At 35.6% G+C, this 144,179-nt stretch overlaps 3 protein-coding genes across 11 annotated transcripts; 2 read left to right on the top strand and 1 right to left on the bottom strand.

The window, feature by feature from the left end:
* The first annotated feature begins 39,679 nt into the window (after positions 1-39,679).
* LOC129264745 (threonylcarbamoyladenosine tRNA methylthiotransferase-like) lies at positions 39,680-68,254 on the top strand. 5 transcript variants are annotated; one of them, XM_064102210.1, is made up of 13 exons: positions 39,680-39,857; positions 46,339-46,509; positions 48,361-48,473; positions 48,859-49,089; positions 50,877-50,997; positions 51,938-52,041; positions 53,025-53,191; positions 54,108-54,253; positions 55,332-55,392; positions 56,380-56,499; positions 63,505-63,651; positions 65,020-65,178; positions 65,532-68,254. In XM_064102210.1, exons 2-13 carry the CDS (start codon positions 46,346-46,348, stop codon positions 65,661-65,663), a joined length of 1,665 nt encoding a protein of 554 aa, XP_063958280.1. In that variant the 5' UTR covers positions 39,680-39,857; positions 46,339-46,345; the 3' UTR covers positions 65,664-68,254. The 5 variants fall into 5 exon arrangements, with proteins under 5 accessions (XP_063958280.1, XP_063958282.1, XP_063958284.1 ...); XM_064102212.1 differs by lacking the exon at positions 39,680-39,857 and adding an exon at positions 39,989-40,252; XM_064102214.1 differs by lacking the exon at positions 39,680-39,857 and adding an exon at positions 40,710-40,792.
* A 4,017-nt stretch (positions 68,255-72,271) lies between these two features.
* Positions 72,272-104,072, top strand: LOC129265392 (ninein-like protein). 2 transcript variants are annotated; one of them, XM_064102204.1, is made up of 23 exons: positions 72,272-72,686; positions 82,275-82,537; positions 84,049-84,172; positions 84,647-84,879; positions 85,621-85,723; positions 86,582-86,745; positions 88,089-88,375; positions 88,839-88,911; positions 89,690-89,838; positions 91,387-91,527; positions 91,873-92,047; positions 92,538-92,654; positions 93,207-93,299; positions 93,696-93,879; positions 94,360-94,491; positions 94,821-95,842; positions 96,188-96,415; positions 96,836-96,949; positions 97,646-97,729; positions 99,720-99,845; positions 100,618-100,686; positions 101,312-101,635; positions 102,234-104,072. In XM_064102204.1, the coding sequence occupies exons 2-23, from the start codon at positions 82,355-82,357 to the stop codon at positions 102,417-102,419; spliced, it is 4,311 nt and encodes a 1,436-aa protein (XP_063958274.1). In that variant the 5' UTR covers positions 72,272-72,686; positions 82,275-82,354; the 3' UTR covers positions 102,420-104,072. The 2 variants fall into 2 exon arrangements, with proteins under 2 accessions (XP_063958274.1, XP_063958275.1); XM_064102205.1 differs by lacking the exon at positions 99,720-99,845 and having other exon boundaries at positions 72,542-72,686.
* An 861-nt stretch (positions 104,073-104,933) lies between these two features.
* LOC129265393 (tyrosine-protein phosphatase non-receptor type 21-like) lies at positions 104,934-140,981 on the bottom strand. Of its 4 annotated transcripts, XM_064102207.1 has the most exons (17): positions 140,509-140,653; positions 133,692-133,754; positions 132,652-133,144; positions 127,940-128,109; positions 124,495-124,592; positions 123,717-123,790; positions 120,946-121,104; positions 118,713-118,801; positions 115,776-115,946; positions 114,234-114,391; positions 111,567-113,665; positions 110,505-110,654; positions 109,617-109,814; positions 108,870-108,947; positions 108,438-108,597; positions 107,853-108,010; positions 104,934-107,596 (listed from the first exon to the last, which is right to left on the bottom strand). In XM_064102207.1, exons 3-17 carry the CDS (start codon positions 132,823-132,825, stop codon positions 107,468-107,470), a joined length of 4,065 nt encoding a protein of 1,354 aa, XP_063958277.1. In that variant the 5' UTR covers positions 132,826-133,144; positions 133,692-133,754; positions 140,509-140,653; the 3' UTR covers positions 104,934-107,467. The 4 variants fall into 4 exon arrangements, with proteins under 4 accessions (XP_063958277.1, XP_063958276.1, XP_063958278.1 ...); XM_064102206.1 differs by lacking the exon at positions 133,692-133,754 and having other exon boundaries at positions 140,509-140,981; XM_064102208.1 differs by lacking the exons at positions 127,940-128,109; positions 132,652-133,144; positions 133,692-133,754; positions 140,509-140,653 and adding an exon at positions 125,379-125,488.
* Positions 140,982-144,179: the final 3,198 nt, after the last annotated feature.

Below are 144,179 nucleotides of genomic sequence, written 5' to 3'. Positions count from 1 at the left end.
TCGAGTGCGTCTGCACCGACGAATTAGCGGGATAATTCGTAAAATAGCGCGCTATTTTGCAAATAAACCCGAGTTGACTTGGGATTGCAATCTCGAGATTAATCCTACGAACTAGCGCGATAATTGCGTCTGCACCGCCAACTATCTCGAGATTTTTCAGATCGGGATAATTTGCCGGATCAGAAATAGCGCGCTAATTTGAAACTTCGGGATGGTGCAGACGGCCCTCATGAGAAGTTGCAAAGGATATGTTATACGGTTGATTTAGCCTGAATACTGACCATGTTCTTTTCTCCTCTGCCAGGTATTATTTATTTTACATAGTCTAGTATGATTGAAGTTTTTTTATTGATATGTCCTTTCTTCTATTCCTTCTTTTTATTTTCTCTCTTCTATTCTTCTCTTCATGTTATTATTGCGGTTGCTGGTTGTTGTTTTTTTTTTGCTGTTGAGTGTTCTTCTCATTCTTTTTCTTCATCATCCTTTTTCTTCTGTAATTCTCCTTCTCCTCTTTCTTTTTCTATTCCTCCTTTTCTTCTTCCTTCTTTTTTCTTCTTCTTCCCTCTTCTTCTTCTTTGTCCCTCTTATTTTTTTTCTTCTTCTTTATCTCCTTTTTCTTTTCTTCTTTATAATCTTTATATCTTATTTATTGCTAATAGTATATTCTTGGTTTTCTTTGTGTTAATAATATAAGTTTACCATTTTATTATCGTAATTCTATACATGTCGAGGAGGACCCCACTGGAAATAAGCTTTCGAGGGTCATCCTGTGCAAGCCTGTTTTTATTGCTATGTTATAGATGTTGTGGTGACGTGCTAAATGAAATTAATCAATTAATTTACTAAATAAATCAGTCTATTTCTGTCCACTCACTTTACTCGTCAGTGCAAGGTTAGTCCTGGTTAGGCTAGTTGCTATAAACCAGGGCTCCACAGTTGCGCTCATCATGAGCTTGAGAACTGTTTTTAGTCATTCATAATTAATACTTTACGATTTTTGCTGTTATCAATTATGATTGAATATATATGTTTGAAAGTAGCTTGACAGGTATTAAAGTAGAACTCTTTTTGCATACGTACTACAATGATGTACCAAATTACAGCATGTGTGAAAAGAAAAACAATATGAAATGACGCGCTGCCAGCTTTTCGCATTACTTATTTATCATGAAAAGTGTCTTTAGGCTTTACACGTTTAATAAAAGGGCTAACAAAATCTAATCTAAAAAGTTTTAATTTTCTTTTATTTTTGTTGTTGTTAATGCAGGCTGTACGAAGTCTTGTCCCAAGGGCAGGCAAGAATTTCTCTACCTCGGCAAGGACACAAATTGAAAATAAAGTGAAAGAATCCCAAGCAAGATTCCAGGTATGTTGTAAGGAAATGTCTTTGTATTTAACCCACCACCACAAAATAACTACATTTAAAAATCATGACTTTCCTTCTTTTTTATCTGGTTTGGAGAGAGGGGATACACATTTAGAATAACAATCTTGAGTAACTGGCTATGTATGTGTATGTATCCCAGGGGGGGGGGGCAGCACTCTGTATATGATGCATGGTGGGTATGTGCTGCGGAGAGGACACCCATTTTTGTCTCACCTGCATAGCAGAGTGAGACTATAGGTGCCGCTTTTCCGACGGCGGCGGCGGCGTCAACACCAAATCTTAACCTGAGGTTAAGTTTTTGAAATGACAGCATAACTTAGAAAGTATATGGACCTAGTTCATGAAACTTGGCCATAAGGTCAATCAAGTATTACTGAACATCCTGCCTGAGTTTCATGTCACATGACCAAGGTCAAAGGTCATTTAGGGTCAATGAACTTAGACCATGTTGGGGGAATCAACATCAAAATCTTAACCTAAGGTTAAGTTTTTGAAATGTCATCATAACTTAAAAAATATATGGACCTAGTTCATGAAACTTATACATAAGGTTAATCGAGTATCGCTAAACATCCTGCATGAGTTTCACGTCACATGACCAAGGTCAAAGGTCATTTAGGGTCAATGAACTTTGGCCGAATTGGGGGTATCTGTTGAATTACCATCATAACTTTGAAAGTTTATGGATCTGATTCATGAAACTTGGACATAATAGTAATCAAGTATTACTGAACATCCTGTGCAAGTTTCAGGTCACATGATCAAGGTCAAAGGTCATTTAGGGTCAATGAACTTTGGCCAAATTGGGGTATTTGTTGAATTACAGCGATAAATTTGAAAGTGTGTTGGTCTAGTTCATAAAACTTGGACATAAGAGTAATCAAGTATCACTGAACATCCTGTGCACATTTTAGGTCACATGACCAAGGTCAAAGGTCAATGAACTTTGGCCATAATGGGGGTATCTGTTGAATTACCATCATAACTTTGAAAGTTGATGGATCTGACTCTTGAAACTTGGACATAAGACTAATCAAGTATCACTGAACATCCTGTGCGAGTTTCAGGTCATGTAAGGTCAAAGAACTTTGGCCACGTTGGGGGTATTTGTTGAATTGCCATCATATCTCTATAAGTGTATTGGTCTAGTTCATAACAAGTGGAAATAAGAGTAACCAAGTATCACTGAACATCTTGTGCGAGTTATAGTAGTTTTCAAAATCAGCACTGCTGCTATATTGAATCGCGTGATGCAGGTGAGACGGCCAGAGGCATTCCACTTGTTAGCTCATCCGGCCTGAAGGGCCAGATGAGCTTATGCCGTGGCATCCGTCCACAATTTCGAAATGCTTCTTCTTCGCCATTTCAAGTCTGATTTCAATTCTGTTTGCTTTATATGATAGCACTAGGTGGGGGATTCAAAACTTCTACACAGAATTTTGAAACTCATTAAATATGCTAATTTATGCACATTTTTCAAAATTCACAAAAAATACTTAAATTTGTTGACCGATTTTGAATTTTTTGCTTCCATCTGGTAGAGCTTCATGAGGTTCACCAAACTTGTACACAGAATTTTGAAATTTTCAGTAGAAAATTCTTTATGCTAATTTATTCATAAATCAGAGAAAATGCCTCTTCAGCTCTTCTTTATTTGTTGACCAATTTTCTTTTTTTTTTCTTCCATCTGGTATATCTGCATGAGGTTCACCAAACTTATATACAAAATTTAGAAAATTTGTCTAGAAAATTATGCTAATTTATGCAAAATTTATTCATAAATCACAAAAAATGTTTTTTCTTCATTTGTTGACCAATTTCAATTTTGTTTGCTTTATATGATAGCTCAAGGCGGTGATACAAAATTTCAACACAGAATTTTGAAACTCATTAAATATGCTAATTTATTCATATATTTTCCAAAACTCACAAAAAATACTTATTTATTTGTTGATTGATTTTGATTATTTTTGTTCCATCTGAGAGCTACATGAGGTTCACCAAGGTTCTACGTAGAAATTTTGACTAGAAAATTATTTATGCTTAATTTATATGAAATTTATTCATAGATCACAAAAAATAAAAATAGAATACAAAACATGATAGAACAAAGAAAGAAGAAAAATTAGAACAAAGAAATACATAAGAATTAATAGAACAAATGATAAAAGAAGAGCTCAAACATTGAAAGAAAAAGAGAATGAAAGAAGAATTAAAACACATAGAAATACATAAGAAATCAAAAAGAAAATGGATGGAGAGAACAAATATGATACATGAGAATTGATAGATGATAAAAGAATTAAAACAAGAATATACATAAGAATTGATAGAAGAAAATATGAAAGAAAAATAAAACAAAGTATTATATAAGAATCGACAGAAGAAAAGATGAAAGAAAATTTTTTTAAAGAAATACAAAAGAATTGATAGAAGGAAATATAGAAAACTCAAAACGATTAAATACATAATTGATTGAAGAAAAGAGAAGAAAAGAATTGAAAAATAGAAATACATAAGATTTGATTGAAAATAGAGTGAAAGAAGAATTAAAACATTATAGAAATAAGTAAGAAAATCATAAAGAAGAAAACATAAGGAGAGAACGAAATATACATAAGAAGAATTAATAAAAGATGAAAATATTAAAACAATGAGATACATAAAAATTTATTTAAGAAAAAAAGATAAAAATAAAACCAGAAAAATACATAGGAGTTGTTGGAAAAGATGAAAAATTAGAAATGTTTCAGAATTGATTGAGCGTGCGTTTTCCCATCACTGGAATAGGTACGATCACAGCGCGTCTCCTGATTACCACAGACGTTTGTTCTAATCTAAAGGGCCCTTGCATGTGTACCTCGTGTTTTGATAAGGAATTTCATGCCGTGTTCATTCCAGACGATTGTCTAGTGTGACACTAAAGATAGAGAGAGATCTACATGTAAACGGGGTACAAGAGAGAGAATGTAATTTATTGCCTTTTCATGCTCCTACATACAAGTTCTTGCTAATTCTATTTTTAGTCTGTTCCTGTTTCCACCTACATACCTGTACGATATTGCCAGCATATGTATCAATTAATCCTAGGCATTTCTTTATATCAATGATTGTCTTTTGTTAACAAAAAAAAATTGATATAATGGCTTGCCATATGTACATCAATCAGCATACACTGATTAAATCATCTAGGAATGACGCCACTTTACATTATTTGACCAATTTCAAAATTTTCTGAGTTATACACATAAGTAGATTGGTTATTAGGTGCCATTTGATAGCCCCATTACCTCATTCTACACAACATTATCTGCATTTCATTCTTATGGGGAAACAGTATATTTGATATTTAAGAAGAAAAGACAAACATTATTTCTTAGTAACCAGCATGAACCTAAATTATGTGATATTGACAAGAAAGTAAACAGCAGATAACATTAACCCTCTCTTTCAAGAGATCAAATGGCATCCAAAAACCTTTATAAACTCCTCCAAAAAAGTTTGAAAATCTGACTTCGATCGATAATCCCTCCTCAGTTTTAGTGAATATTAATGTGTAATTGATACCAATGAATAGATAATTTAAGTTTCTTTAAAGTTGAATTAAGAAGACGATTCCAAATATTGAGATATTTACATTAATAGCAACCTTACAACCCCCCAAACACTAATAGGTGATTCGACCCCCCATTTTTGTCTCACCTGCATAGCAGAGTGAGACTATAGGCGCCGCTTTTCCGACGGCGACGGCGGCGACGGCGACGGCGGCGTCAACACCAAATCTTAACCTGAGGTTAAGTTTTTGAAATGACAGCATAACTTAGAGAGTATATGGACCTAGTTCATGAAACTTGGCCATAAGGTTAATCAAGTATTACTGAACATCCTGCCTGAGTTTCATGTCACATGACCAAGGTCAAAGGTCATTTAGGGTCAATGAACTTAGACCATGTTGGGGGAATCAACATCGAAATCTTAACCTAAGGTTAAGTTTTTGAAATGTCATCATAACTTAGAAAATATATGGACCTAGTTCATGAAACTTATACATAAGGTTAATCAAGTATCACTGAACATCCTGCTTGAGTTTCACATCACATGACCAAGGTCAAAGGTCATTTAGGGTCAATGAACTTTGGCCGAATTGGGGGTATTTGTTGAATTACCATCATAACTTTGAAAATTTATGGATCTAGTTCATGAAACTTGGACATTAGGTTAATTAAGTACCACTGAATATCCTGTGCGAGTTTCAGGTCACATGACCATGGTCAATGGTCATTTAAGGTCAATGAACTTTGGCCGTGTTGGGGTATTTGTTTAATTACCATCCTAACTCTGAAAGTATACGGATCTGATTCATGAAACTTGGACATAAGAGTAATCAAGTATTACTGAACATCCTGTGCAAGTTTCAGGTCACATGATCAAGGTCAAAGGTCATTTAGGGTCAATGAACTTTGGCCAAATTGGGGTATTTGTTGAATTACAGCCATAAATTTGAAAGTGTGTTGGTCTAGTTCATAAAACTTGGACATAATAGTAATCAAGTATCACTGAACATCCTGTGCGAGTTTCAGGTCACATGATCAAGGTCAAAGGTCATGTAAGGTCAAAGAACTTTGGCCACGTTGGGAGTATTTGTTGAATTGCCATCATATCTCTATAAGTGTATTGGTCTAGTTCATAAAACGTGGAAATAAGAGTAACCAAGTATCACTGAACATCTTGTGCGAGTTATAGTAGTTTTCAAAATCAGCACTGCTGCTATATTGAATCGCGTGATGCAGGTGAGACGGCCAGAGGCATTCCACTTGTCTTTTTTCAAAATAGTGAATTTGAACGATTTATCCCTACCCATTTTCCCTGAGTTCGCTCCTGCAATGCCTACCGAGACGGGTGTTCTTTGAGTGTGACGTCACCGGGGGGTATTCGGTCCCGGTGTAGTAAACAAGGCAGTGCCGTTTTGTGTACTATGCACGTACTCCTTCATATGGAATAACTGCAGTTGAAGTTGTATCTGCGAGCCATAGAACTTGCAAAGAGGAAATGATTAAAATATTTGTGGCCGTACTATTATTCCAAATATGTGAATTCCCTCAGAATGATACCATAGACCCTAAAGGAATAATTTCAAGGTGAATAATATGAAATTTGATCGAGATCTTCTCACCAGTCGATAATTAACGTAGCAGACGTGTTATTATGACATATTTATCCGCGTGTGACGCGGCTCTTGCAAAAAAACACAGTTGGTTGCGGAATTGCTTTGTGCCGACCGGCCGCCCGCTCCGGCGCAGCTAGCTGTCGAGCTACCGTACCGTTCTTGTTGTCTTCAACCATAGAGATGTATACTAATTACTATATATCTTTCTGTCTTCAACTCACTTCCGAATTGCGTTTGTATGTGTGACGGTGACCCCTAGCGTAATTAAATATAGAAAACAACTCAGAAGGCCGAGAGAGAATACTATACGTTTGGTTCAAGATTGTTCTGTGGAATGAGCTATGAGTGGAAATGATCCAGAGGATATAAAAGTGGAGTCAAAGACAAAAGAAAAGAAGAAAAAACGCCAGGGGATCGCTGCACGGCCATGAACTAAGTCGACATACCAGACCATAACAGTACACTCAATGCCTGGGTGTTGTGTGTACTAGTATTATGCGTTCAGCGCGCGCTGAGCTAGCCGCCGGAATTACTTTCCAGCTACTCACTTGATTGAACATCGTGATAAAATAAATGAGAAATAGTGAAAATATCATTCAATAACTCACTGTTTGCTATCTTACATCATGATTGAAGAGTTCATGGTGGTTATTCATACTGTTTTTTATACAGGGAAAGTAAAGATTTGTACATATCAGTCCTATTTGTTTGATTTGAGTTGCTTTGAAAAAAAATTGTAAAATATCTTTCTCTCTCTGCATAGCATTTCTGTATGACATTCAGGCACCTCTTATACTAAATTCCCCCTGGTGACGTCACACTCCGAGTGACTTTTCTGTACACTCGTCTCTCGGGCTCTGACAGGTGGCTAATTTCATAGACTTTCAAAGCAAAATATCGAGAAGGCAGAGGATTATTGTGACATGCTATGTGTTTGAACAACTTATATATACTATATATTGTATGTAGAACCTATATTTATGGAAACTCACCCCCTTCTTAATTCAACTTTAAAACGATAACCTGCATGATGCGATTATGGTTCACATGGAGGTGCAGTGCCTTGAAATGTGGGGCAAGGTCAAAATTCAAAAGGTGCAAAATGACATGATATTGAAAGTCACTGGGTTTTTTTTCCACAGTGATGAGTGAGTTTCTCAGCGGTTTCTTTTGTTTTCATGCACCTTAACATCAACATGAACATGGAATCAAACACACCTCTGCACAAGCAAACACATAACAACAAACATGCATGGGTATTTCAAATCACGACTCAAACCATGTTGTCTCACAGAACCATCACTACATAAACCACAACAAAACATCAAAAACAAAAAAGCAGGGGCTTGATTTGAATGGATTTTCACCTCTATTCACACAGACAAAAGAATCATGTTCTTTATTGACCCTTCATGACTATTTCTGCTCGTTTTGCAGCTTTTAAATTCAGACCTCATCCAACACTTTTGAATCCTGCTCTTTTCATGATGGCATGATCATGACTAGCATGGTATCATTTTAAAGAGAATTAAATGATCTTTTGAATGATATCAAATATGCATTGTGTAAAATTGGGAGTTTGGAGAAATTAATGGCCAAACTCAGATTTCCAAACTTTTTTTGAAGGGTTTATAAACTAAGACTTGATACATTTTGGAACTAAAGTAACCATTTGAGTAATGTAATAGGAGAATATGATCCTTTTCGCTTATTGTAGGTGTTCATTTTTCCCCCGTGTTTACTAGGCACCTGATGGCAACCCCATCCATTTGAAGAAGGGAGGGTCCGACTATGCCATCTACTCCTTCGCCATGGGTCTGACGGCAGTGGGCACTTTATGGAGCTGTTTCTCACTCTTCAAGTATGCCATGCCAAAAAAATAGGAAGCACCAATCCTCAGGACACTACCAACTGTGTGTAGAAAAATGTCTCTCTTCATTTTGAACTGCTTTTCTGTGTGTGAAGATGACTTAATTGTACATACTACAGGGATTCAATGAAGTTTGACCATCAGCTATGCACACCATACAGCGATCATAAACAGCATTTACAGAATTTCCCTCAAGTCATCGGATTTTGGACACACAATTCATATTACACTCTGCAGCCCAACAAATTATTATGTACCAAGCAAATATTTTTCCTAATTGAAATGAATCGCCTTCTGCAGGGCTTTTGGGAAAGTTTTAATTAATATATTTAATCTGAACACATCTTTTTCTAAAGGTGAATATATGTACAGTTGGAAATGTCTGATGTGAAAAATATATATTGTGTACCCACCTTGTGGACTTGAAATTAAATTAATGTGATATATAAAAATTAATGACTTAGCTGTTTGAATTTGTTTTGTGTTCCTTGATGATCTTTGTGCTAGGTATCTAAGAGTGCCTTGCAATGAAAAGGAAATCAAGTTCCATTTCAATCAAATAAAGTTATGGATCGTCCAGACACAGCAACAACAAAAAAGGAAGGAAGAAAAATCTTATCATTGAAGCTCAGCAACATTTTTATGGTACAAAATCTATGAGGCATCAACAAAAATGTTTCAGCGTATAAAGAGACTTTGTATTGTCTCTAGATCTTGGTTATATTAAAAACAAAAAAGTGTTGAAGTGTTGAACAATCAAATTCCTGTAAAAAATATTTAAGAGCAAAACATGTTTGTGAAAAACATTTGGTGAATAGTTGCATCTCATTCAAATTCTTGTTTTTAAGTATTACTCGTATTACTCTTATTTTAAGTAATACTTGTCACATAAAGATGAAATTTTTTGTTATGACATCATATGACATGAATCATTACATCATATGATGTTGTGAGTTTGTCTGCAATAAGCCAGTTCACGGTTAGCTCATGATCAACTTTTCTCAAATGACCTTTGTGTGTGAATTTTCATTAGGATAAGCACTATCATTTTCAAATGTAGATGTTGCGTAAGCTTTATCGGTAGAGTATTCAAATTCTAAGAACAAAAGGCATTGTATAGACCAGGAGGTGACTAGAATAGTACATCAGGGATAAAGTTTGGAAATCTGTTTTATTGTCTGCCTTTGGCACATTTGACTATTGTTTAGGCTACTGTCAAATACCAGTGATTATGAAGGCTCCATTTATTACTCTTCAGCTTGGATGTGATAAAATGAATATTTTGAAAGGAATACATGAATAATCATCAAATCACAAATGCCTATGTCAGTGAATTTGAAAGCCACCTTCATGGTTTATCTCAAATGACCTTTTTCTGCTCGTGCGCAGTTTACAACCGTGAACAGGCTTATTGGGATCAATTTGTTAGACTTCAACATAACAGGAATGAAATGAAACATTTATGTAAAGAACAATTTAAAATGTTGCTGAGCTTTGTTGCATGGTGGCATCATACCTGAATAAGGCCTTTACAGTTGTGTGCTCTTCTGGGTGAAATATAATATGAACACTAGAATTGGATGGCATTTGGAATGATCTAAGTATGCATTTGCTCATTTACAAGAAATGTCAGTTTTGTCGTTTGTTTCTTTATTATGTTATTTTGGGGCGTTCTATTTTAGTTGTGTTTATCTACAAAAGGGCGTTATTTAAAAAAATAATGTGTCTTTTCAAATTCAGTTCCCTTTTCAATTCATTTACATTTTGTGTGCAGTGAAATAATCTCTGTTGAGATGCACTTCTATTCATAATATTGTGTCAAATGGGAAAATACCTCCAACAGAAGGTTTTACATGGATACATACAAATGGAAGAAATCCAGATTGGTCAGTCATGTCATGATAAAAATCTGAGAATTTTAAAGTTGCTATTGATCAATTACAAGTACAGGCACACACGATTTGAGTGTGCTCTTTAACACACATGTTCTATGTAAATATAGTATTAATATCTGTATGAATTTATTTTAATACAGAATGGAATAGGTATTGTCCATACGTTGGGAATGAAAAAAAGTATTGTATGTATGCTATATTTGATGGATTAAGTTGTACTAAATGGAAAATTGGATTTTAACTTCTAACAAAATACCTGATGAACAAGTTATTCCTTCAATATAGATTCAGCAACAATCTTATAAAACAAGCAGTCTGGTCCTATAATTTTATGTGCTAATGTGTTCATGATTTGAGAAGAAAAGCCTGATTGAAAAGTAGTCATAAGCCTGGATGGTGAATTGCAACTTTTAAATCGATCTACTTTTTTTGGTTATTTTTTCAAAAATTTCAAAATGGACAGAAATTCTAAACAAAATTAAGTTATGAATATGAAGGTCATCCCTGCATTTAAATATTGATATTTTTCAGTTCTTGTATAACACACATCACATTATGTTAATTGTTATGGTACTTGGAATTACACAGTCAAATCAGGAACTAAGCTAACAGAACATTCATAAAATGGAAGAAATTATTTCTTTCATTTTCAATTTTTCTTATCTATTTTCCAATAAATATGACAATATATTAACTCCATGCACACAAACATTAGCACTTAAATGATTTTGAAATTCCTGCCATTATGTTCACATTTTAAGGCACATTTACTGAAAAAAAATGTTAATTTAAATTCTATAAACTTTTGCAGATAGAATGTATTGTATGCTTAATGATACGGTGAAACTCAGAAAAACATGGGCTCAGGGCCCTTAAACTGCGTGTTGCTATACAGCAGTAAATTCTAGTTGTAGTAATGATCATAAAAATCAAATGAAACACCCAGCATAATATCCAAGTATTTGAATAAGATTTTCTTTGTGCTATCTGTAAATATTACAACTGCTCAGAGGGAAAGTCACTGTGCAATCATACAGCAAATCAAACTCAGTTTTAGATTTTGGTAGGTCTGTTTTTTTTGTTTTGTTTTTCTTGTCTGTATCACACTAAAAAAATCAAAGTTCCATATCTTACCTGAGAAAAAGAACAGTGGCAATATAAAGACACCATCTCCCAAAAGAATTTCTTATTAACATATGAATGGCTAATCAATGGATCTCCAACTATAAATCACTTAACACTTGTTATGAAAATACATGTACACTGTATGCTGAAATATACCTGGTTCACTTGCATGCTTAATGCATTGGATACAATAAACATTGAAAAATTGTCAGAATAAGAACATGTAAATTCTCACCGCTGCTAACTTTCTGATATAGGTAATCTGTTTTTGTCTCACCTGCATAGCAGAGTGAGACTATAGGCGCCGCTTTTCCGACGGCGGCGTCAACACCAAATCTTAACCGAAGGTTAAGTTTTTGAAATGACAGCATAACTTAGAAAGTATGTGGACCTAGTTCATGAAACTTGGCCATAAGGTTAATCAAGTATTACTGAACATCCTGCCTGAGTTTCATGTCACATGACCAAGGTCAAAGGTCATTTAGGGTCAATGAACTTAGACCATGTTGGGGGAATCAACATCAAAATCTTAACCTAAGGTTAAGTTTTCGAAATGTCATCATAACTTAGAAAATAATTATATGGACCTAGTTCATGAAACTTGGACATAAGGTTAATCAAGTATCACTGAACATCCTGTGCAAGTTTCATGTCACATGACCAAGGTCAAAGGTCATTTAGGGTCAATGAACTTAGACCATGTTGGGGGAATCAACATCGAAATCTTAACCTAAGGTTAAGTTTTTGAAATGTCATCATAACTTAGAAAATATATGGACCTAGTTCATGAAACTTATACATAAGGTTAATCAAGTATCACTGAACATCCTGCTTGAGTTTCACATCACATGACCAAGGTCAAAGGTCATTTAGGGTCAATGAACTTTGGCCGAATTGGGGGTATTTGTTGAATTACCATCATAACTTTGAAAATTTATGGATCTAGTTCATGAAACTTGGACATTAGGTTAATTAAGTACCACTGAATATCCTGTGCGAGTTTCAGGTCACATGACCATGGTCAATGGTCATTTAAGGTCAATGAACTTTGGCCGTGTTGGGGTATTTGTTTAATTACCATCCTAACTCTGAAAGTATACGGATCTGATTCATGAAACTTGGACATAAGAGTAATCAAGTATTACTGAACATCCTGTGCAAGTTTCAGGTCACATGATCAAGGTCAAAGGTCATTTAGGGTCAATGAACTTTGGCCAAATTGGGGTATTTGTTGAATTACAGCCATAAATTTGAAAGTGTGTTGGTCTAGTTCATAAAACTTGGACATAATAGTAATCAAGTATCACTGAACATCCTGTGCGAGTTTCAGGTCACATGATCAAGGTCAAAGGTCATGTAAGGTCAAAGAACTTTGGCCACGTTGGGAGTATTTGTTGAATTGCCATCATATCTCTATAAGTGTATTGGTCTAGTTCATAAAACGTGGAAATAAGAGTAACCAAGTATCACTGAACATCTTGTGCGAGTTATAGTAGTTTTCAAAATCAGCACTGCTGCTATATTGAATCGCGTGATGCAGGTGAGACGGCCAGAGGCATTCCACTTGTCTTTTTTCAAAATAGTGAATTTGAACGATTTATCCCTACCCATTTTCCCTGAGTTCGCTCCTGCAATGCCTACCGAGACGGGTGTTCTTTGAGTGTGACGTCACCGGGGGGTATTCGGTCCCGGTGTAGTAAACAAGGCAGTGCCGTTTTGTGTACTATGCACGTACTCCTTCATATGGAATAACTGCAGTTGAAGTTGTATCTGCGAGCCATAGAACTTGCAAAGAGGAAATGATTAAAATATTTGTGGCCGTACTATTATTCCAAATATGTGAATTCCCTCAGAATGATACCATAGACCCTAAAGGAATAATTTCAAGGTGAATAATATGAAATTTGATCGAGATCTTCTCACCAGTCGATAATTAACGTAGCAGACGTGTTATTATGACATATTTATCCGCGTGTGACGCGGCTCTTGCAAAAAAACACAGTTGGTTGCGGAATTGCTTTGTGCCGACCGGCCGCCCGCTCCGGCGCAGCTAGCTGTCGAGCTACCGTACCGTTCTTGTTGTCTTCAACCATAGAGATGTATACTAATTACTATATATCTTTCTGTCTTCAACTCACTTCCGAATTGCGTTTGTATGTGTGACGGTGACCCCTAGCGTAATTAAATATAGAAAACAACTCAGAAGGCCGAGAGAGAATACTATACGTTTGGTTCAAGATTGTTCTGTGGAATGAGCTATGAGTGGAAATGATCCAGAGGATATAAAAGTGGAGTCAAAGACAAAAGAAAAGAAGAAAAAACGCCAGGGGATCGCTGCACGGCCATGAACTAAGTCGACATACCAGACCATAACAGTACACTCAATGCCTGGGTGTTGTGTGTACTAGTATTATGCGTTCAGCGCGCGCTGAGCTAGCCGCCGGAATTACTTTCCAGCTACTCACTTGATTGAACATCGTGATAAAATAAATGAGAAATAGTGAAAATATCATTCAATAACTCACTGTTTGCTATCTTACATCATGATTGAAGAGTTCATGGTGGTTATTCATACTGTTTTTTATACAGGGAAAGTAAAGATTTGTACATATCAGTCCTATTTGTTTGATTTGAGTTGCTTTGAAAAAAAATTGTAAAATATCTTTCTCTCTCTGCATAGCATTTCTGTATGACATTCAGGCACCTCTTATACTAAATTCCCCCTGGTGACGTCACACTCCGAGTGACTTTTCTGTACACTCGTCTCTCGGGCTCTGACAGGTGGCTAATTTCATAGACTTTCAAAGCAAAATATCGAGAAGGCAGAGGATTATTGTGACATGCTATGTGTTTGAACAACTTATATATACTATATATTGTATGTAGAACCTATATTTATGGAAACTCACCCCCTTCTTAATTCAACTTTAAAACGATAACCTGCATGATGCGATTATGGTTCACATGGAGGTGCAGTGCCTTGAAATGTGGGGCAAGGTCAAAATTCAAAAGGTGCAAAATGACATGATATTGAAAGTCACTGGGTTTTTTTTCCACAGTGATGAGTGAGTTTCTCAGCGGTTTCTTTTGTTTTCATGCACCTTAACATCAACATGAACATGGAATCAAACACACCTCTGCACAAGCAAACACATAACAACAAACATGCATGGGTATTTCAAATCACGACTCAAACCATGTTGTCTCACAGAACCATCACTACATAAACCACAACAAAACATCAAAAACAAAAAAGCAGGGGCTTGATTTGAATGGATTTTCACCTCTATTCACACAGACAAAAGAATCATGTTCTTTATTGACCCTTCATGACTATTTCTGCTCGTTTTGCAGCTTTTAAATTCAGACCTCATCCAACACTTTTGAATCCTGCTCTTTTCATGATGGCATGATCATGACTAGCATGGTATCATTTTAAAGAGAATTAAATGATCTTTTGAATGATATCAAATATGCATTGTGTAAAATTGGGAGTTTGGAGAAATTAATGGCCAAACTCAGATTTCCAAACTTTTTTTGAAGGGTTTATAAACTAAGACTTGATACATTTTGGAACTAAAGTAACCATTTGAGTAATGTAATAGGAGAATATGATCCTTTTCGCTTATTGTAGGTGTTCATTTTTCCCCCGTGTTTACTAGGCACCTGATGGCAACCCCATCCATTTGAAGAAGGGAGGGTCCGACTATGCCATCTACTCCTTCGCCATGGGTCTGACGGCAGTGGGCACTTTATGGAGCTGTTTCTCACTCTTCAAGTATGCCATGCCAAAAAAATAGGAAGCACCAATCCTCAGGACACTACCAACTGTGTGTAGAAAAATGTCTCTCTTCATTTTGAACTGCTTTTCTGTGTGTGAAGATGACTTAATTGTACATACTACAGGGATTCAATGAAGTTTGACCATCAGCTATGCACACCATACAGCGATCATAAACAGCATTTACAGAATTTCCCTCAAGTCATCGGATTTTGGACACACAATTCATATTACACTCTGCAGCCCAACAAATTATTATGTACCAAGCAAATATTTTTCCTAATTGAAATGAATCGCCTTCTGCAGGGCTTTTGGGAAAGTTTTAATTAATATATTTAATCTGAACACATCTTTTTCTAAAGGTGAATATATGTACAGTTGGAAATGTCTGATGTGAAAAATATATATTGTGTACCCACCTTGTGGACTTGAAATTAAATTAATGTGATATATAAAAATTAATGACTTAGCTGTTTGAATTTGTTTTGTGTTCCTTGATGATCTTTGTGCTAGGTATCTAAGAGTGCCTTGCAATGAAAAGGAAATCAAGTTCCATTTCAATCAAATAAAGTTATGGATCGTCCAGACACAGCAACAACAAAAAAGGAAGGAAGAAAAATCTTATCATTGAAGCTCAGCAACATTTTTATGGTACAAAATCTATGAGGCATCAACAAAAATGTTTCAGCGTATAAAGAGACTTTGTATTGTCTCTAGATCTTGGTTATATTAAAAACAAAAAAGTGTTGAAGTGTTGAACAATCAAATTCCTGTAAAAAATATTTAAGAGCAAAACATGTTTGTGAAAAACATTTGGTGAATAGTTGCATCTCATTCAAATTCTTGTTTTTAAGTATTACTCGTATTACTCTTATTTTAAGTAATACTTGTCACATAAAGATGAAATTTTTTGTTATGACATCATATGACATGAATCATTACATCATATGATGTTGTGAGTTTGTCTGCAATAAGCCAGTTCACGGTTAGCTCATGATCAACTTTTCTCAAATGACCTTTGTGTGTGAATTTTCATTAGGATAAGCACTATCATTTTCAAATGTAGATGTTGCGTAAGCTTTATCGGTAGAGTATTCAAATTCTAAGAACAAAAGGCATTGTATAGACCAGGAGGTGACTAGAATAGTACATCAGGGATAAAGTTTGGAAATCTGTTTTATTGTCTGCCTTTGGCACATTTGACTATTGTTTAGGCTACTGTCAAATACCAGTGATTATGAAGGCTCCATTTATTACTCTTCAGCTTGGATGTGATAAAATGAATATTTTGAAAGGAATACATGAATAATCATCAAATCACAAATGCCTATGTCAGTGAATTTGAAAGCCACCTTCATGGTTTATCTCAAATGACCTTTTTCTGCTCGTGCGCAGTTTACAACCGTGAACAGGCTTATTGGGATCAATTTGTTAGACTTCAACATAACAGGAATGAAATGAAACATTTATGTAAAGAACAATTTAAAATGTTGCTGAGCTTTGTTGCATGGTGGCATCATACCTGAATAAGGCCTTTACAGTTGTGTGCTCTTCTGGGTGAAATATAATATGAACACTAGAATTGGATGGCATTTGGAATGATCTAAGTATGCATTTGCTCATTTACAAGAAATGTCAGTTTTGTCGTTTGTTTCTTTATTATGTTATTTTGGGGCGTTCTATTTTAGTTGTGTTTATCTACAAAAGGGCGTTATTTAAAAAAATAATGTGTCTTTTCAAATTCAGTTCCCTTTTCAATTCATTTACATTTTGTGTGCAGTGAAATAATCTCTGTTGAGATGCACTTCTATTCATAATATTGTGTCAAATGGGAAAATACCTCCAACAGAAGGTTTTACATGGATACATACAAATGGAAGAAATCCAGATTGGTCAGTCATGTCATGATAAAAATCTGAGAATTTTAAAGTTGCTATTGATCAATTACAAGTACAGGCACACACGATTTGAGTGTGCTCTTTAACACACATGTTCTATGTAAATATAGTATTAATATCTGTATGAATTTATTTTAATACAGAATGGAATAGGTATTGTCCATACGTTGGGAATGAAAAAAAGTATTGTATGTATGCTATATTTGATGGATTAAGTTGTACTAAATGGAAAATTGGATTTTAACTTCTAACAAAATACCTGATGAACAAGTTATTCCTTCAATATAGATTCAGCAACAATCTTATAAAACAAGCAGTCTGGTCCTATAATTTTATGTGCTAATGTGTTCATGATTTGAGAAGAAAAGCCTGATTGAAAAGTAGTCATAAGCCTGGATGGTGAATTGCAACTTTTAAATCGATCTACTTTTTTTGGTTATTTTTTCAAAAATTTCAAAATGGACAGAAATTCTAAACAAAATTAAGTTATGAATATGAAGGTCATCCCTGCATTTAAATATTGATATTTTTCAGTTCTTGTATAACACACATCACATTATGTTAATTGTTATGGTACTTGGAATTACACAGTCAAATCAGGAACTAAGCTAACAGAACATTCATAAAATGGAAGAAATTATTTCTTTCATTTTCAATTTTTCTTATCTATTTTCCAATAAATATGACAATATATTAACTCCATGCACACAAACATTAGCACTTAAATGATTTTGAAATTCCTGCCATTATGTTCACATTTTAAGGCACATTTACTGAAAAAAAATGTTAATTTAAATTCTATAAACTTTTGCAGATAGAATGTATTGTATGCTTAATGATACGGTGAAACTCAGAAAAACATGGGCTCAGGGCCCTTAAACTGCGTGTTGCTATACAGCAGTAAATTCTAGTTGTAGTAATGATCATAAAAATCAAATGAAACACCCAGCATAATATCCAAGTATTTGAATAAGATTTTCTTTGTGCTATCTGTAAATATTACAACTGCTCAGAGGGAAAGTCACTGTGCAATCATACAGCAAATCAAACTCAGTTTTAGATTTTGGTAGGTCTGTTTTTTTTGTTTTGTTTTTCTTGTCTGTATCACACTAAAAAAATCAAAGTTCCATATCTTACCTGAGAAAAAGAACAGTGGCAATATAAAGACACCATCTCCCAAAAGAATTTCTTATTAACATATGAATGGCTAATCAATGGATCTCCAACTATAAATCACTTAACACTTGTTATGAAAATACATGTACACTGTATGCTGAAATATACCTGGTTCACTTGCATGCTTAATGCATTGGATACAATAAACATTGAAAAATTGTCAGAATAAGAACATGTAAATTCTCACCGCTGCTAACTTTCTGATATAGGTAATCTGTTTTTGTCTCACCTGCATAGCAGAGTGAGACTATAGGCGCCGCTTTTCCGACGGCGGCGTCAACACCAAATCTTAACCGAAGGTTAAGTTTTTGAAATGACAGCATAACTTAGAAAGTATGTGGACCTAGTTCATGAAACTTGGCCATAAGGTTAATCAAGTATTACTGAACATCCTGCCTGAGTTTCATGTCACATGACCAAGGTCAAAGGTCATTTAGGGTCAATGAACTTAGACCATGTTGGGGGAATCAACATCAAAATCTTAACCTAAGGTTAAGTTTTCGAAATGTCATCATAACTTAGAAAATAATTATATGGACCTAGTTCATGAAACTTGGACATAAGGTTAATCAAGTATCACTGAACATCCTGTGCAAGTTTCAGGTCACATGATTAAGGTCAACGGTCATTTAGGGTCAATGAACTTTGGCCAAATTGGGGGTATTTGTTGAATTACCATCATAACTTTGAAAGTATATTGGTCTAGTTCATAAAACTTGGACATAAGAGTAATCAAGTATCACTGAACATCCTGTGTGCATTTCAAGTCACATGACAAAGGTCAATGAACTTTGACCGTAATGGGGGTATCTGTTGAATTACCATCATAACTTTGAAAGTATATTGGTCTAGTTCATAAAACTTTGACATAAGAGTAATCAAGTGTCACTGAACATCCTGGGTGCATTTCAAGTCACATGACCAAGGTCAAAGGTCAATGAACTTTGGCCGTAATGGGGGTATCTGTTGAATTACCATCATAACTTTGAAAGTTTATGGATCTGACTCATGAAACTTGGACATAAGAGTCGTCAAGTATCACTGAACATCTCATGCGAGTTTCAGATCACATGACCAAAGTCAAAGGTCATTGAACTTTGGTCATTTTAGAGGTAATTATTAGATTGCTGTCATAACTTTCAAAGTTTATAGATATAGTGTATAAAATGTGGATATAGGGCTAATCAAGTATCACTGACCAGTTTTAGGTCACATGATCAAGGTCCAATGTCAATGAACTTACAGTATTGTATTTATTGTATTTTTTTTGCTCACTCTTATGAAAGTACAACTTAAATTCTTCCATGATCTCTCATAAAAACACTTGATCTTGTGATAGAGTAGAGAAAAGATAATATTTTAAGTGAAATACTATTTACTAAAGTAATTGTATGTGTATATGACTCCACGAGTTTTGGTTGCATTGACAAAATGAGGATCTGCATAGCATTAGTGATCTCAATCTTCCTCAAACTTTCATTGATCTGTTTCTTTGATTTTTCTCTTTTGTATGAATTTTTCAAGGGATTCATCACCCTTTAACTGTTAACACAAGAAAAAAAATGCTACTGTAGCTCCCAGATGAAATTTATCATTTTTGTCTCGCCTGCATAGCAGAGCGAGACTATAGGCGCCGCTTTTCAGACGGCGACGGCGGCGTCGTCAACATTGGAGTCTTAACCAAAGTTAAGTTTTTGAAATGTCATAACTTAAAAAGTATATGGACCTAGTTCATGAAACTTGGACATAAGGGTCATGAAGTATTACTGAACTACTGCCCGAGTTTCAGGTCACATGACCAAGGTCAAAGGTCATTTAGGGTCAATGAACTTAGACCATGTTGGGGGAATCAATATCGAAATCTTAACCAAGGTTAAGTTTTTGAAATGTTAACATAACTTCAAAAGTATATGGACCTAGTTCATAAAACTTAGACATAAGGGTAATAGTGTATCACTAAATATCCTGGCTGAGTTTTGCCTCACATGATTAAGGTCAAAGGTCACTTATGGTCAACAAACTTTGGCCATGTTGGGGTTATTTGAGGAATTGTCATCATAACTTTAAAAGAATATGGATCTAGTTCATGAAACTTGGACATAAGAGCAACCATGTATCCCTGAATATAATATGCGAGTTTCAGGTCACATAACCAAGGTCAAATGATTTATGGATCTAGTTCATGAAACTTGGACATAAGAGCAACCATGTATCCCTGAATATAATATGAGAGTTTCAGGTCACATGACCAAGGTCAAAGGTCACTAAGGGTCAACGAACTTCGGCCATATGGGGGTATTTGAGGAATTGTCATCATAACTTTGATATTTTATGGATCTAGTTCATGAAGCTTGGACATAAGAGCAATCAAGTATCATTGAACATCCTGTGCTAATTTCATGTCACATGACCAAGGTCAAAGGTCATTTAGGGTCAACAAACTGGTAATGTTGGGGGTATTTGGAATTGTCATCATAATTTTAAAAGTCTATGGATTTATTTCATGAAACTTGGACATAAGAGCAGCAGTGTATCCTTGAATACCATGTGTGTGTTTCAGGAACATGGCCAAGATCAAAGGTCATTTAAAGGTCAATGTACTCTGTCTGTGTTGGGATTATGTGTGGAATTGGCATCATAACTTAGGAAGTTTATGGTACTTGCTCATGAAACATCGACATAAGGGTAATCAAGTATGAATAATAGTTTTGTACAATCCTTAGGTCACATGATCATGGTCAAAGGTCATTTTGGGTCAATGGACATTTTAATATCTTATTAATGTTTCTTCTGTGAATAATTATTCATCAGCTGTTTTTCAAAGGAAGCAATGCTGCTATATCGAATTGCGTAATGCAGGCGAGACTGCCAGAGGCGTTCCACTTGTTTATTGATTTATATCAGTAAAAATTCAGTTCAGCATATGGGGGAAAAAAAAAATTTTTAAAGAAAGAAAATCAATAAATACCAAAATAGTCATAATATATGAATGATAAATACTTATTATGATAAGGATAATACATACAATTTGTTTAGCACACTTTTCAATCTTAGATGCTCAAGGTGTTTCAGAAAAAATTACATTAGAGGTTCAAACTTCAACAGTGAATACGTAAATGGTTTTCCATTAAAAAAAATGTCCTTATACAGGTATCATATGTCATCACTTTAATGCTTTAATAAAAAAATCATTTATTAAAACGTTTTTTATTTAGTTTTCAACACCATTGTCTTCACATTTATCAAAATTTGATTTCCAATTTGTTTGTTTTAGAAAACTTGAAGCTATTTCAAACTAAAACCTATGGAAGCTTAAAAGTGCCACCTCGATGTTCATATAATCATCTCGTCATGTCTACATCTCTTAGGGAATAGGATGAGATGACGATAATTCGGATCTCGTCATCCTGTGGGAGAGATGATCAGATGACAAGATCTTAGATCTTGTCATGTCTATATCCTGTAGAAGAGATGATGAGATGGCAAGACCTTTGATCTCGTCATGTTTACATCTATGAGATCTTGGATCTCGCCATGTCTGCATCTTATAGAAGAGATGGTCAGATATGGCAAGATCTTTGATCTCATCATGTCTGCATCCTGTGGGAGAAATGATGAGATGACAAGATCTTAGATACGCGATCGTGTCATCTCATCATCTCTCCCACATAAGCAATTAAAACAGAAGTGTGCCCCCCCCCCCCCCCCTTGAAAGTAAAGACCTCTTTTTTTTCCTTTTTTTTTTGCTTGTAATTTTTTTTTTCGGGGATGCAGTATTCTTAATTATTGGTTAAAAAACTTTTTTTTCTTGCTTGTCAAATGTTTTTGGGGACGAAATATCATTGATATTTGGTTAAAAACCTTTTCTTTTTATTTTTTGCTTGTAAATTTTTTTATCGGGGACAAAATCCTTTAACTTCTTTTTTTTTTTGCTTATCAAATTTTTTCAGGGACGAACTATAATTAATTTTTGCCTTCCCCCTGTGGAAAATCCTGGATCCGCCCATGATACTTAAACCCGCACCAAAACGGACAAAAACATGGAACTAAAGTTCAATCTCTCGTACCCATCAAACACTCTGCTGCCCCCCCCCCCCCCCCCCCCCCCCGGCCCCCATTAAACACCTATGTATACATCTCTATGTGTTAAACACACACGAACCGCACGCTCCATCCGGCTCACAACCAACTCGAAACTGCTATACATGTAGGTTCCTGGCAGGGGATTTACCCCCTGTGCAATTTGAGTGGCTGTATCACAGGAGTGTGATAATCCCATTGAACTTGTGTGTATGTACCGTAACTGCTGTAGACGCCGTAAGCAGTCCAGTCCGGTTCCTATTCCTGTGAAGATCAGCTCGACGGTGCGAGGGAACGCGCAAAAGACACAGCTTCCTGCACTAAAATCGGGGTAAAATACCATTAATTTCGATTTCATACATGTCATTTGGTAGTCTGACTGACTTTATAGTTAGTCATGTTAGTCCAGCAGGACTGAGTCACTGAGTGAGAGGCTTTTGGTGATGTGTTTTTTTTTTGTCAAGACTCGAGCTTAAACTTTTAAAGATAAATTCCAGTTGTGGGGACGATCTCAAAAAACTTAAAAAGACAAAATGAGTTTTCACATAATTTAATATAGGTAATCCTGGGTTTTAGGGGCGTAAAATATTTGTATACATTACCGGCCTCTAACTTCAGCAAATCATCCCAGCATAGTATGGACGGCTAAAAGGGCAAATATTCAAATATGATTGAGCTGTTTTCATCATTTTTGTCTCGCATGTTATAGCTGGATCTTTTCTTGAAACTTTGGCATTAGGGCAATCAAGTTTCACTGACCGAGTTGAAGATCACATGATCAAGGTCAAAAGGTCATTTAGGGTGAAAATTTTAACAAATAATTGTATTTTCCCCAAGAAATTTGAATGTAAGGGTAATTGAGTTTTACTTTTAATATCAACTTATTGCTGGTCACCTGAACAAGGTCAAAGGTCATCTTAATTCGAGGGGAATTGGCTTGAAAGGGGGAGGGGGGTTCTTCTAAGTACCCTACATTTTAGTGGAAAGGGGATCAAATTGGCCTTTATATATATTGCACCTACTGGGTTTGAGGGGTATAAATTATGTTTTGGCTTAAGGAGGGGGGGGGGGTACTTCCAAGAACTCTACATTTCAGTGGAGAGGGATCAAATTGGCCTATATATATACTACCGTATTGTACCTACTGGGTTTTAGGGGCATAAACTATTTTTTTTGGCTTGAGGGGGGGGGTTCTTCCAAGAACGCTACATTTAATTGGAGAGGGGATGAAATTGGCCTATATATATTACCGTATTGTACCTACTGGGTTTTAGGGGCATGAACTATTTTAGGGATTTGAAGGGGGGGGTACTTCCAAGAACCCAACATTTAATTGGAAAGGGGATGAAATTGGCCTATATATATTACCATATTGTACCTACTGGGTTTTAGGGGCATAAACTATTTTTTGGCTTGAGGGGGGGGGGTTCTTCCAAGAACGCTACATTTAATTGGAGAGGGGATGAAATTGGCCTATATATATTACCGTAATGTACCTACTGGGTTTTAGGGGCATAAACTATTTTTTGGCTTGAGGGGGGGGGGGTACTTCCAAGAACCCTACATTAAATTGGAGAGGGGATGAAATTGGCCTATATATATTACCGTATTGTACCTACTGGGTTTTAGGGGCATAAACTATTTTAGGGATTTGAAGGGGGGGTACTTCCAAGAACCCAACATTTAATTGGAAAGGGGATGAAATTGGCCTATATATATTACCATATTGTACCTACTGGGTTTTAGGGGCATAAACTATTTTTTGGCTTGAGGGGGGGGGGGGGGGTTCTTCCAAGAACGCTACATTTAATTGGAGAGGGGATGAAATTGGCCTATATATATTACCGTATTGTACCTACTGGGTTTTAGGGGCATAAACTATTTTTTGGATTGAGGGGGGGGGGGGAGGTACTTCCAAGAACCCTACATTTAATTGGAGAGGGGATGAAATTGGCCTATATATATTACCGTATTGTACCTACTGGGTTTTAGGGGCATAAACTATTTTAGGGATTTGAAGGGGGGGGGTACTTCCAAGAACCCAACATTTAATTGGAGAGGGAATGAAATTGGCCTATATATATATTACCATATTGTACCTACTGGGTTTTAGGGGCATAAACTATTTTAGGGATTTGAAGGGGGGGGGGGTACTTCCAAGAACCCTACATTTAATTGGAGAAGGGATGAAATTGGCCTATATATATTACCATATTGTACCTACTGGGTTTTAGGGGCATAAACTATTTTTTGGCTTGAGGGGGGGGGGGGTTCTTCCAAGAACGCTACATTTAATTGGAGAGGGGATGAAATTGGCCTATATATATTACCGTATTGTACCTACTGGGTTTTAGGGGCATAAACTATTTTTTGGATTGAGGGGGGGGGGGGAGGTACTTCCAAGAACCCTACATTTAATTGGAGAGGGGATGAAATTGGCCTATATATATTACCGTATTGTACCTACTGGGTTTTAGGGGCATAAACTATTTTAGGGATTTGAAGGGGGGGGGGGGGTACTTCCAAGAACCCAACATTTAATTGGAGAGGGAATGAAATTGGCCTATATATATATTACCGTATTGTACCTACTGGGTTTTAGGGGCATAAACTATTTTAGGGATTTGAAGGGGGGGGTACTTCCAAGAACCCAACATTTAATTGGAGAGGGAATGAAATTGGCCTATATATATATTACCATATTGTACCTACTGGGTTTTAGGGGCATAAACTATTTTAGGGATTTGAAGGGGGGGGGTACTTCCAAGAACCCTACATTTAATTGGAGAGGGGATGAAATTGGCCTATATATATTACCGTATTGTACCTACTGGGTTTTAGGGGCATAAACTATTTTAGGGATTTGAAGGGGGGGGGGGTACTTCCAAGAACCCAACATTTAATTGGAGAGGGAATGAAATTGGCCTATATATATATTACCATATTGTACCTACTGGGTTTTAGGGGCATAAACTATTTTTTGGCTTGAGGGGGGGGGGTACTTCCAAGAACCCAACATTTAATTGGAAAGGGGATGAAATTGGCCTATATATATTACTATATTGTACCTACTGTGTTTTAGGGGCATAAACTATTTTTTGGATTGAGGGGGGGGGGGAGGTACTTCCAAGAACCCTACATTTAATTGGAGAGGGGATGAAATTGGCCTACATATATTACCGTATTGTACCTACTGGGTTTTAGGGGCATAAACTATTTTAGGGATTTGAAGGGGGGGGGGTACTTCCAAGAACCCAACATTTAATTGGAGAGGGGATGAAATTGGCCTATATATATTACCGTATTGTACCTACTGGGTTTTAGGGGCATAAACTATTTTAGGGATTTGAAGGGGGGGGGGGTACTTCCAAGAACCCAACATTTAATTGGAAAGGGGATGAAATTGGCCTATATAGATTACCATATTGTACCTACTGGGTTTTAGGGGCATAAACTATTTTTTGGCTTGAGGGGGGGGGGGGTTCTTCCAAGAACGCTACATTTAATTGGAGAGGGGATGAAATTGGCCTATATATATTACCGTAATGTACCTACTGGGTTTTAGGGGCATAAACTATTTTTTGGCTTGAGGGGGGGGGGGTACTTCCAAGAACCTTACATTAAATTGGAGAGGGGATGAAATTGGCCTATATATATTACCGTATTGTACCTACTGGGTTTTAGGGGCATAAACTATTTTAGGGATTTGAAGGGGGGGTACTTCCAAGAACCCAACATTTAATTGGAAAGGGGATGAAATTGGCCTATATATATTACCATATTGTACCTACTGGGTTTTAGGGGCATAAACTATTTTTTGGCTTGAGGGGGGGGGTTCTTCCAAGAACGCTACATTTAATTGGAGAGGGGATGAAATTGGCCTATATATATTACCGTATTGTACCTACTGTGTTTTAGGGGCATAAACTATTTTTTGGATTGAGGGGGGGGGGAGGTACTTCCAAGAACGCTACATTTAATTGGAGAGGGGATGAAATTGGCCTTTATATATTACCATATTGTACCTACTGGGTTTTAGGGGCATAAACTATTTTAGGGATTTGAAGGGGGGGTACTTCCAAGAACCCAACATTTAATTGGAAAGGGGATGAAATTGGCCTATATATATTACCATATTGTACCTACTGGGTTTTAGGGGCATAAACTATTTTTTGGCTTGAGGGGGGGGGTTCTTCCAAGAACGCTACATTTAATTGGAGAGGGTATGAAATTGGCCTATATATATTACTGTATTGTACCTACTGGGTTTTAGGGGCATAAACAATTTTTTGGCTTTGAAGGGGGGGGGGGTACTTCCAAGAACCTTACATTTGAGTGGAGAGGGGATCAAATTGGGCTATATATATTGCACCTACTGGGTTTTAGGGGTAGAAACTATTTTATTGGCTTTCAATCACATGATGACGCATTGGTACAGGGGCAGATCCAACTTTTGCCAGTATGTGGGGGGGGGCACAAATTTGTTCAACCATATTTTCCTCGATTGGTAAAGGGGTAGTTGTAATTGACACTTCTTGTATTCGCTTTATTCTTGTAACCTTATAATCTCATACGCCCCATTCAAACAGTGTGAGCGCAAAATATTTTAATGTACGTTCTGGCCTGATCGAAAGGGACCTGTTTGCAGATAGCCAATAAGACGATCCATATTTCAACGATGGAAAACGCGAACGAGCAGCGCAAGCTGAAAATGTTTTACATTTCGAACTAAACAAATTCATATTCTACGCACTTTTTTTAATCATAAAGTTAAGCACCATTTGAAGCACTGTGTAGGAAAATTGTGAAGTGGATATGGATCACACTCTATAAATGATGCGAGCGCGAAGAGCGAGCTGACATTATTTATTTAGACCAAGGGCCTGAACATTTTATGGACATTGCGTAACCAGGGGCGGATCCAGCCTTCGCCAATAGGGGGGAGGGGCCGGAATTTTTTCAGCCAAATCCATGTTCGGCTGCTCGAAGAAATTTTTTTTTTTATTTTTTTTTTTGTTTCTTTTGAGGGATAGTCCTCATAGTCACTAAATCAAGCTATATATATATATATATATATATATATATATATATATATATATATATATATATATATATATATATATATTTATATGTATATATATAGCTATTAGGACTATATATATTCACATAATATCATAAGCCTTATTAAGTGCGAGCAGAATTTTTTATATGCCCTTTGATCTGATAAAAAAAGATTCTGTTAACGGCAGCTTCTTAGCCAAGAGGACGTTACAAATTTCAACTATCAAGTGCGAAGAGCGAGCTGAAAATTTTGACAATTTTACCTGAAGAATGGAAAACGATAGGTATATAACTAAATAACTGATACGAGCGCGAAGCGCGAGCTGAAAAAAAATCGAGATTTTAATCTCAACTTTGACACTCTATTCATATTTTGTAAATCATGAAAAGGATGAGTAACTTGAAATTTTCCTATATTAATAATGCGAGCGCAAAGCGCGAGCAGACAGTTTTTTTATATTGTGATCTGAAACTGGATAATGATTTAAATAGAGAACCTGTGTATCTGAATTTCAGATTTCGGGTTTCAGATTTCGACCTAGAATTTGGGTATTCTAAATACCTTTGTTATCATGAAAATCAATAAAGCAAGCGCAAAGCCCGAGCTAAAAATATATGATATTCTGATCTGACAAAAAGGTCAATTTAAGCTCTGCATTTCAAGCACTTTGTAGGAAAATTGTGAGGTTTCGTGGATATGGATCACAGTTTAAAAGAGCTGATATATTTCATTTTTTTAGTTTGGCATAGGACCGGGACATTCTATAAAGACATTATGTCATCGTATAAAAATGATGACTATCTTCCTATTTCTCTTCCTAAGCATGAGAGCGCAAAATCTAATAATATTATGGCCTGAAAAGTGGACATTATTTTAAAGCACTTTCGAAATTATGAATAAGATGCATGAGTTAATATCTTTCAACAATCAATGCGAGAGAAAATCACGAGCCGAAATTTATGATAAACTGTCATCAAATTGGGATTTTTAAGTAGTTTGTTTCAAAATTAGTACTCACCAATCATATTGCGAGCATGCAGCGCTAGCCGATACGTTTTGACAATCTGACGTGAATAGGGATCTTAAGTTTTGATAACTTTATGGAGTACAGGAAAATAATAGGTACCTGAATAATCAAATTTTGCGAGCGCGTCGCAAGCTGAAAATATTAATATTCAGACCATAAAACAAGAAATTTTTACAGAGCACGTTTTAAAAAAAATTGTAAATCAAACAAAATAATGAAAGTTAAATTTCTGAGTTGAAATATGTTTTGTATATTGACTTCAAAATTCAATATTTTAAGCTCCATACTGCGTAAGATATGTAAATCACCTCAAAGGCAATGCAAGTGCGAAGCACGAGCGAAAATTTTATATCCTTACATGAAAGTTTTTTTATTATTTTCCAGGTCTTCCTCTCTTCTTATTTTATTCACTCGTCTTCCTCATCTTATGTTTCTCTTCTTTTTTTCTCCTCTCTTTTCCCTTCTCTTTCTATTTTTTCTTTCTTTCCCCCTTTTTTTCCTTTTTTGCTCCGCCAATAGGGGGGGGGGGCGGATCCCTCGGGCCTCCCTGGATCCGCTTCTGTCTGACAAATAAAATTTTGCGAGTGCGCAGAAGACAAAACATAAATTTTTGCAGAGCACTTTTTAAAAATCAAGTTGTAAATCAAATAAAATAATGAAAATTCGATTTCCGAGCTGAAATATGTTTTATATATTGACTTCAAAATTTGATACTTAAGCTCTGTATTAAGCAAGATATATAGAAATCACCTAAAAGTCAATGCAAGCGCGAAGCGCGAGCGAAAATTTTATACTGTATGGTGACATGAAATACTTTTAAAATTATTTTCCAACTCTTCCCCTCATCTTTTTTTATTCACTCGTCTTCCTCCTCTTATGTTTCTCCTTTTTTGTCCTCTCTTTTTCTTTTTTTTCTTTCTTTCCCCTTTTTTTTCCTTTTTTTTTTGCTCTGCCAATAGGGGGGGGGCCGGGCCCCTCAGCCCCCCCTGGATCCGCCTATGCTATGCGGAACCATGTAAAAATGATGACTGTCTTCCTATTCCTCTTTCTCAGTGCGAGATGAAACTTGTCGATTTCCAATTCTTAACAAGTGGAATGCCTCTGGCCGTCTCACCTGCATCACGCGATTCAATATAGCAGCAGTGCTGATTTTGAAAACTACTATAACTCGCACAAGATGTTCAGTGATACTTGGTTACTCTTATTTCCACGTTTTATGAACTAGACCCATACACTTATAGAAATATGATGGTAATTCAACAAATACCCCCAATGTGGCCAAAGTTCATTGACCTTACATGACCTTTGAACTTGATCATGTGACCTGAAACTCGCACAGGATGTTCAGTGATACTTGATTACTCTTATGTCCAAGTTTCAAGAGTAAGATCCATCAACTTTCCAAGTTATGATGGTAATTCAACAGATACCCCCATTATGGCCAAAGTTCATTGACCTTTGACCTTGGTCATGTGACCTAAAATGCGCACAGGATGTTCAGTGATACTTGATTACTCTTATGTCCAAGTTTTATGAACTAGACCAACACACTTTAAAAGTTATGGCGGTAATTCAACAAATACCCCAATTTGACCAAAGTTCATTGACCCTAAATAACCTTTGACCTTGATCATGTGACCTGAAACTCGCACAGGATGTTCAGTAATACTTGATTACTATTATGTCCAAGTTTCATGAATCAGATCCATAAACTTTTAAAGTTATGATGGTAATTCAACAGATACACCCAATTCGGCCAAAGTTCATTGACCCTAAATGACCTTTGACCTTGGTCATGTGACGTGAAACTCATGCAGGATGTTCAGTGATACTTGATTAACCTTATGTATAAGTTTTATGAACTAGGTCCATATATTTTCTAAGTTATGATGACATTTCAAAAACTTAACCTTAGGTTAAGATTTTGATGTTGATTCCCCCAACATGGTCTAAGTTCATTGACCCTAAATGACCATTGACCATGGTCATGTGACATGAAACTCAGGCAGGATGTTCAGTAATACTTGATTAACCTTATGGCCAAGTTTCATGAACTAGGTCCATATACTTTCTAAGTTATGCTGTCATTTCAAAAACTTAACCTCAGGTTAAGATTTGGTGTTGACGCCGCCGCCGCCGCCGCCGCCGCCGCCGTCGGAAAAGCGGCACCTATAGTCTCACTCTGCTATGCAGGTGAGACAAAAAGGGGCAAATTCGATTACTCGGATTTCATCAATATGTTATTATGTATTCATTAATCTAATAAGCCTAATACGAGCAAGAAGTTTGTTGATATTAAGGCCTTTTGATTTGTGTACTTTTGTATTTATCAAATGCATGCGTTAATATAGTTTTAACAATTAATGCGAGTGCAAATCGCGAGCCGGATTTTTTACTGTCATGCGGGGGGGGGGGGGTAGGGGCACAGTGTCCACCATCTTATGAAGCATTGAAAAAGTGCCCTTTTTTACGCAATAAAAATGTCCCATCATGAACGTGTACTATGCCCCTTTCACCTTAGGAGGAGCCTGAAAAACCCTTTCTCGTGTAAGTGCCTATTTTTAAAGTGCCATTTAAGTGCCAATTTCTACCCAAAATCCCTCTTTAAAAAGGAATTTATCCAAGACAATATAAGTGATTTTGATTTCGAATATAGATCGATCATATCAAGACCACCTTCAACTATCGGTCTGACACAAACATTACGTTTAACTTTCTCACGCTTTGAATTCCATATCTTATGTAAACCCTGGCATACATAGTCTGGCATTGGAATAAACGTACCAACATAAACGATTTGAGGCACAATTAAAAATTTCATATTTATCATTATATCGTTACATACTCTTCATCCCCCCCCCCCCACACAAACATTCCTAAATACTTAACAGGATCATCGGTAAAATCAAACTCGCTTCTTATCTTTCTAAGTTTAATATCCCTATTTTTAACATGTTTGTCTTATTCCAATTTACTTTGGAACTTTTGGAACCGGAATTATTTATCTCTTTCACCGGGCTCTTTCATAATATTATGAAGGGATTTAATCGAATTAATGAATATCGTCGTATCGTCTGCGAACAGTGTTATTTTCATCTTTCTGTGTGGTAAGCATAAACAATACCCTGAAACATCTATACCTCTGATTTTATCATTTTCTTTAATACGAATTGCTAAAATCTCTGAAAACAAAATAAACCACTATGCTGACAATGGACACCCTTGTCTTACACCTTTATTCTGATAACCAACCACATGCATTGTAGTACTCTACCTTGAGCATATTTATGTAACATCTTAGTCCAACTTATAAACGATTCCTTAAACTTTAATGTTTTAAACAGAAATGAGTGGTTCACATTGTCGAATGCTTTTAGAAAATCTGAAAAAAAATAATGACACGGGAACTTTTAAATTTACAATTAAGAGTCAATAATATCTTGAGCAAGCATAACATTTTTGCATGCCGATCCACATTGATCAGTTTAATGATGATAAAATTTTCTGTAAACGCATCGCTAAAACCCGAGCTGCAATTTTGTAGTCGATACTGAGTAAAGATATTGGTCGTCAATTATCAAAAGATAATTTTTATAATAGAGTAACAACTGAAACCATGCAGGGGTATGGAGTGATAATTTTTGAAGGGGTGATGTCATCGATGAAGCATCAGGAAGCCTGGGCCATCCACGTCCAAATGCCTATGCGTTGACATTTCCCTGATAAAAAACTCTCCATATCCTAATTGGAGAAAGGTACAGGTATGTACAGTTTATTTGCCAATATAGAATGATAGAATTTGCCATTAATACTATTTGGCATAAATATAGAATGATATTGAAATGTTTACATTAATTGCTTATGACAAGAATTGAAAGTGTCATGGATGGATGACCATCAGTAACATTTTTTTATGGAATCTAACTCAATGAAGTGATTACACTTAATCCGTCTTTTTCATTTCATTCATTCATTTATTTATTTATTCATTTTTCCAACAAAATTTATAATGCAATAATTACAATAAATAAAACATATCAGAAAATATAAATGACATTCAGTTTTATTCATTTTTATTCCCCATTTATAATGTAGGCCCAATGGTGGGGGAGCTATATTAGTGATTGGAGATAACATTGTATGTTTTATTTGTTCTAACTAGGTATGATATAAAAAACCACAACCAATGGCACACATTGATTTCATGTTCCTGCATAAATTGTGAGTGAAATCATAAAGCCTACACTTCTGTTCCAAATGAAACGGATCACTCTATTAAGAGCCATTGATAATAATGACTGTTTGTTTTCCCCAGAAGGTTCAGTAATGTTTCATCCTATTCGTTTCCTTTTTCCATTTGAGATATTTTTTAACAACAAACTTATTGGACTAAACGGGCAAATGCTATTTGATGAAAAATCATTTCTTAAAAATATATAGATTATAAATTGCATCATATTGTTGACAAGGAAAGTATCATCAAATCTCCTAGAAACTTTATGAAAATGGGGTTAGATGGAAATGAAATAGATAAAGTTTACAAAGTTTTAAAAAATATTCCAGCAACATGGAAACACCTTTTGAAGAAAAACGACAACTGTGAAGACACTGGTCTAAATCTACAATTTATATTTAATTGTAAGATTAACAGTTAACCAAACGTTACATCCAAGAAAATATACAAGGCACTTTTTAAGTATTAAAGGACAATGAAACCCTTGAAACCAGCTGAATCAATCATCAAAGAGAAAAATCAAAGAAACATATTGTTGAAAGTTTGAGGAAGATTGAATGAATAATAAGAAAGTTATGAGCATTTGAATAACGAGATCACTAGTGGCATGTAGATCCTCATATCGGCAATGCGACCAAGATCTGCGATGTCACACACGTACAACTCCCTCATTACTTTAGTACTTATTTCACTTATAAAGTCTTATATTCTCACTTTTATAGAGTCTATCACAATGTGAGGTGTTCTCTTTATGAGATTACAAGTACAGAGGTTTCACAACATTATATCATTGATGAATCATTTGTCATATGATTAGAATAAGCAAAAAGAGATGTTTTGGGGTATATTTTCAGTGTCCAAATTGGAGAGTTGTACGTGTGTGACATCACAGATCTTGGTCGCATTGCCAAAGGGAGGATCTCCATAGCATTAGTGATCTCGACATTCAAATGCTCATAACTCTTTTATTGCTAGTCCTATTTTACTCAAACTTTTGTTGATCTTATTCTTTGATTTTTCTGCTTTCACAAAAGCTAACTTGCTCCAAGAGTTTCATTCTCCTTTAAATTGGAAAAATTGTATGCGTTTAATAATATAGAGAAGACATATAATTTCTCCGAAAGATATCTGTGCTATATTTTCAAGACCCAGAAAATGTACTCTAAGCAGTAGGCTTAGAGAGTTTCAAAACTTTCAATTTAAAATGCTTTATTAATTAATATACACGAAGAAATATTTACATTTATTCAAAATTTTCTCAGATAGTGAATGTTCGTTTTGTGGGAATACTGAAGAAACTTACGAGCATCTGTTTTTTTCATGTGAAAAGACGAGAGATAGTCCAGTAGAAATTTTTCAAAACTGGAAAAGTTGTTAAGTACAAGGTTTTTTTGTTGATTTGTGTTCTAGATGGGTATTGAAGTAAATTCAGCTTGGTTGCCACCTTGGTAACCTTGAGCAATTTTTATTAGCCTAATTAGCATAATCATCTAATTAGCATATTACGATATGTAATATGCTACTTCTCTTAAACCAGAAAGATTTTTTAAAAAATGTAATTTTACTAAGAGGTCCCGTGACGAGGAATCGATTTAAAGCAATAATTTAAATATTTAAGTTATGCAATTATCGTAATAATCCCAATTAGCATAATGAGCTAATTAGCATTGAAGTGCAATATGTATATTTGTGGATGTCTATCCAAAAAATGCCCAATACGTAGACAATGCATCCCTTTAAGGGTTTTTCTATAGCGAGGAATTCATTTATGACCATATTTTTCAATTTTAACCAATGAAATTGCTGTAATTAACATAATTAGCATAATGCACTAATTAATATATATATATGTATATGTGTAATACATATAAAAATATATATTTCTTTGTCATTTCATATCGAGAATGTCCGCAAACATGATTAATACAGCTACATGTACCCTAAGCTAGTTTTATATGGCGAGGAATTAATTTATGACATTATTTTCCCTTCTTACCAATGTAATTGTCGTAATTAGCATAATTAGCATAATGCGCTAATTACCATATATGTGCAATATATACATTCTTTTGTCATTTTATATCGAAAATGTCCGAATACATGAATAATACAGCTATCCCATGGTTTTCTATGACGAGGAATTAATTTCTGACATTATTTTCCCCCTTTTTACCAATGTAATTGTCGTAATTAGTATAATTAGCATAATGCGCTAATTAACATATATCTGCAATATATATATATATATATATATATATATATTCCTTTGTCATTTTATATTGAGAAAGCCTGAAAACATAAACAATTACAGCTATCCTATGGTTTTCTTTGATGAAGAATTCTTTTGTGACATTATTTTCCCCGTTAAACAAATGTTATTGTGTAATTAGCACAATCAGTATACTGCGCTAATTAACATAATTACCAATATAATTACATATGAATATATATTCCTTTGTCATTTTATATTTTAAAAATGCCCTAAAACATAAATAATACAGCTATTTCATAGTTTTCTATGACGAGGAATTCATTTATGATATCGTATTTCATTTAAACAATGTTAATGTTGTAAAATTAGCTTAATGATTGACATAATGAGCTAATCAAAGTGGATCGCCTCTGGCAGTCTCGCCTGCATTACGCGATTTGATATAGCAGCAGTTTTGACTTTGAAAACAGCTATTGCATAAAATATTCACGTAAGAAGAATTCATATGATGTCCATCGATCCAAAATGGCCTTTGACCATGATCAAGTGACCTAACATGTGTGCAAAACAATCCTTGATTACCCATATGTTTATGTTTCATGAACTAGATCCATAAACTTTCTAAGATATGATGCCAAGTTAAAAAATACCCCCAACATGGCCAAAGTTCATTGACCTTACATTACCTTTGATCTTGGTCATTTAATTGACCTGACATGCGCACAGGATATACAGGGATCGGCCTACATGGTTGCACCAGGACTTCCCTGGTTGCACTTATGTCCAAGTTTCATTAACTACATGTGGATCCATAAACTTTTAAAGTTATGACAATTCCATAAATACCCCCAGCATGGTCAAAGTTCATTGACGCTAAGTGACCTTTGACCTAGGTCATGTGACCTGAAACTAAGACAGGGTATTCAGTATGACTTGATTACCTTTATGTTTAAGTTTAATGAACTAGGTCCATATACTTTCTAGGTTATGACAACATTTTAAAAACTTATCCTTGGTTAAGATTTCGATATGTATTCCCCCAACAAGATCTTAGTTCATTGGCCCTAAATGACCATTGATCTTAGTCATGTGACCTGAAACTAAGGCAAGATGTTCAGTAATACTTGATTACTTTTATGTCCCAGTTTCATGAACTAGGTTCATATACTTTCTAAGTTATGATGACATTGGCATTGCTTATTTTATATATCAATGTTGACGACGCTGCCGTCGCCGCCGCCGTCGGAAAAGCAGCGCCTATATAAATACAGAGACAACGAAATATATGTATTGCACCTGTATTTTAATTACCACTAACCATATGTTAGTGATATATTTTTCATGTTTTTCAGGCGCACTCGATAAAACTAACATAGAACAAATGAAAAAAAATGAAAATCCATAATTTATTGTTCGAAATAGACATGAAATGAAATAGTCCGAAAATTTGCTATGCCCAATTGATCATGGGCCCGGCGGCCGCTGTGCAGCACCAGATTGACGAGGTTCTATCCCTTTAATCATTGAACGTCAAACAGGGTAGCAGCAACTCCCATCTTTAACGTCTTTTGGTCTGACGCGGGCGGGGTTTGAACCCCCGACCTCCCGGTTGTGAGACGGACGCTCTACCAACTGAGCCAACACACCGGTCATAGGAATATATACTTGATATATTGCACATAGATGTTAATTAGTGCATTGAGCCAGTAATTCTGATTAAGGCATTGGTTAAAATGGAAAATTACTGTCATAAATGAATTCATCAACATAGAAAACATTAGAAGAGCTGTATTATTTATGTTTTCAGGCTGTTTAATAGGAAATTTTATCTCCTCTCCAATTAAATGTTGGGTTCTTGGAAGTACCCCCCCCCCCTCAAGCCAAAAAATAGTTTATGCCCCTAAAACCCAGTAGGTACAATACGGTAATATATATAGGCCAATTTCATCCCCTCTCGAATTAAATGTTTGGTTCTTTGAAGTACCCCCCCCCCCTCAAGCCAAAAAATAGTTTATACCCCTAAAACCCAGTAGGTGCAATATATATAGGCCAATTTCATCCCCTCTCCACTCAAATGTAGGGTTCTTGGAAGTACCTCCCCCCTCAAGCCAAAAAATAGTTTATGCCCCTAAAACCCAGTAGGTACAATACGGTAATATATATAGGCCAATTTCATCCCCTCTCCAATTAAATGTAGCGTTCTTGGAAGAATCCCCCCCCCCCCCTCAAGCCAAAAAATAGTTTATGCCCCTAAAACCCAGTAGGTACAATATGGTAATATATATAGGCCAATTTCATCCCCTTTCCAATTAAATGTTGGGTTCTTGGAAGTACCCCCCCCCCCTTCAAATCCCTAAAATAGTTTATGCCCCTAAAACCCAGTAGGTACAATACGGTAATATATATAGGCCAATTTCATCCCCTTTCCAATTAAATGTAGGGTTCTTGGAAGTACCCCCCCCCCCCTCAAGCCAAAAAATAGTTTATGCCCCTAAAACCCAGTAGGTACAATACGGTAATATATATAGGCCAATTTCATCCCCTCTCCAATTAAATGTAGCGTTCTTGGAAGAACCCCCCCCCCCTTCAAGCCAAAAAATAGTTTATGCCCCTAAAACCCAGTAGGTACAATACGGTAATATATATAGGCCAATTTCATCCCCTCTCCAATTAAATGTTTGGTTCTTGGAAGTACCCCCGGCCCCCCTCAAGCCAAAAATAGTTTATGCCCCTAAAACCCAGTAGGTACAATACGGTAATATATATAGGCCAATTTCATCCCCTCTCCAATTGAATGTAGGGTTCTTGGAAGTACCCCCCCCCCCATTCAAGTCCCTAAAATAGTTTATGCCCCTAAAACCCAGTAGGTACAATACGGTAATATATATAGGCCAATTTCATTCCCTCTCCAATTAAATGTAGGGTTCTAGGAAGTACCCCCCCCCTCAGGCCCAGAAAATAGTTCATACCCTTAAAACCCAGTAGGTGCAATATATATATAGGCCAATTTCATCCCCTCTCGAATTAAATGTTTGGTTCTTGGAAGTACCCCCCCCCCTCAAGCAAAAAAATAGTTTATACCCCTAAAACCCAGAAGGTGCAATATATATTGGCCAATTTCATCCCCTCTCCACTCAAATGTAGGGTTCTTGGAAGTACCTTCCCCCCCCCCCCCCCCTCAAGCCAAAAAATAGTTTATGCCCCTAAAACCCAGTAGGTACAATACGGTAATATATATAGGCCAATTTCATCCCCTCTCCAATTAAATGTTTGGTTCTTGGAAGTACCCCCGGCCCCCCTCAAGCCAAAAATAGTTTATGCCCCTAAAACCCAGTAGGTACAATACGGTAATATATATAGGCCAATTTCATCCCCTCTCCAATTGAATGTAGGGTTCTTGGAAGTACCCCCCCCCCCCCCCCATTCAAGTCCCTAAAATAGTTTATGCCCCTAAAACCCAGTAGGTACAATACGGTAATATATATAGGCCAATTTCATTCCCTCTCCAATTAAATGTAGGGTTCTAGGAAGTACCCCCCCCCCCTCAGGCCCAGAAAATAGTTCATACCCTTAAAACCCAGTAGGTGCAATATATATATAGGCCAATTTCATCCCCTCTCGAATTAAATGTTTGGTTCTTGGAAGTACCCCCCCCCCTCAAGCAAAAAAATAGTTTATACCCCTAAAACCCAGAAGGTGCAATATATATTGGCCAATTTCATCCCCTCTCCACTCAAATGTAGGGTTCTTGGAAGTACCTTCCCCCCCCCCTCAAGCCAAAAAATAGTTTATGCCCCTAAAACCCAGTAGGTACAATACGGTAATATATATAGGCCAATTTCATCCCCTCTCCAATTAAATGTAGCGTTCTTGGAAGAACCCCCCCCCCCCTCAAGCCAAAAAATAGTTTATGCCCCTAAAACCCAGTAGGTACAATATGGTAATATATATAGGCCAATTTCATCCCCTTTCCAATTAAATGTTGGGTTCTTGGAAGTACCCCCCCTTCAAATCCCCAAAATAGTTTATGCCCCTAAAACCCAGTAGGTACAATACGGTAATATATATAGGCCAATTTCATCCCCTCTCCAATTTAATGTAGGGTTCTTGGAAGTATACCCCCCCCCCTCAAGCCAAAAAATAGTTTATGCCCCTAAAACCCAGTAGGTACATTACGGGAATATATATAGGCCAATTTTATCCCCTCTCCAATTAAATGTTTGGTTCTTAGAAGTACCCCCCCCCCTCAAGCCAAAAAATAGTTTATGCCCCTAAAACCCAGTAGGTACAATACGGTAATATATATAGGCCAATTTCATCCCCTCTCCAATTAAATGTAGGGTTCTTGGAAGTACCCCCCCCCCCCTCAAGCCAGAAAATAGTTTATGCCCCTAAAACCCAGTAGGTACAATTAGGTAATATAATACAGGCCAATTTGATCCCTCTCCACTGAAATGTAGAGTTCTTGGAAGTACCCCCCCCCCCCTCCTTAAGCCAAAACATAATTTATACCCCTCAAACCCAGTAGGTGCAATATATATAAAGGCCAATTTGATCCCCTTTCCACTAAAATGTAGGGTACTTTGAAGAACCCCCTCCCCCTTTCAAGCCAAATCCCCTCGAATTAAGATGACCTTTGACCTTGTTCAGGTGACCAGCAATAAGTTGATATTAAAAAGTAAAACTCAATTACCCTTACATTGAAATTTCTTGGGGAAAATACAATTATTTGTTAAAATTTTCACCCTAAATGACCTTTGACCTTGATCATGTGACCTTCTACTCGGTCAGTGAAACTTGATTGCCCTAATGCCAAAGTTTCAAGAAAAGATCCAGCTATAACATGCGAGACAAAAATGATGAAAACAGCTCAATCATATTTGAATATTTGCCCTTTTAGCCGTCCATACTATGCTGGGATGATTTGCTGAAGTTAGAGGCCGGTAATGTATACAGATATTTTACGCCCCTAAAACCCAGGATTACCTTAATATAATGATCACCAAAGTGTCTGTTTGTATGAATAAAAAATATGTGCCAAAGGATTCTGGAAGAAATTGTGTAATTAATTGCTGAGAAATATGCGCGGATTCTGTCACTTCCGTCGGCGTCGGGTCTTTATTCCAGCAATAATAATACACTGTCCCATGTGTGCCTATCTGTGTTGGTGATATTCAGTGTGAACGTTTTTGTCTCGCCTGCATAGCCCACTCTAGGCGACACCCCAATACTTACCCGCGTTAATAAACTGGGACTCCACTCACGCGCATTTGGGCCGCCCTAGCTTAGAACTAAGCAATATTATCTAGAAATTGTTAAACTCTAGTCATAAAATACGGTATGTTCTATTAAATAAATTGATAATGTTTAATCGGTACTCACCGGTTCTTTTGTTGCATTTTCAGACCATTTCTCACAATTCTTCGTAAATATTTGCGGCAAATTTTGTCGCCATAGACGGCTATACGTCCATCTTTATTAATAAATGGAGCGCCCTTTACGATAGTTGTTAATGCCGCGGAGAAATCGTTAGGCATTTTGGCCTGTGTTCAAGGCGTTCTTTCTGTTTTATTTTTTATATTGAAGATTGTGCATTTGTTGAATAGTACCGTCTACGTCAGGTATGAGATCGAGTGTATAAATACACTCTTCCAAAATAATTATGATTCCGACCTGGCCCTGTTTAACTTCAATCTCTTTCACCTAAATTAGCGATGAATGCTAGCATTATAAAATATATATTATTAACGTCTGACAAAAAGAATAATCAACCGATCAGCTGACGAGAACGCGAATCACGTGATCTTCATATCAGCTTCGATCGCGAGTCAGAAGTGAAGAGCAACTGCCCAGAAAATCAGGAAAAAGCCGTGAAAATGTAAGTTCCCCTTCATTTCTTTCATTTTTTGTTGTTGCTAACGATGCATTTACACTATAAAATTATAATTTAAATAAGAGAAAGGAATATAGCTTGTACTTGTGATATAATATAGAAATATCCTGTTCTCAGAGATTTCTAACCAAAAATACTAGTGATGTCGCCTATGAGGTCCATACATGTAATGTTTGGACCTCATTGTTACTAGGAGTGGCATAGCCATAGCAGAGCGAGACTATAGCCTTATAATGAGTTATAGGCGCCGCTTTTCCGACGGCGGCGTCAACATCAAATCTTAACCTAACTAAGGTTAAGTTTTTGAAATGATATCATAACTTAGAAAGTATATGGACCTAGTTCATGAAACTTGGACATAAGGTATGAAGTATACCCAGTTGTTGTGTGTCCGGACAGGTTGTGTGTCCGGACGATCAATTTTAGAAAGTCATTTGGAAAAATTTACAAGCGAAGTTTCATAAATTTTTAGTACAAAATGTTAGGAAATATTATAAAGAACAAAATAGAAGATGATTACAAGTATTGAATTCATATTTTTAGTGTAATCCAAATACAAAAAAGAAGGCTTCAAAATATTAAAGTGTCCGGACACCCGACCCCCCATCCTACTATTACTAAACATCCTGCCTGAGTTTCAGGTCACATGACTAAGGTCAAAGGTCATTTAGGGTCAATGAACTTAGACCATGTATGTTGGGAGAATTATTTTCAAAATCTATTCTTAACCGAAGGTTAAGTTTTTGAAATGACATCATAACTTAGAAAAAGTATATGGACCTAGTCCATGAAACTTGGACATTAGGTTAATCAAGTACCACTGAATATCCTGTGCAAGTTTCAGGTCACATGACCATGGTCAATGGTCATTTAAGGTGAATGAACTTTGGCTGTGTTGGGGGTCTTTGTTAAATTACCATCCTAACTCTGAAGGTTTATGGATCTAGTTCATAAAACTTGGACATAAGAGTAATCGAGTATCACTGAACATCCTGTACGAGTTTCAGGTCACATGACCATGGTCAAAGGTCAGTTAAGGTCAATGAACTTTGGCCGTGTTGGGGGTATTTGTTGAATTACCATCCTAACTATGAAGTTTATGGATCTATTTCATAAAACTTGGGATATAAGATTAATCAAGTATCACTGAACATCCCCTGTGAGTTTCAGGTCACAAAACCAAGGTCAAAGGTCAGTTAAGGTCAATAAACTTAGGCCATGTTGGGGTAATTGTTGAATTGCCAATCATTAACTTTGAAAGTTTATGGATAGAGTGAATGAAATGTGGACATGGGTGTAGTTGACAAGTCTTAAGTCACCGTTCAAATGTCATCTATGGTCAATGAATGTGGTATTATGTCATTATATGAATGGTGTTTTTGTGAATGATTATTTTATAGTAGTTTTCAAAGTTAGCACTGCTGCTATATTAAATCGCGTAATGCAGGCGAGACTGCCAGAGGCGTTCCACTTGTTTAGCTTAGATATTATGATTTCACAAAGTTCAGTTTATGTAACTGTACCAGATCTAGATCCACGATGATATAGTAATACTGAACCTTGGTTTTACAGACTTTCTCACAAAATCAGTATTTTACTGCAACTACTGTCATTTATTTAGCTTTATTTAAAGACGTTGTGTCGAGGTCCCCGGGGCAACGGTACCGTAAGCATGGTACCTAACCCAGGGAGCTCCCTGGGTTACGGCCCGCGGAGCCCGGGACTCGTCCGTGTAATACGAGGCAGACATGGGTATTCTCCAAAATGGGTTAGAATGGGGTCGCAATAGCACTCCAAATAGAAGGTGAAAAAATTAATTATGTACTTACCTCAGGTCTATCTTGACACAAAATCCTGACATAGAGGCACAAACTGAACCCTCAAAAATAAAAGGAAAAGTTAGAGTCCATGTCGCGTTCTCGGTGACGGTATCGATCTATCTACCTCGAGCGAAGTTCGTGCAGACTCCACTTCACAACCACTACACTACGCTCCACCTATCCGAAATTCGAGGCCGTAAACTCGATCTGATACTCCGAGTGACAAAGGTGGGATTTTATGGGAGGAAAATATAAAATTTATGCAACATCACGATCTTTAAAAACAATTAAAATTAATATTCTTACTTTACACAAAGTTTTACTTCTTTCCTAGACAGGAATAACCGTCGTTTCTGGGGATTTATTCAACAATTTCTGATATTTTACGATCATCCCCATTCACCGACGGTAGTGTGTTAGTGCGAGCCTGCATGAAAGAAGGAGAACGAAGAGACAGAACTTTTCCTCTTTTTTTGAGGGTCCAGTTTGTGCCTCAATGTCAAGATTTTGTGTCATGATAGACCTTCATCCATATTATAATTGAGGTAAGTGCATGATTTATTTGTTCCCCTTGTTTTTTTTTGGGTGCTATTGCGACCCCATTCTACCCCATTTTGGAGAGTGCCCTCTGCCTAATGTTACACGGACGAGTCCTGGGTTAATTTTAGCCAGGTAGGGCTGCCAACTCTCGAAGACAGTCATTTTTTTTTTTTTTGACTCATGAGACTCGTGAGAGTGAGACTCCCTCATTTGGTTTTTCTCCATTTGCATGCATTTCTATCAATCTCAACCTGCCTACTCTTGCCTCAACTGCTCAAGACGCCAAGTCCTGAAACTTCCATCCTACTTCAAAGTGGTCAAGGGGTTGGTTTCTGCCCTTCCTGTTGATAAATTTCTAATTAAAGCAAGACCTAAATCAGTAAATGTAATATCAAAGCTAAGAAATTTGTAAACTTTGATGCAACAAATATGGTAGAAAGACAAGTAACAAATAACTCAATGAAGACATAGTAACACAAAGCAGTTCAAAAACTCTCTTTTTGTGAATGCAACGTTGGCCGGGAATCAACTCCCTAACGAAGTTGTCAGCAGTACTAGGATCACCAGAGGTGTTTAAAGCCAAGATCGAAGTAAGCCACCTTCGTTTCAACTAAACTCATTTGTGCCCTCTCCTAACCCGGTGCATTTTACCTAACGGTCCTGCACTGTATTACATCCAGATATTGATAGACATTAGCCTCTGGGATTCTCATTCGGCTCAACTACCGGTATTTAACGTTAGTAAAATATACTTAGTAACAAGTTAGATGTCTAACTCTAACTGTTATTTAGGCTAAGTACTGTGTTTGGGCTGCAGTAAAGTTAGACCAAGACAGCTGGCATAACCAGGAGGAGGCTCCTGGAGATTAATGTCATATCACTGACGTGCTTAATCTCCACAGAGCCAGGTACGAGATGCGATTGTTCTACATGCACAGAGTATTTTGGCAACAATAATGTTGCTCCAAAATACTTGTTTTCTTTAGGGTTTTGAGCCCAAAGCCATCTTGCCGTCTTTGTTATCGTAGCCCAGCTACAACAAGACGCGACAATATCATGAGCAGTGCTAACTTAGATGAAAAAAATACTTGCATTGGCCGACAAATATCACGAATCTTACCTTAAAATTACCATTCCGGGGTTAACAAATGCAAAATCCCCCCGACTGTCTTAATTTGATTTAAAAAATATATAAAAAGAACTGGACCAAAATAAAGATTACTCTATTCCGTTTAGGCCTGAAATGCACCAAAACGGGGGAAAAATAAAAGGAAAAAAAACAGTGACTTACTTTGGCTGTCGCGCAACTCCCAGTTCCCTGGTTTATCCAAACGTTTATCCAAACTTAAAGGTAAATGCTAGTTTTGGTAACGATTTCAAAATGAGTTCGTACAGAATCCAATGAAATGACCACCAAAGTGTCTGTTTGTATAAATAAAACGCATGTGCCAAAGGATTCTGGAAGAAATTGTGTAATTGCTGAGAAATCAGCAAATAAGCACAGGATTCGGGTAGAGTGTCGGGCCCGACGCTCAAAGCAATAATTATACACTGTCCCACGTGCGCTTATCTGTGTTGGGGAAGTTCAGTCTGAACATTTTTCAGCGTAGATTTCAAGATTTCACAAAGTTCAGTTTATGTAACTGTACCAGATCTAGATCCTCGATGATATACTGACAATTAAGCCTGGTTTTACAGACTTTCTCATGAAATCAGTGTTTACTGCAACTAGTGGAATTTCTCTTTAATACATAAACATATGGCCATTGAGTTAGAACTTCGGTCTCTTTAATTGGTGAGTGGAGCCAACAGAAGTCAGCGGAACAACCAATATAACAGAAACAGAGACCGATGCTTTTCATGCTTTTGGTCTAGTTATATTATAGATCTAATTATTATTTAGCACTTGTCTAATTTTAACAGTGGACAATCAAGTTGGAAGTTGCGTTACATTCTAAAAGTTGTTTTAATTAGACTTAAATCTAGACTCTCATCATGATTTTTTTTATTTCACAAAATATATTCAATTATAAGTAAGTAGATCTATGCCAAAAAGTTTCTATGGCCCTGGAAGGCGGGGTGCTGCACTGCCATGCTTTCTGGTAGGTGTTTAAAAATTGAGAAATGTAAGCAAAAGGACCAAATATTTTGAAAACCTTTTTTTACCTATCTAATTTCTCGGGACAGAAATAACCTTCATTTTGTAGTGAAAAATTAGTGAAACTTTTTTTTTTTTGCTTCTCAAATTTACATCAACACCCCCAGTCGTTCCCAGGGCCTGAAAAGTCTCATAAAAGTTAGAGAGAAATATAGTATTTTCTGGAAAAAACCTTGGCCAGTCATTTGCAGATAACAAAAAGATCATGAAGATGGTGCCCCATGTCTTGGCACCCATTCTTTTTACACACAATTCAGGGATTTTGATGAGAAAGACTGCATTTTGAGGTCTTCACATGAAATGCCAAAAATTCATTATTTTCCACCAGTTGGATTTTTTACTGAATATCTTTCTATGTTGCATGTATTAATTTTCTAAAGTGAAGTAACTGTTGGATCTAGATCTAACCCAAAATGAAATTTTGACATCAGTAAGTGTAACTAAAATGTACTGATCCTGGGGACCGTTGCATAAAAATTTTGCCATATAAATCTCTGGCATTTTTTTTGTCAGAGTTTTTTAATGTTTAATTTTCAATGGCATAATTTTGTTTGTGACATTATCACAAGAGTCTGAAAATTTTGTTGGATAGACTCTATATGTTCTTTATGAGCTGTAATTCCTTGAGAGCAGGGAAGGGGAAAATGAAAGTAAGGCTGCTTACGTTGGTGCTTATCCATGAAAAGCGGTCATTTGGGTTCCGACATACAAAGTTCTGAGTTGGTTTAAAGCAATACAAAACAGCATTTTGGTTAATAAATATTGATTACCAGTAACTTTTCATAATCAGCAGTATTTTGGTCATATTGTGTTACCGTGATATATATCAACATAATCATTAAACCATTATTGAATATTCAATATATAATTTTTAATTATTGCATAATTATCAAATTATTGCCCAGCACTACCACCCACCCCCGCATATCCACAGGCCTGAATGATATTTAATAGGAAGTTGTTGAAGAATGAATATTCCTAGCATAAATAATCATCTGTCTTTGCTTTCCTAGAATCAAGATGCCATCTGCTTGTGAAGTTGGGATTGATGATATTGAAGACATCATATCAGCTGGAGATGTCACACCAAAGGAAAGATTTGCAAACAAACAGGATGTAATGCCCAAAGTGATGAATAGAAAGAAAGACAGAAGGAAAAAAGAGGAAGATATCAGAGCAGACAGGTATTGCCAAATTTTCTTAATTTAAATTGAGTCTCAAGTTTGGTTGGAGTGTGTGTGCCCTTTGTTACAGCATGGGGGCCCGTTTCATTAAAAAACCCTAAAACGTTGCCATTATGAAATTCTAATGGATAACTTGATTCTTATTGGCTGCTAGGTCCTGTTACCATGGTAGCCAATACCAAAGTTACCAAAATCACAAGTTCTTTACGATATGCATGCTTAAGTTAGATTTTGGGGATCCTTGTTTGATGAGTACAAGTAAGTTTCAACCCATAGGTGTGTATAAGTTTCACTGAAAATCTGAAATTAATAACTCTCAGAGAGAACAATTTTTTTTTAATTTTGGAGCATATCCATTTAAGAAAGGGCAAGGCCCCTCAAAATAAAAAAAAAAATTATTCTGTCTGACATTTAATCATTTCACGTAAATAATGTAAACTTCAGTGTACAGTACAAAGTTATTTTAGGGCTTTACATTTGGGTATATTCCATTATCACCAGCGTAAAATTAATAAAAGTTGATCCCCATTAAACAATTTCCAAACTCCTTGTTTTCTGCTACTTACATGTTCAGTACCTCTCATTTAAACAGTAGAGTTGGGAAAAAGTCAAACAGAGCCTTAGGGTCTAGCAACTCTTTTTAACATAAGATTTGTACAGCTTTGAAAAACCTGAAACAAAGAAAGACCTTAATTCGGAGCAAAAGGTTTGATAAAAATAATCCTGTTTGTAGTTGCAATATACAGTGCGTCCCACAAAAAACGAAACGGAGATTTATTGATGATTTATCATAACTTAATCACAAATACAATAGACAAATGACCTACCATTGTAAAGCTTAGAATCTCCTCTTTCATCTGAAATTACTTAGATTACTTCTCATTCACGCATGAGTGAGCAAAAACAATTTGAAGAGGGAATACCAAAAAGTCATTTGGCAGGCTGTATCTGGGTTTCAAAAAGAAAACCACATTTCTAAAAAGTTCAATATCTGCTCTTTAATTTGATACCTCAATTACAGAAAATGGTCAAGAAATAAGAAAGTTCTGGTTATTTGAAATAAGGCTTGAATTTCAATAATTTCATAAAATTAAGAGGTTTTACAGGCTAGCGTTCAAACTCACTCGACACTCCGTTTTGTTGACGATCAGCCATGCATGAAGTCTTTTGTTAACCATGCGACAGCTTCTGTGGGAAACCGGTGAAAAAACGTTTATTTAATGAAATTATGGAAATACAAGCATTGTTTCGAGGGAACGTAACTTTTTTACTTCTTGACCATTTTTTGTGATTAAGGTATCAAATTAAAGAGCAGATATTGAACTTTTTGAGCATGTGATTTTCTTTTTAAAATTCAGATACCCCCCGCCAAATGAGTTTTTGGTATCCTTTCTTCAAATTGTTTTTGCTCCCTCATGCGTGAATGAGGAATAATCTAAGTAATATCAGATGAAAGAGGAGATTCTAAGCTTTACATTGGTAGGTCATTTGTCTATTATATTTGTGATTAAGTTATGATAAATCATAGCTAAATCTCGGTTTCGTTTTTTCTGGGAAGCACTGTATATCACAAATTCAAATTTCATGAGAGCTCTTGCCTACTTGTGCAGTTTATATAAAAATGCTCATACCTGTACAAAAAATGTTTATTGGCCTTGAAAACTTATATTTTCTTTCAGGTATGGCTATACGTAGTTTACATCTTCATACCTCAATTTAATGTACTAAATATTTTGACATGGAAAATACTGACTACACACTTTACAATACATGAACTCTAATTTATTTTACATTGGAGAATTTGTATTCTATTTCTATGTGTATTCTATTGTTCCTGTTAATTTGTTTCAGCATTATTCCAGGAACCCAAAAAATCTTTGTGAAGACATGGGGTTGCTCACACAATAGCTCTGATGGAGAGTATATGGCAGGTCAGCTTGCAAACTATGGGTATTCAATTACTGGTAAGTCCCAGGTATATCACAATCAGACCATTTCACATCTCAATAGAAGAGTAAAATAAAGAATCTATTGTGGTTTGATTTTGAATTTCACATTTTATACTTTGGGAAAAAATGTCAAAAGACAAAAAAAAACAAACCATGATTATGGTGTGGATGATGTTGATGATATTTATGATGATAATGGTGATGATGACAATGGCAGATAAGGATGGTGGTGATTGTGGCACGGTTATGGTGACGGTGGCACGATGATGGTGGTGGTGGTGGTGGTGGTGGTGATGATGATTATGATGATGATGATGATGTGGTTGCAATGATGATAGTGATGATAATAGTGTAGATAATGCCTGCAAATGGATGCTTCTTTTCTTACACCAATTAACAGATGATTCAACTGGAGCTGATGTCTGGCTGCTCAACAGCTGTACAGTGAAGAACCCGGCTGAAGATCATTTCAGGAATGAAATCCAGAAAGCACAGCAGCAGGGCAAAGCTCTGGTTCTAGCTGGCTGTGTACCTCAGGCCCAGCCAAGAGCTAAATACATTCAAGGGGTCAGTGTCATTGGTGTGCAACAAATCGACAGGGTGGTGGAAGTTGTCGAAGAGACCATAAAGGGTGAAGTATTCCAATTTCATTCTGACATGCTCATCAAAAGTCACTTCAATTAAACTTTGATGATTGTGTGACTTCAGTTTATCTTGCAGAGAACCAAGTAATTTGATTTCTATAGTAAACTGATATCTTTCACAGCTCTCAACTGATAACTTAGATGAGATTTGTTTTGAATGTCTTTTCTTCTTTCGTTTCCTCAAGATAGGCACTTCACATCTGTTTATAAGGAAGATACTAGAAAATGCCTCTCAACAAAGCATTCATTGGTGCACTGAGGAAAACAGAATTCTGTGAAAGTGTCAGAAGAACATATATCAATGTTATCCACTCTGAATTAAATCAGCATGCAAAGACTAAATCAATCTAAATGCTGATGGAAGAGCATTCCTATTGTCAAGCATCAAGATTTTATATAATGTGATCCAGTCAGAATTGCTGCAATGAAAAATATGCCTATTAAGCCAAACTCAAAACCTTATCTTTAAGCTAACCTTAAGTTCCTTTCCGTGATCCCAACCCTCACAGTTTTATTGTCTCGCCTGCGTAGCGGAGCGAGACATAGGTATCACTATTTCCGGCGTCGGCGTCGTCAACAATTGTGTTGTACACCCTATAACTTTCTATAGCTTCGAAGTGGGATCACCAAATTCATACCAGAGGTCCATCTCCTGAAGGCACAGGTCAAGTTCGAATATGAGTCGAATTTTAATAAGGTCAAAGGTCAATGAACTTTTCATGACTGGCACTGTGCTGTGTTGTACAAACAATAACTTTCTATAGCTTCGAGGTGAGATCGCCAAATTCATACCAGAGGTCCATCTCCTGAAGGCACAGGTCAAGTTCGAATATGAGTCGAATGTGAATAAGGTCAAAGGTCAATGAACTTTCCATGACTGGCACTGTGCTGTGTTGTACACACAATAACTTTCTATAGCTTCGAGGTGGGATCACCAAATTCATACCATAGGTCCATCTCTTGAAGGTGCAGGTCAAGTTCGAATGTGAGTTGAATTTGAGTAAGGTCAAAGGTCAATGAACTTTCTATGACTGGCACTGTGCTGTGTTGTACACACAATAACTTTCTATAGCTTCAAGGTGAGATCACCAAATTCATAACGGAGGTCCATCTCCTGAAGGCACAGGTCAAGTTCGAATATGAGTCGAATGTGAATAAGGTCAAAGGTCAATGAACTTTCCATGACTGGCACTGTGCTGTGTTGTACACACAATATCTTTCTATAGCTTCGAGGTGGGATCACCAAATTCATACCAGAGGTCCATCTCTTGAAGGTGCAGGTCAAGTTCGAATGTGAGTTGAATTTGATTAAGGTCAAAGGTCAATGAACTTTCTATAGCTTCGAGGTGAGATTGCCAAATTCATACAAGAGGTCCATCTCTTGAAGGTGCGGGTCAAGTTCAAATGTGAGCCGAACTTGAATAAGGTCAATGAACTTTCCATGACTGGCACTGTGCTATGTTGTACACACAATAACTTTCTATAGCTTCGAGGTGGGATCACCAAATTCATACCAGAGGTCCATCTCCTGAAGGCACAGGTCAAGTTCGAATATGAGTTGAATTTGAATAAGATCAAAGGTCAATGAACTTTCCATGACTGGCACTGTGCTGTGTTGTACACACAATAACTTTCTATAGCTTCGAGGTGGGATCGCCAAACTCGTAACAGAGGTCCATCTTCTAAGTCATATAGCATAGTTTTGACATGCAGTCTCTTCATGACTGCAATATGCAGGCGAGACAACGCTTGGCGTTTGCCTTGTTTATTACAGGGAATACAGTGAGATTGTTTGGCCAGAAGAAGAAGGAAGGAAAGAAGATTGGTGGGGCTAGTCTGGACCTGCCAAAGATAAGGAGAAATCCGCTGGTAGAAATCCTCGCAATAAATACAGGGTAAGTACTGAACACAAGGGTTCCATAACAAAGCTTAAAGATAAATACCAGTTGTGGCAACGATCTCAAAATGAGTTTGAACAGAATCCAATGAAATTAAAACAAAGTGTTTGTATGTATTTAAAATAAACATGTATCAAAAAGCTCTGGAAGAAAATGTGTAATTGCTGAGAAATTAGCTAAATAAGCACAGATTTCCATCAAATGTCAAGTATTTTGCGAAGCAATATTAATACACTGTCCCACATATGCTTTTCTGTGTTGGTGATCATCAGCATTATCGGGGCTAAGATTTTATGATTTTACAAAGATAAGTTTACATTAGTGTACCAGATCTAGATGTTTGATAATATTTGACAATTAACCATGATTTAAAAGACTTTCTCATGAAATAATTGTTTGCTGCAACTACTGTATTTTACCTTTAATAATTGATCTTAGATGTTTTATAGATTGTATTTATGATATGTACAGTCAATGATGAAATCAACTATATAATCAATCACTAAGCTTTATGCAATGGAACCCTGCTGATCTTTATATAATATTGACTGGCTTTGAGGGAGATATCATTTATATTACCTGAAGTAGTCTCATTGCCCGAGTCTTGACGAGGGCAATTTGAGGGAAATATAATGTGTATCTCCCGAAAATTAAAGGCGGTCAATATTATTATTACTATTGCCTGTAGGCTTACTGCTGTATAATGTTACAAGGATGATGGAGATAGAAAAATAAAATATTGCTCTTGTGGTTTCTTACTCTTATTTTTGTTTTTCTTCTATTCATTACTCGTCAAACTGGGAATGCTTTGCAGTCTTTGCAGTTTGAAATCCACTCATGTAAGGCTCTCATTCAGGACAGCAATATCTCTGTTTGTCATGGATATTTCTGGTAGTTTTGGATTGATTTCATGTTTTGTTTTCCTTTATTCCACCAGCTGCCTAAACCAATGCACCTATTGCAAGACAAAGCATGCAAGGGGAGAACTTGGTAGTTACCCACCAGAAGAATTAGTTGCCAGAGCAAAACAGTCTTTTGATGGTAAGCTTATGACAACTGTCCTGCATTTTACTTTATATTGGCTATGAAGAAATGTGAGGATTGGTATTAAGAAGCTGCTTTCGGGAATCCTGCGGGAGAGACCTTTGATTTTGGACAAGGTGCGTAGAGGGCCATCATAGTTAGATGTCTCTCAGCCAATAACTTTCTTGGCTATTGCTATAAGCTCCAGTTAATTCATTTTGTAAAACACATTTGAACATTGACATAGAAAATGCACTCTAGAAATACTACCCCTCTTGTAGTATCTGAATACCAGTTTTTAATTTTCACATATTTTATTGAAAAAGTAATTTATATGACACTCTCAATGGCTTGTATAATACAAGCAAGACTATCAGGGGTGCTTCATTTGCTTTATCATCTTCCTCCCTAGTAAAATCTTTTCATTATCTAACATTTGGCATTGACATTAGATGAACCAATCTGTATATTTAAGAGAGGAGTCTCATTAGTAAAAGCTTTCCATCAAATGATTATGCTGGAAGATTTATCATGTCATAAAATGTAGATGCAGTGACCAGCTAGCTTTACTGCCTGATCCCAATGACCCCATCAGGTACAAACATGTAGCGTTAAATGCACCCTCATATGTCACCATTGAGTGACGTTTGACATTTTATTATTTATGTTAGGAAAATCAACTTGATCAACGTTGTCTCACTGTACATGTATGTTGTAGCTAACCTGCACCACCAAGGCTGCAAGGCAGGCCGCACATATACACACAAATTCAGAGGTCTTCTGAAAGCTTTTATCGCAATAAGAGCTATTGATTATTCAACTCCTCTCCTCTGTTAACTGGGCATGCGCACAGATGAAGAATTTCCCATCATACACACGCACACACTGGTTCAGACCTTCTGGTGTAGCTGTTATTTCATTCAATACAAAATTGTAACTAGCAGTTTAAAGTAAAAGTTAATTGTTTGATTTATTTTCTCAATTATTTTTCTTGTCAATAGAGGGAGTCTGTGAGATCTGGCTGACCAGTGAGGACACAGGTGCCTATGGCATTGATATAGGAGTGACCATTGTTGAGCTCCTTGACCAGTTAGTAGATGTCATACCAGAGGGATGTATGATGAGGATAGGCATGACCAATCCACCTTATATTCTTGACCATTTAGAGGTGAGTTTAAAAAAGGTCACTTCCCCAATCCCATTGATCCTTTATACAATTCCAGAATTTTCAAACACCAAAAAATAAACACCTATTTCATAGAGCATAACAAGTTAATGTTTCATTTGTAGCGAGTTGTATGATTTCTTACCTAGTACTTTTATTTTGTTATGTGCATCATTGTCAAGTACGCTGAATTATTGCTGTGTTAAAATAATAAAATGTTATATTAATGATAACATTAAAAGTTACAAATATCAAAATTGGTAACTGAATTTCATTTGTATTTGAAATTGATATCCTTTCATTATGACACCTATTTAATTGCTAAACACCATCTCTTGATTTTTACTCTGGTTCACGATGAGCAGAAGTCTGCAACCTGTATATTTTCCTTTAGTAGCCATCATAATCATTCTGTATCATTGAGGCTGATGAGGCCCATCTCACATGACAGCCTCATTCAGACAAGATGTGATAAAGCTTAGCATCATAGCTCAGCAGCATTCAATAGGATAGGACATTATGAAAGCGAATGAGGCATCAACAAATTTTTGGATGTGCAATATTTTTTTTTTCACAAGACAGAAAAAAACCTTCTCTAATCAGATTTCTAATAATAACATAAAGGATCATTTGTAAAAGGCTGCTCAGGTTATGGAGACAAACTCATGAACTCATTATGAAGTAATTTGGCATAGCTCATGCTATCATTATGGAATCCCTATGATGTCAAAAGTTTATCAGTGCAACTTCATACAATTTTGGGGACGTGGAGCGTGTAATCCGCATTGATTATTAAAAGTGATAAGATTTGTCTTATCATGTCTGAACACTGGAAACTATTGCTGAGCATTGTGTCACTAAATCTGAACAAGGCTAAACACACTAATTGCTATTGTGTCTGTGTGTAATATTTCTATAGGGTATTGCCAGGATACTACGCCATCCTAGGGTATACTCCTTCCTTCACATACCAATTCAATCAGGGTCAGATTCGGTTCTCATGGACATGAAGAGAGAATACTGCTCTGATGACTTCAGGCAAATTGTGAAGTTCCTCAGAAAAGAGTAAGATTTTAAGAAAAATATTCTTGACAGGGAGTTTATTTTGAGGCTCACGACTTACATGTAATACTAGCAGCGATATAGGCTCTGTAATAGGACTACGACCATTTCACCACCATGCATAATACTTGTTTGAAAAATACATTACATGGTCATAATGTCTCAATTGAAATAAATATACTTTCCCTGTTATTCTAAATATCCAACCAGAAATTGTTTTGAAAATAAGAACAAAAATAGAACCGTCATGCAAGGATTTTTGGCAAGTTTAAAGAAACTACATCATACTTCCACTTCTGTTCTCTTTCGCCCCTCTAAAAGAATATTGAATTAAATTAAAAGTGAGATAGAAAAGAATAAGTTTTGTTATTAAACATGACATTGGTACCTAAAAAGGTTTGCAAAGAATATCATATTTAAAAATAAAAAAAGGAAAATCCAGCATAAAATTTTGCCTTATCAGTCAGCTGAGGGATGCTGAATTTGTTATTAAGAAACCTTAAACTATTTTTTTAATTTGCCTAAAAATGAATGCCTGCTGACATTTCCACTTTACAAAAATTTAGAGCAAACCCTCAACTGTAAGTTTAATACATTCACACCCTTAGCCAAATGTTAGTGTGCTTGTGAAAGCCATTCAGAATTAGGTAATTTTTTTATATTTCATTTATTAGCTCTTCATGGAAGAAATCTTGAACTCAGGCTTTTAAAGAATAAACCATCATTCCACCTCCAATATTTTATACTTTTGAAATCCTCTACTTTTCAGTAGTTTGTGTTAATTAAGATCTATTGTGTATGTATTCAAACATGTTAGAATCAAAGTTTGTATTGCTGTTTGGGACTCGTTCTTTTGAAAACTTATTTTAATAGTGTACCATATACACATGTATGAAAGACCTATGAATTATAAACAAGAATATTTGTTGCAGAAAAATATTAAGATTAAGTGTTGCTCAAAACCATCCTTTCTTTACCTCTCAAATGTATTTACCCAATCATTGTTCAGCATAATTAATTAATCAATGATCAAAATAACTTTTGTACTTTGTATATTTTCATATTTATATCTGCCTTTCAGAGTGCCTCATGTTACCATAGCAACAGACATAATATGCGGATTTCCCACAGAGAGTGATAAGGTAACTATCTGTCCTCATGTGAACTACAATTCTTAAATTAATGGCAATGATCCAGAACAAGGGTATTAAACTTTGGTGCATTTAGTGAAAAAAGTAATGCTGATAATGATAATTACCAATACTACAGTGAGATATGCAAAATGTATAGAACATGTTAGGCCAGTTGCCATTATTTTCCATTCACATTGAATTTGCCCTGCAAAATGTTACTCTGCCAAAGATGGAGCTACATTTCAATTTTCATTGAAATCTAAAGTAATGTTTGATTCTCAGATAAAAAGTGTGGGGTTTGCATCCTAAGGTCTTCTGTCCTTTACAGGTGCGTTTCATTATGCAAGTTCAACTATTTTAGAATGAATTGCTTGAATTAAGCTTTTATAAAATTCTTAAATTCACAAAGTTGGTTATAAATCTGTGGTCTAAAGCCTTGGCCAAAATTCACTAAGGTGTTTATGAATGGCTGAAGCCATTGTTAACGCAGATTTCATGCATTTATTACACTTAATTTAGTGCATGTATTGCGATTGGGTACGATGTTGATACGATATGCACTTTTGTCTCAGGGCGCCAAAATCACCCTTGACTTTGTTGCCAGTGTTTGAAAAATAAACTTAGCCCCCAGTTTTGAATTTATAAGTTTCCTACATTGTTTATGATCATTCAACGACCTTTTCTCAGTATATGCCAAAAAAAAATGTTATTAATGCATGGCAACCGCATAAACCATATTTCAAATTAATGATAGAAAAACACGTTTGTGAATTTCAGGCCATTTCAAAGTTCCATTGAGGGGTTCTTGTTCTTTGGGATTTTGATTTGTTCTAAAGCAGCGCAATATTTTTCTCCAAAATTATTAAAAGGGGGTATTGATAGAATTTTTTTATGATTGTAAAAGTAAAGTTTACGGTATGGTTAGGGTGAGGTTTTCATGTAGCTAATTGGTGGTGGAAGAAATGTTATGGGTTTCAATTGTTTCTTTTTTTTCAGGACTTTGAGGAAACTCTGAGTTTGATAGAGGAGTTTCGATTTCCCAGTGTGTTCATCAATCAGTACTTCCCTCGACCAGGTACACCAGCAGCCAAGTGGCCTCAAGTCCCTGCACAAGAGGTAATGGGTCACCTATTATGACATCACTGCCCATATTCTAAACATGGTGCGACCAAACATAGCAATGTTTGTTATTGCGTCCGCAGAATGTACCGTGAAATGGGTCAAAATATCTTGATAACCTCACTGGTAGTAAAACTTTGTCAGATATTTATGCTGATATGGTGTAACAAAGCTTAACAAGATGAGCTTTCATATGCTGTGTTTGTGGAATCCTATCTGCAATGGGTCAAAATAACTATCATAACATCAGTGATAGCAAAACTTGTTTAGACCTTGTTCAACAGACCTTAGCAACTTTTCTTATATTGTGTTTGAACTTTGAAGAATCTGCTGTGATATATTTGGTCAACATTGACAACATATCATGACATTTTTGTCTCACCTGCATAGCAGAGTGAGACTATAGGCGCCGCTTTTCCGACGGCGACGGCGGCGGCGGCGTCAACACCAAATCTTAACCTGAGGTTAAGTTTTTGAAATGACAGCATAACTTAGAAAGTATATGGACCTAGTTCATGAAACTTGGCCATAAGGTTAATCAAGTATTACTAAACATCCTGCCTGAGTTTCATGTCACATGACCAAGGTCAAAGGTCATTTAGGGTCAATGAACTTAGACCATGTTGGGGGAATCAACATCAAAATCTTAACCTAAGGTTAAGTTTTTGAAATGTCATCATAACTTAGAAAATATATGGACCTAGTTCATGAAACTTATACATAAGGTTAATCAAGTATCACTGAACATCCTGCATGAGTTTCACATCACATGACCAAGGTCAAAGGTCATTTAGGGTCAATGAACTTTGGCCGAATTGGGGGTATCTGTTGAATTACCATCATAACTTTGAAAGTTTATGGATCTGATTCATGAAACTTGGACATAATAGTAATCAAGTATTACTGAACATCCTGTGCAAGTTTCAGGTCACATGATCAAGGTCAAAGGTCATTTAGGGTCAATGAACTTTGGCCAAATTGGGGTATTTGTTGAATTACAGCCATAAATTTGAAAGTGTGTTGGTCTAGTTCATAAAACTTGGACATAATAGTAATCAAGTATCACTGAACATCCTGTGCGAGTTTCAGGTCACATGATCAAGGTCAAAGGTCATTTAGGGTCAATGAACTTTGGCCAAATTGGGGTATTCAGAGCTGCCAACCATTACGTTTTTGCCGTAATCATTACGTTTTTTCATTCAAATTACGGCATTATGGTTTTTCTTTTCAAATTACGTTTTTTGACAATTTTGATAATGTGTGTACATAATTGTATGTATGTGGAGTGCGTGTTGAGCCCGAGATGAGCCTGGTACTTGCGCGTGCGTAGTCGCCTGCCGGCCGGTTTTCCAACGCACTTTAATAATTTGATAGCGTGCACGTACATATACGTTAGTTGAATATGCGAGCGGCATGCACGGTACGAATCGCGATGTATAGCGACTGGTAAATACGTCTGTAAGGATGATGACGTCATCCAAGATGGCAACTTACGATGACAAACGAAAGGATCGAGGATGATTATGTTTTGATCATCATTTGAAAGGAAATAACAGTAACTGCGGTCTAAGGTACGATATTTCTGAATTTTATATATTTTATCTTAAATTTGCATGTAATTTCTTTCCTATAAAGTGATGTTTTATGTACAAAAAAACGATCCGAAAATCAGATTTCCGCCGAATGTTAGATCTAACGTTACTGCTAATACGTTGTCTTTACGCACGGGCCAACACCTTCAGGTGAGTGGAGCCAACGTTTGTTCTTGCAGTGCAGAGCGAGGAGTACGATGAATTGGGTAGGGTAATTCCCCAAATGTAGTAAGAGAAGAGTCCATTTGTAATGGAGGGGGATTTGGAGGTTTGAGGGAAATTATTATTCCATTTGCCAGGGCTCCACACTAACCCTTTTTTTCTACTGGTCCAACCTATTCATGTCAGACCAGTAGATACCCAGTTTTTCAATTTTTTACTGGTCCGAACCTAAAATCTACTGGTCCCAAAAAATAAAGAAAACATAAAAAAAAGGCGTGAGTTTATTTTGCTGTCCTTTCTTGTTACCCCCCCCCCCCAAAAAAAAAATGAAGGAATGAATGAATGAAAGACAAAAAGAAAGAAAGGAAGAAAGAATAAAAGAAAGGAAGGAAGGAAGAAAAAAAGCAAAGGTAAAGAAAGGATAGATGTGAAGGAAGGAAAAAAGAAAGAACTAAAGAAAGAAAGAAGGAAAGGAAGGAAAGAAAGAAAAAAAATAAGAAAGAAAGAACGAAAGAAAAAAAGGAAGGAAAGAAAGAAAGAAAGAAGAAAAAAAAAGAAGGAAAGAAATGATGCAAGCAATAAAGAAAGAAAAAATAAAAGACAGAAAGTAATGAAAAAAGAAAAAGAAAGAAGGAAAGAAGCAATAAAACAAGAAAGAAAGGGTAAAAGGAGAGATGGAAAGAAGGAAAAAAGAAAGAATAAAAGAAACGAAGGAAGAAAAAAGTAAAGAAAAAATGTGAAGGAAGGAAAAAAAAAACCAAAGAAGGAAAGGAAGGAAAGAAAGAACAAAAGAAAAAAAGAATGAAGGAAAGAAGGAAAGAAATGAAGCAAGCAATATAAAAAGAAAGAACAAAAGACAAAGTAATGAAAGAAAGAAGGAAAGAAGGAATAAAAAAAGAAAAAAAGGGTAAAAGGAGAGATGGAAAGAAGGAAAACAGAAAGAAAGGATTGAAAGAAGGAAGAAATCAAGAAAAGGGAAAATGATAGAAGGAAAAAGGAATGTTGGGAAGGAATAAAGAAGGAAGGAAGCAAGCAAGCAATATAAAAAATTAAAAAAAATGTAAAAGAATAAATGAAAGGAAGAACAAAAAAGAAAGACCAAACTTCAAAGAAAGAAAGGAAAGGAAGCAAGCAGTAAATAAAAGGAAGAAAGAAAAGGTAAAAGGATAGATGGAACAAAGGGGAAAAAGAAAGAACAAAAGACAAAGAAGAAAGGAAGGAATGAAAGAGAGAAAGGGCTGAAAGAAGGAATAAAAACAAGAAAGGGTAAAGAAAGGATGGATGGAATGAGGAAAGAAAGAAAGTAACAAAGAATGAAGGAAAGAAAGGGGAAAAGAAGGAAGGAAATGAAGAAAGAAAGAAGAGATAAATATAGGATGGATGGACTCAAGAATTAAAGAAAGAAGGAAATCAAAAAAGAAAGAAAAAGAAAGAGCATTAGAAATAGAGAAAAATATTAACAGGATAGAAAGAATGAAAGAACAAAAGACAAAGAAAAAGGGAAAATTAAAAAAGAAAGACAGTAAAAGAAGAGAGGGAAGAAACAAAGAAAGATTGAAAAGAAAGAAGGAAAGAAAGATTGAAAGAAAACAAAGGAAGAAAGCTAAAACTATCATCATAAATAAATTATCAGTTTCTTTTTGGCTCAATTAAAATACTAGTATACTAGTACTAGCTACGAAAGAAACCAAGTGTATCAACACACACACAAATGCATATGTGGGGCTATCATGTATTCAGACGATATCACTCGAAACCCGATCTCTTTGAACTAAAACAGAAGTGAAAATTTCTCCTTTTACTGCTTACAAATGACAGAGTTACCCCAATTTTGGCAAATTTTTAGGAAATATGGACATTATAAGAGCTTTTCATTAGTGTGAAATGTGAATTTTGACAGTTCTGTGAGAGATTTCTGCCAGAGGTTAGCCAAGCTTCGTTCGTGCAGCCAGTAGGAAATTTACCATGTGGGCTGTGTGGCTGGCTAGCCACGTGTACACTGTATGTTACCCTATCAAAAAATGCATGCGATTCATTCTGTGTGTGTTCTGTGTGTGAATGCCAGAATTTAACGGGAGGAAAATGGTTCGCAATTTGAGTCATGGAATATTTTTCATGTTTATGTTGGACTAGCGAATTTGACCATTTCTGAAAAAGTTACTGGCCCAACAATAGTTTTTATTACTGTTTATGTCGGACCCATAAATCTTGCTATTTTTGGAAAAATTACTGGCCCGACAATGATATTTTTTACTGGTCATGTCGGACCAGTAAATCTTGCTATTTCTGAAAATCTACTGGTCCGACAGTGATTTTTACCGGTCTGGGACCGTCGGACCGGCGCTAGTGTCGAGCCCTGCATTTGCAAAATTTTACAAAAATACTCATCATATAAATTAAAGATTGAATCATCAAAAGATATTTTTCATATACTTTAAAATTAATTGTAGTGATAAAGAAATGAAATTTTGAGGCTATTTTCTTGAATTGATTAATATAAATTCCCTTCGGATAATAACGGTACCGGTACTGTCTGGTTAATTTTCATCAACTCGTATCAAACAAATACGATGAATTCGGCTTTGAAAAGACCTGGAAAGCTCTTCATTGTCCCCTGAAGTAATAATTCTGGGTGATATTCAACATTTATTGATAGTTTCACATGATTTATACTAGAGAGATGTCCTACTGCCTTTGGAATTCATTAAAAAAGTCGGCACTTTAGCATTCAGTTTAGCAGGAATGGGAAGATTTCTTCCCCGGTTCTGGCGGCCTAGATGTCTGCTCTATAGTGCTGTCACTGCTGGGGATGATTGAGTGTGCGTGCAGTGTGATTGAGGCTGAGCTGTGCACATCGTGAAGTGATTTACGAGGGGACTTTTGTGGAATGATTTCAACTTCTTATCTATAGATCTATTTGAATTTTAGATAAGATTGATTTATGAATAATTTTTCTATATTTGTGGAATGTTACATGTACACTTCCATTTTATGACACTTTAATTTTAAAGGGTACTGTTTGGCAAAAACAATGTTACATGGGAAGAGAAGTCTGAATTGATGTCAACTTTTTTTTTTTTTTCTCTTAGTCTACAATTTGGTAGTTTTGTCAGGAAACTCAACATAAAACAATGAATTATTTTAGAAGTGGAAAGGAAGCCCCAGAAAAATGGAGCCCTAAAAATGTTCACCAGAACTGATTTTGGTGCCCCTGAAAGAATTTTTTCTCGACAGATCTTCACTTTGATAAGTGCCGGGGTAGGTTGCACTACAAAATGAAAGCCCTACTTGTCATTTTTAGAAAAATTTTCCTAGGTGCCCATTTGACTAGAATAAAAGTGGCCTTCATGGCCTTGATACCCCTTGAAATTTTGGGGCATCCAAGGCCACTTTGCCGGTTGCCCCAAGCTGAAAGTGCCCATTTAAAAATGGCCTTGCCCCTCTCAATTCTTCATTCAAGCCCTGCTACTGACTTAATTAAAGTTGGTAGATTATATCAAACGGCCCAAGACTAAGGGTCCAATTTGTAACACTCCGTTACTTAGCCCAGACTAGGCCTAGAGATTAACTTTTTTTTAATTGTTCACTGCATACATACTTTTTGCATTGGATGTATGTCGCATGTAGTTTTAAGGTTCGTTTTAACACATTCCTTTTTTTTGTTGGAAATTCCTTTTTTTTGCCATAATGATTCCTTTTTTTGCTTGCACAAGGTTGGCAGCTCTGGGTATTTGTTGAATTACAGCCATAAATTTGAAAGTGTGTTGGTCTAGTTCATAAAACTTGGACATAATAGTAATCAAGTATCACTGAACATCCTGTGCGAGTTTCAGGTCACATGATCAAGGTCAAAGGTCATGTAAGGTCAAAGAACTTTGGCCACGTTGGGGGTATTTGTTGAATTGCCATCATATCTCTATAAGTGTATTGGTCTAGTTCATAAAACGTGGAAATAAGAGTAACCAAGTATCACTGAACATCTTGTGCGAGTTATAGTAGTTTTCAAAATCAGCACTGCTGCTATATTGAATCGCGTGATGCAGGTGAGACGGCCAGAGGCATTCCACTTGTTAGGGTTAAGCAGGAAATTGGTTAGCTGCTTTATTATTTGCAGACAGACAGTCTGTCATTAGAAAACTTTGTTCTGAACACATAAAACACAAGGTGAGTTTAGTCACTGACAGGTTGTATGGTTGTGCCAACACAGTAAGTACTTAGTCTTGTCCACTGGTTTTTCAACACCGCATAGCCTTCCAAGACAGACACTTTTTCTGGTATTGAGATTGCAGTTCAATAATATGTCTCAAATTATTTGGGAAAGGTTGTTTTATATGTATCTACGAATTTGATGTCTACTTTAAGATATTGGAATCACCAACATTTTAGTTCCTTGACCCAAGACTGTCAGAATGCTATAGCTGCTTGGGTTAGTCCAGGGTACATACTTTTAGTCAAGTCTACCTAGATGTGGAGATCTCCCCTCCACCCCCCCCCCACACACACTTTGTGTGACAAGTCCAATTCACAAAAAGATTTTGCTGCAATGTTTCCTGACTTTTTATTCTTGTAATTGTCACTCATTTCTTAGACCAAAGTTTTAAGGCCTGTGTATGCAAGGCCAAATGTATGCAACACTGTGTAAGTGCACGTCAGACACAAACTTCTGTTTCCAGCTAAATGTCATTATTATTTTTAATTTCCATGACTTTTATATTTCTGGTTAGAATAGTTTTGCCAACAGTTTCTATTGAATAAATAAATAATATTCGAAAAGCAAAGAAATATATATCAAAATTATAAATCGGTGATATACAATGGGAATCCATTCTTGTAACATTGTTTTTCACAGCAGACATTCCATGAAGACCACAGAGAATTTCAGGCCCCACAATTATTATATTTTGACATTTATTTCTTGATTTTGAACGAAACAAAGTTTTTATTTCATTTATTAATGAGCATAATCACTGAAATTACACAATTTAACCCCCCCCCCCAAAAAAAAAATATATATATTTTTTTTTTTGTAAAATTATGATTCTGTAGGATATGCCATGACTACATGTTTCCGATTTTCCTGCGGTCTACAGCTGAGATCCTGAATAGGCAGTAAAATCAACGAAAATAACTTTGTCTAGTTAGGATTGAAGGCCTTGTGAATAATGATTGGATATCATTTGCTTTGTTATCATCAAAAGTAGATGTTGTACCTTTACAAAATAAACCATTTCAAATGTTGTCTTCACAGAAAAAGCGTCGGACAAAAGCTTTGACGACACTATTTAAGAGCTACCAGACATATGATGATAAGGTGGGTGAGAGGTTTGAAGTCCTCGTCACAGAAGTGTCACATGACAAGCAGTATCTGGTATCACATAACAAGTTCTATGACCAGGTTTGTGCATTCATTTTTATTTTTGTCTAATATCTAGGGTGTGTTTTATAGAGCATTTTAGAAATGAATCTCAATGCCTTTAAATAAAGCTCAAGGTCATCAAGTCCATTCTATTGTTTGAGAATTTTTATGATATTGGAGCTAATGCTAAGCATAAACTTTAATATCTGGGCCCCAATTCTTGCCATAGAATATTGTGTTTATTCGCCGAGATCCGGAAAAAATCCCTGTAATGCGCATTGCATTATGGGATAGCTTTTCGGTATTACAACTTCCTGTTCGGAAGTCCAATGCACTGTTTTGCAATTCAGATCAACAGTGCCGTCATCCACAACAACACATCGTCGCTTTCGCTCGGAAAGTTCGTGATCACAACCCTCTCTTTCACGATATAGTTTAACGGCCTTTTCTGCTCAAGTCTGCCCGACGCTTTCCATTGCACGGTATTCCTCTGTCAGTTAAGATTTTTTTAAGTTCCGAAACCGATTTTTTTCCATTTTGTGGTCGACGAAAAATTGAACTGAATGAATGCTGTAGTGTATATATTTAGCGTCTAGTCGAATACGATCATGATGTCAGGCCGGTCGCTAAATGCAAAATTTTAAGATATTCATTTTTTGTTTTATTTTTTAATAACCAAATAAAAACATAAATAAAAATTATTTTCACGTGAAATATATTTTTTATTTGATTTATAATTCAAATGGAATTAAAACTGACCAAATTAAATAAAAAGTATTATAATTTGTACATATTACGCTGATTGGCATCGATTTCAGCGTGGTGGAAATACCTACCGTACGTACCAACCACAGTACCAACTCAGTATCGCGAACCTCGCGCGAGCATGACTCTGAACCGGAAGTGGTGATGACGACCGGACGGAGTGAAAATTATCTCGTCTCGCGCATTATGAGATTTTTGTTCCTATTTGGGGTAGCGAGAATTCATGATAAGTTGCTTTAATAGCAACTCATGCTGGAATATCATCTTTCACTGGAAGAGCCAATCAAAAAGCAAAATTTTTACTGTTGGTATGGTAGTTGACATTCCAGCAACTTTTTTATAAAATGGGGCCCAGTCCTTACAATGAATTTTCATTATATAATTTTAATTTCCCCATAGATGAAATACTGTTTATATTGTTTATTCAGAGGGATTTCAATGTTACAATATTGTAAAGCATCCCTTGGTAGAACTTTATACGTCCAATACCTATTTAACCCGACCTGTTTATATGATATTCTTGACTGTATAATTTTGGTGTTCAGAAATTTGCTATATGTTTTCAAGATTGTAATCATTTGAAATGGAAATAAACAAAATGAAAGTTCAATATGCAACTGTGGTTGCTTATTTTTGCTGTAGGTACTGGTACCACACAACAAGGAATATCTTGGTAGGACATTAGAAGTGGAGATAGAGTCAGTTGGAAAGCATTTCTTGATGGGCAAGGTTCTTGAAGTAAGGCCTGCTAGAAAATTACCAATACTGCAAGCAGCATCAGTACACAGGATTTCAGCAAAGGTAGGTTCTTTAATTCTTGGTATTTTCATGGAAATGCTTATCTATTGTACAGATGAACAAGATTGGGAAATATGAATATTCTATTTAAATTGGATATCATGCTTAGATGTATCCATGTATAATGATGAATATTAAAAGTATAGAGAATAATGGATAGTTTTTGAAGAGCCCTTTTTTGTTTGTACATGTAAATAGATTATGCTTAGTAAATAAATAGAGAAATATCTCTAATTTTCTGTTGTGTGCTTTTATTTATGATGAAAAGAGTTTTGTCACATTATTTGTCATAAAATATTCTCTTCTGAGTTTTATTTTTACCAGTTTATTTCCATATTTTTTGTGTTATGATGCAGGAACAGTCTCTTGGGAAATCTTCATCAAGCATGAAATCACAATTGCCGTGGATATCAATAATCATGGCAGTTCTTGTAGCAGTTGTCTTCCTGGATGTGTGCAGGATAGCCTATCAACATGTCACAAGATAGCTTAAACTGGAATATCAAATACACTATAGAAATACCTTAGTGAGGCACCATCACTGTGGCAATTCTTACTCCAATTGCTGCAGAAGTTTACTGGGCACCATTCACAATGCCACAAGTACTCTACCAGTCACAGTGTCACAAGATAGCATGTGTGGATGTGGAACATCAATCATCGTAGATGCTTTTCCTGGATGTTGGGTCATCGTAACAAGCACCTTTACCCTGAATATTGGTCTTCATCTGATAAATGTGTTCTGCTGTCATCTTCCTTGGTTTGTGCAATGAGTGTTGAGGCAACACTGACAAAAGTCTATGCTGATGTTATCAATATGATCAAAGAATTAGATTGGGACTTTACAAATCATGCTCTCATGAAGTAAATCCTCATAGGTTTTACTTTCCATTCAGAGGACTTTACAGAGATGATTATCTTTGTTGGCATGATTGGTATACTATATTTATTCCCAGTGTGTAAACAAAACTACCTGAAAGTCTCATAGGAGATGGAAGTCACAAAATATCTACAAAAGCACCAAATAATTGAAGTTTGCCATTTAACATGGCTTGAGAGCATCCAGCGACCGACTCTGCAGCTACTACAGTGGTATGGGACACACAGAGACTATGCTTATTGGAAGAATTTTAACAGTAAAATGGTACGCTATTTCGACATGAAGTTGCTATTGCGGATATCTTGGATATAATATTCTGTTTCCCCATATATTCAGAGACAGGAATAATTAACCTGAAAGCTTAATCAACATCTGCTCATATTTATTTCCTATCTTTTTAGTCCATGTGCCCCTTACTGGGGGCCCGTTTCATAAAATATTACAATAACAATTTAAAGCCATTGAAAACCATCAATCTGATTGGTTTATACTAAACTTGTGGATTTGTTATCATAACAAGTCTTTATGAAACAGGACCATGATATACATGGACTTAAAATCTTCCTTTGTGTACCAAAGAATAAGAAGAGTTCACATCAATATTTCTTTGTTTTAATTTTAATTCAAAATCAAATGTGAGAAAATAGTTACACACATGTTTCCGATATCACCATCTCTCTTGCAAGGGAACTGTATTTTTACTTGCAATTTATAGAGGAAAGTTCTGGATCAATACTTGCCTTTGTCAGATTCAAGACTATTTTTTAATCACAGCTACAGTTTGAATAAATATTTTGCACTATACAAGTACTAAATAAATATTCAAATTCATGAGATACATAGATACCATTAATAAATAAATAAAGATACCTTTATATTATACACATGCGATATGCACTATTTATGAATTTAAAACTTAGCAATTATGATGTTATTGTTACTGATTGCATCCGTTGTTTAAGCATCAATCAGTAAATTTTAATGTGTACAAAAGCTTGTGCATTTGCACTTTGACAGTGGTAATATTGATGGTAATGCTTTATTAAAAATTCTTTTGCAGCCAGAAGTATGATTGCAGAATATTGTTGAAAGGATGAGCATACATTTACAATAATCAATTACATCATCAGAAATTTCCTGCTCACTTAAGAGAGTACTTGAATTTCTAAGGAAAGCGCTGACTGATCTCGCACATTGCATATCAAGGTTTATTTTAAGAGCATACCAGTATAAAAATTTTATCAACATAATAATTATTCCAAAAAGAACTTTAAACTCACAATTAATTAATCTGTTTTCTGTATCATGTGTTGCCTTTTACATAGAGAAGGGATATAGTAGCAATATGTTGTCCAGGGGACCGTTGCAGAAAGAGTTGCGTTTAAACGCAAGTCAAAAAATCAATCGCAAGTCCCAAATGCGCGCTGTTGATTGGTTGAAAATCAAATTGTGCATGATTTTTAGAGTTGCGATTGATTGCAACTCTTTCTGCAATGGGCCCCAGGTCTTATTGATAGAAGTGGCGACCTTTACATCATTATTTCTATTATCATTTACTATTCTTATTTTGGTAGTATTGTTATATAGGTAATAATGGGGAGTAATCCATTCAGATTTTAACATGTGGTTCGATGTTGTGATATTCAAAGCTAAGCATAGGCTTAATGCAGACCTGCCAACCAGTACATTTTAGCCGTATTTAGTATGTTTTTGCAACCAAAATTTTTTTTTTTTTTACAAAATCGTAATTTATTGAGAAAAATCATCTCTATATGTCTCTATTTCATAAAACGTACGCAAATATGGTTATTAGATCAATGTAATTTCAGGTAACTTTTTTTTTTTTTTTCAATCATTTTGTAAAAACCAGGGTGAGATATACACAAGTTTCAATGGGGTTTTTTTTTCATCTGCAAGAGCAGTGCGCATTTTAGCTTGCATGCAGCTTGAGCGCCGTGATGGGCGAGTGCGCCAAGCATTTTATTATGAAATACACTTTTGGGGGGAAAAATATTTATCTCACACAGTAAAAATACTGATTTTTTTTTGTCAAAATACTGATTTTGGGGGATAAGAATACTGAAAATGCAAAATACAACTTGGCAGCTCTGTTAATGAACTTACATCAGCCCAATTCGACATCTCATTGCTGTGATATTCTCTTTGGATAGTTAAATATACATGTATGTTTTAAAAACACTTATGCATTTATATTGTGTTGTCTTCATTTCTACCAACATGAGTTATTGTTTGAATACATCCTGAAAGGTGTGGGAAGGGGGTAATTTCATGTGCTGAAATCTACTGATTTTATAACGCCAGACTTGATTGGATAAGAAATATGATACTGCAAGGATACCTGTGATACTCTTTTATATTATATTCCCCACCCAACAATGATTTAGGGGATATAGGAATCAGAAAACCGTTTTATGGTTGGGAGAGAGAGAAGATCGATCGATCTGCAATGCATCCTCATTTTCAGGTGGATGCTCACAAGACTTTGCACACGCATTGGTCTTGGAGTGAAGACGCAAAAGTCTCATTTTCAGATATTCCATGGTAACAAAATATTGCAATGAATCAAGGAAAAATCCTGCAGAAGCAAATTTCTTCCTCAATTATTGCCCAATGCTCATGAAACACAGGTACTCTTTCAGGTACTACATTCATACATTGTCATGGTAACATCTTTTCATGGCAAAATTTGGGGGATCAACTAGTTACTCAGAGTTTACCCAGTACTTGTGAGACTTTGCTACACAAATTGTTCTTGGAGTGAATATATGCAAGACACGTTTTTAAAATCTGTCAGGTACTGCATGGTATTATGGCAGAGATGCCAGTATGAATATCTAAATAAAGGCCATTGCACACCTTACAACTTTTCCACGATCCGGATTTGGAGCAAATCGCATTTTGCTCATTTTATGAAAATATGAGTGAAAAGTATCTTTTTATTTGAGGTTCAAATTAACTGAAAGAATACTAATAAATTCTCTTGCAAGCACTTTGTAAACAGTCTGATTTATGATAATTTAGACGATTTCTACCCTTCTTTTAAAATTATACTTCCCAATGGTGGGAATTTTCATAAAAGAAGGAGGTGAAAAGCAAACTTTGGCTAAATTGAAGATGTTGCCCGGGATAAACCTACCTATTAATCAGTCCCTGGAAATGATATTCACCATTGATTGAGTAAAAAAAAATTCCCAACTTCAAAATTACTTTGCTTCATCTCTGATTTCAATGAAAGTAACTTTTATGGTTGTATTTATGATCAAAGAGACAGAGATGGGGAGTGTAGAGAGAGCTCAATTGGGTGAATGCACAGAATAGGGTTTGAGTCTTGGTCTGAGTGCATGTGATTGTTTTATCCCTGCACCCATTCATTGATAGCTGGCTGCAGGTTTGAGAATACTTGAATGCATCCAGATCTAGGCTGGGTTTACGTTCATATACATAGGTTGCACCTTTTCTTTGATATTTTAAGTTATTTTAACCGAGTGATAGATGTGTGGAACAGTCTCCCAGAAGATGCAGTTCCTGCTTGTTCAGTGATTGTATTTAAGAATAGACTGGATAAGCATTGGGAGAAGGTTGCCTATGATTTTGAGTGATTTTTTATTTTCATGTGTTTTTAATGGAATTTTTTGCTGTCTACGATACCCCTGCCAACACAAGTCGTGCATCTAATTTTGTCTGAAGGAGAGCAGCAATAGACATTCTACTTTGATCAATGAACAGGCTTAGTTCTACAATATTGTAGAGTAAACTAAAGTATATTTTGTTTATGTTCTTGTTATAATTGAATCATTTGTCTTTTTATACTAGTATTCATATTTTGTTAATTTGTAATTATAAAGCACATAGAGAACTATACTAGTTATATGCTTGATAAATATCCTCTATTATTATTATTATTCTATTATTATTATTATTGTTATCATCATCATTATTATAATATAGATTGAGGGGCCCAGGCACTGTCGTTTGAAGCTGCATAGACTTTCGAAATGGACCCTAAACAAGTATTGTTCATGGTTTCTTCTATCTGCATCAAATACTCTTTTCGTACATCCAGGGTTGAGAAGTATGCCCTTTTTTTGTGATGTTGGCATGTTTTATACCCTTCTCACATCTCTTACACCTCTTTTAAAGGGATGGTCCAGGCTGAAAATATTTATATCTACATAAATAGAGTAAAATTCACAGAGCAAAATGCTGAAAATTTCACCGAAATCGGATAACAAATAACTAAGTTATTGCATTTTAAAGTTTATCAATATTTTGTGAAAACAGTTGTATGCACATTGTCATGAATATTCATAAGGTGGGCTGATGATGTCACATCCCCACTTCCCTTTTTCTTATGTTATTACATGATATAATAAATGTTTCATTTTTATTATGTGTAAATGATGTTTCTCCATTATGACGAAATAAGTTGCGGCAATAACTAATTAATGTACTTAATCAGTTGTCAATCCAATTGTTTTAGTTCTTGGTAGAAATTTCTTTTGAATAAACCTAATTTCATATGATAAAATACAAAAGAACAAGAGGGGGTATGACATCATCAGCCCACCTAATGAATATTCATAAAGACATGCCTCGCTAGAACTCTTTCACCGGCATAATGCAAATTCTAAAAAAATTCAATAACTTCGTCACGTTATTTGTTATCTAATTTTTTATTTTTAGCATTTTGCTTTGTGGCCCAAAATTTGAAACCATACCCTTAAGGCCTTACGAAATTTAGGAACATGGGAGAACGGGTGGCCGTACGGCACAACGGGGGGGGGGGTATGGGGCAATTCCCCCCACCCCCCTGACATTTTGATAACTTACATTTTTTCCACTGAAAATTTTCACAAAAGTATACATGAAATCCTTCAATTTCATTTACAAAGAATATTTAAAAAAAAGCACCCCGATCGACAAGGTCTGTCAATTTGCTCTCTCTCTTTCCTGTTTTGTTTTTGTTTGTTTTTTTAAACAAAAAAATTCTGTGCATGACCATGGGTTGGTTAATGAAAAAGTGTGAAAGTGATGTGTTGGGAATCGCTCAAGGCAGAAAAGGATATGTGAGTGCCCCCCCCCCCCTCCGGTACCTCTGGGATTGTGGGGGTACTATTATATATATAGAAAAAATCAACTATTCATTCAGAGGTACTATATACCCAGTTGTTGTGTGTTCGGACAGGTTGTGTGTCCGAACGATCAATTTTAGAAAGTCATTTGGAAGAATTTACAAGTGAAGTTTCATCAATTTTTAGTACAAAATGTTAAGAAATATTATAGAGAACAAAATAGGAGATGATTAAAACTATTGAATTTATATTTTTAGTGTAATCAAAAGACAAAAAAGAAGGCTTCAAAAATATCAAGTGTCCGGACACCCGACCCCCCATCCTAAAGTAAATAAAAGGGAATGATGCAAAGACAGACTGGGCGTTGTGGCGTGCGCCTGTAATCCAAGCTGTGGGGAAGTTGAAAATTGATGCAGAGGTTCGAGCCCTGATCACGTCTTTCGGATGGTGACGTCCCTGTGACGTTAAAGGAGAATGAAACCCTTGAAACTAGCTGAATCCATATCAAAGAGAAAAATCAAAGAAACATATTGTTGAAAGTTTGAGGAAGATTGAATGAATAATAAGAAAGTTATGAGCATTTGAATATTGAGATCACTAGTGCCATGTAGATCCTCCCATCGGCAATGCGACCAAGATCTGTGATATCACACACGTACAACTCCCTCATTACTTTAGTACTTATTTCACTTATATTCTCACTTTTATAGAGTCTATCACAAGGTTAGGTGTTTTCTTTATGAGATGACAAGTACAGAGGTTTCACAACATTATATCATTGATGAATCGTTTGTCATATGATTAGAATGAGCAAAAAGAGATGTTTTGGGGTATATTTTCAGTGTCCGAATGGGAGAGTTGTACGTGTGTGACATCACAGATCTTGGTCGCATTGCCAATGGGAGGATCTCCATAGCATTAGTGATCTCGACATTCAAATGCTCATAACTCTTTTATTGCTAGTCCTATTTTACTCAAAGTTTTGTTGATCTTATTCTTGGATTTTTCTGCTTTCACAAAAGCTAACTTGCTCCAAGAGTTTCATTCTCCTTTAAAGGTCGGTCCCAGACGTAAATAATCATATCTGATTGATACGCGTCTGACAAAACTCAAATACACACACACACAGAAATCCCGGCCCGCTAAGATATGGAAACACAGTAACACATCACGACTACCAAATCCAGGCCGGACAGGATAAATTTCTTCAAGGGATGCCAGCCGAGTGCCAGTATGACATTTATGCCCAGGCGCTAGCCAAGACCCATTGTTCCCAATGGGTCCCCAATATCCCCCGGAATATCCCATTCCCCATTCTTTCATTCATTATGTCTATTCAAATCATCATCCCACTACGCTCGAATGCACGTATACATGTCACGTGACCTAAGCCAACAACAATATCCACCGACGCTATGACTCAACTCGACCCGTGGAATGCGAGTAACCTGAGCCAAAAATTTTCAAAGAAACATGTTATGTTAATGAATCAAGTACAAAATTACCGTGGATTACAAACAAAGCAGTCCAGCTGAGTGGTAAGTTGTGTAAATCATGTTTGTTAAACGTGTTTTCGCATCGTGCAAAGTTAGTGATTTTTTTTCAGTTAACCTGGTACCGTAACCTACTGTAACCTACCGTGTATTGTGACTGCAGTGAGCGGGTGCTGCATGTACTAGTACCGCCCAGCTGACGCCCCGGGCAAGCAAGGCGACTAACGTCGCCGTCGGACCGTGTGATGGGAGCTTCTTTTTCTATTAGATCTAGGCCTACATCCGGATCCCTCTACTAAAAGTAAAATTCAGTCTGTTCGATCTACTCACACTTGAAATTGATCCATCTTTTAAGTCTACCCCTTATTTTCCTGCTCTTCATTCTAGGGTCTAGATCTATTCTACTTCTAGACCACCCTGGCCCTGCCACTTTCAAAAAGATGAAAAAGTTTAATTTATATTTGTAAACAAAGCAACTTGCATGCATCAAATTCTTTTGAAAATCACAGATCTGCGCACCTAAAATTTGACGGAAAAATTAATTGAAAGTGAAACGATTCTTGGCAGGAGTTCCAGGCCATTCTGTGCTTTTGCCTTTGTTTGGAATTGGGGAGCGTTTCATGAAAGGACTTGTCGGATGTTTTATCCGACAAGTCCTGTTTTATCCGACAGTTACTATAGTAACAGTGCCTCTCAGCCAATCAAAATCAAGGAAAGATGTCAGATCTGACAACTTGTCGGACAAAAATATTGATGAAACGCCCCCAGTTTATCCGACAGTTACCATAGTAACAGTACCTCTCAGCCAATCAACATCAGAGAAAGATGTCAGATCTGACAACTTGTCGGATGAAAATGTTGATGAAACACTCCCCAGGGGGGCGTTTCATGAAAGGACTTGTCGGACGTTTTATCCGACAAGTCCCATTTTATCCGACAGCTACCATAGGAACAGTGCCTCTCAACCAATCAAAATCATGGAAAGATGTCAGATCTGACAACAGGTGGTTTCAAACCGCCTCGATCACAAGAATCCCCGTTAAATTACGAGAACTTTTTTAGGCTGAAAAATACCCATTAATTATTCCTGCATTCACACCGCCCTGAAACATACCCTTCGGGATAAGTTCCTGAAGTTACGAGCATGCGCAGTATGGTCTGATAAGCAGCAAGGCGCGAAATTCAAAATCACTAGCCCAGCAGCAACCCATGCACGGCGCCGCACCCAACGACACGCTGGGCTAAAAGTTCCCGTAATTTGCTTTCAGACCGCCAAAATACCCACGACCTTGGAAAAATCCCCGCGAAAGTTCTCGTAATTTCGCCAAGTACCTACTATTTATCGGGTATTTTCTTTCGGGGATATTACGCGTAGTTTGCTTTCACACCGCCAAAATACCTGGTATTTTCTGATCGGGGTAAATTTCCCGATCAGAGAATACCTGGAACTGGCGAACTTCGAGGCGGTCTGAAACCACCTAACTTGTCGGATGAAACGCTCCCCAGGGGAGCGTTTCATGAAAGGACTTGTCAGACGTTTTATCCGACAAGTCCCATTTTATCCGACAGTTACCATAGCAACAGCCAATCAAAATCCAGAAAAGTTGTCAGATCTGACAACTTGTCGGACAAAACATATTTTTTCAATGCTTTTAAATTGAATTTTTTTCTCTTGTTTGTTTCTTCTTTTTTTTTTTGGGGGGGGGGGGGTGGTTTGGAATATTTTTTTCTTCATATATTTGAATATGCTACCTACAAGTACAAATCAACATTTGTAATGAAATATTTATCAATAGACCAGTTCGTAGTTACTCATGGACAATTTTCGGTCAAATGACCTTTCATTTCTTTCATTATGATAGGCAGATTTCAAAGCAAAATATTACGTAAGCTTGCCTTACATAGCAGGATGAAGAAATTGAATAGACCAGGGGTGGTATTCTGAAAACGTTCTTATCTTTGTTCTTATCTTTTATCTTATCTCATTGAGATAAGAAGACGCTAAAATAATTGCAAATCGGTATTCTGAAAATCTTCTTAACGCGTTCTTATCTTTGTAAGGACTGCCTCCTTCTTATCTTGAACACGCCCATTTTTAGGATATTACCAATCAAAATGCGCTTTATATTGGCACTTTAACCAATAGAAGCGTCCCTTATGTCAAGAGAATATCATGGGCGCTGCGCGTACACTGTTTCTGGCGCATTGCGCGAAATAGGCAATTTATACGCAATGACTGATTATTATTTCGAGACGTAGACACGTGCATGAAATAAAGAAAGAAAGAAAAAAGTAAATAAAGCAGGTACGAATAAAGAATAAAATATGAAGAAAAGAAAGTAAGTAGGTAAGTAAGAAGCCATAAAAGTGTCAGAATGAAGCAGAAATAAAAAAAAACAATGAAAGGAACAAAGCAGAAAATAATGAAAGAAATAAAGAGTAAACGAAAGTAAACAAGAAAAAAAAAAACTTAAAAATAAAGAAAGAAAAAAGAATGAATAAAAGAAGGAAAAAGAAATAGATCGATTATCGATGATAAAGTGAGGAAGAAAAAATAAAGAAAGGAAAGAAACTTAAAGGAAAAAAGTAAAAGGACAAAATAAAAAGATTAATAAAGGATAATATGAAGTAATAAAGAACCGAGAAAGAAAAAAGATAGAAAAAACGAACGAAAGACAGTAAGAAAGAAAGAGAAAAAGGAATAAAAATGTAAAAATTGAAGGAAAAGAGAAAAAAAGGAAAATGAAACAAAAAAATAAGGATTAGAGAGAAAAAAATAAAGGAAAATTAAAGCAAAAATAAAGACTACAGAAAGATAAAAAGGAAAGAAAGGTAAAATCAAAGAAAGAAAAGGAACGAAAAGGAACAATAAAAAGTCAGGAAAAGTGAAGAATTAATATTTAAAAAAACGAAAACTATTAATGGAAAGAATAAAGAAAAAGATTTTTTAATTAATAGAAGAAAGACACAGAAAAGAAAGTAAAGAAAGAGAGTAAATAAAGAACGAACAAAAAAAGAATGAGCGAAATAAAGAATAAAATAAAAGAAAGAAAGTAAATAAGACACAAGAGTGTCAGGAAGCAGAAATAAACAAAATGAAAGAAAGAACAAATGAACCAACGAAAACAGAAAGAAGAACCCAAAATAAAAAGAAAAAAATAAAAGAAAGAAAAATAAAGGAAAATACAAATTAAGGGAAGGAAGAAAGTAAGAAAAAGCATATATAAAGACGAAAGAAAAAAATAAGGAAGAAATAAAAAGATTTAAAAAAATGAAGGTAGAAAGAAAAATGAAAAAAAAAGAAAAGGAAAGGACGAGAGAAAAGGGCAAAGAAAAAAACACAAAGGGAAAATAAAAAAGGAAGAAAGATGAAGAATAAATGAAACAAAACAAAAGAAAATTAAAGAAATTAAAAGATTTAAAAAAGAATAAAACAAAAGATATAAATGAAGAATGAAAGAAAGGAAGAATGACAGACACATAGAAAGGAAGAAAAAGAGAAAAGAAATAAAGAAAAAAGGGATAGAAAAAAGAGACTGGCAAAATAAAGGGTGGATGATAGAAAGGGTAGGAGGAATACTTGTGGGTACTTGTTACTACTCGTGACCATCGAGTTTGAGCAAGAAAGAACGCAGACATCGTGAGATGTGATAACCCTCTAGCTATCTTAAATATTATCATAAATATCGTGAAAGATAAGAAAGAGAAAAGATAAGAACGTTTTCAGAATACCACTTTTCTTCATTTTGTTCTTATCTTTTTAGCGCGCTTTTGTATTATATGCGCGAGTAATACATTTACGCGCTCAGCATAGGATGTTTAGCAAGATAAGGAAAAGATAAGAACAAAAGATAAGAAAAAGATAAGAACGTTTTCAGAATACCAATTTGAGATCGTGACGTAGATAAGAACAAAATTAAGATAAGAACGTTTTCAGAATACCGCCCCAGGTGACTAGAATAGCACACCAATGAACACTTTATGAAGGTATTTGTTGCATTCCTACTTTGAATGCATATCATAGCATGTTGCACAATGTACTTGGCAAACTGTGAAAACCAGTCGTTCGTGGACTCGTTGTTGTTTTTTGTGGATGTAAATGAAAACCACAATTCAAAAGAATATATGAATAATCAAGACATCAAAGTTGGTGCTTAACTCATTAGATTTTAAACCACCGTATCACTTTAGTACAAATGACCTTCCTCTGATCATGTGTAGAATCTTTTGATCATGCGCAGAAAGGAACTACGAACTGGCTTATTCTCATGAAACAGGGGGAAGCCTAATCTTATATCTGGAACCAACTTTTATACACAAAGTATGAATTTCTTGCACAACACAGAGTCAGAGTGTGTGGCAAGTCCATCTGTCTCACTATGCGTGTGTATGGCTGATCGGGATCTATCACATTCACATGTAAGGTTGTCATGGCAATCAGATGCTGTTGACATTGTCTAGTATCACCTCAGGTGAGCAATCATGTGTCATTGAACGGGTACATGAAAAACAATCACATGACCAAGCACTTGTGGAGGAAATGATAGAAATGTGTACAGGGGGCTAGATTGGAAGTAAAAGGATTTTGAAAGGACCACTGGGGACCAAATTGATCAGTGCAACTTTGAGTCAGGTCATTTGTTCAGAGAAGAAAAATAGATGCTTTCTATTAACTTCTTTCATGGAATTGCAAAGTAAGCTGCCAAAGTGCAATGCAGAATACCTTTTGATACACACTGTTGCACATTCCTCAGTCAGGAAAAGAATCCAAAAAAGAATAAATATTTGCACTACCCCCCTTGCCATCTATTGATTTTATCAACATGATCGCCATTCAATAAGTACTGCAAGGTCAGTAATCAAACTTCTCAATATGGGATAGGTTGGAGACTTGGAGTAAACTGAAGTAATGATTTATTTAGCTGCAGTGGTTGTTGATAATGAAATTGAACAAAAGGAAATAATAAATCATAGTTGTGTGTTTAGTGTGTAGAGTATTGAGTGATGAAATATTTCTTCCATGCTGATATTTTCATAGGTACAAGAAGAGGTTGAAAAATAAGGCTTTATTACTAAACATGCTATGCTCCTGTTTCATGCAACACTAAGTGGGCAACTTTTAACTACTACTTTGTTGTAGTGACAAATATTTTCATGGATTTGACCATATTAAAAGATTTATCCATAAAAGTTACTTACTTTGCATTCCAATCTGCGTTCAACTTTATGTTGTTGGCTTACGTCTTGATACATCCTGGTTAAACAGGATGTTGACATTTCTATGAGCTCCACAAATCCTAGACCCTGGGCATCCTGTACCCTTATTTAATCCAAGTGAACCACCTTTGTTCTTCAAGCTTAATCCCTTTACCCATATTTGAAATCTGAGGTGTGAATAGGCAAATTGAATTAGACTGATGAAAGGTTCACAGCTCCTTTGTATATCTTGTCAATACCTTCATGTACAAAAAGTACCTTGCTTTTTTTTTTTTTTTTTTTTTGCTTTGCCTCTAAACAATTGGTGTGAAATACATGTAGGAATTAAGTTTGAAGAGGATGAGGGTTGAATTGATTGTTGAAATCAGGAATGCCATAGCCTTTGCCCCATGCCCAGTTATTAGGCCAGCACTTGAATACATAACAGCTTGGGAGAAGGGGTAGATGACCCATGCCCTGCTGGTCAGGGGTGTAATTCTTAGGCATATGGAGACAGCGTGTGAGCATGGATGGTGTGAGTTAGATATGAAATGGATTATGGAAGCTTCTGTAGTAACTTCTACAAGTTTGGATTTTGTCATTTAAGGTAGGTTTGGTTTTTATTATTATTGCCTTCTGAATACTTCATATCCTTACTTTTTTTTTTGGAGGGGAGGGGGTTAGTTTAAGATGATTCAAATAGATATCCAGTGATGTTATCAATCAAGAAACAAGCAGAAATTTGACAAGCAAGTATTTTTGATGTTGTAACTTTAAAGAGATACATTTTGTAATTATGTGCACTGGGTTTTTTTTATTTTAAAACTCCACAATTTATATGCAGCCAGTATCAATTTGTGGTGCCTCAGATTGCTATCCTTTTCTGTATTTTAGGAGCGAATCTCTCATAGCCCTCATGTTGGTGTAGGGGTTTATAATAAATATGTGTCATCGCGGGTATGCAGGTAGTTGTCGTTTGTGTACATTTTTGGAAATAGGTCTGCTTTCAAAAATCAGAGTTGAAACTTAAGGTCAAGTCCACCCCAGCAAAATGTTGATTTGAATAAATAGAGAAAAATCAAACTTGCATAACACTGAAAATTTCATCAAAATTGGATGTAAAATAAGAAAGTTATGGCATTTTAAAGTTTCGCTTATTTACATCACAAAACAGTGATATGCACAACTCAATGACATGCAAATGAGTAAGTCGGTGATGTCCACCACTCACTATTTCTTTTGTTTGTTATTGTTTGAATTATACAATATTCTATTTTTACAGATCTGACCATAGGGACCAACTTGACTGAACCATATAGTATTAAACAATGCTAATTCCACATGTTCAGGGAGGAATTAATCACTGTTTCACTTGTTAATGAAGAGAAAATTAGAATATTTCATATAATAAAACAAAAAAGAAATAGTGAGTGGATGACGTCATCAGTCTCCTAATTTGCATACCGATCAGGATGTGCATATAACTGTTTTGTGAAATTAAGTGAAATTTTAAAATGTCATAACTTTCTTATTTTACATCTGATTTTGATGAAATTTTCAGCGTTATGCTTTTTGGATTTTTCTCTTTTTATTCAAATCAATTTTTTGTTGGGGTGTACTTGTCATTTAAGAACTTTTATTACCAGTTTACTGTTATTCAAGGTTACAGTGTCTCTTATTTAGGCAAAGTCTTCATTGTTTTCTCGTCATCTTTTTTTTTTGGAGAAAAAAAGGTGACATGCAGTTGTGCAGTGCCTTCTCATATTTTGTTTACATACCCCTCTCGTAATCCAAAGGGATCTTATTCATTTATAATGTATGTATGTACTGTACATTTATGTCCCTGATGCACTTAGTACCAGTTGATCAGTCATATTGTGTATACCAAGTTGGTTGTTGAACAGGAGTCATCTGAAAGGAGACACTGTGATGGCAATAACAATGAGTTTAGTACACAAGGCACATGAAATCAATCAATAGTTTCCTTGAATGGACGCTTGGGAGGTATTAGAAGACACATTAACATCAAGACTTCCTTTGCACAGTTTATCCCACATTGATTGTCTGTTTAGACATTATCTATTATTCATGGGTGGATGAAGGCTCAGTTTGGGTACCATAGACCTCAAACTATAGCATGATATACTTTGATTCATAGATCTAGTTTGATCTCTATTGGGTTTACTTTTACATTCATGTGAAACATATATGTAACACTAATAAGTCAAGCTTTATTTTAATCAGATGTACGTGTAAAAGTGCTCAAAAGTTAGTGAACCCCACTGCAGAAAATAAACATATGTATTTTTAAGTGTTCAAGTTCTGCCATGTTTAAGATAAATATTTAACTGTGAAGTCAGGTGATAAAATGTTACAGAATTCAATGAAGTTTGTTTCTCTGGGCTCGCTGAACATTGTAGTGTTGTTGTCTTTTCAACATTTGGCAAGAAGAAGTGGTAGGCGGTAGGCCTAATATAGTCCTTTACTCGTGTTGCAATATCACTTAAAGTTATATCACTTTGATGTCTCTATCTAACTTTGATCAATCAGATCTGAACTATATAATGATATTTATTAAATTGAGCATGACATGATGGGTCCTATATTACATGTATATGTATATGAGTGATTTTTTTTTTTACTTGCTCTAGGTCAATTCCAATTCTACTAATTTGGGAATTCATAGACCACCAATATCTAGTTTCCTACTCATATGAACCAAAAATGTCTTGGGATATTCAGTATTCTTTAAGAGAAAAAAATATCTTCAGTGAGTATTGGTAATATTTCCTTCAGACCACTAGTTAGATTATTTTTGGAATAAGTCATAGTTTGGGTATTTTTATATAATGAGAATCATCTAATATATTAACATCTTACAAAAAACTTAATGACCTTTAAATCTTTTTCATTTGTTAATTTATGGAAAAAAAAATGTTTTTAGGATATTACATGTAGCCCCCTTTCTCAGTAATGTTTTATTGTTCTTCAAGAAAGGCAATTTTGACACTTGTCTAACAAATTTATTTAATGCTATTATATGAAAGCTACATGTGCGAGCAGATTATAACTTGGAATTTCCAGCCCATTTCAAGTTTGAGAAGCAATATGAAAAAAAGTAAGAAATATGCAGAGATTTAATTTTGGTAGGATCCTGACCATAGGTTTTTTGGTGGAATAAAAAATAAAAATTGTTCCTTTTTCATATTGTAGATAATTTTAATTTTATTATAAAATAATGAGATTAATCCATGTCCGGGGGAGCGTTTCATGAAAGTTGTCAGCACTGACAAGTTGGCTTTCTCCGACAGTTACCATAGTAAATAGTCAGAGGCAAGTGCCTCACAGCCAATCAAAACCAAGGATTTCACTGAAATCGTCAGCACTGACAATTTAGTCAGTGCTGACAACTTTCATGAAATACCCCCAGATAATGCACTTTCATATTTGATGTACATGAAATGGAATAAGTTCAAGACATTTATGGGTAGATTTACCAAATCTTAAGAGAGGCTGATTTGACATTGCATCCACAGCTCAATACATAAGAATAATTCATGACAGTTCATACATTGAATAATTATCCTACTTTTTATCCATGTTTTATAAATAGCATATATATCTGATGACTTCTGTAAATTATACATACATGTACATTTCTAGGTCAGTTACTAAAATGTATGGTACTGTATGTACCATCTCATGATTTCTATTCTACTTTTATTTGACGAGTTCTCATGCATATATGTACATGTAGGCCTAGATGAAAATGATATCTAATGGAGCCAACCGAAGTGTAAAGAAAAAATTGTAAACATAATCACATATTTCAGGTTATTTTTTTAATCTCACCCAAATAGATATGAGATTGCAATCTTAAGAAGAATTCAATCAATGTTATTGATTTGCCCTTGGCTGTTCACAAGAAACACTGTGAACCCAGCCCTGCATTGGACAATGCAAGCATTCCTGTCAATCCTATGAAAAACATTGTCTTTATCGCCTAGCTATGGTGTAGGATTTATTGATCTATTATTAAAGATGCAAGGAGCTTCCATGCCTTTTCTGCATTAAGCAAGTTTGTGAGGTACATATAGCATGGTTGTAATTGAGTTTTTCAAAGGAATGTACCTCTGTACCAAACTTTCTTATTTGTATGGCAATTGCTATGTAGATTTGAAATTCTACTGTGTCACAATTGGTTTTATTTGAGGGTTTTCAGGGTGGTATCAGAGACCACATTGTACACCATGACAGTACAGCAGTCAATCATTTAAAACAAGAATGCATCTGAGCAAGATAACCATGAAGCTTCTCATGCCATGAGCTACAATCATTGTGAGTGAGGCGATTTTAATCAATTCGTGTCTTGTTTGATTTCAAGTGATTTTGTTCTTGTTGTTAACACCAGTATCTCTCTACATTCTTGCCTTTTAGATAACAAACTATAGCGGGGAGCTGGTATAAGACTCCACCCTTTGCATCACCCTTTAATACCCCCACCACCATCTACCACAATGGATGAGTCGGATGAAGATGTGTATGTCTCCCAACTCAAAGAATTGTTTGCCGGCTGTGATACCAAGGGACTTGGTCGCCTTGGTGCAGCGGAGCTGACGGAATTGTGTTCCAAGCTCCAGCTAGAAGGACAGGTGGATCTCCTCCTGGAGCAGCTACTTGGCAATGATACCTCAAAGATGGTAAGTAGGAAAGTAACTAATATGCCTTTCACACTGTACTTTTTTTCCTTAACCCCGGGAAATTGGTGGGGCTAAGGGGGGGCCTTAGCCCTACCAATTTCCCGGGGTTAAGCTTAGCCCACTTCGTTTTCACACTATGTTTTAGCAAAGTGGGCTAGCACGGTATAGTATGGTACTATCTGGCCCTGCAAAAAAGCAGGGTTAGCCGGCTTATTGTGGTGCTAGCACCACAATTTCGGTGCTAAGAGATGCAGTGTGAAACGAAACTGGGCTAAGGAAAACTGGGGCTAAGCAATAGCCAATCACAGAAGTCGAAATTGCATGTTAATCACGCTCTGTATGGTAAAATCATCAATATTCATGAGCTGTGGGATAGTCCGGGGTTTAGACGTTAACCCCGGCTAAGCAGATAGTACTATGGGGTTAAGAAAGACAGTGTGAATAAAAAAAAGATAGTCTGGGGTTAAGGATAGTCCGGGGTTAAGGATAGTATGGGGTTATAAAGGAAATGCAATGTGAAAAGCATAATAGTGTTGCTGACTAGTGAACTTGAAAGAACAAGTTGCTCTCATCTCCATGTATTTTGTAGCTTAGGGGCTTTGTGTCCCTTGGCGAAAGCCGTGCTGTGTTACTTTAAGGATTTCCTTGGATGATAATGATCAAAGACCTATTTGAGGACTATGTTGAAACCAATAAAGCTACAGGATATTTGCAGGTCATCTGATAGGTAATTTGTCAGTTAGTGTAACCACTTTGTCTATTTTGCTTTTCGTCTCATCCCACAACCGATTTGTTTATTAGTATAATTTCATTATAGCTATAGCTATGTCCATATCCATTTGGTCTGACACCACCTTATAGTGCATAGGATTAGATGGATTGTTTAAATCAACCAAATAATAAGTAGAAAATTATGATTATTAGATCATCTTGGCATTGGACTTAATGGCAATAAGACCAAGTGGAAATTGAACCAGATTGATAGTAGACCCACTGACCCAGTGGGTGTTTTTTTTTTTATAGTTGAGGTTTATAGTTACACTTGGGTTAACTTAGACCACACTTTTATGGAGTGCCAGTTTTTAACTTCTTTTTACCAATTAAAAATTATTCTTATCCTACTGCAAAAAAGATGTCAAAAAATTAATTGAGATGTGAAATGGGAAGAATAGAAAAATATGAAAGTATTATGAATTTTTGCAAATTAATTGATCCATTTAAATTGTCTTGAATATGGTAGAAATATTATAAAGCTCAGTATTCCATGGAAGTGTGGTTTAATATTCCACTTTAGACAAGGGTTAAACCTAGGTTTAATCATCAGAATACCACCCAGTGGGTTTAGCCATGATGGTGTTTAGACAATCTGAGAATTTGGCATCTGCTTGTCGACCAAGTGAATACCAACCTTTTGATAGGTCACCCTCATTACCCGACAGGAATCAATATTAACAAGATTATATCCAGAGATAGAACACTTTTTATTTCATGTTTATGAATACTTGATGCAGGTTGACTTTGATACCTTCAAGGAGGCCTTTGTGATGGTGCTATCATCAACAGTTGATCTAGATGGTGTAGAAGTAGGAACTGATATTGATCAGGAATACAGTATGGGTAGCTTCCCCAATTCAGGTAATGAAAGACCAGTGAGGTCACAGAATCAAGTTTTATTGATCAGATCCTCATATGTAAATTAGCAACAACAGTCATTTCAGTTTATAACTGCATTTTTTATCAATCTGTTACAAATTGGTTTGATTCCAGTCCCAATGTTAGTTCAGACATAGATTTTATAAAATAAAGATGCTTTACTCTTTGTGACAGAAAGCCATGACCATCTGAATCTATTTATCTTGACAAATGCATGTATGTATGCCCATTAATTAGATAATTTTCTATCAGTTGTATTTTGTATTTGTATCTGTGTAACTTTAAAAACCCTGAATTTAATGTATTCAGGGTCTTAGATTAGTTTTTAGTTCTTCCTTTATTGTTTCCCATCTGTAATACGTTTTGAATTCACATTTAACATTTTTTCTTCTGATTCCTGATTTGTAACATCAGCATTTGATAATGTTTTTTTTTTATTTGTTTTCTTTTCTACAGCTGACCTGATTGATGAAGTATCTCCCAAGTATGTGAAGGATGGGAGGCGATATGGCAGAAGATCTCATATAGACTTTGATGTGACGGCAGACTTCTCTGAAGTGGACGATGATCTGATCAGTAATGAGCCCAAGTCCTTGGCTGAAGAGCTTGGTCCGATGCAGTCTTATCACGAGAGTAGTGAACAGAGTGCTAATAGAAAGTCCAAGTCTTATGTAGAGGAAAACGTTGAGGTGAGTCAATGTATGTAGAGCCAATGGCAGAGGATCTGCATCATAGAGTTAGGCCTACAACTTTCAATGCAGAGCTGTAAAAAAATCATGCCATATATTTGAGCAGACGAGAGTTAAAGATACATTTTCGTTTGTTATATGATAAATGATTGTAAGATTAAAATAATCCCAGTGATACTTAACGTTGTAGGGTCAATGATGGTTATGTAGCTATCTTAACGGAATCATGTTAACCATTCTGGGCTGTAATACTGATTTTTTTTATTGTATATACCAACATTAATAATATAAAAGGATGGATCAGAATTCTACCAGCTACTTTGATCAATCAATGGATGCTCTAGCCATAAAAATCCTGTGTAGTAATTTTTTCATACTTTGTTCATATTCCTAAATTTTGTCATTTTTTAAAGTCAAATATGGCAAAATGTCATTCACAGTACTTAGCAAGTGTTTTGTATTTAATAGCAGTTCGGGTAAAAGTACCATAGCACTATCAAATGTATGTCACATGTTATAGATCACAACAAATAAGAAACTTATCGGTTTTTTATATCTTCTTAAATGTAGCATTAAAGGTGACTTCCCTTAACTATATTTCTGATATTTTTTATTCATTTTTGTATTAGCACCTGAGATTGAACATGATGATAGATGGTCCCATTCACACTTAGCATCTCACAGGTCTAACCCACCAGAACCATACCTAATATTTTTTTTCTTCATCTTGTATACTTTTAGGCACCTGAGATTGAACATGATGATAGACGGTCCCATTCACATTCAGCATCTCACCGGTCTAACCCTCCTGAACCACCACAAAATGAGACGTTTGAAGCAGAAGGTAATGTTTCTTTCATGTAGATGTCAGCTTAATTTTGGTGATCTATTTTTGTGGTTTTTTTTAGGAGTAGGATTATCCTGTTTGGTTTCAAACCTTACAATTTATTTTATTCTTTCTTTAAACAGCGACAGGGTGGGAGGAGGGGGGGTTGCACATTCTATTTTTTTTTTCTTTTTTATAGTGAGAGAAATGTATGATACATAGAGTGGTTATTCAAAAGTAAATATAATGGCTGTATTCTCAAAAGAGGTTTCATTTTCACCATGCTACAAAACCATGGAATATGCAGATTTCTTGTATTATCGTGCTTCAATTAGGCGTCCTTCGCCCAAAGCAAACATTTCTAATGAGACCTTTCATAGTGTATGCAATGAAATAAGCATAATGATGTATAGAAATACTCATAGTCCATGGTTTTGTACCATGGTACAATTGAAACCTCTTAGAATTACCGGCCAATGTAATAACCCTTTGTTGATATAAAGAGAGAAAATCACATTTATCTTTCTTGCAGATAGATAGATTTCTTTTCAAATATGTATTCATTGATAAATAATTTTTTGTATTTATCATACTTGTATTAACTAATTATGTTTATTTATAACATGACTAAAGCACATCAGCAACATAATACCACAATCTTGCATTCATGCCATGTTCATACTCTATTATCCCATCCACAATCTTGTATTCATGTCATGTTCAGTCTATTATCCCATCCACAATCTTGCATTCATGCCATGTTCATACTCTATTATCCCACCCACAATCTTGCATTCATGCCATGTTCATACTCTATTATCCCATCCACAATCTTGGATTCATGCCATGTTCATACTCTATAATCCAATCTCTCAGGTCAGATGAATGGATCAATGAGTGTATATGATCAAGGTCAATCAGAGGCAGAGCAGGTACAGGCTATCTGGGAGGAGGTCGGGGTAGGCAAGGATGGCTTCTTAGATATCAACGAACTAGCCGTCGTGTGTGAACACATCGGCATGGAAGACATGGATAGAACGGTGAGGTATCCTAATCTCTAAATGCCCTAACAACAATTAGATTCAAATTTAATTTCAATGAACAGATATGTGTTGCCATGAGTAATCAGGGTATAATTGAGCATCATGCAGATCTAAAAATTTGGAATTTACCTAAAATGTGAATTTCTGTCATCTAATTTGCAGTAATACACACAAAAAATACTCACCACAGTTGATACTCTGTACCAATTTACATGAGCCAGATTTACATGAACAAATGATAAGGGTGGATGTGATTGAAGCCTTCTTTGCTGTGTATGGTCAATACTGTTATCGGTTTTTTCTCGATATGATATGAAATTAAAATACTTACAAAAAAGTAAACTGAAATTAATCAACAGTATGGGGTATGCATTATATTGCTTCTCATTAAAATTGTTTTAAAAATGAGGGTTCACTATATCACAATCAACAACAATCTTGCCTTAAAATGCTGGGGGGTGTTTAGTGAGAAAACAGACCTGCCAACCAGTACGTTTTTGGCGTATTTAGTATATTTTTGAAATCAAAATACGACAGTACGTTTTTTCTTCAAATTATTTTTTTTAATTTTTTTTTTTACAAAATCGTAATTTATTGAGAAAAATCATCTCTATATATCTCTATTTCATAAAACTTACACAAATATGGTTATTAGATCAATGTAATTTCCGGTAACTTGTTTTTTTTTCAATCATTTTGTTAAAACCAGGGTGAGATATACACATGTTTCAATGTTGTTTTTTTTCATCTGCAAGAGCAGTGCGCATTTTAGCTTGCATGCAGCTTGAGCGCCGCGATGAGCGCGTGCGCCCCGCATTTTATCATGAAATACACTTTTTGGGGGAAAATACAGGTTTTTTTTATCATAGAATACAATTTTTCATTCCCAGAGGTTGGCAGGTCTGAGAAAAGGCAATAAAACAGATGTTATTTCAATTACCCTAGTCCAACTCACCAGGGTTTAACCAACTCTTTTACTCCATCCATGCTTCTGCTTTGAAATGTTCTAGCTGAAGACACAATATATGTTTTGATAATTTACTGACAATTATTTGTAGAAGAGAATGTATTTCTAGTCTTATAATGGTATTATAGCTATTCAAACTTTTGAAATGTACTCGCTGAAGACATAATATATGTTGTGATATTTGTCTGACAAATATTTGTAGAAGAGAATGTATAGTCTTATGGTATTACATTATTCAAATTTTTGAAATATCAATAAGTCATGAATCACCCCTATAGTTCTTTAATGGAACAGTCTGTTAATCTGATTGGTTCTTGCCAGTATGGTACTCTGCAATGGATCATTTCACTGTTACTTTTTCTTTCCATTACAGGAGCTGAAGAATCTGTTCAACAAGCTTGACCGGGACGAAGACGGGAAGGTGGGTTTTGAGGAGTTCCTGGATGGACTCTTCAGGACGGCTGGTATCCGTACCCCTGCCCCCCTTACCCCACTATCCCTTGCCCCCACCCCCAGTCTCCTATCATCCCAGATAGCAGCTAAGAGAAGAATGCAAGTAAGTGCCATGGATGAGCCCATGTACAGGACAGCCACCCCTTCATTGCTCATGGCTCAACCGATCACAAAGCTCTTCAGTGTGCTGGATGCTAATAATGCTGGGTGAGTAGACAGGACTCTATTTTATGGTTAAGATTTTTAATTATGAAAATCTATTAGTTACCAATCCTGTTTCAAAAGTTTTCTTTTTAATCTAATTAATGTATTTCATAATAGTGTCACACATGTCAAATTCGGAGTTTTACAGCAATCTTCCAAAGGTCAGCTCAGAAGTAACAAAGAAAAGACTAAAACTTGCAGGACATGCACAATGTCATCCTGAGCTGACACTTCACTCTCTTCTTTTGATGGAACCTCTCCATGGAATGGCGAAAAGGGGGAGACCCAGGAGAACATGTATTTATTCTACACAAACAGACACTGGTCTCCATGAAATACAAGACATAATTAATTCAATACAGGTTCAAAGCCACTGAAGGTAATGAGTCAGTCGATCCCAGGAATACTACCAAACTTGATTGATTGAAATGGTACTCATTTGCATATTTTTTTTTATATCTTTCAGTTTCACTACAATGGATGCTGTAAGTGAGCAGTTGATGGAACAAGGTATCTACAACCCTCAAGAAGTGCTAGAGGTAAGCCATCATCCATAGCCAAGGCCTGTTTCATAAACTTTGTTGTAATAACAAATTTGCAGTCGCAGTTAAAAGCTACTGAAATCCTTTCAGTCTGATTGGCTGAACGTAAATTTGTTATAGAAATTGTGCATTTGTTGTCATAACAAGTCTTTATGAAATGGTACTCAGAAATAGAAGTCTTTTTAGAATTATATTGTTCAGTGCTATCACTCAATTTTCTGATAATTATTGTATTGTTATTTGGATTGTATGTAAATAAGAAAGATATCTGTGATTTTAAAGTCAGTTGCCCCTGAACTGGTCCATTTTAAATTTGACAGCTGGGTAGTGTTTTTCTTCCTTGCATAGCAGAAGCAAGACCTAGGGGTAATTTTTCCAAGGGCAACAGAGGAGGCAATGGTGGCATCAACATCAAATAGTTAACTACTTTTTTTACTTTTCTAATAACCTTGAAAGTATAAGCTCCTATCCCGTGAAACGTGGACACAAATGTTGCCAAATATCACCAATTATTTGCTTTTAATTTCGGTCACAGGTATACAAATTGTTGAGATAAGATAGAAAACATCAAGATTTAGGCACAATCATATCTGCTGAATTTTGCCTCGATGTGCCACTCCTGCATCTGCAACTGAGATTTACTTGTGAGTGCTCTACTGGCTGTAATTCTCTTCACTCTATCACTTTCAAAGAATGGTATGATGATAAAGTACTTGCATCAAATTGGTTAGTTCCATTTGAACCATAAACTAAATTGAATTTGTATTCTTTGCAGGCCCTGGATATATACCCAGATGTGAGTGGTAGGATCAATCTAGAAGGTCTGTCTATGGCTCTAGATAACATTCTTATGACAGCGGGAGAGAATAATGGTGTCTACCAGGCCGCTCTTACCTCATACCAAAGTGAACTCAAATACCTCAGGTATGAGATTTACTTAACATTTTCTTTATAAATCCTGAGTACTATTGTTATGATTATCATCATCATTCACTGTACAGTTAATAATGATGAAATTTATGTAATATATTTTAAGCACACTTATATCCTTATATTTACACTTGAGGTGCACAAAAGTAGTTTCATGTCATATTTTGTTATGTCTTGCAACATTAGAGGCCAGATTATGAAGTTACATGAATTACATGCAACACTTTGAAAGAGCACATCATACCCAAACTTGCTCAAAAAAGTAATCAAATGCAAAATTTGATTACTTTTTTGAGCAAGTTTGTATTGTTTATGATTTGAGTTGTGCTCACCGATGATTTCCATTGAGAAAAAAAGATACAGTAAAAAAACCAAAGAAATACACTTACAGAATATTAAAAACAGTAAAATACATAGCAAATGAAATTTGGCTACTGATTTTTGTTAACTTACATTTGATCCGAATCCCTCAAAGAGTTTCTAAATCAAAGGTTAACAGTTTAAGAGTTTTATTCAAAGATTTACTGCAGAATTCTAATGTATTGCATAAATTAACTTTACTATTTCATATGAAATGAATTAAAAGGATTTCAATCATGCAATTCAAACCCAAAGATTTCAGCCCCCCCTCCTAGCAAAATATACAATGAGACAATGAGGATAAAGAAAGGGGGAGAGGGGGAAGTGATAAAAACAGTAAGAGAAAGTGAGAGACAGGTAGAGAGAGGAAAAAAAAGAATGCTTAAAATGAAAACCTATAAAATCACCTGTCGTATTGTGCTCATAGCTTCTCCTGGTACCTTTGATGGATGGGTATAAACACTCTATTTGTTACCCATAAATGAATGCCTCTTCCTGTAGGTCAGTCTGTAATCAATAACTCTCACCTGCATACTGTGGGTTTTCTGTGTGGAAGGAATTATCAATGTCATGTATTATCAGACCGGCAGGTGGCAATGTGTTTCAATTACTTCCTGTCCCTCTTTTCTCTCATCTTTCTTTAATTCACTCTCTCCTCTTATGCAAATTGTGTGACTCCTAGTCCTCTATTCCACTTTCTTTCTCATTCTCCCTCTCTCTCTCCACTTTCTATTGAATTCTTCTCTTGCTAGTCATTGACCAAACACTCTACATTTGAGTATGTTAATCCCTTCCACCGCTAGCTTCAAAAGTAGCACCAAACCCAATACAGACCTCCATCCTCTCAGCAGTGATTGATGATATATAACCATTGACAAATCCCATTATGAATTAAAAATTATGTAAAGATAAAAGATTTGAGGATTTCTATGCACTCAAACTCCGGCAGCTCAAGGGAGAATCAGCATTACTCCATTTTGACTCATGGATGCAGGTTTATCTTGCCATTTTATCCATATGTTATACATTTGATCTAGCAACATCGCATGACTTTTCATAACACATTGTTGGAGTGAAAATGGCTCATTTTGTTTACTTTACATTCACTTGTTGATGAACAATTAATATTCAACTGGGTATGAATATTAAACATTTCCCCATTTTCCTTTCTCCCCATTCTAGGTCTTTAAACGATCAACTAACAACAGAGCGAGACAAACTCAAGATGGATATTGCTGAAGCAAACAGACAGAACTCAAGCCTTGTCCAGGAGATTGATGATCGTCATGCCAACATTGAGAAAACTAATGAAACCAAATTGAGGTAAGTTAGTTTCAATGAATGAACAGGAAATTTGATTAACAATTTTGCAATTGGATTTTGGTACACCCAAGTCATGGATTTAAATGAGCATGTATTTTGTAAGACCAGAACATCTTTGTTTTTATTTATCTTTAGTATGTAAGAACTTGTAAGAACTGATAAATTGTATTTCTGATCAAGTATTTTGTGGGGGCGGGGCAGTCGTATTGAGGTATTGGATCTTCATTGATTCGAGAAGAAGGAAAATTCATTGTTACTGCCAACTTTACAAATTTAGACCCGTGCAGGTTCTCCAAGCATGTTCAAGTTTTGATGACACAAAATCCTCTCATTTCCTTCCTACAGAGATATGGAGAGGAAATACCAGGAGAAGATCAACTCACTTCAAGCTGAGATAGAGAAAGAACGAGAGATGATCTCATCGCAAGCCACTAATCAGACCACTAAGCTACTGGATGAGATGGAACAACTCAGAGGAGATGAAGCACTCTCAAAAGAAAGATTACAGAACATTGTAGAGGTAAGGCATTCTAACTCAATGTATCCTCTTTCCCTCCTTTCCTCTGCTGCATTGAAGTTACCATATAGATATAATTTATCAAAACCAAATTATTATTTTGTATTATCTGTTTAAATGTGTTTTAATGCACAACCCATTTGTCAACTGCAGTTCTGTCACTGATTGTTATCTATAGTATTTGGTCTCATCACAGTGTATTGAAGCTAAATGATTTAATGTAATTTATGATTTAAAAAAAAAATCTCCTCATAGCCTAATGTTTCTTGTATTTCAGCTTCTTAGAAGTTTACTATCTTTGCAGTTTACAAATTTTTATTACAGTCAAACTACTCTAAAGAAACCACCTGTTACCCCATTCAGATGTGTATTACAGGAACTTGTGGAAGTGCGCCATCTCCTATAGACGGCATTTCTTGTCTCCATTTGTCAGTCTTTATATGCAGGTTCTAATGTAATATTTTTTTTTATCAACCATCTATTTTGAACACAGGATAATAATCGCATTGAGCAGGATCTGAATGATGCTATGGAGAAGCTATTAGAGTACGAGAAGACAATAACCAAGCAGCAGAGAGATCTTGATGGATTCTCAGAGCTTGAGGAAAGGGTGAGGATCAAATTCCTTCCAGAAGAATGTGATGAGTTAGATTTTTTATTATCTCAGTGGGTGATTTCAAGTTTGGTGAAGACCTTTGAGATGTTGATGGTGGGGTGTTTTTACATCGGCGCAGTACTGAAATTAAAACTAAGACTGGTTTTTGGACAAGTATCACTTAAACTCAGATTTTTATTGTGCTTCCAACACGAACACTGAACTTGAAATCACCCAGTAATCTCTTGACCACCCCTCCCCCTCACACTGAGGAGATACCTATTGTTATGATCCTTGTGGATTGACAGTGATTATTTTTGGTGGGGAGGGGTGCATATCACCAACAAAATCTCATAAGAAAACTATGATCTGTTACAACTAGTATTCATGAACATGTGATAAATACATCAATAGATTATTTTACTGTAGATATGATTGCAATGTCAGAAATCTTATGTATGTTGCTTTTATGGAGTCAATATTTTAGTACTGAAGAGAATTGCATTGTACTTTTGAAATGTTTGGTATCAAGACTAGGTATGAACACCTATCGCTTCTTTTCTTTAGTTGGCTGAATTGGAAACTAGCAGAGATGGTGTTTCCAAGCAGCAGGAGGTTTACTATGAGCAGAGCCTCAGAGATATGCAGGAACACATGCGGGTGAGTTTCAGTCTTGAGTCACTTCAGAGGGAAATCTTAGTTTTCTGAACACAAGTATTTGTAATGATGATGATAATGAAGAAGAAGGAGAAGAAGAAGGAGGAGGAGGTGATGATCCTCTCTGCTGTGTTCAAATTGTCAATTTTCTTATGAAATATCAATGCATTTGACTTTTTGAAATATTCTTCGGATAAATAACCACATTTACCACCTTACTTAATTCTATTCTCAAACGTTACCTGAGCGTCTATTTTTTTTTTTTTGGGGGGGGTAATAATTATGCCTTGTAAATATTCAATAATAATCTTGTAGTTACCCATTCCTTCCTGTTAGCCTGAAGTACTAATGCAAGATGAAGAAATTGAATGTGATGTATATCTTGTGTATTCCCTGTAGACATTGCAAGATCAATTGGATGAGACAAGTCAAGAGAATGAGCTCTTGAAGCATCAAGCATCAGAGAGGAAAGTGAGGAGGAAAGGAAGCAAGTTACAGGGTGGACCTCGACGCGGAGGCTCAGTCCTCTCAGACTATACCAATAAACCATCGGTGGTTAAAAGGAACCTTAACTCCTCATCAGGTTAGTGATGGAGGGGAGGATGGGTGTGGTGGTGGCAGTGGTGAGGATGATGGTTGTCAGGATGGTGATTTTGAGGAGGAGGATGAGGATGATCGTGATGGTCTTGCTGATGACAACTAATTAAACCACAACTTATGATCAGAATTTATATTAAACCCGAGTTTAAAATATGGGCTGAGTTACAAAATAATGAAATCTAAGCTGAAAAGCAAGCACATTGTATACAAATCTCCGACACAGATAAGAATGTGGGAATGTGCATTGTTATTGGGCGGAACAAGAACCGTCATCTGGCTCGAATGACATTATATACTTTGCTCATTTCTCAGCAATACACATATATTATACATAAAAAACATGTTGGTAGTTATTTTGATGGATTCTGATCAATCATACTTTGAGATTGATACCAAAGCTGGAATTTACGTTAAATCATATTGCATATATTTGTGATCAAGTAATTCCTTTCTTCCATTTCAGATAATGATGATTCTGAGCTTGATGAGTTGGATCCCAAATCTAAGAGACGTCTTCCTCAGGTCAGCGGTATCCCGGAGGAAGAAGAAGAAGATGAACTTAGCGGAGAGATACAGAAACGACTTGAAGAAGAGAGTAAGTTAAATATCAAAGTAAAAGATTTGATAAAAACAGACAGATCTTCATCTCATGCAAATCATAGGAACCTCATACACTTTCATTTTGCTATGGTTTCTATTTTAATTTCATTTTACATAAGTTTTACTTCATTAAACAAATATACATAGCTTATCTATATGACATATCTGTGAATGTTTTCTACAAATACAGTATCATAAATTTTGCTCCTGAGCATGATATATGTATCACTATAGAAAGCACATGTTATAAAGTCCACATATATAGTCAGAATAGTATTTTGATTTTTGTTGCTTCTTTCACTTTTTCCTATGTTTTTTGTGCAGAAGCCAAGCTTGAAGCCAAGATTGAGTCTCTGAAAGAGCAACATCTTGAAGAAATGGAAGAAACTAAGGAAACCTTTGAGACGGAAATCAAGGAGATTGAGAAACGTTACAGACAGGAGATGAGGGAGATGGAGGAAAGGTTTGAGCAGGAGAGTGCCAAGTTAGCCAACGACCTTGAGGAGAAAGAGAAGGATTCCGAAGAGGAGAAGGTATCGCTTGCTATGCAGTTTGAGGAGGAGAAGGCTCAACTGATGGAAGAGTTTGAAGGAGAGAAGGCTGCCCTAGAGCAAGCCTTTGAGATCATGAAAACAGAACTTGAGGAAACTCTCAAGAATGAATTTGCTGATGAGCTGAATGGTAGACTTGCAGAACAGGCAGCAAAGTTTGATGAAGAAAGGTTGTCTCTAGAGGGCGCTCTTACAAATGATAAATCTAAGCTTGTCTCTGAGATCCAGCAGGTCAGGGAAGATGGTGAGTCCAAGCTCAGGAATCTCAAGATGGAGCTAGAAGTTCAGCACCTTGAAGAGAAAGAAGATCTGGAGTCCAAATTCGAGGAGGCGAGGGAGGATCTCCGTCGACAGCTCCGGGAGAAACAGAATGAGCTGGATTCCATCCTTGATGATGGAGAAGTGGGGTTGAAAGGCCAGCTCAAAGAGGATTTCATTCTCCTGTTGGACCAGCACAAGCAGGTGACTGAGAATGACTTCCTGGAGAAGCTGGAGGTGGAGAAGGAGGCTCTGAGTCTCCAGCTTCAAAAGGAGCGACAGGAGATGCAGGACGAGTTTGACAAGGAGAAGTATGAACTCTCGGATGCTGTCAGTGGAGAGAAGTCTGAACTCCTAGAACACTTCCAGAGGGAGACAGATGAAATGATTGAGAAGCATCAGAGGGAGAGGAATGAAGCTGAGGAGAGATTCAAGGCTGATAGGAATAAGATGGCAGATAAACATCGTAAAGAGATTGATGATCTTATGAGGATGAATGAAGAATCCATAGAGGATCTGAAGAAACAGCATGCAAAGGTAATATATCATTGGATTTTGCATTTTGAATCGGGTTAGGTCTAGAAATATTTCTAATTTTAATTACAGAGAAACTCATTTAATGCTTGTTACCCATGATTTAATTTTTAATTCAAATCATCTATATTGTCTAGTGTTGTCTTGTTGAATCATGTTAATATGTTTCTTGTTCAGTTTGGGTCAAGATGTAGTAAAGCAAAATTTTCTCTACTCATATAATTAAACTTGAAATTTCTTCTCATGTTATTATTACACAAAATCATTAACAATTTTTTTTTATGAGAAGAATGACATGTTTTCTGACTGTTTTACATATAAACTTATTCATTCCTGCCCTTTTGTTAGGCTATTGATAAACTCCAGAAAGAGAAGAATAAACTGGAGGAGAAGCTGGAGAAGGAGAAAAGGAGACTGGAGGAGCGTATGAAGACAGACAAGGAGCGATGGGAGGAGGAGAATGCTAAATTGAAGCTACGACATGAGCAGGAGCTGCAGCAAGCTATGAAGGAGGCCGAGAGGGAGAGAAACATGATGGAGATGGCTGTCAGGGTTGAGGTCCAGAGAGATGTAAAGGTGAGATTCCATAGTTCACTGTGCCCTCTTGAATTGATTCTCATCCTATTAACCCAATTTCACAAAATAACTTTAGGCTTAAACGATGATATAGGATATTTATATTTAGTACACATCCACCTGGTTTGATGCTAAAGGAACTCCTTGAGCACCAAAGCTACGTTACCAATTTAGGCATGCAAAGCCCTTTCCTTCCTGCTGGTACCCATTTACCTCACCTGGGTCAAGTGCAGCATGGAACTTAACGCTGTCACTTGGACTTGAACCCACAATCCTGTTATTGTAAGGTGAGGGTTAAAACTGCTAGACCATGATGTTTTTATCCAGGATTTTTATAAAGCACACTTGAGTTATTGAGCAAACATTTGCCTTGTGCACAGCTAACAAAACTCTTATCTCTTTTCTCTCTGTGTTCTGCAGAAGGAGGTGACCAATGAGTATGAGGAGAAGATGGATCAAGTCAAGACAGAATATGAGGATGAGAAAGCAGAGATGATAGCAGAGAATGAAATGCTGCAGAATAAACTAAGAATGGTATGATATCACCCCATGCTTATAATGTCTTAAGATATTTGAGATTTGTTTAGTAGCCATCAATTTGTCAAATTTGCAAATCAGCTATGTCGGCAGTCATATTTAGATATTTTTTGTGCAAATGAATATTTTGCTATATTTCTTTAGTTTGAAGCATGAACTTGAAAAGGTTCCAACCCTCCACCCCCCCCCCCCCCCCCCCCCCCCCCCCCGGTTTCGTTCTGAGAGGAAATGTTTTATATATAATTGTTTTTAATAATCACTCATTTATTCTGCTTATGGTTGTTGTAAACCATACTAACATTGTACCATGTATTTACCATGAAGCTTATAAAAACTAAACGCCACCTTCAGATCAGCCCTATGGTTTTTTAGCCAAATTTAGCTTTATTAATGTTTCCCTTTTCTTTTCTTCCTATTTTTATTTCTACGTTTGCTCATGTTTTATATTTTCCATAACATCTGAAAATGTATATTACACATGCCCTCCTTAATCCAGGGTCAATTTTATGGGGGATGACCCTGTCATAGTTATAAATTTCCTTTATAAATAAGTTTTAATTAAAAAAAGAAATGCTGCCAAAGTAAACATGTATTCCACATGAGAATGCCTAGTTTGATCCCCAATTTTGTTCACTGTTGAAGTCTCCATGATTAAAAATGTGATCTGTTATTTTGATGAATTTATCACGATAGGCTGAGGTGGCTAAAGAGGAAGCTGTAGTAGCTATTCATATGCAAACACAGGAAGCAGCATTACAGCAAGCCAGGCCTGATAGGGTAAGTCTTGATATACTGATTGGACATAAATCATTCCAATAGAATATGTTACACACCAGGTGTAACAAAAAGAGAAAACTGTTGCTGTGCCTAGTGTCATTAGTGTCCTTGTAGATAGTTTATGTGTGTGTGTGCTTACACTTTTCTTTGTTGTTGAGACCTGTAGTAATGGATTATTCACCTTTAAAAAACATTTATGTGTGTTGATTTGTCAGGTGACTCAGGTCACATGTGATCCTAATTCATGATATCAAAAAATATACGGTCTGAGACCTGTTGCTAAAATAAAAAGTTGTTAAATTTGTTATCATGGTAATTATGAGAAATCTTGAAAACAAGGTTAGCATGAAAGTTTCCATAATCATAAGTTTATATTTTACAAGACCCAAATTTTCAATTTAAAGCATTCCATTAAAAGAAACTACCCTAAATATATAGCAAGTATAGGATGTCCTGTTCCATAGCATTATACTCTAGAAAAAAGGAAGTTAAGCTGTTTCATTTAGTTTAAATCCTCTTGCTCTCATTGTATCGCCATACATGATGCAATGAGGATTAAATCTATAATAGTATCTGGAAGGGATAATGATGACCTCCCTGCCAAACTTGACAAAATGAATATTACAGCCAAAGCTATTGAAGCACATCCTGGTCTTAATCTTGTCCAAACATCACCTTATGTTACAGCACATCCTGTTCTAGTGTCCTTGCAAAATTTTTTTTTCAGTTTTAAAATCTTAGATCTTAGGTGAAACTTAGTAATTGCTACAACAAGTTGAAGGTATGGGCAATAACATAGATTTTTAGCATCCTTTTTGGAAGTACTTGTCAGCTTCATCATATTGAATTTGCAGTGCTTTTATTATTTCTTAAAGATGTTTTAGTTAACATTTTTGCTTCCAAATTTTAAATTGAAATTCAATGTGACACTTCTCTGCATGTTAATGTGAATCTTTCATTTTATTTTGTCAATATAGTGAGCAATTATTGTATATTCTTTTCTCTATGAAAAATGTATAGCATTATTCTAATTTCGTGTTGCGTAAATTTTACTTCAATGATTCAGATTCAATTTGTGTGGCTGTGTGTTTTTTAGAGAAACGATAGTTTAGTAACATGGTTTCTATGAAAATAAAAATATATGCTTTCACTTTTTTTTCATTCATGTTATACATCATTATTTCTTAAATTCTTTTTCCAACCTTCATACACTTCAACTGAAGTTTTTAAAATGTACCACACCTAAGTGAAAGTATCTGTAAACACAATTAAATTTAAAGTGATGGCAGAAAGGTTGGTGATTGGTAATTGATTTGCCATTGTAAATTGATTATTATTAAATCATGAGATATCTCAGTGTGCTAAAAAGACAATGAGTAATTTCAAATGAATATAAATAAAGATTCCTTTGCTCAAATATTGCTTGATGTACTCTGATTTATCTCCTCTTTTCTGTAATAATAATATTGTTAAGATAATCTGTTTGCTTTGTGTGTTGTCATAATAACACAGTTTATTGTGCCGTTAATAGTACCTGTTTTGTTTCTTTGGTATTTTTTTTTTTATCTGCAATGATAATTTTGCATTCAGGCTTGTACAGACTCGGTGTGACAGTGCCACACAATGAACCTTTGTGACAATTTCAATGTTTAGATAGGGCTTCAAAATTATGAATTACACTCTGAAATTGAAGAGGATTTTTTTTTTTGCCCTAAGATGTATTGACCAACTCATGGCAACATATCGTGCTCTGAATTTGAAACCCAAATTGTTCGCATCCTTATGTAGCAAGCTGATAACAAATAGTCCTGTCACAGCAACATTTGTTTGGTCTTCCCATATTCCTTTGCTATTGTATTCATGAACATCCTGTAATACGAGAGGGGGAGATATTGTTGTGCTATGTCTATACAAGCCATTTTTTCAGTGTTATTGCTGTGCCTTTCATCTCTTTCTTGCACTCTCTATTCCTATCCTGCTGTGTCTTTAGGCTTCTTATGATGCACTTTCTACTGAGCGTGACCTTCTCAAGGTCGCACTCTCTGCGTCCGAAGAGAAATTGAAGATGATGACAGAAAAAGCAGACTCGACGAGTAAAGATCTTCACACCTTGGAGGTTGGCTTTTTTCCAGAAAATTTTCTGAGCTATTATTCTTTGCGAGCTCTCTCTTGTTTAGTGTGTAGAAAGACTTAGTTGGAGCTATTTTATGTTAAAAACGATTCTTTAAAGCTTTGAATCAACTGCATACATTATTTGATGCTAAATCATGTAGCTTTCAGGTTGTCAAAAACTGTCTTTGTCTAAAAGGTTTGTGTACATTTCCAGTGTATATAGTGTTCTCTCTGTTATAGATTTGATTATTTAACAAAATCCATGCTGACCACCATTTCATAGAAAAATCAATAATTTCTTAAATTTGAAACTAAATCTCTTTTTTGGTACACATCTAAAAGATAACCTTGCCTTCTTCTACCTCCAAAATAATAAGCAGTCAAAGCAATGTTTTAGAATAAATATGTGACTCATGTTATTTCTTCAAAGTCAAATAGATAAAGTCATGTAGATATATACAGAACTAATAAAGAAATAGTTGCATTATTTTAACTTGAAGTATATAAGAATACAAATCTTTTCAAACAATAGGTGCATAAAAAACAGTAGAAATAACTTCCAAAGGAACCGTTTACACCAAACATGCTCATATTGTGATTACTCAAAACAGTGATTAAAGTAATTTAATTGGATTGCTCTCCATTCCATTTGATGTCATTTGGGACATGGTGATGTGGACTAGATTCAGTACAACAAGGCCCCTAATCACTTTCATGCTTTTCATTTGTTGTACATAGGATTTAAAATTTTAACCAATGTTTTGTTATCTTTACAGACAAAGCTGATTGCTCTAGAGACAGAGAAATCTCGACTCAAGATGGAGCTAGAGGATCTCAACAAAAAGGTAGATATCAATTCAAAAAAAGAATTTTCTCCTCTAGTTTATCTCCTAATGTATACTTGACACATTGCATATGTTGCAACCAAGTATTAGATCCAATTCTCATGATAAAGAAGTAGGCCTATATCGCAAGTTCAAAGGCCATTATCTGTCTGTCTTGATAATTTATGTGTTTTTATTACCATTATGATAATTCATTCCTCCAAATCAGATTTTATTTTGGATACAGTAGTTTGTTTTTATCCAAGAAATGGCAAAGAAGATATATTCTTTGAACATAAATATTTTCATTTTGTGGTGGGACAAAAGATATGTATGGCTGCAAAAATCTACCTTTACAGGTGTCCTGATCATAATTATATCTATGATGGTGGATAAAAAAATAATTTGATCATGGGTTAATTAAAGGTTGTATAGTATGTATTTATGATAAATTTCATCTCAAATTCTCAGTAGAAGTGTTGACCATGAAGATCAATTTGATTGCAACTGTCATTGGCATACAACTTGAGAACTAGAGATAGAAAATCACAAGAACCTCAGTGAAGGTATTTTAGCTTCTATAAATATGAAGATTGATGAGACATATTAAAAAGGATTATTCTTTTTTTCCATCTTCACACCAAAGTACATCAACATGCAGATGCAGGTCTCAGTAGCAAGTTCACAGCATTCCAGGGAGCTGGAACGGGTACGGCAGAAGCAGACTCTGGAGTTCCAAGGAGAGCTGGGCCATCTCAGGGAAGAACTGGCCCAGAGAGATGGCAGGATCAAGGAGCTTGACAGGCAGATCAGGGAGAAAGCCGAAGAACTCAAGAGGGCGCTGTCTATCGGGAAGGAGACAGAGGGGTCGGAGGTTAGGAAGATGAGGAGAGGGAAGGAGGAAGCAGAGAAGAAGTACAGGAAGATGAGGGCTATGTTGGAGGAATACATGAAGAAACTCAAAGATCAGGTGAGCTATATTGCTTCTGGATTTCTAATATTGGACTGCGAGGCTGATAAAACTTTGGTATCTTAAAAGAGTTTATGTTAAGGAAAGTGAAAGAATAATGGCAACTAGAACACTGTACTTGATATATATTATGTACATGTCTTATATGTTTATTGAGAAAGGAAAAAAAAACATAAAATTATCTCTATTACATGGAGGCTCCAAGCCAATTTGATTAATCAGATCTAGACAAATTTGTGTTTCCTTATTTCATTTTTTTTTAATGATACATTTTTTACTCATCATATTTTTGCTTGGAACTTTTTCAAGAGATTTAATGTGTTTTGATTGTGGATTTTTTTTTTCAATTGCTGAAATTTACAGCATTGTTTTGTTTTCTTGCGTAATGTTACTTGTCCAGCATCACCAGAATTTCCGATTCCAAACAATGCCAGAATCTCAAGAAGCACTATTAATATTTTAATTGAGTAAAATATATCATGAAAATGTCTGTACCTCAAATGTAACCATCTACAGTGTATGAATTAAATATGTATGTGCTTCTTGACATCATGTTATCAAATATGTGTATTCTCTTCATCCATTTCTTCATCTTTAGCTGGCTAAAACAACTCGTCATGATGTCCTTCTCAAGGAGCTGTATGTGGAGAACTCAAAACTGCAGAGGACATTGCAGCTAACAGAGGAAAGACAGAAAACAGCAGAAAGAAACTGTCACAACCTGGTCGAGAAGAACCAAGCGTATCTAAACATTCTTAAGAAGGTATGTCCTGCAGCCGTCTGAAGAGGTTTGATCAAGAAGATCACATTGATTCATGCAGAACCTGATAAAGATGTGCCTTTACATTTTGAAGAAACTACAAAAGATATCAGAAACTGCCACAATCTGATGGAGAAAACCCAAGGATATCTGAACATTCTGAAGGTTTATCCTGTAGCTGTCTGAATGGGAATGATGTAGAAGAACACTCAAGGATTGACTCAGATCTAGATGGAGACATACCTTGACAGAAGAGGACAGATGTGTCCTGCAGCCATCTGAATGGGATTGATTTGGATAGCAAAGATAAGAGAGTCTATGTGAATATGAGCTGAACTTTCAGAACCTGATAGAGGTGTATCTGGACATTCTGTATGAAGAAAGAAAACTGTGGAAGGAAATCGTCTCGAGAGATGCAGCAGAGAGAAGGAATTCTGAGACCTCTGGAGAAAATACAATTCGAGGGTAGGAGGTGATGAATGTTAAACATTCTCTGAACTTTCTGTCCAACAGCATGTAAAAGAAATCATTAAATTTTAAGAATTAATGAATAAATCGTAGAAGTGTGTCAAGGGTTGTTGCAAGACAAGATTGTCATTGAAAGACTGTCCAGCAGTTGTTTCAGAAGTTCTATGCAAATATGAAATAGGTTATCAGTACTTTTTTAAGCATATTGGCCTTACCCCAGTACTCTCAAGTGACTGCACTGTGTGTAAAAGGGTTCAGTCAATAATATATGATTAAGTTGCCTTGTCAGAGTCTTTCAGACACAACTTTCTTGTATGTACACCTAATATTCCAGACTGGCCTATCACCAAGATTTCCTGAACATTGCATTTAGAAATATTCAAGATGACAGTCATCATCTATTGACCACTCAGGTAATTGGGTTTTGTTTGATAGCAAGATAAATGTCTAAAAGGAAATTATATCAATCATAATGCCAGTTGGTTATGTCCACCAAAATTGTATTGTCAAACATTCATTTGAGGAATTTCATTCAAAATGTTATTGAATGCTTTATATTCTATTGATATTACATTCATGTAAATTACATGTATTCAAATGGATAGACATTCCATTCCATAAGTATATGAAATATAGATTTGTATAGATTATTACAAATACCGTCCTATATTTGGAATTGTATAAATGTACATATTTTGTAAATGCTGCAATTTTTTATATTTATAAGTTGTAAATAGATGTATACATATTTATTTGTACATAAAATGCCTTTAGGTTTGTGTCTTTCAGAACGGTAGCGATAATAAAATTAGATTCGATCAATGTTAGTAATTTTATAATTGATTCAATTGATTATATTGAGAAATATTCATCAAATGATGTTCTCTTAATTAATTCAGTAAATAGCAACAGTAAATTCTAATTTTTGTCACTTTTAATTATGCACATTCAGAGATTTCTTTTATAATTCCAAAACCATGGTTCTATTTTATCAGGCCTATAATGTTTTGTGTGAAGTGTGGTAAATATGTGTCAGCTATTATATTTTGTGCAGAATATATTTCCCTATTTGTGTGTCTTGTGTCGATTTACTTGACCATCGACAGCTGTCAAGATTTACACAGAGCAACCTACATGTCTATGAAAGATGGACAGTGAAAGGCAGGTATCATATCAAGTGAATAAATACAAGAGCTCCTAAACCATCAACCAGAAATGTAGTTCTATTTGGAGAGAAGTGGATGCGTTTTTGGTGATCGGTTGAGTGTATGTATGTGTTTGTTTGGTGTGTGTACTATACCAGTCAGTGCCCAAAAGATATTGCTGCAGTCTATACTCACTATGCCAAAAAAAAATAATCCATTTTCTCTTGAGAAATGGTCCAGATTCTTTTTGATAGTCTTGTTCAAGTAGCTTGTCTAGTATGATTGTAATCAGTAAACGCTAAGCATTATTGTGGTTTTACGATGTTGGGGCAAGTAACAATGGCTAGAACAGATTCTAATGTGAAAACCTTTATCTTAGGATCTCTGCCAGTCAGAGTGATGTTGCCATTAGAAGGTACAGATCCAGTGGCACAGGTAGCATAGCCCCCTCCCCCCCCCCCCAGAAAAAAAATTGTACATATTAAACTTGTACTCTGTGATCAATAATGCCCCATTTGAGAATGAGTATGGAATTCAGAGTGGTTTTGTGGATTGGAGACCTTTTTTCTTTGTTTCTTGTCATTTTCTTTTGGAGTGCCAAACAAGAGATTATTTTGGGGCACACCATCTATCATGAAATTCTTGATCTGCCCATGGGTTATATACAACTGTTTTATTTGAGTATTTTGAATTGGAGTTTTAAGTGTGACTGAGGGATGGTCGAGTATGCTGATTGGTTGAATTTAGAGCTCACGGGTCTTGTCATCAATGATTGCAAATGATGGTGCGTGTGATTGTGAGAGTCAAAATTTTAATGTGTGGGGGATTAGGGTGTCTTACTTGATGTTAGACACACTAAGAGATTCAAATTAGGCAGAGTCGTCTGTATGACAAATGCGTGTATATTTATGACACAGACAAAACATTTCATTTTATATTGCATTTAATGAATGTACAGAAATATTCTTTATGATAATCTTTTTTAACAGAGTTGTTTTCTTGCAGAGGTTTAACATGACCAAATATTTGAATACACTTTATAAAGAATACATTATTGCATGAAATACTGTCACACAAGTTAATTTTATCCCATCTAGTAAGCACAAACAGAATATGTGGGAGTAAAGCTTTTACGCTGTGCTCCCAATATGTGCTTTTTCAAGAATCCTATTATTCGACAAGACATTTTTCTTTGACATATACCAACCAATAATAGCACTTAAATTATGTCTCTGCCTATCACAAGATATTGTTTTGTTCACATACAATGGTACTATGAATGAGTAATGGATGGGATAAAATGGAATAACATGACAATTTATTGTAAGAAATTTGTATTTTAAAAATATAGTATTTATAATGGGATACAAAATGTAACACAATAAATATAAGATAATATTCACATTATACAAAAGCACAGCATAAGAAATAAGCATGATATCTGAATACAATAAAAAGTGAATAAGTACAAGATGACAAAACAATCAAACAGTTAATGAAAAATATTTTTCCTAATACTGTATGGTATCAATTGTGTACCGGTATTCATTTATTCATAACATTCAACTAGGCACTTACTTCATAGTTAATCATTTAGTTTCAGAGATTTGTCTTTCCTATCTTATTGTTGAATTGGAATTTTATTACAGTACTTGAGAATCTTTAAAGTACTATTGCATGATATCAAATATTTTAGAATTTTATATCTCATATCAAGCTGATGCCTAAAATACAATGCATTTTTAAAAAAAACCAAGATTAAACGATATGTCATCACATCTTGATTGTAAATGAATACAATCTTGAAAACTGGTTGGTAATTTCCCTTATTCATCCCCTTTTTATGCATGTAATCATGTTACAAATCATGAAAGAGTATATGGTATTAAAAACCATGAAGTCCGAATTCTTCATGTGCAAAACAAAACCTGAATACGAATGTGATTAAGTACTGTAATTTCTATTCATAGCATTTAATTATTGCAGGCAAGCCATCTAAGAAGCATTTTACTCATACTCATTGGAAATCTCATGGATTTTATCAATTTTGATTCATATATAGGAGAAACTTGATGACTGTATTCACAATTGTGAAATTAAAATCTCTATCTAAAAAGAATCTCAAATATGTTAACAATGGCAAACTTGAGTTCAGCACATGAAGTATATAATTTGTAAAAGGTTCTATAACATTTCTTTTGGTAATAATTGTTCCTAAGATAAATGTGCATGCGATACTAATATTAACCTTCATCATACACCTAAAGTATTGAAAAAGAAGACTTAAAGAGATTCATAGACCCCTTTTAAAATCCTAACTTCAGCCAAATGAGATATAATAAAAACCTGGTTTCAAACAAATGTTTCATTACCGAATGGATAAAGCATGGAATGTCTTTATGAATGGAACATTGCAGTGCTGAGACAAAAGGAAATTTTTAGAGATAGGCCAACAATAACACAAATATTTGTTGATATCTGGGTGTTACTTGACAGAGTACTGTATAATGATAATATGGATGATAATGATGATAATTATGATTAATATATTCATCATTATTACAGGTTACAAAATGGGCATCTCTCATCACTATTATCACCATCATAACAGGTTATACAATGCTTGTCTATCATTATCATCATCAGAGTAATGCCAATAGATATCTATGGAGAGCTAGTATTGACAATAAAAAGCACTCAATGCACTGAAAACCTTGAATTCAAGTCATACTTAATTCCCTTCCTGCATTGTGATAAATAACACATCACCGCGTTTCACAGGACAATCTCAGGGGGGGTGGCAGTATTTGGTAGACTCGTTTAAATTATGTAATGAATACCACATGTGCACTAGCACTTACAAATGGTTTTCAGGTACCTTTGGATAAGTGGATGTTAGGTGTAGTTCCATCTTTCATCATGAATCCTGTAAAATTCACTCGACTTAACCTCTTATTTCAGATTCAACAAATAGAAGGGGAAAGTCAATGTTAAAACATAGGAAAAAAACTTGATTTCTGCACAGCTTTCCATGTCAAGTTTGACTACTAGTGAAACAACCTCTTCATTTACATTGATAATGCAAATACACTGGGAGTAATACCCTTGTGAGATATGACAATCCCTAACAGAACGAAAGGACCCACAAAGGACGTTTCAAGTACGGTGCTAGTGTTGGTGTAGGTGTTGACACCATGATTCAAGCTACAGGTACCAGTATCTAGCTCCAACATCGAAAAGTGAACATACTGTGGCAGCTCAACACCCTCTGACATCAATACCACCACCTGTCCCATATCAGGTTTGGTGTCATGGCTGGTGCTAAAATGCCAAACACTTACACTAGCATTCCCAAACACTAACACCCACAATCAACACGAAACTTGAAATCATCTGATTAGCAAATAACATTATACGACACACATGACATTGGAATGGGTGTTTAGATCAGATGGGTGTTTAGATCAGCCGGGTGTTCTTGAGAGACTGGATGAGAGCCTTGTAAACAAAGGTATACTGTCCCACCGTCTGAACCATCAGCATTCGCTGCTGGCGCAAGATACCCAGCATCTTCGGAATGTTGATTTCCTGAGGGAACAAACACAGAGGAAAAATTTAATGCTTTGATACAATACTCATCAATTTGAGTTTAAAACTGTGTTATCATTTATCACTGTATATTAATATACTCTGTGAATTTAACCCCTACTTTAGAATGAGCAGCAAATCATGCCCTAATGTTTCAGTGTTGTTCCATTTCGTCAAAGAAAAAAAGGGGTTGATGAATTTACTTCTCAAAACTTTACTTTTTATATTAAATAGAAATTCTTTATACAAGACTTACCTCATTGTGTTCCAGACTGCTAATCATAATATCAACCAGTAATAATACTCCAGTCCTTCCTACTCCAGCACTGCAGTGTACGATAGGAGGTGGACCCACATCAACCTCGTTCATGCTATTAGCATGCCGACATACAGACTGGAACTCCTCAAGGAATGCTAATGGGAAACAAAAGAAAAATAAACATTTGATATACATATTTACTTAAAAAAACAAAAATGACTATATATGGATATTCCACTTTTGGATCATCATACAAAAATGTGATGTGTGATTCATGAAAATAATTGTGCATTTCAATTACAGTGCACTTTACCTGTCTGAGGAGAGTTCCAATATCCAAATTTAAAAAGGTAACAAAAAACTAAATTGATCATGTAAATTTAGTGCACTTATTAGAAAAGGAGTTTCCATCAGATTTAGCATTTACATGTACACAAGAGTTCCTTGAATGTCATCTGATAAATTCATGTTTTTCCAATAATGCATTCACATGGGATACCTTAATTGAAGTATGTGAATAAAAATACTTCTAATTTCTACATCCAGAATCTCATGAGCAATAAAAAAGATTGACAGACTTACATAGGAAGCCATGCACATCATTGGGGCATCCTTTATTAGGCCAATCATTGTATTGTAGATGCCAAACAGTCCTCTGTTCACCTGATGGAAGATGACGCAACGTAAGCCCACTGGTGATGTAACAACCAGAGTCATTGCTGAACTGTGCTATCACACGGAACTACAAAAATAAAATCATGATAGATGATGAACATGAGTAAGTGGGTACAGTAATCATAATATCTAGTTGGCAAATAATTTTAGCATTTTCTCATATCTTCTGTAGAATGCAATCTCTATTGTCATGAGGCATTAAGTTTCTATGCAGTGTATGTCTTTCTCATCTAATTCATTTATGAACTACATGCATAATTCATATATCAAATAGCATATTGAATATAAATTTGGGCTATGCCATTGTGACAACTTAAAAAAAAAAATTGGCACACTTACAGGTCCAAACTCAGCTGTATTCTTCTTAGGTGAAGTACAATCAGGCCAGTATTTGAAACACTTTTCTCTGCCATCCTCCTGAAAATAAAATTATTTACATTTAAAGGTGGTTTTTAAAATGGGAAATATTTGACATAAGAAAATAAATAAACGTTTAACTTGACTTCCTTGTGCAGGAGTGTTTTATTAAGGTAAGCCATGACCCATGTCCATGAAATGCTAAAAATAAGCATAACAAAGGGAATGAAACTGAAAACCAATATTGATTGTTTATTATAACTGTAGAAAATGTCATAACTTCCTTGTACATGAATGTTTAATGAAGATTGAAAAAAATACATGCAATGGCCCATGACCATGGACATGCTAAAAATAGACAAAGGGAATTTAACTGAATATTGTATTTCATTTTTTTTTGTAGAAAACTTCCTGCTCAAGAAAAACAGGCCCATATATGGTGATATAATGGAGGTTTACTTCTGTATGTTTTGGGGCAGATGCATCCAATTGTAATTCAAGACAATCATGGTATAATTAGTTTGCCATTCAATCTATTGGACTATAATGATTTTGTCGTAACATTGATTTACTTCATCTCTGACCAATTTGTCTAACATGCACTTCAAAACACAAAGTTCAGCCATTGATCAGAGGGCCAATCATAATAATGATAATAACATATATGTGCAGTTGAGTGTATACATATAGAAACTGCGCAATATAGATGTACAATTGTTGTATATTTACCTTGAGTTTAGTGAGCATAGCGATGACCTGTGTACCACTCTCCCATACCATCCTCCACCAGTCTTGAACAGTGTTCTCCATAGGGCTCTGAGCAGCGATGTAATGTAGCATCTCACCAGCGATGGGTACCTTAACCAGTGAGGCATTGATGTAACCTCCACTGTTATGATGAGATGAGGATAACTCCACTCTACAATCCTGTCAATCCAAAGCAATCAGGAAGTCTTGGATTTATATACATAATTTTCTGAGTTTCATGAAGTGATTTGTCTGTGATTTCACTGCAAACTGTATCAGGCGCCTAAAATCCTTGTATTGGCCAACTGCAACTTTGTCCACAAAGATCATGGGCAATAAACTTACTGAAAAAATCTATTGAGCCCTGTGTCATCGAACTTTTAACAATTGCCTGTTACAAACTAATATTAAAAGCTACTAAAATAATGTACTTTTAGTGGCAGTGAATGAATCTATCATAGCATTCCAATCTTTATTATTGATAGCATGTCTTACAAAGCCAGGACTTGGTAAATTCTTTTTCATATATTGGGCAGGATCAAACAAGAAACTCAGTTTCTTACTTGTCCCGAGTCAGACAAAGAAAAAGAAGATCACCAACTCAAACAAATTAAATATTTCATTACATCACATTTCTAAAATACAATCATCATACTGACATTGTTAACCATCACTTTCTTGATGATGTGATACATAATGCTGAGTGGAATATATACTGAAAGCTTTCAATATGAAAAGCTTTTTATTCCAATTCAGAAATATTAAAGAGTATATCAATCCTTTCAGAAATACCATATACCCAACAGCTTTGAATATCAACTTTTTAAGAAAAGCAAGAAAAGGGATTTTTTTATTTTAATTGATCCATACCTCATATGGTAGGACATCTTTGAATCTGTTTCTGTTGACATTCTCTGGTAATTTTGATGTATAGCACACTGCTCCTTCTCGCTTCTTATGAATCTGCTCATACTCTGTGAATACCTGACCTTCTCTCAATTGCTTCTCAAGGATTTTCCGCTGCAAAATAAATCACATCAATCAAATATACAAAATTAATTAATGATCAAAATGTGGAAATAGTTGAACAAAAAAAAAATTGTATCATTTTGAGCTTAATATTGTGGTGAATGTTCTCTAAACATCCAAAATAAATTAAAAAATAAAAAAGCTTCCATCTCTTTTTTATATACCTTTTGATAAATCGTTATTTTTTTCTTCTTATTTATCAACTTTGCTATTGTACTGTTAACATAATATTTACATTCCTGAAAAAAAAATAATAAAAAGCAAAAGTGAGAAATAGAAATGAACATGAGGTAAAGGTAGATTATGATATCAATTATACCAAGGTGAATGTTTGAATTGTTTTGTACTTCTTAAACCAACGTAGATTCATATAAGCACATATATTTTCGACTGTATTGTTTTAATAATGTTTACATTCCCAAACATGCAATAAACAATATATAACATCAACATAAAGCCATAACAATGAAATGGCTTTCACCCATTTGCACTTTCCAAATCAAGTTGATGAAAGCAAATCACAATGTTGTTGGTACAGAAGAACATAAATATTGATTGAATACATTCAAATCATGCACAATGAAATCATCTATTTTCTAAACATGAGGTTAATAATACATATGCAAATTTGTTTTAGCTGCATAACATACTAAATAATTGAGCTGTCAGCGGATTTTCTTGAACCTTTTTTGGTCTCTGGGCAAATGAATTAAGGTATATTAGGATTATGAGATTTAGCTTTATGAATGGGGAAGGGGGTATTGGGCTAGGTAAAGACATATATTTGGTCTGGACTAAAAACAGATTTCTTTGCTTAGTGTAAAAAATTAGGCACACTGTAAGAAATCTCCAAACATTCCCATACATTTGCTTTAAGGTCCAAAGCATGATTTCTCTACTTACCCTTGCATCTCTTGGATGTTTAGATTCTTCCTCTGGTTCATCAGGCATGTCCCTTGGTCTGAGAAGGGTTAACCCACTCATGGCAGCCAGCTTCAAAGGACCAATGTATCCTCCATTTTCAGTCCCTACATCCTCAAGAATTTCTCTTCCTTCAGGATCAGGAGACAAAGGCAGCGTAGGTGACTCGGGTGCTTTGGATGATTTGTGCTTGCTGCTGCTAATTGGTTGAGCAGATGAGGCTTTTGATGTGGAAGGTTGCTGAGCAGTAGTACTGGTGGAAGGTTTCGAGGTTGGAGAACTGACTTTCATTTCAGGTTGCTTGGGCTGGTGAGTGTTAACGTCAACTGTCGAGAGTGGAAGAGCTGGAGGTGGAGAGGGCGACTGAGTTGCATGCCCCTTCTGAGGAATTTCCTGAGTGATATTGTCCAAAGGCGTAACATTCACATTAGAAGCAAAGCTACCAATGTTATGATTGTTCACTGCAATAGGACTGCCTTGCGGCTGATGATTTGTCCTCTCTGCTAGTATTGTTTCTACTTCTGAGGTGTGTTGCTGCTGGGGATGCACGTGGAAGCCCTGTACAGAATTAACATAGTTGGCCTGATCAACATGGAGCATGGCATAATGACTAGGGTTCACCTCCCGCATTTCTGGGTGGAGCTGAGGCATAGAGTATACTCTTGTGGGCGAGCCATGCTGACCAGTGCCATTCATCTGTCCAAAGCCACCTGTCACATAGGTCATATGGTTCTCTGGAAGTGATGGTTGTGAGTTGTAAATATCCCCCAAGCCTTGGGGAGGTAGGTGAAAGTGGCGTGGAGGACTCCCAACACTACCCGGAGACATGTTTGAATCAATGTCACTGTGATCTGCAAATTCACTTGGTGGGCTGACCAAAGGCACTGCGAATTCCTGGAAAGGACTCATGATCCTAGCCTTGTCTGGCGGGGTAGGCAGTTTGTCCTCGTACCCAGAGGGCACACCTATCATGGAGAGATCAGACGGTTGGGCTTTGTCTGTCAGATTTAGAGTCAATGCAGGTTTGAACTCTCGTTGCTGTGGACTGTACTGCTGCTGATATCCTTGTGAAACGTGTCTGCTGTACATACCAACCTGCGGATGGTAGTCCTGTATCCTCAACTGTTGGAATGCATCTATGGGTAATGACTGAGATAAATCCGTATCAATATTTACATTCCCGCTTCCATGGAGATTAACCTCATGCATGGCTTCAATAGCCTGTAACCTCCTACTCACCAGATCGGGGCTACTACTGCTCACTAAGTAATTATTACTTTGCCTGGCAAGGTTAGGGGTACTGGCACTTCCTCTTGGGTAAGGCGGTGGTGGTTTGTACTTGTTTTTCAACAGTTTTGCAGTAATATACTCCTCTGTGGTTTGAATATGCTCTGACGTCAATTCAGGCACACTGATGGTATGTACAATGTTCCCATGGGGAGTCTTTATCAACAGCCCATGCTGCAGTGACTCCAGGGAGTAGTCCATGTTGTTGGAAGTGTAGTAATTGTTAGGCATGCCTCCATAGCTGAGTCTGAACTGCTGCCTGTAGTGATTGTTATGACTATGTTGCCTCAGTTCCGGCTGAGGATAGAGCACACTTTCCACAGGTCCAAACCCATTCTGCTTACCAAGGTTCCCTACACTCTGACTCTGCTCACTCACAGTCAACAGCCTTTGCTGCAGTCTGGCCTGGATGAACGACTCATAGTCTGGACTCTGCCTGTATGCCGGCAGAGCTGCTTGCAGATGAGCGCGCAGTTTCTCATTGTTCGTAAGGCTAGGATTGGACGAGTTTGGTGACACCTGGTTGTGGAGTCCATAATTCAGCGAATTCACACTGGGGGCGCTATACACACTTCCATTCTGATCCAGCATGACTAGGTTACCATTAGAGTAGCTGTAATCAGTAGGTGGTCTGTCCAGACTTAGCTGGGAGGTAGTGAAAGGACCCATGTCATAGGCATGCTGGTTATCAAGACTCAGTTGAGATGTGGTGAAGTTGGTATTTCCTGTTTGGCTAATGATGAATTGCTGGTTACTTAGTTGACCATCCGCCATCATGTGATGTGGAAGGTTCTCTGTCAATTAAAAAAAAATGTCCATCAAATATTAATGAGTAAAATTAAAACATGAGATTAATACAAGCAAAAAAGCATTTTATATAAAGTTTAGTTATTATTTTACCACCATTGAATATATTTTTCCCCATTTCTCAAAGTAGGATAACCATAACAAATGAGTTGGGTGTATCTATTCTGTGCCCCCCCCCCCTGGCCTAGATAGGGTTAAGATGTTGAATGTAAAGCAAATGATCAAACTTTGGCGCAATCCTTTCTTCCAATATTACACCACAAATAGTTATTATCCAGGTGATACGACATGCTCCTGCTACCTGTCCTAATATCTCAAAGGGCATATGGTTAGATTTAGGATTGTTATCGAGTTTTTGGTTCAGAATGCTGTACAGATAAGGATTAGGGTTTACTTTTTTTTAGAGGTTAGGTTTTGTTTGGCTTAACATGCAGATTTCCCATTGGAGCAAATGATGCTGGAGCGAATGCCATGGAACTGCTATCCAATAACCCATCACTATATGCTTACTACGAGGCATAAATATATTTTCAGCTAGTATTGTTCATAACTTACCCTCAGAGGAAGTTCCTTCACCCATCATAAGACTATCTCTATTCCTCATCTTTCCTGATGATTGGTGTCCATCCATTGACATTCTCCTCTCTGGATCTACTACAGTGATTAGCTTGTCTGCTGGGAAACCATCGACCAGAACCTCTCTGCTTCCAAGCCTGAAATATACAAAGACAATCAAAAGCCATGTTCAGACACTACACAAAAAGCTCTGACACATGTTTCATAGTAGTCAAACATGGTGAAACAAAGCATCTCACTTCTGTCAATAAACATACTTAAATATACTGTCCCAAGTTTCAGACAAACTCAAAGCACCATGATTATTATTTAATCATATTTTGGTTGATCTCCCAACCTTTCTGATTGAATAATAGGGATGATTGGGCTAAAAAAAAGAGAAGATAAATTTCATGACCCATAGGAGTGCACAGTAAAACAAATAAAAATAAAACAAATTAAGAATATTTAGCTTGACTATTTCCAGACAGAAATGTTGACTGAAGTGCTAATCAGTCTGTGCGTTCAGACAAGCATTGATGTGCCACTAACCTGAGGTGGCTTGACCAATCCAGGCCGCACTATTGCTAGCTAATTAAATACAATGATACAGTCTACAATGACCATGATCCAATGATGCTGAGGAAAAAATAATTTTGCTGACCCTAAATACACTTTCAATCAGACCTTAATTTGATGTGGACAAACTTTTTTGTGGCACCAGCATAGTGGATTTTTCCACTTAAAAAACACCACATATTTATTCCACAAAAAGCCACTACACAGTCCTTTTTTCCGGTTGAACCCCAATAACAAAACCCCAAAGCATTAGATATTGTGGTAATAAATTTCATTGTCCCATCAACAACAATATATAAATACAACTGATTGTGTTAGTCAGTTGTTTGGTTGCTTCCATACATCAGTATGTGGTTTTGTTATGCATTTCAGCTCCAGGGAGGGATTAAAGCACTTTAAAAACACATTAAGCATTCATAACATTCCATAATTCATGAGTTTAGTTTTATTAGAGTTATAGAAGAGGTCAAATAGAGGCCAAAATTCACAAAACAAGGAAGTGCATTTTGCCCTTTTCTTATCAAATGAATCAAAGCTCAAACCCCTATCATACACGCAAGAATGATTGTGTAGTAAAATATTTATAATATTGATTTTAAACAGCTTCACAACTTCCGGGAAGTATGTTGGCTTTCCCACTGTTTCATGTTCGTGTATATACTGAAATGAGAATATAAGAAGGAAAAGATCTTGAACGGGATTCAGCTGAAAGACACCACTAAGTGTGACACGGAATTTTCTAAAATGTTTCATAGACAGAACTTGCACTAAACATACATGTACATGCACATCGTAAAGGTAGTCTTCAAAACTGACATCTCTCTCGTAATTTCTGATATTCCTTATCTGCTAGTACACCCCACTTGCTCAGGATGCTAATCTTGTTTCTGTGAAGATATTCTACAAGTGTATATAGTGCCATGAATAGCTCTTAAATGTTAAGGCATATTCCAACTGACTCACTTGACTGTTTCAACTGTATACTTGTGGAACTGCTGTTGGAGTCTGCATATTCTGCACACATACTTGGCTGTCTCCGCATCATCCATCTGAAATTGCAGGACATCATGAGAGCGGGACGTCCCAACCCCAAAGGCCCGCCGATTGTGGCCCATGCTCACAACCTCATGCCACCTATTTAAGACAAGGAAGGCAAAATAAAAAATATCAACATTTTCTTTAAGCTAGGCATTTTATAGATTTTTTTTTGAATTGCAAGAAGTAAGAATCAAAATAACAACTACAGAGATGTTGGTTGAAACACATGTAATTTCAAGGAACAAACCACAATATTGACAAGTGGAATACCTCTGGCAGTCCCACCTGCATTTACGGGATTCACTATAGCAGCAGTGCTGACTTTGAAAACAGCTAAAAAAACTTCACAAAAGACAATTCGTATGATAAAATTCTATATTCATTGACCCTAAATGACCTATGACCTTAATCATATAACCTTAAACTCATGCAGAATGATAGTGATACATGATTTCCTGTATGTCTAAGTTTAATTAACTACATATAGATCCATGAACATTCAGAGTTATGATGACATTAACAAAATATGGTAGTGTATATACCCTAAATTATGGTAAAAAATCATCGACCCTAAATGACTTTTGACCTTAATCAAGTGACCTACATGTAAAACTCAAGCAAGGTGATCAGTGATACTAGAATACTAATTATGTCCAAGTTTCATGAGCTGGATCTGTATACTTTCATAATTATTAGGACCCTTCAAAAACTTAAGAACTTTAAATATTTGCAATAATGCAGAATCATGAGTACAGTATATTCCCATACATACATCATGAGATTTTGGTATTGCTTGATGATGTGCACCAGTAATATTACCATAATATTGCAGTATTGGCATATACACGAACAAGGTAAGAGGTGTATTGGATTGAAATTCTACGAGACAAGAAAAATCTTAAAATGAACTCATATTCATATTCATATCACATATCAGAATATTGAAGAAAAAAAATATTTTAATTTCCACTTTAAAACATGTACATGAATGTTCTTGATGTGGAAGGGGTTCATCGTGGTGAAGGATTGAGTCGAAGAAATAACCAATTGTCTCACGATGTATCAAACGTAATTTTTATGTTCTTATTACCTAAGAGGTATGTTATTTACTATGGGGTCATTCTCTAAGCACAGTGTACCCTATGACTATTAAAGCATATTTATCATATTCAACAATGTTGCCTCAGGTACACCTTAATGTTAAACTTGAGACAGACATTATCAATATTACTCATACATGTACATGTACTTGACAATCATATCATCCCTAAATTTGGTCTTGTGTTTATACAATAACTCATGCAAGGATATGCACTTTATACGTATTATTTGCACATGGTATCTCACTATACAGATGTGACATGTCAAAATAGAATATGTTTACATTTTGGAATTCTCGATGCTATTAAGAGGTGGTTCTCCATCAGCCTCAGTTTTGTTCTTTCTTCCTTAACTAGCGGCAGCCCAATCGGACTGAAAGAAAAAGCTTGAGATTCAGGAAATTCGTCTCTAAACCCATCAGAAAGCTAGAGAGAAGGTGATTCTCAATTTAGTAGCAAATAATTCCATTATCTACAATACAAAGCATGTAGGCGATATGTACTTTTTGTTTCTTGTTTCATTGTCTAGTATCATGATATGATCAGGTAAACATATTTGCCAGATGCTTTAATATCAATTATATTATCAATATCAATAAATATACACTATTTTGCACCACTCCCCCACCCCTACCAACAAAAATAAGCCTGAGTTGACCCAAGCATCATGTAATCTCAGGATCAAACTCACAAAATAACCCTCTATTAAACTGATTCTTAATATTTAAAAAAAAATATCTCAAGTCTGTTCTGGTCAGAGTACCAAGCTGGATCAGACAAACTGGTTGAGACTATGTTCATTCAACACTTAATCTAACCCTAAGAGACATTTTTTCAAAGAATTTTAGGTCAAACTTCACATTTCAATACATTTCTTGTAGGTCCTAAAAATAAATGTCTTTAAATATCAAACATAAACATGGTGCATTTTGAAAGGATATCCTGCAGAACCACTACTAATACTTTGGGCGCTCTTCTGATTCGAATATGTATTGTATACATTCCAAGATTGACCTTTACTTCCCAGGTCAAACCCACTAACCTGTGATGTGTGGTGGCCTGGTGGGTGGGCTAGGAAAATTGTGCGATTGAAAGCTCTACTGACATAACCATAACTACGTGAACCATTATTTACTAAGTTTTGTTTCTCACCTAAGAAATTTGAATGAACTTAACTTAAAACTTAGGCTGATGTTGACAGGACTATACAGGTATATGTTTAAACTTTGGAGCTCTCTGCTCGATCACTTTACATTCCATTCCTCTTGATCTTTTACAACAAACCTGTTGACGAACAGCTCAAAGTCTGGATAACCTTTTGGTCTGATTTGAAAACTTGAAGAAATGTTTTAGACTTTGTCCCCACCTGACACCTCACATTGTCCCCTCCAAAGAATGCAATGGCAGTGACAAAACAAAATCAATTGGTATTGACTGTGAACTCTGCTCTGGAATGGCTAACAATCAACAAATGAATCACACACACACTTCCTCTTTAGACTCCATTACTTAAAGGGAGAGTCTTCACTCATTTTTCCCCCTTAATAATGCAGAAAGAATGACAGAAACATTTCAATGAAGGCTTGATGAAAATGCTTAAAATGGAGATGCATATCTCTTTATAACTCTCTGTAGATTCCATGTCACAAGTAAGGCACATATTCACAGTAAAATGTGATGAAAATGCAATGAAATTTTCAGATTTTATCCTCATCTTTTTTTTCCGAGAAAATTCTAAAAATTTACTTGGCAATATACTCACTCAAAATGAACAGTCTCTTGTCTATCTAGATGTTTAACACTTAAACCTGAGAAGGATGCGCTGATGAATAATTCATTCCCAGAGTCATCCTGAAATTTAAAAATATGAAATAAGTCATATTGTGAGTACATGTAGATAATTGATTTTCATACTTTACAGTAATTAATTGCTAGGTCTACATAACATAATGAATTGTCTGTGGAAGATTTTCTAAGCTAAAATTACATGTACATGAAATGACGTGGGTGATTACATTCAATGTTAATGAGTGCAATCCTAATTTAGGAACATCAATTAATCAGTCAATTTATGGGTAGCATTACAGTGTTGTCTATTTATAATGCAAAGCTTTGACAAACAGTTTCTCAATTTCATTTTTGCACAGAATCAATCACATGTAGAACAAAATAAAACAAATAACACCTGCATGGAGGAATGTCTACACAAATTTTAGTATCATTTTGGCTGCCTGAAAACACACAATATTGTGCTCATATCTCACCATGGTAACCATTAAATTACTTTTCATCATGCATACATGTACATTTACTTATTTCAGGTTAATGCAAATAAACCAAAGAATTTTGTAAACCATCCCTTGAATAAATAATAATATGAACGCTATATTGCAAGGTCATAAAACGCAATGCAAAGTAAATTTCAATCAAGAGTGAAATACAATACTAAGTAACCAATGAAGCAGTGTTGCTATAAAAGGAAAGCATACTCTACCTCACATTCTCTATTGGTTAAATTTTTTTTTTTTTAAGTTTTAGGATTTTTAATTTAATAAATATAAATCTCAAATCCCAATTCAAATTCAAACTACTGATTGATGAAACATTAAACTACGACAACTGCAGTCATCTACTAAAGTTTATTCAAATAGACTTTAGGAAATTTAAGCATAACTACATGTAGTTGGAAAACTATTTCAATAATTTCAGTAATGATATGCCAGGGCTTTTTTTTAAAAAAGCCTACAATACCAGTATGAAAAACAAATTGCTAAGCATAGCCAAATGGGCTACATGGGTAAAGGTGTAGTTTGCAACAAATTTTTGCCACCTACATGTACATGTATTTGTGGTTGAAAACTTGAAATACCAAACAAATGAGATGTGTTCTTGCTATTCAGTACCACCAGAAAAAAAAATGTGTGGTTAATATGCGCAGAAGCATGACAAAGAGTGACATTGAATACTATATTTATAAGTCACCACATACATATGAACAGTTAACAGTTGTAAATTGCATACCTGGATATTGATGTCATATAGAGCAAAAAATCCAGATAAATGAATCACTGACATTGCACAAGGGAGTTGCATTTTTTAATGAGTATGGATATTAAAACATTTGTTTGTAATTCTGTTTTTACGATAAATCAAGAAAGTAGGCCTATACAATTGTGTAAAATAAGCATAATGGAACAAGCAGTATCCTCTTCCATATCATAATGCATGAGAATCTTAGACAGGATAACTGTCATAGGATAGGTATGATTTTTTCTTAATAAACCACTTGTTTTTTCTTATTACAGTGCATATTAAGCTCACCATGTGACAGGGCGGTTTCATATTTAGCATTTCAATAATGACAATAAAAAGAATAAAGAATAAAAACATTCTAAAAATTAATTAACAAATCATTTATGAAGGTCTCAAGCCAGGTGATTAAGGATCAGATTAAGTTTCAGGTTTGTTAATACAGAATTACAAACTAATGAAATACTACCAAGTTCATTCAGGTTACAATGACTTTGATATACATGTAAGTAAGAACAACCTTAATGCCTCAGTCACATTTTCCCTATGGCGGCCGTACAGCAAGTCAAAAATAGCCATTTTCTTCATTTTTATTCAAACCACCTATATGTAACTGGTACAAAAAATGTCAAAATGGCTGTCTTCGACTCGCCGTAGGGCTGCCATAGGGGAAATGTGACCAAGGTATTAGTGCCCTTGGCCAAAAGGGTAAGTTCATTATTGGTCCTTGTCAGAAATGCAACAACACTGTAAATTCTGCAGAAACCATAGATTACACTGAATACAAATCTTTGTGAATCTGGGAAACAAGAAGTAAAAATTAATGACATTTATCTTTTTTAACATATTCTACAATGGCATTGCCAACTGATAATTTATCTCATCTTTGATGTTCATTTTTTTTTCACAAGATTGCTTCTTACAAGGACTTGAAACTTAAGGATTTGAAACTGGATTCAACTTACTTTAGCTGGGAAGCTCTCTTGTCCATAACCTTGTAATTTAGCAGCCTGGTCAATATACCCTAGTTCACTCTGACATGTTGACATGCCAACCTTGGCCTGATGTGCGTTCATAACCCTGAGAAGTAACTCAGACAAACTCACATTCTCTGTTGTCATGTTCTGGAAAAATTAGAAAAATATTGATCACATGAATAATTATATGTCAGGAAAGGTTGGGGACTGAGGGTGATAAAATGTTTAATGTTCTGTTCAATGAGTCAAATACTAAATCAGACATACATATATTTTCAATCTTGAATGCACAAAACCCAAGTGAAGTGGCCTACTTAACAAAATGTATCATTGCTGCTGACATAATCTATGTTATATTTACAGCAATGTAAAAATATTTGCCTTGAAACATTATTGAAAAGACCTACATGTATCCTCTCTCTTTGAAAGAGAAAAGTACATATTCTCAAGCTATGATTAGAGAACACTCAATCTTTGAGAGGATTGAGCAATGGAGATCAGAAGGATGGGTAAACAATGACAAACACATCCTTGCCTTACATCATGGATGAGCATGATTGAACAGAAGGTATTTATTGTGTTGACCCAGATCAAGAACACAATAATAACAAAAGTAGGACAATACAGACTCCAGATAAGCTCTTCTCACCCTGTCTGCACCCCCTAATCCGATGTGTACATTTCCATGTGCATGCATGCATGTATGGAAAGCAAAAAAGTGGGATAGAATGTTACAGGCAGGTTTATGCTAATTTCTTTGTTTCACAGCAGTGTAATCCAAGCCTCCCTATGGAAACAACTGACTACTTGTGCTGCTAGCCTACGTACACTGACGCCTGTCTTGGGTTACATCCAACCACTCCTGGAGAACCCAGATTCCACAGATGTCCTGAAACTCACTGGAAATCAATGAATCAATCCCACTACCAAACTAATAGGGCCCAGCCAAACAATTTTATCATCAAATCAAGTTTTCCTAGAATACATGAACATGTAGGTCTTATCTAACACTATCAAAGCTTTCAAACAGCCCATTAACATTCCTTCTAAGAAATTGATACTGAAGAAAAAAAATGGTATCATTCTCTTTCGTTTCTTTTTCTGCATACTGATTGACCCATTTACCTTCCTGAATAAAGATGTCTATTTGAAAGCAAGACAGTAATTTCTATAAAAAATCTTTTCGATGACAATTTACAATTAAAGTGAAAGTGGATCAACCAAACAACACTTGAACAGGTAACCAGCAGTAAACATTTTTCCAAAGAACAAACACAAAAAAATTTTATTGCATCTACGTTTCACACAAGAAACAAACAACAGCCTTTTTTTCCAAGACTATAAGTCGATATGGGAGACGAACCACATATAATTAGGTCTACATTATTAAACACAAGACTACATTTAATGGAAACAGGGGGGAGAGCAACAGGGGGTAACCTGGAATTCTGCTCTTCATAGATAGAAAGACGTTTAGGCTATTACTTTTTCATCAGGGAACATTTCCCTACTGAAGGCCTACATGTACATTACGCTCTTACAACATTCTGTAAGCCTGGTGCAACTACACAAGACAGTTTTAAACTCAGAAATATCATTCTTTATAAAATCTTATATATTATGAAGAAAAAAGAAACAAAAATAACACATTCACACTTTTCATCCTAAAATGCATTTCATAAAAAATATTATTTCAAACAACGCTGAACTTCAGAACCTCGAGCTTCAACATGCCAGTACATAACAATGTGAGTATGGAGTAAACATTTATACCGACATGTACGAACTTGTGACTTTGTATGAACATAAAAGTTTTATTTAGGCCTATATGATTGTACATGTAGGTTGGCATAACAAAAAAAAATACCCATGAACTTGGAGCTACATTGAACTACTTTCATTTTGGCTGCAAAAACAAGCAGTTGATGACCTGTAACCCTTCAACCTGTCACGGAATGGAACAGCAATGGGGAGGGAAAAAGGAGGGATTGGGGTAGCAGGGAAATGTTTGAGACAGACAGACAGTCAGAAACCCAGATCCTTATGAGAAAATACCCAGACATGATTGCTCTAACATGAAAATAATGAAGAAATAGGACAGAAAGCAAGGACATGATGTGAGATAGAGAAATATATCTAGTGATAGAGAGGCAGAGGCAGAGAAAGAAAGAGGATGTATACATGTAAAAGGCGGAGTATTGGGGCAGTAAAAAATCCTTATTAGCTGAACAAAACTTTTCAGGAATAATAATGAAAACTATAAATTACACTAATGATGATGATAATAATAATAGTTATGATCGTGAAAGTACTATTAATGATATTAATAACAACAGTGGTAATAAAAAAAAGTGTTCATTGCTTGATAATGAACACTTAAATCAATATCGTTATCAATGAATAAGGCCTAAACAAAAAAAACAAAAAAATCAGAGCAACATATGGACAACTGTCCACATTTTTTTTCTTTTTAAACATAAGTAACAGCTTAAATCAATCAATTATGAAAATCTACTCATTTCTAGCTGTAAGACAAAGACAATTTGAACATCAAACTGGGGATATATATTTTTATAGGTACAGTGTATACATGTACTTAAAATCCACTATTGAACATGTGTCCTTTTCCTTCAAATGATTTTTTTAGGATGGATCTCCACCTCACCAAATCCATCTCCTCGTCATCACATGATATATCCCTACAGGAGAGACAGATAAATAGCCTGACACTATCAAGGTCAAAGCTAAGGTCAACTCACCTTAGGCAGCAGAACATATTCATTCTGGTAGAATTCCACAGTGTGCTTGGCGGGGTCAAAATTTCCTATCTCAGCTGTCAGAGGGGAAAGAGAAAGAGAAGAGAGAAAGATTGAAAGAAAAACATAAGCTCAGTAGTCACATGCATGAGAGACAGACATTCACTGGATTTTGGGAAGGCATTCACAAGAAATAAGGTCACAGCGAGAGACCACATTTGACAAGGAATAGTGGTTTTCATTTTCAGGAAGGAATGTTCCTGGGCTGGTATTTTGGGGATCTTTTGGAGTGATTTTGTGACCATTTTGATGGAAAAGGCAAACCAAATAATGACTCAGAAGGGACGTGTGAAATTCCTCAAACTTGGAAACTAAATAGAATTCATTGCAGATTTGATGTGATTATGAGATCTGTCTCCTGTTTAATCACAATACACTACATGTATGATGCTAAAAAGTCAATGCAGACAAGACAGGGCCTACATATACAGTGTATGCAGCTATAGATTGCGGTTATTGCATAGGCCAAAAAATTGATAATCATAAAAGTTTACATACATGTAAAAAACAGAAAACATCCTTAATCAACATTCAATATACATTCCTTTTATTAGAACCTACAATGTAAATAACTAAATAAATAAAAATAATACTGAATAAATAAATAAATAAACAAATAAATGAATAAATAAACAAACAAATAAATACATAAATAAACAAACAAAAAATAAATACATCAATAAACAAATAAAATGAATAAATAAACAAGTAAAAATCACACCTTGTAAAGCAAAGCTGGCCAGAGTCACTGCTTGTTCTTCACTGCATGGTAAAATGCCCTCAATAATATCACTCTTCAACTGCAAGAAGTACATGTATCTAAAACAGAAAAATAAATAAATAACAATCACAATGCATAACTTTGTGACATGTAATTGACCTGTTAGAATGTATTGTTTCAAAGTTCAAACAATTCAATGAATGCATTGCATCAGGTAAATGAGTTGAAAACTTTGAACTTCACCTGACCTTCTAATTTTTGCTTAGAAATCTATATCATTTATTTACAATACACAGATAATAATGTAGGCCTACATGTCGGCCTGCTGTGCAAGTAAAATGAAATAAAAAAAATTTAGTTTATACATGTACATGTAGCCTACATCTAAGTTCCATTTTCTTTTACCAGTAATACTTCCTACAAAATCTCTGAGACTCTGACATTTTGGTAACATGTACATGTACATATGTTAACATTTTTTTGACAATTTTAACAAACATGTAGTTGGAATCAATGTGGGTGCCTTTGATATATTTTTCAAATTTAAATGTTACCTTGTGTTTACTTTTTTGACTGATTTTTTATAGAATTTTGTAATTTTAATTAAGGTTGATATAAACCATCACTTGTAAATTATCATATGTATGTACGGTATTTCAACAAATTCACTTACAGATACATGTACATGTGGGCCTAAATATGGAAGAAATCTTACTTATGGCATGCACAAGTACACAGATAATAACTTTACATCTAAATCCTCTATCACAGTACATGTACCAAGCACAAATTCCTTTAAATGTCCACACAATACATGTTGGTAGAAACATATATATGCTGACACAAGTTTATAAAATGTAAATTATCATTATAAAATGCCTGACTTATGAATTAAGTTTGCTCCTTCCAGACTGAACCTAAAGTGTAACAATAAGGAATGCAGAAAGCTAAAGTATGCTATCAATACCAGTATCACCATTTTGTGCATTAGCAGTATGGACGATTGGACTGGACATATTACATGTACTTCTTGCTAAAACACAATGACCTGCGAGGAAGGAATGTGACCTGAGTCGTCAATAAAAGACTGGTATGCAATGGGCAGTTGACTCTTTTCATTATTTTTCAAGGAAATAATCCCACATACTTCTAGCCAGGCAGGACAAGGCAAAAGATACTTTAAATGTACTTTTTGTTGCAGCAATCAACAAAAGTACAATAAGCCCAAAAGATCCTGAAAAATGTTTTATCAAACCATTGTCCAAAACCTCTTTGAAGGCTACAAGAATAGTGTCCAATCATGGAGCCAATGGCGGTGTTTCATGTGTAGGCATACAATTAGGCCTTTTTTAATTTTAACAAATGCTATTCAGAATACAATGACAAAGACCCTACTTTCTTATTTTGTTTTCTATTTTAAAGCTCCATGTACATGTACATTGTACATTCAGGCCCTGTAAAACATATATTGGGATGGATTGAAAATATTCAAACTTTTCAAAGAACAATTCTGATCAGCTCCTGTTCAGTGTTTGAACAAAATCATGGTATTTACCCACTGTATAACATACATGCACAATCAATTGTACTAACAAGGTAACTAAAAATATAAAAACTACATGTACATGTAGGCAGTAGACAAAGTCTACATGTATGGTAAACCAACTATAAAACATAAATACTTACGCATACATGTATATTTTTACATCAAAAAATTTAGGTCAATTACTGTAAATGGCCTACTACATATGTATCATTATGAATTACACATTGGTAATAGCGCAAAAGCAGGAAGGGAAACAAACTAAAATTTAAAAGTACATGTATGTACATAGTAGTGATTCAAGTATTGAGCAATTCAGTGTGTTTTGAAATACTATTAAAAGCTCCTTTTTCTGACAAAGGCACTGATCCTTTTCCGAATTCCAAGAAAGTTCATCACATATTTCTTGTGAAATTGAATCAGTGTGGGAACTCGGACTCTGGACTGCAATGCCATGAACTGGAAAGCTTGAGGACATTCAACAACTAGGCAGCTGGCATGCACAACGATTAACCTTCTTACCCTTTCATTTCACAACAAAACTTTCTACATGAATTTCTGAACCTTCTTAAATGGTTCAAGGACATGTGCAGGCAGAGTTGTATACAAGGGACCAACAACACTAACAAAAAGGGGAAAATACACTGTAGGAATTTATCAATATCACATTAACTGAACATTCATCATCACTGTTCCCTTACCATTGTATTTTTTATTGGTAACATATATAAGTGTATATATACATGTACAGTGTAGGCCTACAAAACAAGTTGTTGTTGTTGTTGTTTGTACATTGTATTTTGTAAACTACATGTAGCCTACATAAAGGGGATGTTCACCCTGACCCTGACGAAAAGTTTGTAGTAAAAATACCAGAAAAAAAAATATATTAAAAATGTTGGTGAAGGTTTGAGGAATATTGCTTCATATCATACGTTATGTCATTTAAAATGCATAAATTTCAATTTGTTAATGGTTCATGATGACTTTTTTTTTTTCTTTTAGAAGCGGGTGTGAAATGATTTGTCTAGTGATATACTGAAGACCTGTAGGCCTACAATAAAAACCATTTTAAATTTTTCTGAGAAAATGACATTTGATTGATTCTTTCTCAACACAATATATGGGGAAGCCGGAAGCAGCTCGAATATGACATCACAAATAAAAAAATATATAATAAATTCTAATAACTTGTTTAAATTTGATGGATTTTCCTCAAAATTTCACAATCCATCTTTTAGTATTTTTCCTGCTACATGTATTTTTACAATAAACTTTGTCAGGGTGAACGTCCCCTTTACTTTACAGCATACATGTACATACCAAACTTATTGATCATTGCGTGATTGAGTATTGAGTAATATGTGTAATACAGTAGGCCTACATACAGTATAATAAAACTATGTAGGCCTACATAAATATCAATACATGTACATGCAGACAAAATTTAAGAAGTAATGGTACATTTCCAATAATATTGACTCATCATTCCGGAATGCAAACACCTACATGTGTGTGTTTAAAAGGCCTGTACATACAGTATGTACGTCTGCCTACGCAATACGCATACTGTACATGTACATGTAGGGCAGGCCTATATGTGCCTACATGTGTATGTGGTTACAAGTTATCATCTACAGGCCACATATTTTCATTCACTTTCTTTTTCACTTTTGTTTCAACAGAATTTTTTTTTAAACATGTAAAATAGAGGTATGGTATTGGCTATAGATAGGCTTTTAAATAACAGATTGTATAAATGGCCTACCATGTATATCGGCCAAGCACAATTACAACACAAATGCAATTAAGTTGATTCTTAAACAGTCCAATCGAACTCAATTGTCCAGAAATGTGTAAGATTTGCTGACACAATAGAATGCCTGTATTTTTCACCTTTACCTTGTTATTTCATGCCTCAGTGTTTGTATGTTGGTTGTATAGAGCATGACACCCAGACGAAGCATAGAGTCATGGGCATTCTTGTCCAATTGTTTCTTTAGCGGTTTCTCTAGATCCACCCATCGGAGCTTGTAGTTCTTGTTGCTATACTGGAGGCCAAAGTAGATACTCTGCAAACACACACCACAAAAATATATGTAAGACTTCACTTTCAAAATAACTTTTTCTTTTAAAGAGATGTACATTTTTCTGGATAAGGCCTAATATTTTGTAAATGGAGAAGGGGTGTTTAAGTATGATCTATTATTAAAACCAATCTAGTAATATAATAACATCTAAACAGTAACAAATTAAAATTCAATATCACATAAGCAGTATTTACATCCAAATACAGTGTATTTGGCATTTTTTTATAAAAAAAATTAATGTAAATGTAAACAATGGGTTGTGTGAAAAAAGGTGAGCCAAAGATAATATCATCTGTTAACAAAAATATATGATGCACACAGACATATACATTTATAACAATAAAGACAGCCATTTGTAGGATTAAAGCAAGGAGAACTGACTACCTCTTTACTCTAGGCAAGATAGCCAGAGGTACATGTACATGTAGAGAGCACAGCCTACCAGGAAAACCTATTGGAATGTTGAGAGTGCCCCTGGGGTCAGGAATGGAATGAATTACCATCAAATAATACAAGGAGAGCGCAAGGATGCAACTGCAAGTGGAAAGTGCTCTCCAATAAATCACCCCTCAGTCGTTGTTCACCCTCATCACGAACCCCCCCCCCTTTATTTTGTTTTGATACAATAAATATTATTCATATCCACACATAAATAACTGTACTAATAATGACTTTGAAATACATTGAATTAATTTGCATCAGTATCAGAGAATTCGAGGTTAGAGGTTTGAATTGGAAATTGAAAGACAATATAGGGCCTGCATGTACTGTATTCGACGTACATGAATGGACCTACATGTACTAGTACAGTACAAATGTAGGTCCATGTTTAAGGACGTTCCACAGTTAAAATGAAGTCCATGTCATTTTCACCAAATTTTGCAGAGAGTTACTTTGGTATCTATGCATTATGAAAATGCAAAAAATAATATAGGTTCATGTGCTTATTTTTTTTCTACGGGTCTTCAAAGTCGCCGTATTTGAATGATATGCAATCTTGCGCAATTAAGAGAATTATATGCCTCTCTTAGACCTCACGAATTCACCAAATGAGTTTAAATCATCTCAGTGGATACCGCATCAAACGTCATCAAATTTTCAAGATATATAACAAGGTGTAGTATACCAAAGTAAGAGAAAGTCTTTTTATTGATAAAAATATATCTATTTGGAGTCAGCAGCACCCTCATTTGGCAAGAATGGTGCAAAAACTCTGAAAAACAAATCTTCAAAGTCGTGAATCTACTCAAAAATTAAAAAAGTATTTTGTAAGCTGCACTTTTTTCAAAATCCATGTCATTTTCATCAAATTCAGCTAAATTGTAGAGGAATGCATATCGAAGGTGTAGGGAAGTTAAATATATGGGGTCCATGTGCTCGTTTTTAACTATGAGTTTCCATAGTGATGCGAGTTGGCATGAAAATCACCCAAAATGCGCCCAAAACGTGCAAAAGTCTAATAATGCCTTTTAAAATGCGAATGGTTCCGTAGTTTTGTTCCCTAACATTCAAAATCCATGTCATTTTCATCATACTCTCTAGATTTGTAGAGGAATATATTCTAAAGGCATTAAAATATTAAAAATATTGGGTTCATGTGCTTGTTTTTAAACTATCAATGTCCAAAGTGTTGCGAGTTGGCTTGAAAATATTGAAATCCACCTAAAGTGCGCCGAAAACAAGCAAAAAGTATGATAACACTGTCTAAAATGCAAATGGTTTCATATTTCGCTCCCAAACATTCAAAATCCATGTAATTTTCATCATACTCGATAGATTTGCAGAGAAATATATTTTGATGACGTTGAAATATTAAAAACATGGGGTCCATGTGCTCGTTTTTAAACTATCAGTGTCTAAACAGCCCAAAAATGCGCCGAAAACAAGTAAAAGTCTGATAATACCGTCCAAAATGTCTAATATACGTATGGTTCCGTAGTTCTGCTCCCAAACATTGAAAATCCATGTCATTTTCATCATACTCTGCACATAGATACGTTAGCACCTGAATATTCCAAATATATGCAAAAATGAACATGGGTTCATATGCTTGATTTTTTGCTATAGAGCTTCAAAGTTAACCCAAAATGGATGATGTTCTTAAGAATTGCGTATCCAAAAGAATTTGGCATTTTTAGACTTCACGAGATCACAACAATGAGTGGAAAGCCCTATTACTCAGTCAAAATCCACAAAAATTTCTTCAAATTTTGCAATATGATTAATAATTGTATCCGTAAGATGGATAATCTATCTATATTGCTGTCAATTGTTTGCTCATTTAAGTCTAACAACACTCTCAGTTCTTAGAAATTGCGGGAAAGATACTCAACCTCAAAAATTTCAAATTTCAATAACAAACTTGAGAAGTAAAAGAAATGCTGCACTTTATTCAAAACCCATGTAATTTTCACCTAACTTTGCAAAGTTGTAGAGGAAGGTAGCCTATACCTAAGAGGTGCAAACCTTAAAAAATATGGGTTCATATGCTTGTTTTCAAACTATCAGCACTCTTATTAGAGCAAATTTGCTTCTTAAAACACCCGAAAACTTTCCAAAAGCAGTATCTATGTGAGGAAAAATTCTGAACCACTTTTCCCTTTATTCAAACTTGGGGTCATATTCATCATACTTTGCAGCACTACAGAGAAACTATTTTGAAATTGTACAGGAATAAAAAAAAATGGTCCATGGAATAATTCCAGTTTATTTGCTTCATAAAATAACACATCAGATCTGCAGTTAGTGCAGATAAGGAGAACAAGTGGAATGCCTCTGGCCGTCTCACCTGCATCACGCGATTCAATATAGCAGCAGTGCTGATTTTGAAAACTACTATAACTCGCACAAGATGTTCAGTGATACTTGGTTACTCTTATTTCCACGTTTTATGAACTAGACCAATACACTTATAGAGATATGATGGCAATTCAACAAATACCCCCAACGTGGCCAAAGTTCTTTGACCTTACATGACCTTTGACCTTGATCATGTGACCTGAAACTCGCACAGGATGTTCAGTGATACTTGATTACTATTATGTCCAAGTTTTATGAACTAGACCAACACACTTTCAAATTTATGGCTGTAATTCAACAAATACCCCAATTTGGCCAAAGTTCATTGACCCTAAATGACCTTTGACCTTGATCATGTGACCTGAAACTTGCACAGGATGTTCAGTAATACTTGATTACTATTATGTCCAAGTTTCATGAATCAGATCCATAAACTTTCAAAGTTATGATGGTAATTCAACAGATACCCCCAATTCGGCCAAAGTTCATTGACCCTAAATGACCTTTGACCTTGGTCATGTGACGTGAAACTCATGCAGGATGTTCAGTGATACTTGATTAACCTTATGTATAAGTTTCATGAACTAGGTCAATATATTTTCTAAGTTATGATGACATTTCAAAAACTTAACCTTAGGTTAAGATTTTGATGTTGATTCCCCCAACATGGTCTAAGTTCATTGACCCTAAATGACCTTTGACCTTGGTCATGTGACATGAAACTCAGGCAGGATGTTCAGTAATACTTGATTAACCTTATGGCCAAGTTTCATGAACTAGGTCCATATACTTTCTAAGTTATGCTGTCATTTCAAAAACTTAACCTCAGGTTAAGATTTGGTGTTGACGCCGCCGCCGCCGCCGTCGCCGCCGCCGTCGGAAAAGCGGCGCCTATAGTCTCACTCTGCTATGCAGGTGAGACAAAAATCAGCTCATATTACCTACAGCTGATTAAATCACCAGTTCATTCATTGTGACGTCAGCGCGCAGAGTGTAAAATATGCGCAGACCATGATGCGCACAAACATAACTGTGGAACGTCCTTAAAGTAACTTGGAATACATGCACATTGCACATACATTACAAATATATTACATATATTCACTTTATTCAGGTAGGGTCATGGTTCATTGTACTGGTATACGGTACATCTATTGATTGGGATGATGACACATTAGGGAATTCCACTTATAACAGCCCCACCTCCAGCTAGTCAGAATACGTAGCAATTACATGTAGTAGTGGGTGTGTGCTCTGATTCATACCATACATTACATGTCCATGACTTGTAAACATTCAGACTTTTTTCACATGCTAAAGGAGGGCTATGTAGGCTCGTAATACATTATTGTTATTCTTTAACTATTGTTGCTGTTTTACATACTTACATTTGAATATATTTTAGTTTTTGTAGTCAGAGTAATTTTTTTTCTGTTGATTAAAAAAATTTATTCTTAAATAGCTCATGTCTGCATCTTATAAAAATTATAATTCCATTCACTCATTCATAAACATATTATATTATAATGTACAGCTGACAAGAAAGAAGTCTTCATCTGATTATGCAAGATAAACAATAAGTACCGGAACATGTTCCTACTTTATCCTGTACATGTACATCACACTACTGTACATGTGTGTACAATATTGTAGGCCAGGCCAAAAATCTATTTCCAAATTATAACATCAACTTCTGCCTCATAGAGGGGAAAAAATGAGCCTTACCTCTTCAAGCTGAAGTTTCTGAGCAATGGTGTCCAGACAATCCTGTCCCAAACTTTCTGGTGTTAATGTTATTTCCAAAACAGCATTGTCCAGAAGTTGAATCCTGGCAACGAATGAATTCTTTCCAGACACGTTATACCTCCGGGTTTTCTTCAGACGAAGACCAAACGGCATCTTGCTAGGAATAGATGAAAAACCTTCACGGTTCACAAGAATTTAAATTTTCCCCCTGTTCAAGGCACTAGAAACTATTGAGTGTTGCTCTTTGGAGTGAATGGCTGATGATTGCATGCCATGGTTCAACGTCAAACTTTCCTAATCACTTATCAGAGACTCATTCTTCACAGGCTCAGCTATGCTAGGTATCCACAATATAAATTCCTGGATGAAATGATAGCTCAAATAGGGTTCCTTCAATCCTCCCCTGAAACAATATTCCTCCTCCTGCTTATATTCCTCAGCATATGTGTTTATATGCAACAAGTATGTGTACCTGAAAATAAACAAAAATAAAAATCTTGTAAAAATTGATAAAACTTTGAAATCACAATTAGGATTTTAAAAAATAAAAAATTGAGTTCATAATCTGTTTAGAAATCCCATTTGAAATAACCGTTTGTACCCTAATTTGTACAACATGTATGTACAGTGTAGGCTATATAAACATATACAGTGCGTCCCAGAAAAAACGAAACCGAGATTTATCATAACTTAATCGCAAATACAATAGACAAATGACCTACCATTTTAAAGCTTATAATCTCCTCTTTCATCTGAAATTACTTAGATTATTTCTCATTCATGCATGAGTGAGCAAACACAATTTGAAAAGCGGATACCAAAAAGTCACTTGGCGGGCCGTATCTGGGTTTTAAAAAGAAAAACACATTTTTAAAAAGTTCAATATCTGCTCTTTAATTTGATACCTCAATTACAGAAAATGGTCAAGAAATAACAAAGTTCTGGTCATTTGAAATAAGGCATGAATTTCAATAATTTCATAAAATGAAGAGGTTTTACAGGCTAGCGTTCAAACTCACTCGACACTCCGTTTTGTTGACGATCAGCCATGCATGAAGTCTTTTGTTACCGTGCGATAGCTTCTGTGGGAAACCGGTGAAAACACGTTTATTTAATGAAATTATGGAAATACAAGCATTGTTTCGAGGGATCATAAATTTTTTACTACATGACCATTTTCTGTAATTTAGGTATCAAAGAAAAGAAAAGATATTAAACTTTTTAGTCATGTGATTTTCTTTTTGAAATTCAGATACCCCCCGCCAAATGAGTTTTTGGCATCCTTTCTTCGAATTGTTTTTGCTCAATCATGCGTAAATTAGGAATAATCTAAGTAATACCAGATGAAAGAGGAGATTCTAAGATTTACATTGGTAGGTCATTTGTCTATTTTATTTATGATTAAGTTATGATAAATCATCGCTAAATCTCGGTTTCGTTTTTTCTGGGACGCACTGTATAATGTATCAACTGAACCTATCTATAAGTAGCATTATTTATTCCATAATGCTACACATATTACTTTGCATACATTGGCACAATTCCCAAATGCTTTGAATCATATTAATATGGTCAGTGATTTATCAAAGGGCAAGGCCGTTTGATTACAAATCACTGACCTTGAAATTCCACTCAATTATTGGGTCAAATCATGCTTTGTTCATATATTATACCAACCACAGTCCACAGATATTGTTGAAAGTTCAATACCATTAAAGTTTTCAAAGATATGTATGTACAGTATAGTACACAAAATTACAAACATGTACAATGTATTGAGCAATTTACATTATGCATTATGATGTTGTTTATTTGAAAATAATTAAATAAATGACCATCATGTGAAAACTACATGTACATGTATACAGTCATATACACAATTCTCATAAATCAAGTACTCATAATGAATGTACATTCAGCCTTCCAAATAACTTCTAAAAGCATACCACACCTGCATAATGAAAGAAATCAATAACAGCTGTATTGATCCCCAACCATTTTTATACTCCAAAGCGGTACACAATGCCTATGATATATACATGCACAAGCATGAACTACATGTATGTCTATGGGTCTAACATACATATATATACATGTATTTCAGCAAAACAAAGTCAAACACAATCCAAAAACATATTTAGCGAGTACTGGTAGCATTACCGTCTACTAATAAGTCTATTTGGGACAATAATTGCATAGCCTATATAATACTAGCCTGTGTAAAGCAAAAAATGTCTGAACTCTTTCCTTCTACATGTATACAGTCTCCTAACAATCAACCAGCTAGCAGATGTGGCTCATGGTCTTGTATCTGGGTGATATTTTGTCTTGATTTACTCCTCATGGTTATTTTTGTTTTACATTTCATTCAATGCAGATTGATCTACATGTACATATACATGTACATGTACATAGGACCAAAACCTTATTTGCCATTTTTTTATAATATGTTATTGTGTTTGTCTTTTTATTTTTCTGATCACTTGTAAATATTGTAATTTGATTTTGATTACATAATTAATGGGCAGTTCCAAGGTAACGGAGTGATATACAGAAACAAATTTTTGCATTCAAACAAAGATATCACCCATATTTGAAAGTTATTTGCAAAGAAATGGTACCTGACGGTAGTTGCTGAAACCCACTTGTCAAAATAACAACATTTGTTATAATTTGTTACACTGAATTAATAAGATATGAATATTCATAAACATGGTTACGGAGTGACATGCATATTTGAAGAGAAAACATATTGCTTAAACTCTGTGAAAGTTCTTTAAATTGCTATCACAATTTTGATTAATTAATTGGATTCTATGTTGTTCTAGCTTTAATATGCTGCATTACATTAAAAAATTGGTGTATTATTTCATTAATTACGACTTAAAACGTAAACCCATACCCAAATACGGAGTGACGGCTACAGAGTGACATGAGAAATATCCACACACAGGCAACGTAAAATGAACTTATATTTTAACATTTTCGATTGATATGATGTAAAATAATGACCTTCAGTTAATCCAAAAGAAAATTTTACAAGACGAGCAATAGTTTTCTGCTAAATTGAAATTAAGTTTTTTTTAAATATATGTAGTCCCATGTATAGAATTTCTTGTATGGTTTGGATTCTCCTATAAGGAGAGGCATAAGAAAAAAAAATTGGCTAATTATGTTCCCCTTTTGTATTTATGAAATTCCATATGAGTTTTGATTTAAAAAAATGATCCAGATTTGAAATAGAGCCAATATAATTTTTGGGAAAATGTCCACTTTTGCTTGGAATTGCCCAAATACATGTACCGGTACATAAATATCAGTCAGTCCGCAAGCCCCTGTGTTAATGAGCAAATGAGCAAGATTTATCCAAGTCCTCTCGTGGCTGAATTCACGTCCCTACAAAATCTCGTGAATTGTGAGACTTTCTTTCTCAAAGAATTTAACCACTTTCTCCTTGAGTAATATTGATTATTTTTGTACCATGGGCAAGAGTAAATGTTACCCTTTTATATTGGTCATTTGTTTTGAATGAAATATTTTGATAAATAAGTGAATTTTTTACCTGAAAAGATGCATCAAACAGAATTTTCTTCCTCTGTTTTCACTTGCAAATTGTGCAACATTTTGTGTTTTAGGCACCAACATTATTTATATCATCAGAAAGCTCAAACTCTATACTTTCTTACAATGTCACTCTTGATATGTGGCATCTTTTAGATGGGTCAGCAGCCAGTTATTTCCATCAAGATGCAAGACGAGATTTCTGAAATTTCTGAGTAACATAAAATCAAGAGTTCTGATTGGCTGAATACTGTTTTCAAAACAATCAGGCGCGGGTAATTTGAAGAGATTACCACGTGGTGAGTGTGACCTTGCAGAGGCCCAGTGTGGGGAACATTGGAATTTGCGTGGGCGTGTGGTCTCTATGACCAATCAGAGCGCAGTATTCTTGTTTTTGAGCTGCAAAATGTACTTGGCCTATGAAAAGCTGGCTGCTGACCCATCTAAAATACATCTTCTTATAAAAATTATATCATATTAAAGCTTAGATCTTCAGCTTTATCATGATTTAAAAATCATTTGTGCCCAAACAGAAATTAAGTGTGAAAACAACAACTTTTGTTGCATAAAAAAAATATTTTGTTTCATGTTTTAGATAAAAGGTTTTTCCTATATTACAACATTCTTTTAAAAATCCAAACACATGACCTAAAAGAATGATTCTTCTTCTTTACAAAGATACCAAAAACATGAAATTTGGTCAATATTTAGAGCAGCAATGGCCGAATAAAAAGAGGTGTTTTGGTTCGCACCAAGCTCATTAACTATGCAAAAAACCTCTTGTCATGAATATCACTTGGATAAAAGGAGCTACTTTTTCAGGTCTTGCGGACTGACTGATATTTAAAAAGAGTTAAACATGTCAAAGTCATCCAGAAATGTAAACTCTCAAAACACTACAAGAAAAGGATTATAAAGATACCATGTCCATATCTCATTTTCTTGATGAAACTGTCTTTGTATTTTTCTCATGGATGTTGTATGTGTAGGCACCGGGGGGGCACTCAGTATATAATGCATAGTGGGTATGTGCCGCGGAGGGGACCCCCATTTTTACACTCAAATTTCCGTTCCGAGGCATAGCATTTTTGTCTTATTGAGAAAAAGAACAAAGAAAGCTGCTCCAAAGCATAGCATTTTCTTCTTCTCGAGAAAAAAAAAAAAAAAAAATCCGCTCCAGGGCTTCGCATATTTTCCGTTACGCCGTTCCGGTCGCAATTTTGGTGAAAAGCGGCCGCAGCTCGCTCTCCGACCATCGCCTCTGCGCTAGCGCGCCCGTCAGTCGTGCCGCCGGGCTAGCTGCATGCACGTTCCATAGGGATGCATACGCACTCGCACGCAGGCGACCCGTTCCAAGGACCCCCGTTTTCACAAACATTTGTAGTTCCGAAGCCCGTTCCGAGGACCCTCCTTTTTACAATGAGCCCGCTCCAAGGCCCCCGTTTTTTGTCTCGCCCGCGGCACACCCCTACCACTTTTTTGGTCGAGTGCCCCCCCCCCCCTGGTGTAGGCTAAACTACTGTACATGTAGGTTACATGTATGTTTAAACTTTAAATCCTATTGTTTTGGTTAATCCCCCAAAGCATATTCAAATTCATTAAACACATATTAATTTTATATTTGTGTCAGCCTTAATGAGTATGATGTGAAGGATATATGGCAGAATGTGTTTTATTAGATAAATTTACTTTACTGCCATTCCTAGGCCAATTAGGCCTATTCTATTTGGTAAATTGCCAATTCGTCTACTGCCAACTCATCCACTCACCACATGGTTTACTTTCATTTAGTCTAATGCCATTCCGCCCATCAACATGTCGTCTAATAACCATTTGGTCCATTAACCATTTGGTCCAATCATCACTTTGTCTAATCACCATTTCATCTCATAATCAGTTGGTCTAATATCCATTTCATTTTCATTCACTTTGCACAATTCAACACTAACTCCAATTAGACCAAATGGTATATGGACTAAATGGCTATTGGACCAACTGGTTATATTAGACGGAATGGCATTAGACTAAATGAAAGTAGACCATGCGGTGAGTGGACGAACTGATGGTAGACCAAATGATAGTAGACGAATTGGAATAAACCATCTATTTCATCTTCATGTATAATTCATTTTTAACAATTTGTTCCATATAGGTCTATTATTTTTTTAATATACATCTTCCTTTTCCTTGATTTACCTTAAAACCCCTACAATAAAGGGTGTATTTTACTTTCAACATACTGTATTTCAGTGTATAATATCATATCCTGTTTCTAGAAATGGATGAATTACTCTTATTATTTTGCACTAAACTAAAGAAATGATATAGTTACAATCCAATGTTAAATTAGGTCTAGATCCTAAGGTTTAAAGTTTAAAGAGTTTTTAATTTTTTTTAACCTTTTTATTGATAGAGGTGATTAATGTGTGGGGGTATTACAGGGTAACTTTTCTTTTCAGATATGCATCACTCAGATACTATATTTATCTTTCATCGACCTGGTTTATGACCAGAGCTTGAACCTCTGCACCAATGTGTAACTTACCCGAATTAACTTGGATTACAGACACATGCCACAATGCAAATGCCGTTGTTGTTGTTGTTGTTTTAGCTTATACGGCGCGTATCATTCAGTAGTGAATATTTGCGCCATAAAGCGTAATGTAGTCTCACTCTCAGCCAAAGAATAGATATGGGAAGTTTGGTCTAGGCCTATAATTTATTTTTGTGACATGATACATGTATGCGAATAGCCATAAATGTAGCCTAAAATAATGGAACATGACTAAAAACATTTTTTATAGAAAGGGGTATATCTATAAAATGATGTGTCTGAATTTCTGATGATTTATCAACCACACAAGTCAACACAAATAAAAGCAACTTTAATTTTTTTAAAGAAAACTGCATATATCTTTACCAGTTTACACTTTACACAAGTCACAACATATTATTCATGGAGGAGCTGTTCGTCTCTGATGTAACCAAGGTAACCAAATCAAAAGTTTAAATATTCACAAAGTTCTCTGGTTATTCTTTGAGTTGACAGATTTTTGAAAAACCTTCAATATTTACTTCATAATTTCTTAAAAAACAACTTTTTCCTCAAGGTGATGTGATCTCCCATTGTAAATAATTATAACTAAAATTAAGTTCCATAAATTAATTGTGCACTGCTAACTTAAAGTTATCCTGCCATTTATCATCACCAGTCTCACTAGTATAGTATAGTTTCAGATCATATAAAAAATAATGATGATGCATAAAGTCTAGACTCTAAAGTCTTGTCTCTCCATTAATGCCCACAATCATTATTATGGCATATTAATTATGAACGTCAAGATTGACTTGAGACGAGTATAGAAGATTTAGATCTAGAAAAGATTAGTAGAGCCTAGAGGGTCTATATTATTTTTTTATTATTTTCTAATCAAAATGAATAGATCTACACGGTACTTATAATGTAGTATAGCCTTGCAATACGTGTGAGTACCGGGTACCTCTATCACCTATGTCATAATCTGTAAGATAGAGTAAGACTCTCCCATCAAAATATGACTCCCATCCCCAATCCCGGTCAAAAAGATAGCTTTATAACACTTCCACCTTCTCGCTGATTAAAGAGAAATTCCAGTACCGGTAGTTGCAGTAAACACTGATTTCATGAGAAAGTCTGTAAAACCAGGCTTAATTGTCAGTATATCATCGAGGATCTAGATCTGGTACAGTTACATAAACTGAACTTTGTGAAATCTTGAAATCTACGCTGAAAAATGTTCAGACTGAACTTCCCCAACACAGATAAGCACACGTGGGACAGTGTATAATTATTGCTTAGAGCGTCGGGCCTGACGCTCTACCCGAATCCTGTGCTTATTTGCGGATTTCTCAGCAATTACACAATTTCTTCCAGAATCCTTTGGCACATGCGTTTTATTTATACAAACAGACACTTTGGTGGTCATTTCATTGGATTCTGTACGAACTCATTTTGCTATCGTTACCAAAACTAGCATTTACCTTTAGTTTAACGACCACTGGCAGTAGCACTAGCAGGACACCGTACATGTATACATGTACAGTACGTACCGTGCTCACTTTGTACCGGAGAGCTCGGAGTGGTAGGCGAGCAAGACCCATGTTGAACGGCCCGCTAGCTAGCTGCTCGAGACAATCGACAACTTGTTTATACGATACGAGTGACGCGACAAGTAGATCTAAGTGCGTTTAACGTTATACCGTCACAGACAAAAGAAAGTTATCAGTTATAGTTACCTTTAGCCTTTCAGGAATGATATGATATCCTGTTATGTTGTCAACCTCTTTGATTATCTTGCAATCAAGCAAATTTTCTTCATGAATTCAGTTCAGTTTGCCAACAATGCGCCTGCGCCTACCTACCAACACCACCCGTTTCCACAACCCGGCACCGGTACCGATTTCTAGCTACTCTAAAAAAACTCGAATCCGGCAGTGTTACGGTATGCGCTGCGTGAGCTGAATCGTTCTTGAGTCATGCTTTGGGATCGCCTTGAAAAAAATGGAATTTCTTATCATCGGCTATATTTGGAAGTGTGATGCTGTCATGTGTGTTTTCAGTCGAAGAACAAACAAAACGGAAAACACTGGGATCAAATGTCACCCGGGACGTCACCTCATGAGGGTTTCAAATAGGAAAAAAATAAAGACTTCTCATCATCATCATCATCATCATCCCGGATCATGTAATCCCCTGTCATCATCACATCATCATACGGGATGAAGGCGCGAGCCTGTAATTCCCGGTCGCATAAAAAGAATAAAATGAAATTATTCCGGGAAATTATACACAATGACTTAAATTTTGTGATTTTTTAAATGGACATTGGATCTATGCCTATATAGGCTAGACCCCCCCCCCCCCCCCCCCCGAAAAAAAATATCCGTATCTCACATGGATTGCGATTCAATTCTGGATGGGGGGCAAATATATGCAGGCTGCAGATATCTTTATATCTCAATAAACAGAGTAAAATTCACAGAGCAAAATGCTGAAAATTTGATCAAAATCGGAAAACTAACAACATGAATAACAGGGAAGTTATTGATTTTTAGAGATTAGCTTTATTCCGGTGAAACAGTTGTAGGCATTTATGAATATTCATTAGGTGGGCTGATGATGTCATATCACCACTTGTTCTTTTGTATTCTATTATATGAATATGAAATTAGGTTTATTAAAGAAATTTCTACCAAGAACTATAACAATTGGAGTGACAACTGATTAAGTGCATTAGTTATTTATAACTGCAACTTATTTCATCATTATGGAGACACATCATTTACTAATTTAAAAAATGAAGCGATTATGATTTCATGTGAAAACATAAGAAAAATGAAAGTGGGGATGTGACATCATCAGACCACCTAACATGCCTAATGAATATTCATGAAGGCATGCCAAGAACTGTTTCACCGGAATAATGCAAATCTTTAAAATTCAATAACTTCGTTTTCTGATTTTGATGAAATTTTCAGCATTTTGCTCTATGAATTTTACTCTATTTATTTAGATATACTTCAGCCCGGAGTATGGGGACTGATCAGGGGTTAGATGTGCTAATGCTGTGTGACAAAAAAAACGTATTCGTAATTAATGGGCGGGAGCAATTTATTACGGGGCCCGAGTTTATAACATGACCTCTTTTGGTACACAATAATTGATGAATTTTATCAAAGTTTTTGGATCGGGGTAGGGTGGGAAGACAAGTGCTTGCCCATCCCAATTTACCTGTGGACCTAATTAGCTATATGGCATTTGCTTCATCCCATATAGGTTTCATTACTATTATATAACTTTCGGAAAGAGCTTCGCGGCGAACATAATTGGGACCACGTCGTTTTTCTTCTTCTTTTTCTCTGGGACTAATTTGTGGTAGGCGTAAAAGTCCCCCCACAAGAAAACGTTATTTTGCCTCCATTCTTTTCAAAACCCAGCGTGCAGAACAAGTGACAGTGATAGTTATATATCATGGAAGTGGACATATCTGTATTTCATACTTTCATGATTAAACTTATAATTTCATTCAAAATAATGATTTGAGTTGAGTCTCAGGAAAAAAAAAATCGCATTTTTATATTTTAAAAAAATATTTCATAGATGCCTATATACGGTGTACGCGAATAGCCACAAACTCAATTCAAACTGTTTTGTGGAACTAAGTAAACATAAACTTATTTATTTATTTTGTCATCGTATACTATAGTAATTAATGATGTTGCTTTCTTATTTTTCTCTTTATATTATTACGTATTCATTAAAACAGTTGACTTTTAAAGTTTTATTTCAAGTTGGAATATTTGTCTTTGTAAATGAGAATCGTTCTATTAATTATGTCTAAATGTTATTTCTTAGTGATTCATAATTGTCGTCAACCATTAGAATAATCCATTTAGATTAATAGCCAGAGCCTATACGGGCCGTGCATGACATGACATATTCCCTTATCAGACCCAGTACGAGTTGGAGGAGGAGGTCGGTATACATGTGAGCTAATTTTGAAGAAAATATAAGCCTTTATCTTTTCCCTGACATCTCAAAGAAACTTTGAATTTCTTATAACTTCATGCGGCCATTGCAATGTCAAGATAATATTTACTGGTTCTTTATCATGAACTCAAAATCTTCAAAGCTTTCACTCTTCGCGACTGGGGAAATTTAATTGGCTTTTAAAAGCTCCTGCACTGCCAATCCATATAGGGTACATTATATGTAGTAGCATGCAGTAAAACAAAAATAGCATACGTTGCCTATAACCTCCCACTTCCCTGGTTAGCCTGTTGGGACTGCATGCCATTTTAAAAACAGTGAAAATTAATGCTTTGTTATGTTTGTTTGATTTATTTTCCTCTGCATTTAGCATAAAAGGCACCAGAAGTGACGAATAATTAAAGAATGACTCTTATACCATTCTGGAGATATGTATGTGATTAAAATGGTTTGATTTGTCACTTTATTTTACTTATTTGAATTTTAAATTCAACTTGAAAAAAATGAATGATTATGTATAGATTAGAATAGAATTTCCCTTACATTTTACAATCATGTAATAGACCATGGACTTATACATGATACCACTGATCTAAATACTAGTATTATAGTGTACATCAGTGAATTATACACACTTTAGTGTTAACGACCGCAAGATGTCGCTATCCAAAATATTATAATCCTGAAAACGGAATCGTTACTTGAACCGAGTGAGAAAATGAGTCTACATGAATTCTGATTAAACATTGTTAAATGTGAGTAAATTACAACATTCACCATCTGCTTAATTGGAGATATATATATATATATTGTTTGTAATTTCAGAATAAATTGTAATGTCAATTTTCCAGATGAAGGCCTATATTTATCAGAATATTTCAGCTCGCGTTTTGCGCTAGCATAATAAGCCTAGATAGGGCCCTATATGGGCTCATTTTTTATTGACCACCTTTCATGTCTTCCCAAAATAAATATTCCATACATAGGTGGTTCCATGCAGGGGGCCAACGCCGCCCCCCCCCCCCCCAACACATACACATTGGTGGCACACAAAAAAAAGGTTGAAGGAGAAGATAAAAAATATAAGAGGAAGGAGGAGGGGAAGGGGAGGATTAAAAAAAATCGAGAAAAAACTTTCAGGTCACTAGACGAAATAAAATTTCCGCTCAACATATTTAAAGGACAAGTCCACCCCAACAAAAAGCTGATTTGAATAGAAAGAGAAAAATCAAACAAGCATAACACTGAAAAATTTATCAAAATCGGATGTAAAATAAGAAAGTTATGACATTTTAAAGTTTCGCTTAATTTCACAAAACAGTTATATGCACACCCTGTTCGGTATGCAAATGAGGGAACCGATGACATCACCCACTCACGATTTCTTTTGTATTTTATTATATGAAATATGAAATAT

This window comes from Lytechinus pictus, chromosome 7, assembly GCF_037042905.1.
Source record: "Lytechinus pictus isolate F3 Inbred chromosome 7, Lp3.0, whole genome shotgun sequence".
Taxonomy (NCBI): Eukaryota; Metazoa; Echinodermata; class Echinoidea; order Temnopleuroida; family Toxopneustidae; genus Lytechinus; species Lytechinus pictus.
Note: the sequence above shows the minus strand (reverse complement) of the source record. Positions and strands in the feature narration are given on the sequence as shown.

Excerpts from the sequence above, each read along its gene's own strand:
- LOC129264745 (XM_064102210.1), top strand. The coding sequence starts at position 46,346 with ATGCCATCTGCTTGTGAAGTTGGGATTGATGATATTGAAGACATCATA. Across the intron at positions 46,510-48,360 it reads GAAGATATCAGAGCAGACAG|CATTATTCCAGGAACCCAAA; the intron begins GTATTGCCAAAT and ends AATTTGTTTCAG. Across the intron at positions 53,192-54,107 it reads ATATTCTTGACCATTTAGAG|GGTATTGCCAGGATACTACG; the intron begins GTGAGTTTAAAA and ends ATATTTCTATAG.
- LOC129265392 (XM_064102204.1), top strand. The coding sequence starts at position 82,355 with ATGGATGAGTCGGATGAAGATGTGTATGTCTCCCAACTCAAAGAATTG. Across the intron at positions 82,538-84,048 it reads GCAATGATACCTCAAAGATG|GTTGACTTTGATACCTTCAA; the intron begins GTAAGTAGGAAA and ends TACTTGATGCAG. Across the intron at positions 101,636-102,233 it reads TGAAGAAACTCAAAGATCAG|CTGGCTAAAACAACTCGTCA; the intron begins GTGAGCTATATT and ends CTTCATCTTTAG.
- LOC129265393 (XM_064102206.1), bottom strand. The coding sequence starts at position 132,825 with ATGCCGTTTGGTCTTCGTCTGAAGAAAACCCGGAGGTATAACGTGTCT. Across the intron at positions 121,105-123,716 it reads AATATGTTCTGCTGCCTAAG|AACATGACAACAGAGAATGT; the intron begins GTGAGTTGACCT and ends TAATTTTTCCAG. Across the intron at positions 109,815-110,504 it reads AAGATGTCCTACCATATGAG|GATTGTAGAGTGGAGTTATC; the intron begins GTATGGATCAAT and ends TTGGATTGACAG.